General features: G+C 41.9%; 5 protein-coding genes across 10 annotated transcripts in view; 1 reads left to right on the top strand and 4 right to left on the bottom strand.

Moving 5' to 3' along the window:
* LOC111232120 (transducin-like enhancer protein 1) overlaps window positions 1-27,673 on the bottom strand; it is a 45,001-nt gene extending 17,328 nt beyond the window's left edge. For both annotated transcript variants that reach the window (XR_002665535.1, XM_022759477.1), the window contains exons 1-4: window positions 27,330-27,673; window positions 16,507-16,670; window positions 5,859-5,922; window positions 2,106-2,150 (exon numbers count right to left, since the gene is read on the bottom strand). Coding sequence is in view for 1 of the 2 variants with exons in the window: in XM_022759477.1 (XP_022615198.1) it covers window positions 2,106-2,150; window positions 5,859-5,922; window positions 16,507-16,670; window positions 27,330-27,353 (297 nt within the window). In the remaining variant the exon portion in view is untranslated. The remainder of the gene's footprint in view (window positions 1-2,105; window positions 2,151-5,858; window positions 5,923-16,506; window positions 16,671-27,329) is intronic.
* A 13,445-nt stretch (window positions 27,674-41,118) lies between these two features.
* LOC111232177 (phospholipid phosphatase 2-like) lies at window positions 41,119-60,019 on the bottom strand. 2 transcript variants are annotated; one of them, XM_022759573.1, is made up of 7 exons: window positions 59,519-59,597; window positions 58,953-59,146; window positions 47,628-47,779; window positions 47,144-47,406; window positions 46,842-46,899; window positions 45,503-45,679; window positions 41,119-44,422 (listed from the first exon to the last, which is right to left on the bottom strand). In XM_022759573.1, exons 2-7 carry the CDS (start codon window positions 58,981-58,983, stop codon window positions 44,264-44,266), a joined length of 840 nt encoding a protein of 279 aa, XP_022615294.1. In that variant the 5' UTR covers window positions 58,984-59,146; window positions 59,519-59,597; the 3' UTR covers window positions 41,119-44,263. The 2 variants fall into 2 exon arrangements, with proteins under 2 accessions (XP_022615294.1, XP_022615293.1); XM_022759572.1 differs by lacking the exon at window positions 58,953-59,146 and having other exon boundaries at window positions 59,519-60,019.
* Window positions 60,020-67,762: 7,743 nt separating this feature from the next.
* On the bottom strand, window positions 67,763-80,626 carry LOC111232226 (mesoderm induction early response protein 2-like). 3 transcript variants are annotated; one of them, XM_022759646.1, is made up of 13 exons: window positions 80,597-80,626; window positions 79,165-79,327; window positions 77,927-78,040; window positions 77,566-77,677; window positions 76,576-76,655; window positions 75,962-76,031; window positions 75,658-75,809; window positions 75,338-75,419; window positions 73,981-74,075; window positions 73,724-73,854; window positions 72,438-72,580; window positions 71,532-71,628; window positions 70,800-70,878 (listed from the first exon to the last, which is right to left on the bottom strand). In XM_022759646.1, exons 2-12 carry the CDS (start codon window positions 79,189-79,191, stop codon window positions 71,573-71,575), a joined length of 1,062 nt encoding a protein of 353 aa, XP_022615367.1. In that variant the 5' UTR covers window positions 79,192-79,327; window positions 80,597-80,626; the 3' UTR covers window positions 70,800-70,878; window positions 71,532-71,572. The 3 variants fall into 3 exon arrangements, with proteins under 3 accessions (XP_022615365.1, XP_022615366.1, XP_022615367.1); XM_022759644.1 differs by lacking the exon at window positions 71,532-71,628 and having other exon boundaries at window positions 67,763-70,878; XM_022759645.1 differs by lacking the exon at window positions 71,532-71,628 and having other exon boundaries at window positions 67,763-70,878; window positions 73,724-73,770.
* Window positions 80,627-100,564: 19,938 nt separating this feature from the next.
* Window positions 100,565-104,156, top strand: LOC111232213 (sphingosine 1-phosphate receptor 3-like). Its single transcript, XM_022759622.1, has 2 exons — window positions 100,565-100,783; window positions 101,657-104,156. Exon 2 carries the CDS (start codon window positions 101,774-101,776, stop codon window positions 102,983-102,985), a length of 1,212 nt encoding a protein of 403 aa, XP_022615343.1. The 5' UTR covers window positions 100,565-100,783; window positions 101,657-101,773; the 3' UTR covers window positions 102,986-104,156.
* A 7,239-nt stretch (window positions 104,157-111,395) lies between these two features.
* Window positions 111,396-132,693, bottom strand: LOC111232171 (SH2 domain-containing adapter protein D-like). Of its 2 annotated transcripts, XM_022759560.1 has the most exons (8): window positions 132,508-132,693; window positions 131,459-131,842; window positions 129,395-129,545; window positions 126,511-126,732; window positions 118,860-118,937; window positions 117,896-118,070; window positions 115,899-116,018; window positions 111,396-112,959 (listed from the first exon to the last, which is right to left on the bottom strand). In XM_022759560.1, exons 2-8 carry the CDS (start codon window positions 131,789-131,791, stop codon window positions 112,773-112,775), a joined length of 1,266 nt encoding a protein of 421 aa, XP_022615281.1. In that variant the 5' UTR covers window positions 131,792-131,842; window positions 132,508-132,693; the 3' UTR covers window positions 111,396-112,772. The 2 variants fall into 2 exon arrangements, with proteins under 2 accessions (XP_022615281.1, XP_022615282.1); XM_022759561.1 differs by lacking the exon at window positions 118,860-118,937.
* Window positions 132,694-137,374: the final 4,681 nt, after the last annotated feature.

Raw genomic sequence — 137,374 nt, 5'->3', positions numbered from 1 at the left:
TGTGTGTGTGTGTGTGTGTGTGTGTGTGTGTGTGTGTGTAGGCATGTGTTTCTGATGAGTCCTTGCATGTCTGTTTGTGTGTGTTTGTGCACTTTGCATGCTTGAGTGTGTGTGTGTGTGTGTGTGTGTGTGTGTGTGTGTGTGTGTGTGTGTGTGTGTGTGTGTGTTTCCTGCTGGGGGTCAGTGATTCTTGCTGTGGGTGTGTGTCTGTCTCGATCTGCTCTACTACACAGCCAACAGCCAACAGCCAACTCTTCCTCCCTCCACCCTTCCCTCCCTCCTCCTCATCATCTCTCTTTCCATCTCACTCCATTTATCACTCTTTCCATCTATCCCTCGTTCCATTTCTCCCTTCCCAGTATTAGCGCAGTAATCAGTGTTACAAATGCTGCTGTGTAATGTCTAACACACACAAACACACACACACACACAAACACAAAGACATGCACACAAACACGTTTAGCGGCAGGCCCAACAAGGCCGTTAGGGCCAGTAATGATATGCATGCAGAGATCATGACAACATCATTATGGCCGCAGGCTGTTTGTCTTCTTGACAGCTAGACTCTGCTGTGTGTGTGTGTGTGTGTCTGTGTGTGTGTGTGCGCATGTGCATGCGTGTGTGTGTGCACATATACACACACACTCCCCACCCCATTCTCTCTCTTAAGTGATTTATTGATGCCGGACTGAACTTCCGCCCCCTCCCTTTTCCTCGCTCTTCCTCTCTCATGCTCTCTCTCTCATTCCTCTTGCTTGCCCACATCTCTCCCTCCCTCTATACTCTCCATTTTTCAGCCAGGCAGCGTGTTCCCCCCTCATCTCCTCTCCCCTCCCGCCCCTCTCCTTCCTCCTTCCCTCCATCCTCTGAATCCATCGCCCCCCACCCCAAGGGAGACACAATGATTTCTTGTTAGAGAACTCCAACTACTAAATGACATCTTCAGGAAAGAGAGAGCGAGAGAGAGAGAGAGAGAGAGACAGACAGACAGACAGACAGACAGACAGGGACAGAGAGAGAGCAACATGAGCAATCAAGAGAAAGAGGATAAAGAGGGGAGGACAAAATGAGAGAGGGGAAATGAAAAGAGGAGGTGAAGGAAGAAAAGGAGGAGGAAAAGGGCAGAGTGGGTTGAGGAAATGACAGCCAATGAACGAAGGATGTAGGAGGGAGAGGAGAAATAGACAGAAAGGAGAAGCAGAAGGAAGGCGGGGGAGGAAAATCGAGATTGGGGGGTGGGGTGGAGTAGCGGCGGCAGCAGCACGTCAAAAGCGAAACGATTGAGATGGTGAAATGAAATGAGAGAGAGAGAAAAAGAAAGAGAGGAGACAGCAGGAAGGCAGTGACCTGATTTAAAGTGAAATTCAGCATGGACTGTATGTCTGCAAGGAGACCAAGGTGGATGGAGGATGTACAAAGAAAAAAAAAGAAGAGATAAAGAGAGAGACAGGGAAATCAATGGAAAGGAAGGGAGACAGGGATGGTGAAGAAATGGAGATTAAGAGAGAGAAGCATTAAAAAAGACAAGCAATTGAAGGGAATGGAGAAAAGAGGAATAGGGGATGGAGAATCAGGGCAGAAGTGGGAGGGATGGATGGATGGACGGAGGGATAGAGGGAGGGAGCACAGAGGCAGCAACAGACAGGGATTTATGAGGGGCGAGAGGGGAGGCTGTTTTGGAGGCTCGGGTAAGGACAAAGTATTCTCATCTGTCTGTGGTGGAGAAATGAATTCTGTTTGTGGATCCTATTAACGCCTCCACAGCATAACGGTGCTATATAGGCCCATCAGACAGAGGACTGACATTACAGTGGCACACACACACACACACACACACACACACACACACACACACACACACAACACACACACACACACACAACACACACACACACACACACACACACACACACACACACACACATCACGGACACGACACACCCAAACAAAACATTATTAGGAGTAGAGCTAATGGGGGGCAAAAGAAAGGAGGCAGTGATAGCAATGCAAGAGAATAATGTAAAGCTTTAGGAGTATGAGGCAAGAGGGATGACAGGGTGAGAGACATATTGAGATGCATACATACATATCTAGAGTTCACTCACCTGTTTGTGCATTTCAATGTTAAGGCCGTAGGACATCTCATAATACTGAAACACAGAGAACTTCAGTTAATAAATGATCTCGCATAAACCCGAATGAATGTTGAGTAGGTAAAGCTAGAGGGGGGTTTTTAACTAATTTGAATATTTATATACCATAGGAATGACTGACATGCACATTTTAAAAGACTAAATAAGGAAAGGAAGGAAGAGCTCAATGGCAATGTATTTTTAATTGAAACCCAATATACACTGTACATAAAATGAAAAAATCTGAATCTGAAAATCTTTACAAAAATTGAGGAATTTAATGGAAATGTTTAAAAGTTGAATCATTTGACCTGATGAAAAATAGCATGTTAAATTTAAGGTAAATCATTTGTTAAACAGTTGGAATCATTAGTATCACGGCAGCTGAACAAGAGGAAGTTTTCCCATCTAGTTTAGTTTATCTGCACAAAGATAAAATGGAGAACTGGTAAAAATGATTTTTTAAAAAACAGCACAGAAAAACTCTTGCCAACAAATCCCATGAAAAAAAAGCCAAAACCAACCATCAATTACCAGTTCCACATTGGGGTTGCCAGTAATACTCACTAGCGCACCAAATATGTATTAATCTGCAGCTAAAAATAGTTCCCAACAAATGCACTATTTACTCCTGTTTAATTAAAGTTTCCTAAAAACTACAGTGCTCAGTTGTTCAAGGATATTACTGGGTCTTTTTTTTTTTTTTAGATGTGAAACTGTATCATTGTATCACCGTTTTTAAAACATTATCATCCTCAGTGGTACTGAACAGGCCATAGGCAGGGAAGTCAGAAAGTATTAAAAACAGACAGATGGTATTGGTTTTGGTCTTCTCACGGGATTTGCTGAAAATAACAAAAATGTAGAATATTAAAAAAATATATAAAATATTAATTCTTTAAAAAAAAACAAAAAAACATCATGTCTGTCGTTCTTTATAAGTGACGTTATATTTACATAAAGTGATATTGTCATTGTTTTTACACAGATAAATTCAACAGTGGTAGCTGTCAACCACTCACAAAACCATTTCCTGGGCTCCCAGCTTCAAACAGTGCCAGCCTGAGCATGTGCACTCTGAAGTGCCCATATGTCCCTTAAAGCACATCGCCACTAGTTTCACCTTGACTCTGCTGAAAGTCAATGGCTCTAAAATGACCCTGAGGCACATTTTAGAAGCCAGAAACACAAAGTGAGGCAGGGAAATTGTCACTGGGCAGAAGAAGGTGACAGACTATTGCAATAATCATGTCTAATGTGAGCTTTTTGACCCTATCTTTTATCTGAAAGTACAAGTAACTGAGGAATGCAGGAGGAGCTCTGTCTGTCTCTCTACCTTCAGAGATGGACGAGAAAGGCAAGCATTTTAAAGTCAGATGCTTCGAAAAGTGACAGGCTGACATTTGCTTTTCAGCGTGGCTGGTTGTGGAGAGAGGAGATTGGCAGTTGGGCAGCCATAACAGTCTGGCAGGATGGGAAAGGAGATGGCAGGGGTCCTCTCTCTCCAGACATCTTTTCTGGCAGTAAGCACGTGTGTGTGTGTGTGTGTGTGTGTGTGTGTGTGTGTGTGTGTGTGTGTGTGTGTGTGTGTGTGTGTGTGTGTGTGTGTGTGTGTGTGTGTGTGTGTGTGTAGCACAAGTCTGCAACTGTGTAGGCGTGTGTATCTATGCACTTTGTGTGCATGTTTCCCTCCGAGTGTGTGTGCTCTCAGCAACTGTGTGCGCGCTCCTGTTTCTGTGTGCCTCCATAAAAGACGCCTTTCCTGGCAGCTCTGCTTGGCAGTTGGTGTGCCAAGTTTCGCCTGTTGCTTAGCAACATCCAAACTCCCCCAAATCATCAGCCAAGAAAGGAGACCTGGCCTGTGCTTGATGCCAGCTACCCCCTCTCCCCATCACTAAAACTTCAATCCCCCCACCAGTCCCTGCTCTGTGCCAAGATTGCCACATAGCTCTTTTTTGGCATAACAGGTTCTGGGCAGCCTACACTCAGTCAGCTGTTTCTGTGTGCCTCTGATCACAGGTAAATCAAGGCTTGAGGTTTTCAGACTTAAAAAAAAAAAAAACAAAGACAGACAAAGAGTTCTGGCCTTTTCTTTACCCAGAGAAAAAAGATTTGCTGATCATGTATCCTTTGTGTACATTCACAGAGAGTGCTGCTTCTCACTGCAGAGGAACTGAGCTCAGAAACATATTAATGATTCTGTGTTATATGTTGAGAAGAGAAAGTGTCTGAGCTTCATTTGTTTAAATGCACAAATTCTCACAAAGCATTCTGGAATTCAAACCACATGTTCACTTCTGAAACTTCCCATGCGCACAGTGATGAGATGAAAAAGAATCAAACTTATGGGACTATCTGCAATGAGTGGGGAAATCAAGCAGCAGTATCAGAGAACAGATCATGTGATCAGACAAACAGGGCAGTGCTGACAACCAGTGACACAGCAGTGGAACAATCACAAGTCTTAATTAGTCAGCGGGCTGCAACTACTCCTATGATTTTTTTTCCATTTAATCATTATCATTAAATGGCATAAAATAATGACACCCATGACCATTAATTCCCAGAGCCCAAGATGACACATATATTTCTTGTTTTGAACAGTCAACAGTTTTAAGTCAAAAGTTATTAACTTTACTATGATAAAAGACAAAGAATCAGTGAATATCCACAAACAAGTATGTTTTGGCATGTTTGCTGAAAGGATGACTTTTAATCATCAATTAATCATCAATTAATATCATAATTGTTGCCAATTAAATTTCATCGATCAAGTAATTGACTAATAATAATTGACTAATCATTTCAGGTCAGCTAGAGTTCAGCAACACGTCTGTCAGGGTTCAAGGTTTAATTACGACTGGGCTCAAATAAACCTATAATTACTCATTATTCTGTAAAGGACTACAGTTGCTATACAAGCAAGTACTAAAACTATATCCTGATCTTAAGTTGTTGGCAAGAACCATCAGCAATGCAACTCACCTAGTGAAAGGTATACATTTAAAAAGAGTATAAAGTTATTCATTTTATATTTTAATGTAACGCACTCTGTTTTGGCTTAAATTAAAATCAGAAAGAGGTATAGATGCTCGGCTTAGGTATTGTAATTATCAACACTTCCAATATGTTACCTCAGTTACATAACCAAAATGAAACTAAGTTTGGGATATATAAAAGAGGAATTTCAATACTTCTTTTCATTTAATAAAAAGTCAAAGATCTAAAATGTTTATTGTTGTCTGAGCACAAGAGGCCAATAAACTGCTGAAATTTTGATTTGAAGAAGAGAATCAATCAGACCAGGCATTGGAAGCCAGTGTTCAGCAATTCAAAGTTTGATAGTCACTGTTACAAACACATTTGGTTTGGTACCAAAAGAGTATGAGGTTCAATGCACAGCCCTGAACAGATGGCCCAAGAGAACATATCTCAGCCACAAGAAGAAACACTCGCAAACACAAGCACAAGCCTGCACGTCCATGTAAGTGCTGTTTATTCCGCAGTCTTATAATATGTGTGTGTGTGTGTGTGTGTGTGTGTGGTCTTGTGTGTGGTTTTTGGTGGGTGTTGTTTGGCAGCTGTTAGCAGATGAAAGGGATTCAGCGGGCTTGGCACTGCACTTGTTGTGAGTGTGTGTGAGGAGACATGGCCTGTGTGTGTGTGTGTGTGTGTGTGTGTGTGTGTGTGTGTGTGTGTGTGTGTGTGTGTATGTGTGTGTCTCACCATAACGTAGTGTCTCTGGATCTCAGTCTTCTCTGTAGCCAATTTCTCACACTCCAATTTCAAACTGCAACACAGAGAAGACAGGAATAAATAAAACAGGTTAGTTTTGATTTGTATCATATTCCAGATAAAGAAAAATACACAATGCAATTAACAACATGATGACAAATTACACCCCATTCTTTGCTCTCAACCCCCCCCCCCCCCCCCCTCTTTCTATTACACTCAGTGGGGGAGGAGGGAGCAGGGTGACTGGGGTGCTGACAGCCCATTATCACCTCCGAGCAGAGCAGAAATAGACAAAGTCATGCTCGAAGCCTGAAATCCAGCCAAAACTGCAGGCAGGCACATCCAAGGTGTCTCTCGCTCTCTCTGGACAATTTTCAAACTATCCACGTGCCCTCCACTCCTCATTTTGTTGCTTCCCCAATTACCAGCCAGTCTATCGGTCTTTAGATCTGTCTGACCATTCCCCCTTCTTTCACCTTCGACAGCACACGTTGTCAACTTTCATCGAAGTCTGAGTTTCAGCTTTAAGTGGGTCAAATGTGCCGGTTCTGTCTGAAGATGTGATAAATCTGCCGTTTTCCTATTTTAACAATCACCTCTCTCAACTTATGTTCGGGACATGACCCATGCATGTTGCTCAGTGTGTGAGTAGGTAAGGCTATCACAGCTACAGCAAGGCCTGGTGTGGAAGCTCCTTCTCTCACATATACACACACACACACCTCCAAGGTGATGGCAGCCAAACATTTCTCCCACGTGTCCCATATTTCTGTCTGTCCTCTGTGTCTGCTTGTCTCGCCTCGCACCTAAACCAGTCTCTTGTGTCCTCTAAAACTGGATAATGCCAATGGCTGAATTTTCACACACACACACACACACACACACACACACACACACACACACACACACACTTCCATTTCTATATGTGTTTAGGTCCAAGCACGCAAACACCTCCCTTGTTACCTCTGCAACTCTCTCTCCATTTCCTCCCCCTCTCTCTCACAAACACTCACACAGAAATACACGATCTGCTGCACCTCCAACTCCCAACTCCCCCGCCCCTCCCTAGAGAGGTAGTATATTTTGGGCCCCCGGCAGTTTACGCTGACTTGTTTGCAGGCAGGAGATAGATTGATTGAAGGGGGTGGGTGGTGGTGGGTGGGTGGGGGGGGTGGGGGGTATGTGTGTGGTGTGGTGAGGTGGGACGTTGCAGGTGGTGAAGGGAAGGGAAGGGGGTGGGGGTGGTGGGGGGGTCATTTGGCAGAGGAAAATTAGAATATGATTAATACCGCAACATTACCCCCAGCCGCAACAGGTAATAACGTTCCCATCCGCTCCCCTTCTCCTGCACCGCGTGCACACACACACATAATTGACTCATTTATCATTGCCAGCCAGTTGAGAAGAAGAGGGACGAGGGAGAAGGAGAGAAGCAGGACGAAGAGTGGGAGAGGAAGGTGGTGGTGGTGGAGGGAGGGAATGAGGATTAAACCCCCCTCACCCCCACCCCCACCCTATAGATTTTATTACAGTGGAATTGCCTCTCGGCAGAAGTCACTCACAGCTGGGCTGAGAACTAATGCGACTGTATGTGTGTTTGTGTGCACAGCCGCCAGCGTGTTCATCACAACATAAACTTGGGATGAGCCTGGAGAAGCACAGCAATGACTAGACAGACAGACAGACAGACAGACAGACAGACAGACACACACACACACACAGACACACACACAGACAGACACACTGATCAGCACAGAGATTATTGGAGTGACTGCTGTGGAATTCCTGTGTTTAAAATGTGTTGTGATTATGGTTGAGTTGTGATTATTAAAGATTTTTTTCAACTGCAGTTTATCAGTTGATTGTTTTTGATTTATCAATAAATCCTCTATAAAATATCGGAAAATAGTGACAATGTCCATCAAAATTTTCTAGAGCCAAAGGTCTTCAATTAGCTTTATCTGTCCAACCAGCAGTCCAAAAACCCAAAGATTCATTTGATCTAAAGCAGAGAAAAGAAAAGGCAAAAACAAGAGAATGTTTGGCATTTTGTAGGAAAAATTACTTGAATAAATCAGTTATCAAAACTGTCCCCCGCCGCTTTCGAGTCCAGCTGGGGACCTTTGCTGCATGTCATTCCCCATCTCTCTCTCCTATGATTTCTCTCTTCTCTCACCTATCTAATGAAACCATTATGTGGCCAACAAAATACACAAAATGTTATGTATTACTAATGCACAAATACTAATGTAGTTGATCAATTTTTAGTCACTATCCATTCTCTGACTAATTATTCCAACTCTAAACATGATGTGTGATGATAACTTGTGGTTCATGAATGCAGGCCTACTGACACTATCAGGTCACTTTCAGAATATCCACAGCAGGTTTGGGCACTTCCGTGGTTTAAGGTGCAGAAATGAGCAGCAGTCAGAGCCATGCTATTAAATACCACTTAAAGAAAGTCAGGAAAAAAATAAAGGTCTCTGTAATTGGCACAGCACTCCAGATATTGCACAATATTTACAAGGTTGCATGGCAAATGTATACACATGCGCGTACAGACACGCACACATACTTCTTGTGCTTACAGGAAAGACCCCAAGGTCGCACTTAGAAAGCAATAACCATTCCCCACAGAATGGACTTCAAGGAATGAATGAAATGACTAGTGTGTGTGTGTGTGTTTCTATGGTTGTGTGGACATATTTTTGTTCAAAACATTGTTGTGAGGCCATTTTGGTTGGTCCTCACAACTTCAAATGGCTGTTTGAGGGTTAAAACTTGGTTTTAGGATTAAACCTATTGATTACATGTTGAGGTGAGGCATTTACTTGTGATAGTTGAGGTTAGGGCAAGGGGCTGGGGAATGCATTATGTCAATGACTGTCCTCATAACAATAGATAAACCAGTGTGTGTGTGTGTGTGTGTGTGTGTGTGTGTGTATTGCCATTATGTGACTGTAGGAGCATAAAAGAGTTGGAGGAGGAAGAAAATGAGGGAGAGAGGGGAGGAGAGCGGTGAGCAGGAAGTGGGTATTTCATGTCGAAATGATTGCCTGTAATAATTAGTCTTTGGCTCAGCACCATTTACTGAGAGAGAGGGAGGGAGAGGTTTGGAGGATGGAGAGAAAGACACAGCAACACAGGGAGAAAACAAGACTGAGTGAGCAAGAGAGAAAGAACCAGCAAGGAAAAAAGACAGAACCCTGTGTGTGTGTGTGTGTGTGTGTGTGTGTGTGTGTGTGTGTGTGTGTGTGTGTGTGAGAGAGAGAGAATGTGCGTGCCTCAGTGGGCTTGGTTCCTCCAATCTTTCACTGGCGGTGACAGGAGATAAGATGATCAGCCGAATGCGCTACAAATCTGCAGCCTGCCAGCCTTCAAACAGCTCTGTCAGTGCTGCAATGGTACTGAACACACACACACACACATAAACATACCACTTGGAGCATGGAAGCATTTAGGTGTGTGTGTGTGTGTGTGTGTGTGTGTGTGTGTGTGTGTGTGTGTGTGTGTGTGTGTGTGTGTGTGTGTGTGTGTGTGTGTGTGTGTGTGTACTAATCCAACACATACTTACAGCCTTTACCTCATGTATGTAAACGTACAAAAACAAAACACATACGCAGCACATATAGTATATACACCCACACATACACACTAAATGAACACAGGCTGGAACACACACACGCTCTAACAGGAGCCTACAGACAGTCAAGCGTCTCATTAAGATCCTGCACTTTGTAGAAATGTGCCGACTGCCTTTTTAGTCTCCATGTTTGAAACAGGCTACTGGATATTGTAAAAATGTCAACTCTTTCCCCTTCCGCCGTTTGTTTTTCTTAGCAATACTTTTACTTCCACTATTCCCCCATTGATTATTTTGCTAAAAGAACAAAGACATTTTTATATTTTTCTTTTCTATAAAACATTTGTCCGTTGCTTTTGGTTGTTTGAGAATATTTTTTAACTGTGTTCAGAGATAAAATTTAAGAGAACATTGATTTTCTTTCCACAAAAAAGGCATCAGTGTGAGCAGCGGGACAGCAAAAACAGAATCTCAAAAACAGGTTTGTGCCAGCTTATAAAATGATAATAATTATGTCATTTTTTTGCCTTGAAGATTAAATACAATATAATCAGCTAGATAATTGCTCTCTCGGGTAAACAGCAGAATTAGGGTGGTTATTGTAAAAGTGACAACTCAAAAAGCCAATCAAGTTAAAAAGGAAAAAAGAAGTTCATCTCCTCCCTCCTCCTGTGTCTGGTCTAAACAAATCCACACTACAGCGTAGAGGAGATGAAGGTGTGAGATGAGGGCAGACTGGTTCTACCAATATAAAGGTTTTATGACATGACATTGGGCTAGAATCTTTTCATACAAGTTATTTAAAATCTATGAAAAGCAGGAAATCATCGCATTTCAGAAACTGGAAACACAGAATATTTAACAATTTGGCTTGATTAAGGACCTAACTGATTAATCAATTACCAAAATTGTTGTTGAATTAATTTAATATTGTTAACTACCTAAAATATTCAACGGCCTCATTGTTTCAGCTCTACAAATTTTATACATCCTGATGATCATCTTTACCGGCAACAAATTCAAATTCAGCAACAATATCAGATGGTTTCACCATGAGTTCAAAGCTTTGAGGCCATGCATCATTGTCTTGGCATCATTACTGACACAAATACAGACCTTGCAGCCAGTAAAGAAAACAAACACACATATAGACAATGATATGAGCTGTGTAGTTACTGCACCAGTGTCGTGCCTTTACAGTGTCAGGACCATTTAGCCCCCCAGCCTCCAGGTATGTGACTGTTCACTTTACATCTCATTAACTATTGATCAACCTTTCCTCCCTGCTCCACTGGAAAAAACCTTCAGCTCCTCTCACAGTCTTCCTCTCTTCAAACACACACTCTCACTTGCAAACACACACACAGACACACACACACGGGACCCACCCAACTCACTTGAGTACTCTTTCATCATCTCTCAAGGGTGTGTGCAAGAGCAAACAGACAAACCTACACACACACACACACACACACACACCAAACAAAGCTGGGATCTTGTCGCACAATAGCAGACCAACCATACTCCTTTCTGCTGCCAGACTCACTGTAAGGACCGGTCTTTCATAAATGTTTGACACACACACATACACAGAATTAGAAGAGGGAGAGGTTGTATCACACAATCCATCCCACAGATAAAACACACACATAACTATAAAAAAAACCACAAACCATCAGCCCTCCTTAAAGCAAATATAATTTCATAATTTGGTGAGTGACAGACAGACAATTAAACACAGAGGATTCCTGACTATTTTATCCTATTATATATACACATGCAGCCTATCTGGTTGCATGCGCTGTTAAGATATATTCAAGTCAGACCAACACAGGAGGTCAGTGCATGTAATTCGACTCAGCTTTACAACCACCTTTACTGTAGTGTGTAGTTCAGACACTATTCAGCTTTGGTTTCTTTTAGAAATGAAATATGCCACAGGTCTGACTGTCAACACACTACGCACCACACGAACCCCACAGCATGTCGACATGTTGCCATTTCTGAATAGAAACCATTAAGACAAGCTGTCCGCTATGCTGCGGACTGAGGGAGGCCAGGGCTGTTTATTTTATTTTGAGGTTTAATGCCAGCCCGACTCTGTGTTGCGCAAGCAGTAGTCTGGCTGTTCACACCAGAATCGCATTTCTCTGTCCCGGTCAAGAAGCGATTCTGCTCCTCTCTTCATTTTTTCAATGACACGTAGAACTGATCTTTATAATAACCTCATGAATTTATAACCTAGAGCTTTTTGTGTGCTCCTTGAGAAGCGGGGTGGTGTGATGATCTGCTTCTCTCCTCTGTGTGTGTGTGTGTGTGTGTGTGTGTGTGTGTGTGTGTGTGTGTGTGTGTGTGTGTGTGTGTGTGTGCGTGCGTGTGTGTGTGTACGCGCTTGTCTGTCTCACTCCGTTTAGACACTCCGGATCATTTTGGTCCACTTTAGCCCCTGTGTATTGGTATATTTTAACTCTTCTTTTTACCCGTCTATTCTAAATAGTACATTTTAATCTTGTCGATCAACAGTTAATGGTCAGTTAACGAGCATCTGCTATTGATCAGAAAAAAAAACAAAAAAAAAACAAAAATTAACATCCTTAGTGTAGAGATCCATATAATTGGGTTCAAACTAATGATTTTTTTCATTATTGATGATTATATTCTCGGTTTATTGATTAATCATTTCGCCCATAAAACATCGTTAATCAGAGAAAAATGCTCCACACAGCTCATTATCACTGAAGACTTGAAATATTCTGAAAATATTCAGGTTTGAGAAGCTGGAACCAGCCGTTAAAAACTACAATTATTATAAAAAATCTGATATATACACATATCCTGTTTAGACATACTATCTAAACAAACAGCCTACCTACATATACCCGGATATTTAAACTAAAAAGTTTGTGCAGGAGACACAGGAAGCTAAAAGTTTAAAAGTAAACAAAGATGATGAATGATGGACAATATGTAACTTTTATTTTCCGCAAAACACTGCCTCTGTATCTAAATGAAAATGTAACCACATTACTGGAACAAAGTAAGATAAGTCAGACTGTCTAGTAGAAAACGAATGAATTAGTTTCGAAAGAAATTATGAAAAGTTTTAGATACCAGAGAGAGCTGATAGAAATTTTAATATATAAATGAACAATATATGTAACTACTGTGTATAGTGTGTGTGTGTGTGTGTGTGTGTGTGTGTGTGTGTGTGTGTGTGTGTGTGTGTGTGTGTGTCATTTAGGAAGGACTCTTAAGTGACGAATGACAGCATGTTAGTGGTGAGTGGAAAGTGTATCTTCCTCTACAAACCACACACACATCAGTCATAATACAAGCATGCCTGCATTTGCCTGAAAATGTGTGTGTGTAGAAAGAATTACAGTAATGAGAGCTCTGTGTCAGCAGCTCCTCCCGTCTCCCCTCGGTCTGCTGATTACAGCCTGTTTAGATAGTATGTACACACACACACACACACACACACGCACACACACACGCACACACACAAAAAAAAAAATCAGGGCCACTGACCCACCAATGACCCTTTAATTAATTAACCCTTCCCTTTCTTTAGCTTCCTCAGTAATCTTTCTCATCCCTTCATACCAACCACACACACACACACACACACACACACAACCAAAACCAACAGGCGACACGCAAATTTAGAAAAGCACCCTACCACCCACCTATCCCTCCTCCCGCCCACACACACACACACACACACACAGTTGCAGCTCATCAGCACTAATCCCTTCCCTCCGTCTCTTTCCTGCCGTCTAATCCAACATCTATCAGAATCCAGCCACCTTCTCTGCAGCCAAAATACACAACTAAGCCCTGCTATTTCTAGACAACATCTATGTGTGTGAAGATAATTGGGGAGGCCCGTACATCAGTGCAACTGTGTGTTAAGGACATGCATCAGATTGGGAGTTTGTCTGAATGGGTCAGTGTGTTTGTGACCGTCTCTGTGGGAGTTCAGGTCATGTTTTCCCTGCAGGGTGAACACTGTAACAAATGGGTCTGATTACGTGAAGGTGCAGCCTGCAATCATATGTGGATCTTTGGTCCGACCTGTCTGCTGTTGGACTAAACAAGGCCACTGCTAATCCTTCTGACTGCTATCTGTCTGGTCCTTTCCAAAACTGCTACCAAACTGACTTTTTTTTAGGGTTACATTTGATAAACAAACTGGCATCCTCTCAGTATTACACCATTATGGAAAGAGTCGAGTGCTTTTATTGTGCTGCTCGCGATGTTAAAGAATAACTCCTGTTTTTACTACATAATGTTTTTTTATGAGCTGAAAGTAGCATATGTCAAGAAACTTTCAGTAAATGCTAGTAACATAATAAACAACATTTCATTGTTATTTCAGATGCATGTTGTGATTAAACATCATGATAATACATTTGAAATACATTTAAAAATGACATCAGCATAGGACTGGGAAATATATTAATCAGAAGATTTGTCCAGTGTTGGCATATACACTCAGTTGCCACTTTAGCTAATGTCTAGCGTTTGTTGATATACATGGGGTGGACAAAATATTAATATCACCCATCAGTAACAGTGCAACAATTCAATAGTAGTGCCACAAACTGCATCCTCTGAAAAGTTTAGTAATTTTTACTGAGACAAATTTGCGATTTTGGGTTTTATAAATAAGATTTACTTGACTTGAATCATAAACCTGGACTGTAACAGTTTGTAAGATAATGACAATATGATCACATCACAATGCCAATAAAAGTCTTACAATATTGGAGTATCACCCAGTCCTTCATCTTTTTTTTTTTTTTTTTTTTTTTTTTTTTTTATAAATGGTGGAAGCTCAAAATGAGTTTGTTCAAAATCAAAAGGCAGCAGTGTTGTTGCCGTCTCTCTGAAACACAGCGTGAGCAGCACTGGAAGCTGCAGATGGAATCACAAGCTCGCTCTGCCTGCCTATCGTGTTCTTAATCTCACCATTCATTTATTGTTTATCCCACTCCCTAGGTCTCAGTACCAGTGCTTGGCAAGAGGGTGATGCTCCAGGTGTTTTCTAACACAAGGTCTAATGTTGAACTGCTGCCAGAGGAGCTGATCAGGCCGTCTCAACCAACAAATCCAGGGGTGGGTGACTCATGTTCACTGAATGGCTTGATTTGTCTGGGTCAGTGCTGCTCAAAAGTTTAGTTCACAGGGACATTGCAAATATTTTTTAGGCTTTTTTTTCCTTTTTAAAAAAAAAAAAAAAAAAAAAAAAAAAAAAAGTCACAGTCTTATAACCTTGGGTTGCACTCTGATTCGCAGAGAACACATGTTTAAAACCTTGCCCTTCAAAATGAGGCAAAATTAAATGTACATCCAGGTGAACAAGAGGTGGCCAGTATCACAGCTCCTAGTGTACTACTGGATGGATGAGTGAGTGAGTGAGTGAGTGAGTGAGTGAGTGAGTGAGTGAGTGAGTGAGTCCCCTGATCTGGCAGTGGCATCACATCAAGAGACACTAGCACTTTTGTAGATTTATAAGGCTCTGGGTTAAAATAATCTGCACCCACACAATGCTATCTCTTTCCCAATTAATCTTATATTCTAAGGAAATTACAAGGTGTTGACCACAAATAGTCTCTCTCTGACCATTTTGGTCAAAATGTTAATCATATCCATGTAACCAAAATATTATCAAATTATTAGCCTCTAATCAAATTTACCAATACTGAAATTTTAAATAAATGTCTACAACAACCAATGACATTTAACCATAGGTTAGACCAACCAAATGGCCAAGAGCCCAATATCTTTGACTGGTCATACTTTAATCATACAGGATTATTGTTGTTACATTTATCAGTATCAAGGTATATCTAATCATATATCTTCATACAGATTTAAGGTTCTACTTCTAAATCCTATTCAGGGGTAGATACAGAAGTACCTGTGTAAGTGAATGCAGCCATCCAAGTCTTTGGGGTTTTTGGACTTTGTGTTTTGAGCTTGTGACAAGCTGAACGGACAGAAAGATAAGGGGACACACACACACTCTGGCATTTGTGTGTATAGGGAAGCAGTAGCCACAGGGGTTAGAGGGGCTGTGGATGTGTGTGTGGGGGTGGGGTGTGGGGTGTGGGGCATACAAAAGAAGTTTGAAGAGGGACAGAAAGGGAGGGAGGGGAGATTCTGGCCAGCTGAATCAAAGCAGGATGAGAGAAGAGTGAGGGGGTGGGGACCCTGTGAAGGTGTGCCAAGAGAACAGAGAGGGGAGAGAGAGAGAGAGAGGGGGGAGAGAGAAAGGAGAGACAGAGAAGGCTGGGACTGCACAGCCAGCCCAAATCCCACATTCAAAAGGCATTCTGTGCACATTCCTGCACATCAAGCACACTATACAGTCATGCAAAAAGAGTAGCCTGCATATTTATTATATACATGAGGTAATGTATGCATACCTTTTTTCCTGATGGGAAAAAACAGCACGCACATACATATATTTTGGGAATTGGTGGGTCAATGCTATATATGTTATCAAGAGTAGAATGGTCAAAACCTCCTCTATTTATATTTATTCACACACACACACATAAACATATGTGTGTGCTTGTACACTCATAAGACAGTAAAGCAAGAAAGAACAAGAAAAACAATGCGTTGTCAGAAAAAAAAAAGAAAAAAAACACACTGCAGTGATCAATCAAATCATGCAAGTGCAAATTCCTTGTTAGGTAACTTTGTAATAGGAAGGGGATAATCCTCTCAGTCGTCCAGACGGAGCATAAGATGATTGTCGCTGTCACAACTTTAGTTGCAATTCCTGCCTCAAATTATAATAACAAACTGTGCAGTGTTTTTGCGTTCTGATAAGACTTCAAACTCATGGATCTATTACTCAAAGTGGCCGTCCTGGATCATATTCATCTCATTTGAAACTGAAGCAACATGCCCACAGCAACATAGACCCTTGCATTTTTAAATTGTTCTGATTTTAGTCTGAATGTCCAGGGACACTGGAGGGGAAACTCAAGCACACACACCACGAAAAAAAAAAAAAGTAAACCCCTCCCATACACCCACCTGTGGTACTGGGTCTGGAGGAACTGAAACTCCTCCTTAATGCGGTCCAAGGTTTCTGGGTAGGTTAGTTTCAGTGACTGGGGGGTCCCCGATGCCGCCGCCGCTGCTGCTGCTGCGGCTGCCACCACTGAGGCTGAGGACCCCGGGGGTGGCTGCAGAGGTGCCTGAGAAGAGAAGAGATAGCCAGCTTAGGGATTTGTCTGAGAAAAGACTTAAAATAACTACAAGTAAAGGATAGTTGCGAAATACAAATATCCTTGACATTTAGTTTCAAAATTGTGACAGCTACCTAGGTCAAGTGGCTGAGTAATTTTCTGTGTATCATGACTAATTTAATTTGGTAAAAGAAAAGCTTCATCAAGCTATTCCTTCAAACTAAGGAGCTGCATCTACATTACAAAACAACCACAGTAAGCAAAGATCTACATGACCACCATATCTGTACATGCATGCCAGCATGCCCATGTGTAACTATTATGAGGGGCTGTCTATTATAGAGACACTGTCATCACCAGCAGAGCCAGATGTGAATGGGTCACCAACTTGGAGGGGAGGGCAGAGAGGTACAAGAGCTTCTTAGCCAAATGAGCACACTTTGTTTAATTGCAAGTCTGAGTAGAAGAAAGAAATTAAAAAAAAAAAAAAATAGAGCAATGGGAGGGACAAAAGCAGAGAAAAAGGACCCTATCGTGGCTGAAGACCCCTGCCAACCCCTGTGCTTACTCTCCCTTCTCTGCAGGGTCCAGAGCAATTAGGAGACTACAACCACAGGGGTAATGCTGCAAGACAGGCAGACAAAAGGGGGCTGAGAGCTGGACTAAGAGGGTGGTGGGGGCTGTCCGTCTGTCTGTCTGTTTGGCTCTCTGTCAAAATAACAGAGAGCCTGGGACAGCCAGCTCACAAGCTTCTCGATGGTCAAGTATGACAGTGAGGCTGAGTGATAGTAATATACCGTAATTTTCTTGCAGGAAGGCACTGTCTAGTTTTAATATGGTTGTGTTAGTCTTTTTTTAGCCTGAGATAGGAGATATAAAGGAGGAGGGAAATTTTTATTGTGGGAGGACAAAGTTTTGATGCCAAGTAGGGTTGCTCAATGATGCTCAATTATACAAGATACGTGTAAATATGTGTAAGAACTATATGTGGAGCAGACACTGTTAGGATCCAGCTTCTCTTTTCTTTCTTGAAATCCAACAAATTGCAAATGCAACTTCCCAACCACTGCTCAAAACTTTTCTGAGTTTGCCCTACAGAAATATTTTTTCCCTTGGAGGGTCGTGGAAGAGGGCAACTCATTTTTCTTTTATGCGCATCAGTCATGTAGCTTTGCTAGCCTTTGTCTTAGACATTCCTCTTAGCAGGTATGTTTATTGGACCATTTGCCGAAACAGAGTTTGTTTGTACATTATGAAAAACCAAGGCTAACCAGAATAGATGGTGAAATAAGAGCAAGGTTTTCTACCCATTTTTGTCAGTTCATATTTAACATATTGCTTCTATCCCCCTCCTAGTCCTGGGACCTTTGCCTTTGCTTATCCTGTCCCTTCCATCTTTAGCATCATAGAAGATATATCATAATAATTTCCCATGTCAGTTTCTACAGAGCTTCCATCCAAAGAGTCCTCCTGACTCACTTCCACTTTGGAAACGTCCAATCCCAAAAACTGCCCACCTTTCTAGCTAAACCAGTGTACAAGCAGAGTTCAGTGACACTAGGTATGAGTATGTGGGCAGAACTGAATTCATTAATTTGGTTTAAAAAAGAAAAAGAAAACATCTCTCATCTCAATGTTCTACACATCAACAATGTTTGTCTCACATTAATGATGTTTAATTAACAACTTAATCACAACATCACTCAACTCCAGTGCCAAAAACAATACAAGGGGGAAGTGTGTGAAAGATGTTGATGACAAGAGTAGAGTGAACCGGCACATGCAGTTCATATGTGTAAATATGTGTAAGGAAAAATGTATGTCTGTAAGAATGTATGTAAGTGTAGGCTGATAAGTAACATAGATATACTGAGGAGGAGCATGAGACGGAGCGTTTTAGCAGGTGAAACATTATTAGAAGGGAAGAAAGCAAATGCTGAGGAAAGAGCAGGAAAGGAGAGTGTGAAGAGAAACAGACAGAAGAGTTCAACAGAGAAGAGAGGTGGAAGGAAGAAAAGATAAGGGACAGATAAGATGGGTGAGACTGGCAAGTGGGAAAGTCGAAAATATACAGAGAATCTGTTTTGAAAGGAGATGGAAAAAAAAGAGAAAAGAAAGGGTAAGAGAGAAAGAAGAATAAAGACAGGAAAGAAAAAAAAGAAGATAGGAGAGGGGCTGTGGCCTCATTGTTCCTCTTTCTAACAAGCTGCTCTCAATCTGTCGGCCAGATCCCCCTCCTACAGCACAGACAGCCACACACACACACACACACACACACACACACACACACACACACACACACACACACACACCCCTTTTCCTTTGCACACACAAACCCACCATTACGCACACTCATCCTCACAAAAATACACATACTCATTTTGTCAGTCTTGCTCACACACACACACTCCCCCTTTCTCACACAAAAACCCATGATTAAACACACACACACACACTCTTGCTCCCCCCCTCTTTCACGCAACACACACACACACAGAGCAATTACTCTTCACAGGGGGGAAAAAAAAGAGCACCAAGGCCATTTTATAGGAAGATGGAAGGAGAAAGAAAGAGAAGACCATCCTTCTTTTCACTCCTTTTTAAAATCACTCCTTTTCCTCCCATTTCTTTTTAATACTTTTCAGGGATTTTCTTTTTTTTTCCAACACAGTCTCCAGAGTCTCCAGGGCAGGTGAGAGACAAGGCAGAGCCTTCAAATGGACGACACCAGAGTGAGCTGGTCTGTTTTTTAGTGATCAGAGGAAGAAGAGAATATTTGTTTTTAGCTGCAAGTAACCACAGTCTCTGTGCTGTCTCAGCCACTCAGGACCTTACGCACAACTCTAGTCTGCTGGTTAGGATTGTTGTTATGATGATTCACACCAGACTAGACTGGACGCACGAGACAGATGCTTGCCTTGAAACACAGGCAAAGCATAGATCTTACCCCAGCAGACATAACCTCTTTTTTAAATCCTCACATCTCCCATGAAACAGTGCTATTAATCTGTTCCAACTCCTGATCTGGCAAATAGCTGAGCAGGCTTTAAAGTGAGAGGTCAGGTCATTGAGCTGACCCGCTGACCTATGGGAATGGGTTTAAGCTGGAAGCCTCACCTGATAATCCCACAGTCAGTTATTCCCTCCCTCTCAGCCGTGTCCTGGCTCGAAAGCAAACAAGAGACATGCCGTCTGCCCTTGAACAAAGCTTACATAGACTGAAAATCGCTGTTACACAATTACAGGCTAGATCTTTCTGTGGCTCTTACAATCATTAAGGCAGGTTCTGTAATACTGAGAAAGGATTGCATGAGGTGGGCCGGCATGAGGAAGGAAAGCTTCTCTCTGATATGATTAGAGATCATCTGATTACTCAACTGTTTAGATAAATCAGTGGGGAGGTGTTACAGGCCCCCGAGCAGCGCCGTGTTGTTACCAGCGCCGCTGTGATCCGTTCCGTTCCAGAAAGCCGGCTGAGAAAGCCATCGGCTAACGTTAGGGGTTTAAGGCCTCCTATTGTACAAGCTCAATACGGAAACCCTAGATATGACCCTGTCTCATCAGATGTATAGGCACGCACACACATTCACACTAATCTTTCTCTTAGCCCAGGAAAGCCTAAGTCAATTGCAATGATTAAATGAGGACCTGATGATGAGGGGATGAGAGAGAGAGAGAGAGAGAGAGAGAGAGAAAGAGAGAGAGAGACAGAGACAGAGAGAGAGAGAGAGAGAGAGAGACAGAGAGAGAGAGAGAATGAATGAGTCATCTTTGGGGATAGATGATTTAAATCAAATCCCACATCCCTTCATTGGGATAGGATAGTGGAAACAATCCAGTAAGGCTGTTTTAAACATGCTAACTGCTGAGAAAAAGCTGAACACCAACCACAGCTCTGCAACATAACAGCTCAGGTTATATGCTCTACACACACATTATATCCAAGGTCACATGCAACAAAGCCCACGAATGCAAAGACACATGAACAAATGCACAAAAAAATAAATGCACATGAAAAACGGCACAAATTAAATTCTGACGTGAAGGGACCATTAACAGCGTGGCATTCCCTGAATGAACTCATTTCTGTTTTCATTTGAGTTACCTCTAATTACACCGCAAGCAACAAACCACTATGACCTCACATCCTTGCTCTAACCCCCCACCCTCAAAAAAAACATGCACGCATACACGCATACACACACATACACACGACTGCTACACGCCCACACATGCCCACTACAAACACTAAGTGGATGTGTGCACAACGCAGTTTTCCACAAGTATTTACAAGCACACATGTACTTTATTGTATTCACACATGACACAGCTCCTACGTCAATAACGATGGGAATCCACAAGACGCGTCTCAATCGTCGCTACCCACACTGAACACAGCGATACATAGTTTGCTAATAAAAAGTGTAAAAGTGTAATGGGACCATCGCAGTTAGGATGTGGTTGTGTCTGACCACCTGTGTCTTCTTCCTAAGGCTGCAGGGGTTGAGGGGAGGGGCGGGTTTCTCCTGGATGATCTCTCACATTCTCCTTCCTTTCTCATGCAGTTTGAAAACTCCACTGCTACACTGCATGATGCATCAAAGAAAAAAGAGACATGATTGATGACACACAGCTCACACTACTTTGTAATGAGCGGTTGCCACGTTTTTGTTTCTGTTCTGCTATTCTGTGTTCCTCATTACAAATCCTGAACAAAGATTTGTGCCCCAGCTTTTGCCAGAGAATCTATTGTATATCAAAAGTGAACTGGCAGCAAAAATTAAAATTTGACATGAACATTTTGTCTGTTCACACAAAAAACAAGACTAAGAATCTATAGCCGCGCTAGCCACTCTGAGTCAGACATGACAATGCTAACACGCTGATGTTTAGCAGATAATATTTTCAGACTGTAATATGTACAACTGAGGCTGGTGGGAATATTAGTTTTACCAGCATAGTTGACATGACATTTTACTCATACGACAAATCTCATCATGTCTCATGGTAGTGTTACACGAAATGTCAGTGGATCAACAAAGTCATTAGGATTCATCTTCTGGGTACCAAGAATGTCAACAAACAGAATTTCATCTAAATCCGCCCAGTATTTGTTGAGATATTTCCGTCTGGACCAAAGTAGTGAAGCGACTGACCAGTCCGACTATCATTGCCATCCCTAGAGTATACTTTGCCAAAATGTTTAGATTATTATTATTATTTTTTATTTGTTTAATCAGGGCTGCATCTCTCTCCTGTCTGTCTCCTTCAGCTGGGAGGATGCTGTACTGCTGCCTCCTTCATATAGCTCAGCCCATTAGTCAGGCCACTAATTACACTGCTTACCCACAGAGTCGATCATCAGAGTAAACACCCACCGTGCTCTCCCTCTCTTTCTCATCAGACTACCACCAAGGACGCTGTGACAGCAGGTCTAACCCTGAGTAACATTTCTGAATGTGTGCATCTGTATATGCACCCACACACACCTAAAACACACACACCCATCTCTGAGGGGCATGAAACATGTCAATACACAGTCCTTTCTCAAAAGCTTTTGAAGTTAAAGCCCCTTATATCAAATTATTCAAACACAACTGTCAACATTCAGCAGTGATTTGCATTGTTAAAGCGGATTGCACTGGGGAAGGAAAGACACAGGTCGTCCCCCCTCCCCCAAAAAATCTTACATTAAGTAGCTATCTGCTTGGTTCAGCGCTGGGAAACGTGCTCGTAATCTCTCAATGATTCCTGCACTTAGAGGGGAGGGGCTGCCAGGCACCTGTTTCATTAGTGCCACACATTTTTCTTACCCCCACCCTTCCTCATTCCTCTCTCCTTCCTCCCGCAAGCCCCGTTATTCAAATTTCCCTGCTGTCAGCCCACATTAGCGAAGCGCCACAGTTTGCCTGTCAGCTGGCTTAATTGCTGGAGGTGCCTTCTTTTATTAGGTAACCCCCTCAGCTCGTTTGTTCCTTCCACCGAGACGCACCTCCACAACAGCTTGTGTATGCCTGAGCTCCCTTCAGCCTCTTTTCCTTCATTTTCTTCTGCCTTTTCTTTTTCTCTCTCTCTCTTTCCATCTAATCGCTGGCTGAGCGTAGCAGGCGAGCTCCTGATCGATAGCCACACTCTCGCCACCGGACAACAGTGGTGATAAAGAGCTAAAAGCATGCTAGGACTTGGGAAGTGGAGACTTGCTTTATGCTAGCTCTGAAGATGAAGAGGAGAATGCCTCATCTCCGTCACTCATTCATATACTCTCCCCAAAACGGGAGGAAGTCAGGACAGGAAAATGAGGACTAGGTCATGGGCACATTTGGAAGTATTAGGTTGAAAATACATTTTTGGCCTACCTTGCAAAATTAGTTACAAATGAATTTCAATTTGTTATATGGTCCCCAAATCCCCATAGGTCCTACCTCAATGTTGACGTTTAGCCACTATTCTCAGATAAAGAAGTGTATCTTTACATTAAGATTTTTGACACAAAAAACAAGGATCTCTTCAAAAAAAATATGAATGCATAACAAGAATGGAGAAAAATGGGTTTTTCAAAAACTACTTTATATGGTTCTCAAGTTATCCGAGGCATCTGGTTATGATATGATCCAGGCTTAGTTTTGCGGTGCCCTCTGTTCAACATCTGACTGTTTGTCAGATAATAAACATTCAATCTGTAATATGGCGTCAATGCCAGGTTAGGTTTTGGATCGCATACTTGACCAAATTCATTTGATAGACAGACAATAATTCAACTTTGGAATTGCTTCTGTTTGAACAGTTTTTCTAAGTCCATGAGGACTGTACAAGACAAAATGAGCTTTTCAAGATAGTCCATTGGGACAAACAACACCAACAGTCAAACATGAAAAAAAAATGTTTTAGCATTCTTATCAAACGCAATTATTCAAGAGGAAAAATGATAGTGAACACGACCAACCTGTCAGTTATTAATAGTCTACAGCATGCTAAAACAGTGTGTGCATACAGTAAATACAGCAGCTTAAATCAAGTTGAACCAGGAATAGTCTCTGAAAAATCTAATGAATGTTTACAATGGACAGTCTGGTTAGCAACCAAATCAGTGTTTAGTTAGATAATATGACAAAAAGCAGGACACATTACAAACCCGTCTGGTCGCTGTTTGCCTTCATAGATTATGAAATGTTATCGTAACAGATATGAACAATGTGCAAAACCACAAAAATTAACCAAGGTTATCAATACCAACATTCAAATAAATAGCCATTCAAACCCAAATATTGAAGGGAATGGGGAATAAGGCCGCATTCACACCAACAGTCATGCTTCTTGAAAAAACACAGCCATTCATTTGAATGGAGGAAATGTGCTGACTTAGTGGGGGCCATTGAGGGGGTGAGGTCATCCAAAAATGATGCCATCACCTGGGCCAAAAAAAGATGAATCTTTTGCTGAAATGTCACTTCCACATTCGTCCAACTAGACTTCCCAGGTCGCATTTCATTGTCACTGGTATATGAAACAACACGCCTTCACAAATCCACACCTTTGCTCTGTTTAAAGCAGGGCCTTTTGTCAGCATGCATGCCACCTAAGGATGTATTAACACAGACATTTGCCCTGCATTAAAATAACGCAAGCGGCTGTGTTGGTGGGGATGTGTTGTTTCATGTGCCAGTGACTCTGTTACAGAAAAAGTGGAACCAGATTAAACTTTTTTGCTGCACGATGCTGCGTCGCTTTGGATGACCTCCCCTCAATGGCCCCCCCAGTGCAGTTTCCCCATTCAAATGAATGAGGAAGGGGTTCGTTTTTTCCCACAGAGTGTGAGTGTCTATCCGAACATGGCCTAACTAATCACCCCCAATAGTAGCCTCTTAACAAACCCCTCCCCCAATCCACAGCTTTGTTGAGAAGAAAATGGTTGATAGAGGGCTGTTGGAAATACTATTACCAATCTTATTATGACCATTGATGTTTCTATGATTAATTCACGATATTTGTATCATCTTCTACAGAACAGGCCTACAGCTGAAATAGAAAGATCCTCAAAACTATGTTACCCTCTACCGCAAAAAGATAGACCCTTTACTAGCACTTGTGAGGTATAGCTAACCTGCCAATGTCGTCACAATTTTTCTCTTTCTAAATGTATATAGTTTTTGTCTTAATTTTGTGTCATTTCAAGCAGGTCAAATGTGTATATGTTAACATGGTTGGTATAATTACAGGCTAACAAAACAAACAATTAGTTTCTGAGTTGAATACAATTTTATATTCTGCTTTGATGTTTTGCTTTCTTCTTCTTGCCCGTGTCTGTCTGTGTATAACCTGGTATGTTTCTGTCACTGTGGCAGATTTGAACGAACATCTACGAGAGCTATCCATGTCCGATACACGTCTCAGCTAGTCTACTGTATTTGGCATCAAGCCGAATCCCAATATCATCAGGGCACATACAAGGACCTCAAGCATTTCCCAGAAACATTTTAATCTCATGTAGTTTGGACACCAAAGCACCATTATATCTGTGCACATAATTAGATTTTTAGTGTCTGATGAGGAGAAAGTCTCCATAAGTATTTACTGCATTGTACATATACTAGGTATGCAATTTTAACTTGTCTGTTGTGCTTTACGGCATAGAAAGCATGCCATATGAATCGGTGCGTGCTCTACAAAAGGTAAACAATCGAGCCTAGAAGAATATTTGAAACAGGTGATTACCACGTTCCTACTTTAGATGAGAAATCAGGAAAGAAGATCTGTGGTAAGAAGCTATAAACATGCAGTTTGAATTACTTGCAGATACTAACCACAAAGTCTCTTGTCCATGAACTGAAAATACACTTGAATGTGAAAGGAGTGTAGGTTGTCGATGATTATGATTTGATAAGAGACAACTATATATTTTATAATATATGGGCCACGTGTTTTTGTAATTTATGGGTCACATCCTTTGCAGCAGAGCAGTCTCCAGTGATGACAGGTTACTACCAGCCTTGCGTTTCAGAGATTAAACAGTTTGCCGGGTTGAGTGGCCCTTCACTCCGAGGTGCAAACAACAGCTACTGATTGGCAGAGACTTTCTGAGGACGGGTGCCTCACATGGTACTCTTGAGATCTGCGGAGGGTTGAAATGAAACAGGGCTGCTGGCCTAAACATTCCACCCAGACCCGCCGCAGTCTGCTCCTCTCACCCTGGGACGCCTGCCCATACATTAAGATGTGGTTTGGAGCTCTCACAGAAACACAGCGAGGAGAGGCTGGATGAGAGGGATTGGGTTTACAGTGCAAACCACAGACCCACAGTCTGCCTCCTGCCCTGCCTTCCTGCAGTCAACTATACTACATACACAGCTGCTGGTGTGTGTGTGATGTTTGTGTATGTGCTGTATGTTTGGGAAGCGGGGATTCTCAAGATCCCTTTATTGCTCAAAGGAAGTACAGGCTGAAATAGAAGTTACAATGCATGATGGTAGCGGAATGGAAGCATTATGCAAACACAAACCTTTCAAAAATGAAAGCAATGTGTCTTTTTAGGTCTGAATGGATTTGCTAGAAGAATTAATTAAAGTGGTGTACACACACATTCACATGAAGTTGTACTTCACAGTGTGCTTAATCTGGTTTCGATGCATGGCACATGAATGTCAAAACACTGTCAGGGGTGGGGTGCAGGGTGGCATGGCTGAGGGATGTAGATGAGGGTTAGGCAAATGAGCAGGTCTTAATTGATACTTCACACAGCTGGAGGACCAGTGTTTATGTATTTCAGTCCGCTCAAAAGCTCTCCACCTAACTCGACTAAAACAAATTAAAGCCATGCAGCACAAATTTCGCTCCTAACCAAGCAGAGATCTGTCTCAGAACACAGACAGCATGGCAGTTTCTTTTTCATTTTCATTTTTACAGCCACATTAGTAAGCATTAGGAGGACTTTTGGCAATTGCGGTTAGCTTTTTGAAAGGGAACACCTCCTAGTTTTATCCATCACATCAGTGAATTCAGGGGCATGAATCACCCTTGGTATGATTGAAAAGAAATAAAAAGCAAAAGCAGATTTAAAAAAAAAAACAAAACAATGAGTGGCACTTGAGAGGGGCAGACCATTGAGTGATGGTGTCAACAAGCCAAGCTGACTCACTTCCCTTCCTCACAGCCTGTGAGGAGGGACAAACAAACACACACTTCATCATCTGGGTCAACTCCACAATAGTATGGAGATAGTAGGAAGCTCCATGTTTCTAACCTGGTGGTGGTGGCCACCAAGGACATGAGATTCACACACAAAGACACTCAGCAAAGTTGAACGTTGTTTTTTTTGTTTTTTTGGGGGGGGGGTTGCTTCGCCTCACTAAACCCCTACTGACAACAATCTGCCTGACCTTCATAATACAAAGATGACACCAGGCGTTAATATAAAGACAAATGAGATATAGTGCTGCATATAACAGCCTATGGAGTACAATATATCCCCTACAAAGGAGTCCCCGGAAATACATTGTAAGAATGACAAAGACAAACAATTTCGGCTTGCACTCTCTCATTGAGGCTCAATAAGGTTGAAAAACAACCTGGCGTTAATGAAAGACACGTTGTATGTGATGGTGGTTCCGGGTAGAAGACAATAACCTCGTTAAATGCGTGTACACTGTTACATAGTTAGCGTAGCCTACTTACCGGTGGTCGGTTTTGAGGAAACATTGTAGCCGCCGACTTGTGCGCCTCCGTGTGCGGTTTTTTTTGTCCTTCTTCTTTCTCCCTTTTGGGGCGGAAAGCTTCGTCGAGAAATACGAGCAGCCAATGTACTATTGTTGGTCTCAGAGAGGCATTTGGCCCGGTTTCAAAGGTAATGGCAAAGCTAGTCTCGGCTCGCTCATTCCTTGCTTCAAGACTCCTTTGTTCTGGGTTATATCTCCAACCCCACACCACCGCACCGCACTCGACGTGTAGTAAGGACTGGGGAGAGGAGAGGAGAAACACCCGGTCCAGGGGAGCTCTCTTCTAAGTCCTCAACTTCGCGCTTCCAGCAATTACAATATCGCAATTGGTTTCCCTCTCCGATATATTTTCGCCGTCTGTAGCATAAAGGCCAGAGGTGGGGGGGAAATGTGGTTTGCCTGTGGCTTCGGAGACGGACACACCACCAGCACATTCAATGCAGCCGCAGCCTCTTTTGTCTCGCTCGTTGGCCTGCACTCTTTTCACACAACACTCCCAGTCCCTCACTTCTGTCACTCCCCCCTTCTCTGATCCTCAATGGGACATAACATATGAGTAGCTTTCTTTAAGGAGTGGGGGGAGACCTAAAGACACGGTTTACTGCTCCCTTCCACACACACACACACACACACACACACACACAAATTGTCTTATCAAAATTAATAATAACCTGCCGGTTTGGAATCGTTCCTTTTACAGAAAAAAAATATTTTGTCCCATCTAAGTTATAAACACTAGGCAAATCAGAAACGTCGAGCATTCACACAACGCTGTTCTTCAAATACCCTGATGATATTTGCAAAGAAACCTTTGCTGGTTTTCTTCTCGTGTTAGTGTTGCATTGTAATTAGTTTCATCCGCTTATTGCCATGTAATTGAAAATCTATCCACACAATTAGGACATTTTAATTTTATAAAAAAGTGCAAAAATTTTCTTTAGAAAGGAGAGGTTCAGAGGAATTGTTCAGTGATTGAATGAAATCTCCACGTGGGGCTCGGCCTCAGCACAGTAAACACTGGTAAAATGAGCCAATGAGTATTGAGAACACCCACGTGGGCTAAGATGACCGGTTGCTGATTGGAGGGTATAGGTAGCACAATGCTCCTCACGTCAATCAAGCAGGCTACAACCGCTCAGTGAGGTTAACCCTTTCCTGGGAACAGGGAGTGATTGAGGAGTTGTGTGGTGGATGTATCAGGATTCAGTGGTTTTCCTTTTTCTTCCCACAAACCGTCAATGCATTCAGAAATCTCACATTTCCCCCATTTTGTCCTTGTCCATGTGGAAATAAATAGACTTTGCTCTAACATCTGCATCACCCTTTTCATTCCTAGATGTCAAAAATTAATCATGACCACAGGGAACTGACCAAACATGAAAAGACCAAATGGATCTAAATCAGAGCCCAAGAGGGCATCAGAACCCTGCAGAAATACACCAGTGATAATGCTGCAACGCTTGCATGGCCACATATTGAATATGCGTATTGTTGTTACCTGGAAAAGGAGAATTATTGTGGAGAAGAAGGGAGAAATGGTGGAAAAATTGGTATTCTGGTGGCACGACCCCTTTAGCGGGGCTCATAATTAGAGAGAGAGATATTGAAAAAGCAATTTCTGACAGTGGAAATCACAACCTGCCAGAGGTGGAGTTGGAAAATATAGATGGGTGTGTGTTTGTGTGAGAGTATATATGTGTGTGTGTTTGTGTGTGTGTGTGTGTGTTTGTGCGTGTGTGTGTGAGAAAGAGACAGAGAGAGGAAAGGCAGAGGGGGAGGCAGGGAGAGAGGGAGGGAGGGAGGGAGGGAGGAGGAAGAGAATAAAGGATGAAGGACAGCAGGGGGGATGCTGAGAAAGAGGAGCCAGTAGGAGGGTTAGAGATTGAAAGAGAGGGAGAGTGCACACGGGTGATGAAAAAAAGTGTGCGTGTGCGTGTGTGTGTATGTGTGTGTGTGTGTGTGTGTGTGTGTATGTGTGTGTGGTGGCTTGCGCATGTGTGTGCGCTTAGCAGACAAGTGAGGGAATGAAAAAGAGAGACGGGTGAGGGGAGCAAGTGGGGAGAGTGGAGAGGGAAGGAGAGAAAGAGGGGGAAGAGAGAGAGAAAGAAAAATTTTATTGCCATTTTTTTCCCCATGAATTTTAATGCACAGCACTGGTCTCCCTCTCGGATTCTAGGATCACATTTATTAGAAAAAAAAAAAGTCATGAGGAATGCAGTGCTTTGCAGTCTGCTGCTGCACAGGGAGATGTTTCATGTTGGTGTGTGTGTGTGTGTTGGAGGGGGTGTGGAAAGACAGTGCTTGCTGGGCTGGGTGACGGGGCGGGGGTAGGAGGCAGGGGGTTGCACAGGATGTATGAGGCTGCGTTGCGTTGTGCTGGGGGGGAGGCATAATAATATAGATGATAGAAAATGATAAGTGAAGGACACATATTATTGCTATTGGCAGGTCAGATGAAGGAGTGCACTAGGTGTGTGTGTGTGTGTGTGTGTGTGTGTTGGCTGAGCTCCAGTGATTAAATACACCAAGTCCACAGTGCCCTTCTCTCCTCCACAGTGGCTCAGAGCAACGGGACATCAAAGTGGCCCCACAGTGGGAGAGGACACAATGGTCATGATGCTACAGGAGCTTTTGGTTTTAGTTCACTCGTGTGAGGTTGTAATTCTGCCAAGTGTAAGTATGCTGAGTGTAAGTAAACACGTGCTCACCAACACACACCTATCTCAAACGGCAAAACAGTGGAACATGTCTGAAGGAGCAGCACCGTCCCATTCTAAATCACAACTTAAGGCAAAGAAAGAGAGCAGCAGTGAAAGGTGATCCATACAGTGGGTGAATTATCACCAAGCAGCAAAACATCAGGAGGGAGTGGTTTTGAATGAAGTGATGGAAACAAGTTCACTTCCCACGAAACTTCAGAGACCTCTTCACTCCTTTGTGGTTGCCAACAGCAATATCAGTGTCAAACTGTGAGTGTGATATTAGCAGTAAATGATGCCCCAATAATACTGGATATGGTCTACTGGAGAGACATCCTGTCGAGACAGTGACCCGTCGTGTCTTACACTTTTCCTTAGTTTACTGGAAGGCAACATGATGAGAGCGGTTATTACAATGTTTTGCTTGGATCAATAAGCTTCACCTGTCTGGTGCATTCTCCTGGGCAGCTGTGGGATTGTATACTTAAAACCAATTCAAAAGCAAAAGTTCAAACAAAAAGTCCACTTAAACACCATCAAAATGGACAGTATTGCTAAAGCACAGTGCATTTCTTTGGCACTCCTTGTTGTTGTAATTCCAGTGATGAAAGAGCCAAATCTAGATTACCCCACATCACTTCAGAGCACTAGAGCTACTTGTGCAATACAATTTGATGGTAAAAAAATGTTCAGCTATGTAAAACATCAGTGGGAAACATCAGGTTGTGGAGACAAAGAGGAAGGCCTTCCTTGCAGACCCAACAGTTATAGCGGTAGGAATCCACTGTAGACACAGCAGGGAAGCCAATTTCTCCAATAGCAGTATAGCCTCTACAGACCAGAATGCATTGGAGCCACTAGACATGTTGCATTGAAGTGCTATGACAAAATCTTTGACATGGAAATGTTCCACTATTTCTATTCTATTCTCTATCGCTCTCACCACGCACAGTAGTTTTTACATGTATTTGAATGCAACAAGTTCCACCCCCTATTCTTGAAAATATGGAGTTCTGGGAAATGGAGAAAATCAGTGACTCATCTTCAAGGAATGAAATCAAGTTTCTTAACAACTACAGCGTTTAATTTCAGAATAACTCCTGTTATACAAATCAATCACTTCTGATTACGAAGGTGCGTTAAAAGATTGGTTTTTATGGATAGTTTCCTTCAGTTCAACTTTGTTCAATTCAACAGCAGAGAGAACCCCTCTTGAAGGAAATTGCACCCCATGGGGAAAAAGATGATATTGGAGGAAGGTACTTTGGTTGGGGTCATAAACTTTTGGTTTCGTGGTATCCCTATTTACTCCCCACCCTTCCCAGCCCCACTAACCTCCCACCAATTTCCCCAGTGGCTTTTTCGATTGGGGTTGAGAATGGCTCCTGCCCAGCGTGGGCTTGAGTGACATGAAGACAAGGCCACAGTGTTGTCATGGTGGTGCCCCCCGCCACCCCTCCCCCATCTCATCCCATTCCACCCCACCCCACCCCACCGCCTCCTTCATCCCCTCACTGCTGCCTCACTTTGCCCCCACCCTTTCCCTGTCCCTCATCAGACAAGCTGGGTGTCAGCACAGAGACGGCACGGTGATTTATTGGTCTCTACTCCTCTGGGACACCACCCTCAACACACACACACATCCACACACACACACACACACCATGTCAACCCCTCCCTCCTCCTCACACTCCCTCCATTTTTCCCATCCCCGCCACCCCCCCACCCCACTTTTTCCCCCAACCCTCCATCCATTCCCTCCCCTTCTGTCCTCTCCTGCTGCATGGCCCCTGGGGGAAAGAAGGGGTAATGACCCACATCAGCAGCAGCTATGCTCACATGCACACGCACACATGTAGTCAAACACACACACAAATACACAGAAGTTTGTGTAGCTATCTTTGTGGGGACCCGTTATTGACATAATGCATTCCCTAGCCCCTTACCCTAACCTAAACCTAAACCTACCTCTAACCCTAACCCTTAAACCAAGTCTTAACTCCTTCAAAAAACAATCAAACAGCCCTTTAAAGATGTAGTGTCCAGCATTTTGGTCCCCACAAAACACCACACACACACACACACAGACACACACACACACCTCCTCACTTCCTTGCAGGCAGATACAAATAAATACCCTCTGTGACACACACACACACACACACACACACACACACACACACACACACACACACACACACACACACACACACACACACACACACACACACACCACACACACACACGTATGCACACATAAAACAGACGCTGACACATTTACGCCCACAGGCATTTGTATGTGGGAACTCAGGAATTCCAGTGCTGTGCTGTAACATTGTTTCTCCACTCAAAAGTCTCCCCCAGTCTTTGGACCACATAACACAATACTGAAGAGATCAATACTGTGAATTACCTACTGCTATGATATTTTTTGCTAAATAGTTCTTTCTTTTTGTAAATAGGACACTGCTTTCATCATAGCCTGTTTCTAACCTCAGGGAGAGGGAATGTACACCTCTTCTTTTCACTGGATTTTTTTTTCATCACAACACAGAACAATGGAGTGATTTGTATTTCTTTGCAGTGAACTGGAATAAGATCTCCTTTTGACTTTCCAAATATCTGTGAATGTACTAGGTTGCACAATTTGGCCAGGAAATCCATAATTGCACTGCATGCTTACAGAGGGAATGATGAAGCAAGAAGACCTTTTAGAAACTGGAGTATCCTTATGGTATCTTGTTGCAAAGAGATAATTTCACGTGTGCCAGTCGAATTCCTAGACAAGGTCAATGTGATGGTTCATATTCTCATATTGTGCCGCTTCTTTTAAAGGGCCAAGTGAGAAAACAGCATCTTTTCAGAGGGTGATTTTGAATTCAGACAGTTGATCCGCGTGGAGTGGAGAGTGAAGCGGTTAAATCTGAGCATTGACTTGCAAATGCTACTGACAGCACTTCGCATGTGCCGTCACTCATCTCACACAGCAGAGTGATACACTCTTGCAAAAAGTGTGCAGTCGTTGCCACAGGTTTCCACTTTACATGAGTGCTGGCAAGCTGGAGAGAGCGGGTCAGGTGTTAATTTGTGTGTTTAAGCACTTGAAATAGGAAGGAGAACATATAAATTAATTTTCCGTGCAAAGGAGGACAAGGGATGTAGTAGGGAGTGAAACGACCTGTTGGGTGATTGCAGAGTTTGGGTCCAGAATGAGGCCAATCATCATTAAAAAGGATATGACTTCTCTCATTAAATAGCAATAATAACAGAATTTAACAAAAGTTAGTAGATAACACTTTTATGGTTGACAAAACACTAGGAATATTAGGAGTACCTTTCTTTAAAATTAATATGCAGAACTTTGGGATATAACTAATTAAAAACTGTACAGAGAAAACAGCCAGCTGTTAAAACATTGGAATCACTTCACTGTTGTTGTTGGATATAAGTATTAAACAGTTGACATTTAACGGTTCAATATAATGATATCTGCCTTCCATATATAAACCCCCATATACAAAGGCAAATACTGCGTTGTTGCACAATCCCTTGGGCGATGTACCTGCAGACTTACAGTCAAAAAGCCGGAACACTGCATTATACTGCCCCCTGCTGTTCAACTGAAGTATTGCCACTAAATCAAACTGAATAAGGTTGGTAGTCCACGTGTCATTCCAGGGCACAAGACTGCACTTTAATTAATCAGTCAACAATGTATGGCTGATTAAGTTAAATAGACTCCGTGGGGGCAAATAGGTGTTTGTGTTATTTTCAGTCTCGGAACAACCTGTTTTTCAGGAGGAAGTTACCTGCTGCTCAGCATGTCCAGACACAATCAGAAGGGGAAGAGATATCAAACTGACTGTCCACGCGTAAGCAACTACGGATCATTCCCAGTGGTTCGCTGTCAGCTCGTTGTGAGATGTTGAAAACTTTCTACAGTTAGTGAAAGAAACGTTGTTCTACGCCGAAATGCTGTAGTCGCCATTTTCAGGCAGCAGGCTGCAAATACATATTTGTACCACGTGGTGTCACTGCACTGTCATCTGTAAATCTCCAGCTGTTAGTCAACACAGAAATGGCTATCAGGAATTACACAGGGTGCAGATTCAAAGATTCAATAATTTGTGCGTGTGTGTGTGTGTGTGTGTGTGCGCGCGCGCGCGTGTGTTAAATGTGGCAAATCAGGGTTTCACAGACTTTTTACGGAGGAATTCAAAAACTGATCCTATACCATCCAGTCAGACCCTAATATTTTCACACACACGAATATTTATTATATAATAAAGGGTTACAACTTTGACTTTTTTTACATCCTTAATTTGTTTTATCGGTGACATTCAAAAAAAAATAATTCAAAGAAATGCTCTAGTTGGTGAAAGTGTGGCTCCCAATGTCTGTAACTAAGGGAGAACTTCCTGTATTTTACCATCTAAAAATCCTGTTTTTAAAAAAAATACTTCCTAAGTGCTGCAACATAAACTCAAATTAAGGTCTTTTCAATGATACTGCAGTCCAATACCTTTGAGACCTTAATGTCTACCTCATGGCAGTCCATTTCCTCATCCAGTTCTTTCTTGCCAGCACTTTCCCCTCTCTGAAAATTGTTGAAGTTTAGGAATATGAACCATCTTCTCCTTCTCTTTCTTGGCTGGCAGCATCTACACTAACATTTTCCCTTCTTTCATTCACTACTCCCTCTCGCTCTGCAAATTTCTGGCACAGGAAGGCATCTTGTATTTTCCAGGGGAGGCCAGCTGGCTGTTGAGCGGACCCAGGCCTCCCACTTCCCCTTGAGGTCCTTCTCTCTCTGCTGCAGCCACATGAGCAACATCTACAGTAACAAGAGAAAAGTCGATTTTTATCCCATTATTGTTAAGATTAAAGAACAATTATTAACTATCTAAAGAAGAAAAAAAAACTGATTTAATGTGATTTGAAGTACACATGAAGATCCCTTCCAAGTGTCAGATGTCAGATGCTCTTGTAGACAGAGTCCTTATTCTGCTTTAATAATATTTACTGTAGTGCTGAGGAGAGTCCATGTAGCGTATTCAGCAGAAACAAAATTTAGAGGCCTGAAGTCACATCTTGGGGATTTACTGGGATTTACTATCACCACAAAACTATATTATCACAAGACCACATTTCGAGTAGTAATGTAAACAGGAGTGTTAAATGACAAGTTCAGAATGACACAACACCCTGGTACCACACTGGGGGTGAGTGACTGTGCCCTCAGTGTTTGCTGATTTAGTAACCAGTCTGGCCGTTTAGTTTGGGCTCCTCAAAAATGTAGTTAAAGTGTCATTCAAGAAAATATGTTGGTATTTGTGAATTATCATCCCTACACTGAACAAATGCTGAGTTGGAGGGTGTGAATCATATGTGTTCAACCTGCCGATGAGTTAAATCAACACACGCATGTTATGCTAGGCCTGTATCTCTTCTCTGGCCCCATAAGATAATACACAACTCTCTGCAATCTAAACCTGGAGACTTAAACATAACAGCATGAAAATGTCTATACTCAAACTTAGCTGTGTGAAAGACACATATCATCCTTGGCTGATGAGATGGACGGTCTCTGCACAACTCCATGCATGAGTGCTTTACACTGTGCCACTGTACATTAACATGTCATTCTTCTTGTGTAAACATATGACAGAGAAACAAAACTCCACCTTTCCTGATTAGCGCTCATGTGCATTAATAACCACAGCCCGAATTCATCCATGTGACCTTGACTACAAGGTGTTGTTCCCTTTGGTATGACATCATTCTAGCCCCAAGCAGGAGCTTGGGCTGTTTCCCAATGGAGGCCCTGTCACACATGGCCTCTAGTGACTTACCCGAGGTTTGTTTACCTCTCTGTGTCACTACACAGCAGGACACGTTTTCCCCTCGCCCATAAAGCTATAACGTTTTGCATGACTTGCAGGGACGAGGGGGGGACGACATGAAGCCCCTGGTCGAGGTGAGAGGAATGGTGTGTGTGAATATATAAATATATAAATCCCTCATCAGGGTCACTGGTGGTGGTGGTGAGGATGGCTAGCAGCCAGATAAGCTGCCTCTACTCTCTCTCTCTCTCTCTGAGTCTCTCTCCCAAGGCTGTGTGAAAGAAATGTGCCATTATCCAGCGAGGCCCCTACAGCCGGGCCCCTGGGCACAGAACTGCTGTCCAAGACAACATGCAAAGGCCAGGAGACTGGAGACTGGGAGCTGGAGACTAGAGAGCTTTAGATACCTCCTCAGACTGTTTACGACCACCTGTACCACAGCCAAAAGCTTCTCCTGCCTCACTACCCTTTCCTCACTACTTCTTTCTTTCCAGTTGGTCATTGCCAGTGAGTGAAATGTCTGCAAATACATGGACTGCGAAGACATTCCTGGGTTACAACTCTAGAAAAATTAATCTCTAGGAAATTGAATATAGAAATTGATAGAGATGATACAAAATTGCAACAGTCAACATGATTGATGGTAATGCAGCCTACCTAGCGGTTAAAAATCATAGCCACAGCCATTTGTTACAACATGTAACTGTGCTCAGATTGTTGTCATGCTCCGGATAAGAGCATTAGCTAAATGCCAAAAACATAAATTAAAATTCAATCTAGATAACTCATCACATAAAACCTCATCATACAGTCAGCAATAGAATCTGTTTACTTACATATTTCCCTCAGGAACCTTGATTTGAGTCACTTATCCTGGTCAGAGCTCAGGTGGCAGTGTGTGATGAACAGAGATAATGTCCTTTCCTCCCCAACAACCTCCTCCTCCTCCTCCTCCTCATCCTCCTCCGAGATGACCATGTTCTTCCGGGACAGCAAGGAGATGCAAATCTTACATCGTGTCCTGAGCCTGTAGTGGAGTCTTCATGAAGGCTGCAGTGATTGTCCCTAAATGATCAGGAGGAGCTCATCTGGGCACAACTCGACATTAGACATTTTCCTTATGGACTCAACACGTACAACGCAAATTAATCATTTGATCAGAATTTAACTATTTGTAGTCATCACTATGGTGAAGCTAAGATGACCTTACTTGTAACTAATGGTTATGGAACTGTACCTGTAACAAAGAACAAGCTCCTGAATATGGAGCACACCTTTTTGTGAACTATATAAATAAGACATTGAGATGATAATAGTATATATAATAATATAGGATATATGATAATAATAAACATTTGCAAATAGAATAAAAAAGGTCATTATAATGAGATAAAACTTCTTAATAAATAAGATCTTAATAAAGTCCAACTTTATAGAATATCAGACAGTAGAGATCCAGTCTCTAACCCTGGGGAATTAGCCAGTAGCCTCCAATGTGCCGGGCCACGTTGCCCCCGAGGAACCACCACTGCAGCACTACATGTATCTCAAGGGTACAATGTTAACTGACTCATCAGGTGCGATGAGGATTATGATGATGACGTCATCATCCTAATCGCCAGACTCCTCATCCTCATCGGCCACTGTCTCCATCTCCGTCTCCCACAGCTGAGTTCAAGAGGTGACGGTATATTTGTGACCAACCAACTGCTGCTGTGGAAAGTGAAAGGAGGCGTTTTAAAATTAGTCACAGGTGCAGGGTCATTCTATCATCCGTGACTGTAAAAGCAAAAACTTGTGGGCTGGAGAAAATGAAATGTTAAAATAAATGCTCTCTGTGAATTAATTATAGATGGTAAAAGTCTGTATGACAACACTGTGACATAAACATGTATACCTTCACAAAGAACTCAAAATGGAACTGTTAAAATGTGTTAGATCAATAGTAGCTGCCTTATTGAAATGCAGCCTATGTGACTCACTCACTAGGAATCGCTTCATAGCAGAAATGCTAAAACTCTGATCATAAAACAATTCCCTCAGCACATAAGGGTTAAAGCAGACTATTCCTTGCATTTGCGTCTTCTGGGCTTAATTATAAAATAATATATTCATACTATTATTTCAAATTACACAAGGCCGTGACACTGGCTGATGAACCTGCATTAGTAATACGGGTAGGTGTGAGTGTGTGCATGTTTGCGTGTGGAGTAGAGAGGGGGTTAATTAATATGCCTCTTTGCAGAAGCAATGCTTTTGGCTATGGAGCAGGAAGACTAGCTGCTGTCTATTATAGGAAGAGAAAAACAACAGAGACTAGCTGCTCATTTCTGGAGGCATTTTAATTGCTAGAATACAGCGCCAAGCTAAAAATGTCTCCGCTGGCCTCCAGCATGAGAAAGTAAGAGAAGTTGCTCTCTGTAACACCTCTGAATCAGTATCTGCAGAGTACTGTTAATTGTCAAAACACTCTGAAATACATGGCACGTACGCAGGGTGACTTTTACTGTCATAAAAGTTCATGCAGAAGGAAATCTGCCTCTGACACTGTGCACATCTGTGTTCGATTCTCTCCCTCACTCAAATCGTCACATGAACACAGAAGAAATGGCTACACCGTGGGTTTCAGACCACTCAGCCCAGCCTCTCATGTAAAATCACCAAACTGTGATTCCACTTACATTCTCCTGCCCCTTTATTTAATCAGTGCAAGTATGTCCTACAGAGACTCAGAAGCACCAGTAGTTTTTTTTTATGCAGCAGTACAGTGGGTGTGTGACTATGGAGAACCAAGTGACTTTCTCAGAGGCAGTCTCCCCCTTCAAGTGCTGAAAATGGGATGTAAACAGTTCCAGCTTGACAGAGACCACAAAATAATAAATTTAAACTTAACACAAGTTGAAGAACAAGACCATGTCTGTGTTGCCCATTTATCCACTTCTAATCCTGTAAACCAGTTCAGTACTCTTTCATGTCTTTGTGAAATTTTACACCACTTCGCCTTAATTCCCCTTTCTTTCTTCTGTCTCCTCTACACCCACCTTTATTCTAAATTCAATTTAATCTCAATCAATTATTGGGCAATTTCCTATGTGAGGCACTCTCTTATTCTACATTACAGTAAGGCAAAGGAAAAACAAAGGAGTCATCTATCCTACATTAGGGGTGCTGAATTGGGGAGAAAATTGGAACGTGCCAGAGGTTACAAATATTCATTGTTTCAGGATCCAAAGTCAACTTTTCTAAGTTGAGATATTAAAGATCCCATTATTTCGTGCAGCAACTCTGCCCCATATTCTTTCTTCGCTAGTGTTTCTGGTCCCTGAAATTCCACCTTGAAATGATGTGGCTGTCGGCCACAGGGACACTGACCAAAGTGGGCTGAACGGTCGAGTGTACAACATCCAGAATCGTCTACCGCAGCATCAAAAATACTGGCGACTGTGCCTTTTCTGTCACGCTCTCCTGCTTCCAATGCTGAGGTTTTCCCAAAACCGTTCATCTCAAGAGCCACTTCTCACCAGGCTCCCGGTCATTCACAGAATTCCATCCCTGTGGACCGGACCATTCATGATTTGTGATGGTCCCTAAGGGAGGATCTATTTGCTGTGTTTGTGTTCACACTTTCGTCAGCAGCCTTTCATGTAATAAGAGACTACTATCCAACAATATTTCATAATATTGTTATTCGAAAGTTCCGCCTTGATTCATATCATGCTGATGGTTTGGTGTCCAGATATGAAAATAAAGTAAAGCTATAGGAATCCAGCTATCTGCTGCAGGTAGAATACTATCTATATCATCTGCCTCATTAACCCCTTAGGCAGATAGTAGATGTATGTGTTAGGTAATGCTTTTCAGATAGATAGTGTGTTACTTTTTACAACCACATGCAGATATGCTGTTTAGCAAGTTCACAAATGTCCTGGTTACCATAGAGACCACATCTCATAATGTAACAAGGTACATTTACCATAAGGTCTTATGGATAATATATTCAGTAAGGGTATAAAGCATCTCTGGAGAAATGAATGACACAGCTGTGAACTCACATATTGCAAATCTGAATAAGACCTGAATAAGAAGCTAAATTGCTAAATAGTCATGTAAATAAAATACCTTAATGTTTTCCATTCCCAGTTGTTTTGATACCATGTTAAAAAAAAAATAGTCCCATGCACACAGCTTTCCCAACATGCGAGTGAGTAATATTGTTTTAAATGAGGGATGACAGTGGTTTACAATACCGCTGCCAACAAAACATCTACCAATGTCCCTGTACGTCCAGTGTTTTTTTTTGTCAAAAATATATGTGTTTATTTTTGTGGAGCGCTCCATTCTCCATCCTGGATGCACTGAGGCAGCATGGGAGCCTTGATGAATCCCTCCTGAATCTGTCCATTGCCATACAATATCACCTCCTCAAATCCAAATGAGATAAACCCACTGAGTAAAGGATTTCCTTTTTAAATGATGTATCATGCTTTACCTGACCACCATTTTCTTTCTAACAGAGAATAAACAGAACAGGGTCACTTGCCATTTGCAAACAAACAATGAAAATGTTGGGGAACTTTGTTTTTATATGGAAACTGTAACTGCAGAAATAATAGTGGAGAAACTAAAGGGTCAATACAACCAAATATGAGAAAAATGTGTGTGTTCTGTGGATCACCCAGAGTAACACAGACACTGTTTCTGGAAAGTAATTTTACTGAGGAATTTTTGTATGTTTTGATCACCACAAACTAAATTCCTCTCACTTGTGTGCTTACTGGGGTGGATGCAGTAATTCCAAAGATGCATATCTTAAAATCGGGCCAATAAAGCAAGAACCTTTTGCATTGCAAAACAGCACTTGAGATAAGTGAGAACATCTATTTTTTTTTTTTCTGTACTTGGGTTTCTGCCATTGTGGTGGATCCACTATGAATTATACCATTTCCACACAAAGATTATGGCATGAAACCAACGGTGCCTTACGCGCATTGTTACGAAACTCATTTGAAGTGTGTCGACCTTTTTACCTTAGATGAAGAATTTTTAATCATTCTGATGAAAAAATGCTGGCAATCACAACTACAGTGTGCTTGCCAAGAACATCTTGAAATTTTGCTGCTGCAATAATGTAGTTTATTATATTTAATGTCAAAGATTTCATTATCTGTGACCCAAAAGGGGTAAAATTCCTTTTTGCAGACACGTGTTTACCATCACCACCCATCAAGTACTGTAGATATGAACTATATTAAGGTTCAAAATCTTGGCATCAACAGTTTAGAAGGCGTACTGTGATGGTCATAAAATCAGTGATTTAAATGAATATATATTAAAACAAAACAATATAACTGAATGCAGATTATATCTTTATTTAAAATTCTCTGATTTAGAGACTATAGATATAATCTATGAACAAAAGCAAACACAACATTAACCATAGCTACAAGTTGACCAGTGCCCATTCTAAAGCACTAATCCAGTAAAGCATGAAAACACATGAAGCCACATTACCAGCTGAGAAGCTTGGTTTCCACATAACTAGAGGGGAATCAAGTGCCATGACGTTTCTACATCCTCATTCTCATTTGGGCGATTAGTCTGGCTGCAGTAACGCACAGATGATTTAGATGTAGGGAGCAGGAGGGGGGGGGCAGGCATGGCACGGCACTTCACTGCAACCAGATCCAGCTGTTTCTTGTTGTAAATCTGTGTTTTAAATGTGTAGAAGTCCCCAGGGACCAAGGTTCACCATGGAATACCCCCACACCCCTACTCCTAACCCTCTCCCTAGACCCAGCTCTGCTCCAGGGCCTCACAATCACTACCAGGTGAGATTCTCTCTCTGTCTTCCTGCTTCCCCCCTATCAAGTTTGAGGTCCATCTGATCTGTTGTCAGTCCTCCAGGGGTCTACATGCTGTACAAGAACTGTACAGGAGACCTTATTCACAAATTAACCCCATCTATCAACACAGGAAGGGGAAAAGGAACATAGACTACTCTTTGAAGTGGGAATGAAGCTTACTAGCTTCAAAAACAAAGTTGGGTATGTAACCTTTTATCATTACAACAGCCCTTTAAAAGCCCTGCCAAGGCATCTGGCTTATGTTTGGACCTGGAATTGGATCCGTTTGTGTGGCAACTCAAACAGGCACCAGTCTGTGAAGGCACAGGCCAAAGCACACTGTACAGGTGAAATTAAAACTTACCTACATGTGAAAAAACAAACAAACAAGTATATATATATATATGTACACATCCTTCACAGAACATGAAACGTGTCTCATAGTATTAGTAGATAGTACATAGTACAGTATTTGTGGCTCATAGTGGCAAGCAGGGGTGATTGCACAAAAACCTTAACAGCGCTGGCAATTCCAACCATATTAGAGTTAATACACAACTTCTTGTACTTAAAATAAATTAAACACCATTTTCAAAATGGTTGTCTCATCCTTCTTTGATTACTATTATTTAAGAAATAAAAAAACAGACACAATAAGACAGAAAACAAACAAACAAAAAAACAAAAAAGAAAAGAAAACAGAAAAAAAACAATAAACAAAACACAAAACAAACAAAAAAACAGAGGCCAAATTTCTTAATATTTGATTGGCGGTATAGTATTATGTAGTGGTATGACACATGAAGTCCAACAGAAATTAAAGTTATCTGCATCAATGGTTTCTACTTCTGCAGTCCATTACACACAGGGGAAACATGAACCAATCACAAACTCCACAATTAAATTTATACATTTTTGAAAAAGCATCACTAGTGTTGAAGGTGAATCTGACTCTCTCTGGATAGGTCAGACACTTATCTGGACCTGGGCAGTGATACAGCACAGCAGTCACTAAAGGATAGAATAACTGCTGGGAGATGAAATCTCTGGTAGGCTACTAGTGAATCAGGCTTGGTCTAAATAGTGAGTCATGAGGAAGGACAAACCTGAATAGTCACTTAAAAAACATCTTACTGTTTGTATTGGTATTGTTAGGATACCCAGACCTTTGTTTGTGTGGCAGTTAGGAGACGTGGCAGGAATGTATTGCGAGCTAAGTTCAGATCAAAGGATTATCTCTGAATGCTGCTTATAGTGTGGAATGTTGGTCAGGTTGATATACATCTCCTTTCAAAGCAGCTTTGGGATGGCCTGCAGCTGACATTTTTAGCCTGTGAGCCTTGATATATGAAAAGAAATTAGCTCATCTACTGTGAACTGACTTCCATTTCAACAATTTGTTATTATTTGCAGCAGTTTTCTAATGTGTAACCAGCTTAAGGTGCACTAACAATGGACTAAATTAAACTCTGTATATGGAAATTAAAAACATACAAAACACATTAAAGCTCCATTAAGCGATACATTTGATAGTATTGTAAAAAGAGAAGACGACTACTGCTAATCTCTCTGTGAATCAACACCCAGATCTTCCAATCCCTGATCACTACATTTTTCAGGCACTTCCAGATTGTTGTTTTGGTTCACCAAAATCCAACAGCTCTTACTGACACATTACATAAAACTGTGGGCAGCTGTTCCTAGCTAGCTACTTCCAGCAATGCGGTGAGATTAATTTAACACGTGCCTGATAAAGTAAGTGAAACTTCAAACAAGCCAAAGAGAGCAAGTTGGTTGGCTAATATGGGCATAAACAGAGTGAACATCAGACTTACATTCATCAGAGGGCCAGAAAAGGACTGTAATTGGCACGCCCATGCTTCTCTGCTACTGCTGTGTCACTTGTTTGCTAAAACATTAGCCACAGACACTTAATAAGGCAACAGGTATATCACACTTTTGCTGCTGTAGGCTTGGAGTTTTTCGCTCAATGCAGCTTTAAGCAAATACACTTTAACATCAACAACGATGTCTTAAAAACAATATGCTCCTCTCTCTCTTACAGGAGAAAAGGAGGTCATCATGGTGTCCTTGAGAGGGGGCTCAGAGACCCTGCAATGGGATGCAGCCCCCTCAGTCAGTCCAGTGGTTGGGGAGCAGGTGGGGGATGAGTGGTTTGCACAAAGGGAGGGAGCTGGGGGCTTGGAGGCTGCAAGCTACAGACTACATGCCTAACTCCCTACTCCTTTCAAAAAGAAATACATATAAGGGCTGGTCTGCAACCAGCCCTTATATAGACACTCCAAAATTTTACATTTCATAGAATGTCTCACATGGCATCAGGAGCCTGCAGTAAGCAGCCTACAGAGTCCGCAGGTGACTCAGGTTATTCCCTAAACTAAACACTGTCAACTGCACAATCAAGGTTGAAGCCCCTGGATTGGACCCTATCACACAGGTTTGGGGTCTGCAGGCTGCAGCCTTTGTTCCCCAGCGTCAGTCCCACTATCACACAGGGCCAGGACTGTGGTGATAGTTGTAATGGTTGGTGTGATCGGAATCTGCGATCTGCAGGCTGGGTTTCCTCTCTGGCTCATCGCTATCAGCCGTGTCTTGGCTAGTGCAACGTGCAGGACGCTTCTTAAAGAAGTCCGACACAAAGCGCACCTGCAGGAGAGAGGAGAAGAGAGGATAGTTTTGGTCACCTAGGGGATATTTTTCCCCACAGAGATTGGAGAGTCAAGCATGTGAGGGATACAGAGGAGGTAAGGGCAGGGCTGGAAACTGTGATTAAATATGTCTGGACAGGTCTGTGCACAGCTGTTAAGTGACACACTAACACTTACACACTCATGCACATCTGAGAGGAACACACAGAAAGCAGGCACAACCCCTATAGGCCATAAAACACTATGCCCAGGAGGGTCTCTAATTGCACACAGCACTGTGAAGGCCAAAGTGCGGGCTCACTTCCCAATTAATCATACATGGAAACACACACACACACACACACACACACACACACACACACACACACACACACACACACACACACACACACACTCTACCATTCCAGAATTTCCACAAGGCGGTGCTGACAGTGGTTCAATCAAAACAGGGAAGTGGCCAAACAATAAAGAAGCCCAGCTGGATGGAGTGGGGAGAATGGACTTATTGCCTGAGAACCTGCCAGTGTAAGTGTGTGGGTTTGTGTCAAGTCACACGCTGTTGCTGTCACACTCCCTTCATACTTCCTGTCCATACATATTTTTCCTGTGAAAATGACATAAAGCTGAAATATGGATTCATCAGCATCTGTTCTGCTTTGAAGCTGAGTAGCATTAACCGTAAGATCTCCATTAAATGTGATTCTTATGATCCGGACAGTCCCACCCATGTTTAATTTTCCTAAAGCCTGAAACCACAGGAGTTAGACTCAAAGTTAAAATGTCAACAGGTATAAGGCTGGAAAGGCTTCACAGAGAATGACGTGCATTATTTCTAAAAATAAGAGTTAAATGTTTTGAATAAAAGCTGATGATAAACACTTTTTTTTATTTTTATCTGTATGAGATAAATGCTTATGTAAATTGCCAAAAAATGTTTAGAGCTGCTCAGGACAAGACACCAGATCATAGAAGCATCATTTGGGGGAAGTGCTGACTCTCCTAATATCATGGAAGTATCACGTAGAAGCTCTCAAATTCTGCAGTGCTTTTCTTGAATGATGTTGTCTTGGAGACTCACGTTGAGTACAGCAACAAGCGCTCCCTGCAGCAGCCCCACCAACACGTCGCTCCAGTGGTGCTTGTAATCAGAGACTCGGGTGTAACCCACATACACCGCGAAGGCCACCAGGAAGAACTGGATGGTGGGCCGGAGAAGTCTGGCCCACTTAGCCACGAGTCTCGCCTGCACGTAAAGCTGGAGTGGGGATCAGAGAGGAAGAAGAGCAGGGGGTGGTAGATTGTTTGGGGATGAGGGGAAAGAGAAGAAAGAAAAAGAAAGAAAAGAGAGAGTTCAGGATCTATTTGCAGTGACATAAACAGTGATATAGCCTGATGAAGCAGTCAAATTTATATTTTGCAGTCTCTATAATTGCTTAAATACATAGTCTGCTGTACTATCTTCTATCTGTCTGCTGTATTGTCAGTTTTCACTCCAGACACCGATAATAAAAGCCTATTTATTTAGAGCATCAGTTTGTGTCTCCCTAATGCAGAAACAGTGGCTGGTATGCCTCAAATTGGATTGAAGTGTGAAAAGGTGCTGAGTATTAGCCGAGTCTTATTTATGTCCACTCTGGACTGAAACCCTAGTTTTTTTACTGGTAAGCAGCAGACGCCAAGAAATTATGAACCTGGCAACAGTACAGACTTCTCTGGGCTTCTGCTAGGTTACTGTCGAAGGTGCAACATTTGGCATCACACAACAGTCCCCCTGCCACACTCTCCACTGAACACTGCAGGAGAATTTTTCAGAAACACATGACTCAGGCTGGATATCACAGCTTAGCTCTGTTTGTTTTCAGTATTTGCCTGGCAAAACAGAGAGTGCAGACTGAACCACTGACAGGAACTGGACACTAGCTGGAGAGATTCTGTTTTCTCTTTGAAATTCTATTTTCTTTGAGCTGAACAATGTTGCTTTGCTTGGCCTCTTGAAACTTGCTGTCTAGCACTGGTGCCTGGCTTTTAACAGAAAGAGATGGGGCCAAGGGTAATGAACTGGATAGACCTGGAAGACAGAACACAGCACATGCTTCGCCTTCATCATTGCTGGGAAAAAGGCAGCAGAGGCCTCCAGATTATTCCTCTCACATATCCACCTTCTTCCTCTGAACTCTTGCCTTGTCCTTTTTGTGTCCACAGGCACAAAGTGGCTTTACGATCCTTTTCATCTTCTCAAAAATTAGCCCGGAGTACAGGTTCAAATGCAAAAGCCTGTTTCTCAGCTGAGCCCCTCTGGGGAATGTTATGCCTGATTCACAGTGAGATATTCCCATATTTACTGTACACAGATATGCATATTTACATTGTGTTTTAGGTCTTTTAGTGATGGATTGAGGCTCATGTGCTGCACTTACTGCGAGGAAGAGCATGCAGTACATTCCAAAAGAGGAGTGACCAGAGTAGAAGGACAATCTGGAAAAGACAGAGAATCAAATGTAACTTTACATTTTACACTGAGGCATCTCATTTGCATCATGTGGATTCAATTCCCCAAACAGTATTAAACAATGTCTCACTTTCTCTTTCTTCTGGCATGTTGGTTAATAAGTGTCCTAATTAATATCAGTTTCATTGTTTTTTTTTTTTTTTAATTTAAACATATTTTCTTCTCTAAGCACAATGTTCCAAATATAATACCCTGTTCTTCTCCTCTTACCTGGACTCTGTGACGTCTTGTGCGTTGCCAGTGCAGTTGATCACCTGCATGTATCCCATGCAGATCTTAGGGGTACATACAGCCATGAAGTTAGGCCTCGGGCGGCCGATAGTGTACTTGGCAAGGTCGGTCAGCGACTGGCTGACAGATGCTCCAAACAAGAAGGTGCCCACTACCTTGTAGAGTGCAGCTACATACTGGTTGAAGTCTGAATTAGAGTAAATCCTCTTGCTGTAAACCAGATAAGCCTCTCCAGAGGAGATCTGAGGGAAGAAGAAGAACAGCGAGGGTTTGTTTTTCGTCCTTATACATCAACACTTTGCCCAGTTCCTAAAAGCCATTTAGTAATGGAGCAAATAGCACAGGATGTTGTTAAATGAGTGAAATCCAGTAAAATTTCCTTGATTTTGGCTTTACTGAGGTGAAAAGGAATAAAACTCCAATTGAGCAGAGAGGGGAGATTGATGTTCTTTGTAAAACTTACAATGATGACAGTGCAGGAGATGGTGACGGCTGCCAGCATGCCATGAGTGATGGTGTCTGGCTTTAGAGGGTACATGATGCTCTCATCGTCACAGTAAACACCTCTTTGATATGGCTTGTACACGATGGTCATAATGATGAAGGGCAGTGCCGCTGAAATGAAATAACAGAATGGGTTGGATCATAAATGAAGCGAAGTGAATTTTCACTATATTTGGAGAAACAATGCTTTTGGGGTTTATGTGTAATATCTGAAGCTTGGTCATTGCCAAGAAACTGGATTATCCAAGTTAATGGACTTAGATATTTGAGAAAAAAATGTTTGGAATAACATCTGTCTCTTTTTCTACAGGTTTTCAGACATTACATCAGTTCCTAAGTTGGGAAGTGAAAATGTTTCTCTAACATTTACAGATAGCTAAATTGTTTTCTCTCTCCCTCCGGACCTCAAGGTCTAAAATCACAATGATGAAACAACCCACAAGGAGAAAGAAAACATTTGGTAGTTAAATGTCAGGGCAGAAATGCACAGCAAGGAATTACCAAAATACACAGTGGAACATAGTATTTATATACACCGGCATGCACGGGCATATGTGAAGTTACACATCACACACGCGCCCAGTAGACACAGGACTGTACAAACACTTACACGGTACACAAATTAATGCAGACACAACACACACAACTCTTTTGGATGATGTGGCTGTGTGCAAAAATGAGACCAAATATAGCTGCTTAAGGCTTCTGAAAGCACGAATGGTGTCCTTGAGACGTTCAAAACATCTGTGCCAAAAATACTCACTCACTCTCTTCCTCTGTCTCTCTCTCTTGTACAGACAAACTCCCTTCACTCGTGTGTGTGTGTATGTAGTAAAACTTAAGTACATTCAGAAATAGGTATAACACAGGCTAATGAATGCATTTTGAAGACAATCTCTTGCTCATCCCTTTTGAAAACATATATTACCTACTGGCTATAAACAGACAGCAGAGAAGTGGAATATGTTGCGAGAGAGGTTTGAGAAGTCACATTGGGCATTTTGATATTTCTTTTCCACTGGAATCTATTCTAACTTCTGTAGTCCAAACTGACCTAGCCTCTAAGTTTTTACTTCCCCTCTTCAAGGCTATAGTGGGGCGTGTTTCATAATAAAGAGATTTGGGCTGGACTATGACTCTAGGCAGACACAGGATGTGGGAGAAAAACCTAATTTGCACAGCTGCAAAGCCGGAGGTGATTCTTCCAACCTTAGGCCTTAGTAAAAGTGGAGCACTGACAAAATAATTAGTTAATCAATAAATTATCCAATTTAGGCTGTAACTAATGGTTATTGCCATTACCTATTAATCTGACAATTACCCACATATATTCATTTTACTATCACAGATGACTTAGAGAAATGACAAATACTTACATTTAAGCAAGTCAAAGCAAGTCATTTCCAGCAGTTTTGCTTAAAAATTAATCAAAGGATTAACTGATGATTTAAATAGTTGCAACTCATTTTCTGTCAGTCAGGCAACTGTACTATCAGCTGACTAATCATTTCACCTCTAATCCAATTATTCAGTGGACACAAATCATTTTGGTAATGGAGCAGTCATTCTGGTCAAGTCAGAATGTGAAACATTTATTGGTTTCAGCTTCACAAATGTAGGATTTAGTAGCTTTTCTCCATTAGGCTACATATCACTGTAAATTCTTACTTTTGTGGCATCAGTGACTCTCAGAAAACAAAAACATCTTAGACAAAAATGTGGGCTCTGGGAGCCTGGTTGTGACAGATATTTAGCCCATCTTTATTGTATACTTAAAATTAGGCTAGTAAATAATTAACGGTTGAATTGATGAAAAATTATTATGAGTTGTAGCTCTAGTGAGGAATTTATTCTCCACCCTGACATCCACCACCACCATAGCAGACAGACTGGGCGCGTGTCCATATGCGCGTGGGTTTTGTGTCTATGGCAACAATATCTTGACAGAATATTACTACTGCCATAGAGTTGGACCATTTGGTTTTTCTGTCTCTTTTGTGGTGGTTTCTATACGACATGTTGTAAAGTTCCCCATAAACAGCCAAGACTAACTTCTCCTCCATTTTCTTGGTTGCCAAGGTGACGAGTCTAGCCCCATCTGATAGACTGCCCTAAAAGGAGTTACAGGTACGACATCAGCGTCTTTCTGAAAAGTTCAGAGATTTTCAACTAGAAGCGCTCTGAGCAGCCGCACTAAAAAACGCGGAGCGCTCAGAAAAAAACGCTATATCGGCACACGCCCTTGGGGGCACTATGGAAATGCCATACAGCCCCATACTAAATGCAAGAAAAACAGTAGTGGAAAAGCACTGCGCTCACCAATAGTATTACATTTCTGTGTACATGAGCAGTGCACCCCTCCCATTCTTTCAAAAAATGTGTGCAGCTGACATAATTCCAGGAGGACTTCCAGCGAGACTGACTGATGAGAGACCAAGAGTCCACATATACTGAAGACTGAGACTGAGGGAAAATATACAACTGGATGGTGGATCAAGATTCAGCTGAGGTGAACAGTCTGTAACACCGGGTTTAACTCCACCCAGAAACCTCTCATGATGGATATGGAACAACAGCCTACTGTAAATGTATGAATAGAGTCAAATACTTACAGCATTTTTCAATGAATAATAAAGGTTTGAAACACTAGGACAGAGCAGATTGTTCAAAAAAATGTATGACATGTTAATCCTTTAAATTTTGACAGTGTTTTGATATGGGACACTGAAAGAGAGAATGAAACCCAGTTTTTCCAGGTCCAATAGGTTTGTAATAAACCACTAATTAAGAAATCAAGCCAAGAAATTCCCCTAATAAAAACTGTGATTCACAATAAACAATACACCATCACACCTTTACAATGCCATACAGTGTCTTGCTCTCGTCTGACATTGCATATATCCAATGAGATGAGCACAGACATTGTTTAGTGACATGCCAACTGCACACATGTGTCTCACAGACACTGTAGAGACAAAGAGTCTCATTGGCTCAGTGGGGGAAGTGCAGCTGCAAAACAGAAGCTTTGTGTTTTTTTTAGAAGAGAATACACAATAGCGTTCATTAGGATAAACACATCATCGCACATGGACACCTCGTAACCCGACCTTGGAAGAGCTGGGTTTAGACTGCACAAACAAAGAAATACCAATTCATTTCAACATGGTGTCTAATACACAAAAAGCTCCAATCTTCTTACAACATTTAAAAAGGGGAGGGATCACTACCCAAATGCAATATTTCAGCACTGAATGTTTTAGTAAAACTTAGAAGATGTGGGCTGCTGACAGGTTTCGACACTTCTGAGTTATGCACAAAACAAAAATGAAAGGTGAAATGCTAAATGTCAACATCAGCTATCAAACGCTGTTCAGACTTCAAAATGTTACTCTCCAGCATTAGGCAAAGTTATTATAGAATGGCTCGAGGGGATTTATTAAGTTTATATTTTATATTAATGGTTACCCTTTGCTGTTGTGGATGTGCAAAGTTTCATGTTGTAACTTGCAACAGCAGCTGCCTGGCACCTGTCCCTCCATGGTAGCTAACCACCAGATGCCCACTGAATCCCTGTTTACACGTCTAGCAGCCATGTCAGGACATGGTGAACCAGGGTATAAGGTCTTATTCCGTATATTTTCCTCTTAGCACCACCAGAATCCAGTTTGTGAAAACCACAGCACTATATAGGGTCTCTTGTATTTAACTGACATCCTCTCTCAGGCGCCTCAGGGGAGCACCCTGATACGGATTTACTGATGTGGCTTTTGGGGTGGCAGCTTCAGCATCTGTATCCTGCATCCTGCTTCCAGCTGTCAAGAACAGAGCAGTGTGTCAAGAAACCACTGCTGCTGGTTTTAGCATTCCTGACAAATGGTTGCGTTCAGAGTTTCATTACAGGAGATATTATTGTGACAAATACTTCAAGGTTCTGATATATTCTCTGAAGGACTGAATGTCTCTCTGCAATTGCTTGGTTTTAAAAATAGAACGAAGAAAGAAAAAGCCATGAAATTCACAATTCTCAGCAGTTTCTTTCAACGGTATCTAGTATGGAGACAACTGAAATTTACACAGCATGTCAAATACCTTAAAAACTATTTCAAAACAGAAGTCAGAAATGAAGACAAACTGTGTCCATCTTTGGGGTTTGGGGGTTGAATCCATGGTTTTCTGTCATGACAGCTGATGGAGACATGGTGGCATGACATCAGCCAATACCAACTGCAGCACGGAATATTTGCATTTAGCGCAACATGAAAAACACATTGGAAATGCAAACAGCAACAAAGGAAAGACTTGTTTGAGAGGATACTAACACATATAAATATTTAACATTATGTTTTAAAGGTTTGTGTAAGATTGGCCTGGACAAAATCTACGAGAATGTTGGTTTATTTAATACAGCATGGTAAATGTCACTTTGAACCAGCAGAAGGACATAATTGTTTCTATACTGGAGTCACATAGTATTGTAACTTCAAACTGTTTTATGAAGCTTTTAACACTTGCCAGAGTGGGGCCATTAATCACAGTGAAGTGGCAGAAAAATTAAGTGAAAAGCTTCAAAGAGAGACGCCACTGGCTAGTGGAATATACTTTCTCCCACTTAACATGCTCACGAACGGTTAAATTACTTTTTGCGACAGTGAATTCTCAAGTATTACGTGTATTCATCCATTTAGCCATATGCTAAAGGTTTTTTTCTTTTTTTACAGGTTTCTTTTTTTTTTTTAGCTCACTAAATCCTCATAACCAAACATGGATTTTGCCAGTTAGCCACACAGTTTACAGACTGAGTGAAGTCAGGGCACCTGGCCTTAAATAACCCTCCCCTGGCTTGTAAAAAAAAGGATGAATTTTTCATTTCTGTATTCATAAATGAAGCACTAATTCAGCTGACATCCGACTTTAACTTGTTGGCCGTAAATTACAAGTTTGGATGAAAATAAAAGTGCTCAAACGAAATGATGTAAAAAGTCTGGACTGTCGTCATGGGCAGAACGAGTGGTACATCCTGAGGTGTGTATGTGTGTGTGTGTCTTATGATCAGTGTTCCTGTGTATTATATCTTAAAGAAACAAACCAGCCACTCTCTTGGAAAGCAGACACACAAATACACATACTGCTTACAGGCAAAAATAGATCCAATTGCAGACAAACTAGGTCTCCGGGATACCACAAGACAACCCCACAACCCAAACTGACTCTGCTCCAGAGCTGTCTCCTCCTAAAGACCGAGCAGTGTCTCTGACTTGAGCTAAACTCGGACACCTATGGTGGATTTTTCTGGTGAAAAAATCCAAAAGAACACACACACACACACACACACACACACACATATATATATATATATATATATATATATATATATATATATATATATATATATATATATATATATATATATATATATATATATATATATATATATATATATATATATATATATATATATATATATATATATATATATAGAGGATATGGAGGAAAGGTTGAGGTACTTGTTTAGGAAACAGGAGAACCTTTTTTCTAGGCACCTGCTGCTACGGATGGAGTGGCGGAAAATGCTGCCAGTTTGGAATGTAGCCAGGAAGCTAATCTCCGACGGCCAGTCAGAAATCTCCTGCCTGAGTGCCTAATGGGAGCCTGTTTGAAGGAGCAGGATGCAGAGCTGAAACTTTCCTGTCTCAGATAAAGGAAGACCCATTTTTGAGGCTTCAATTGCATTTTGGGAAGTTTAAGGCTTGTCATTTACCTGGCTGCAAATTAGGATCCATGTGCAGTGACTTCCTCAGTGTCTCCCCTGATGAAATGGGTATTAGTGTAACAGACAGCTGAGTAATTGACAATGACTGCGTGTCAAAGAGGGTCTGAAGAATAAAACAGTCAGAAGAGCATCATGGGAGATTTTAGCATTAATTGAAACCCCAGTGACAAACAAAGATGCCAGTGTAAGAGGAGTTTTGCACCCTTCCCTTCATTCCTTCCACCACTGCTGATTCACATCCTCCATTCTGGTTTTTTTCTCTCTTATTCAAAGTCATTCATTCTTCTCTCTGCAGCTCCATCTTCCTGTCTGTCCTGTCTTCTCTTGATTGCAGCGTCCTCCCACACACTTCTCCTTCTGTTGTAAATATAGAGGCCTCAATGGGATGGTGCTTTATTTAGCTGGCAGATGTGCAATTACGCAGGACCATTTGGACCACAATCGCACTCTGGGGCTGAGATTCGAGGCTTGTCTTCTCTCTGCCTCTGTTTTTTTTCTGACCTTTTCTCCCATTTCTTTCCCTCTCACACATCTACATTTGCCTGTCATAGTCCATTTTCCCACTACAGACAGGTTGACGCCTTGACTTAAACTACCACGATCATTTGGAAGTTGCTCCAATAGTTGGAGAGTACCTCACACCTACTTGCCCTGGTTTCTCTGACATAACCTGCTGCACCTGCAGAACCACATGGGTGGACAATTATTCTCCTCCATTTGAAAAACATACACATGGGTTTTCTTCATGCATATTTTCAAGGCATGTAAAGCCTGTGTGTGCGTTGTTCTCATGCCCCTGGGCTGCCCTGCTTGGTAGAAAACTTTCCCTCAGGGTCACAGCTGGAACATTTGCCAGAACACTTCTCCGTCTAATTTCTTCCACTCTCATTTCTCGTCTTTCCAGCACGAAGGTCACTCAGCGAGTTTCTTTATCCCCTTGTGTATTTCTCTCCCCTTTTCCGATCCAGTTTCTCCTTCTCTTGATAGCTCTTGTATCCTCTCACATTAACACCCTTTCTTGCCTCTTTATTTTTCATCCCTGTGTCGCTCTTAAGTCTCCATCTCTGACTCAGTCTCTCAACTCTCTTCTCCTCCCACTGTAGACGAGCACAGAGGCAAACATTTTTTCTTTTAGCTGCAGTCAGTGTTTCCACTTTTTTTTTTTCTTTCCCTCCCTCTCTCTCTCTCTTTTGTTTCCTCCCTCCACTTCAAAACATGATTACTTGAAATGAGCAAGAAACCTATGGCACCAAAGCCCTGTAGTGGACCAACACAGGTGATGTTACAGACCTTTTCAAAGATGACTTGCAGTAGCAAAACAACTAAACACTCCCTCTTTCTGACTGTCACCCCAAGCTGGACTGACTAATGTGGAAGGTATGTGCTGAGCCTACAACCTCCGCCGGCGCTGGCCTCTGGAATTCTAATTCACATGAGGAACGCCCAACTTCACCAGTCACACCAAATCCTGCTGCTGCTGCGGCCCATTCTTTATTCTTAATCCCGCTGTTTCACTCTGTCCATCATTTACGCATGCTTAGCTCCAAGCAGTGCAGAAGGAGACAGAGTGGCAGGCGAGGTTGGACGAATGGTGGGAGGGGAAGCTAAATCTGGGTTGGCCATCAAAGAGTCTGGGTTTGGAGGAGATCAAAGTAGTAGGCCACACAGGTTTAAATCTAAACCATAAAAGGCCTGCAGGAGGACTTCAAGTGAGTACAACTATCCTAAATGTTACGGAGATTCTCTGAGAATTCCCTAAATGTGATGCTGCGTTTTCATTTCGAAACGTCTGCCTAATGCCAAATATACAGTGCAGTAAGATTACTGTACATAAGTGGGACTATGTTTAGCTGTTGTCTCACATCAGTGTTTCTGTTAGTGAAAGGGTTTGTCCAAATCAGGAGCACATTTTTTCCAAAATCCTGGTCCCTGTCAAGATGAGAACTGTGCTTCTTGCTCCTCCTCTTTCACTCGGGCTTCCCTCTCAATGCAAACGTTTTCTCTCTAACTTTAATAGAAAGAATAAAACATGTCGGAAGGTGCTTCTCCAGCATGGCAATCAATCATCTACCATTAAATGACACTGGAAAGCTACATTTGTGCTGTGAGAACAGCAGGCGCAACCTGTTCCAGAGTGCAAGACGATCCAGAGAAATTTCTCATATCAGTATCACATGTATTCATCCATTTTTCCACATGATACAGGCTGTTTTTTATAGGTGATCTGAGCTTGCTAAATCTAAGGTTTGTCATTTTTCTCATCAATAATATCCTAAAAACAACAATTATTCTCATAATCATACAGTATCAGAGGTACAGATTCACTGATTTCACTGATTGTGTCCAGCAGCTCCGCCGAATTAAAAAAAATGTCTCCCAGCTCACCACTGAAATGTTTGAGATCAGCTGTGTCCTGGGTCGACTTTTGTGGAATGCGGCTTTAATGTCTGAACTCTAATGTGGTCATGATTCAAAACAAACCACCATGACAAAAGGTCCTCATCCAGGATGACTGATAAAAGACTTTACATGGTAACGGGAAATCCTTGTGCAATTAAAATAATTAGAAAAAGACCGACCACAACAAACTAGGCTCATATTTCTCAGAGGGACGTGCCTGTTTGTTAAAAGGGCTTCAGTTTCCATGACACAGCTCTCCTGAGGAAAACAATTCCCATCAAGTGAATTCACTGCTTTTCTCTGAGAACTCAGGACAATCAGTCTTCCCAACGCAACTGCATGAGAGACCCGGCTCCCTGGAGACGCTGCAGCACGGCTTCACCAACAAACTCTAACTGATACCCAACGAGGCCAAAGAACAGAACATGGGGATACGTACAATGTTATCACAGTCTAATAGGGTAAAAATAATAGGAGGAAATAGAGGGGGTGCTTTGGGAAGCAAGCTCTATCTTATCAGGTAATGAATTGGTCAATAACTAAATAAAACACAGAGAACAATCTGATAATCAAGCTATAAAGGAAAATCAGAAACTCCAATGGCTCATACTTGAGGCCTGAGCTGGAGGACAAACCAACAAGCCCAAAGCTGTGTCAGCAGACTGCGGCTGCAAGTATCTGATATTATATCCATGGAACTCATAACAAAGGAAACTCCTGGTCAGAAATATGAGAGTAATAAAGCAAACTAATGATTACTATAACCCACTTTCATCTTTAAAGCACAGTGAATTAAAAATATAATTACACAATGGGAACTTTAACTGCTCCCTCTGCATATAATAAACATTTGTGTGAGTGTGTACGCGTCCATCATCGCATACATAACAGACTTTCCACAGAACTGGTTTGTTGCAGTGTACTCAACAGCACAACAAAGAGTATGTATACAAAAAAAAAGTGTGTGCGTGAGTATGTGTCGCACCAGTACATAGCCCCAAGGCCATTTAGTCACACACTACTTACTCATACCTCACAGCTCATATCGCATACAGCGGCACCCGAGTCATGCTGCGAGCAGAGCGTTTGCTCCTCCTCTGACTCTCAAATGACATGCACCTGCAGCACTGCACCTACGAATACGAGCTGCAGGCAGGGAGAGGTTAACCTTGGTCTTTCCTCTCTGTGCTCTGAGCCAACACCCACCGTCTATTTGCACTGAGTGTAGATTTACACAGACAGAGGAGGAGAGCGGGAGGGAGGGAGGGAGGGAGGGATATACCAAAGAAAAGAATGGAGAGGAAAGAAGGAGGTCAAAAGCTTACAATTGAACAACAACGTCAAGTCCAAAGCAGATATTTGAACAGTTCAACAGTTGTCCTTCATGATAGATCAGACAGGCTTCTTAGCTATATACAAGACCAATAATACAACTGATCTAGTGTCTGAAGTGTTAGCAAACCACTCCTTGGCTCTAGGCAGCCACTTAGCATCAGATTTCTCTATTGAGGGGTTCAGTGATTGTGTTGAACATTGTAAAAAACAAATCATATGATACGAACAGTTGTTAGTTTGACCTGGGCAGGGCAGGGTGTGGGTGACAAAAAGCATGGCAAAGTAAAATCGCTCTGTGATTGTATGTGCTGCTTTTATTTGGCCTCTGAGATTTCTTAAGAAAAGATGGTTGAAGAGACTTAGATGTAAGGTGCAAAAGTGGAGATGAATATTTACAGTCAGAGGTGAATGTAGGAAAAATAAAGGCTTCAGTTAAAGAGCAGCAGGTAGAAAAGTAGCAGTTGTTAATCAGAGTGGATAACACTCAGTATCAGTAGATTCACACGCAAGACAAATGCAGACTAACTCAACTCAAAAGTCTGCTTCCATATAGGCTAATGGTCAGCATAATTACATGCTCTACCAGGTTGTTACTACATGGCTGGGGCAACCTCAACCTAAGCTTGGGGTTGACTTGATGATTATTTGGGTGGGTGACGTGGGTGGCAAAAGGGAAGGGAGAGGCAAAAGGGTGGGATGCAGTCATCCAGACCTGACCGACCAAACCCAACCCAGACGTTAATCCCAGACTTGTGACAGCAAAATGGCGAGGCTTATCAAGTTCAGCAGTCTGTATATCTTCCCACAGATGGAAAAAAAAAAAAATACCCCTCAGCTCTCTGAAAAGCCCGAGGGAGGGGGGTTTCTCTGAAAACCACACAGCAGAGCAGATCAGCACATGCATGAGCCGTCATCCCCAGTCTCCATCCTCCCGCCACCACTGCTTCACCGCTATCGCCAACATAGGCACAACAAGGGACTAACACGCCGCCAAACACCACACACCATTATGCAATGCATGTCTGTCACGGGCCTGTGGCATTGACACAGTAAACCAATGTCCCACCACAGTGGTACATTCCGCATACACACATTATCAGTGGGGGTGTATCTGAAAACAGATTCTTGTGACGGTAGTAGTTCTCGCATTATCATTATCATTTTTTTCCCACCTATTTATTGATTGATTAATATATTAATTTGTAAATTCTTCTAATATACATTATTTCTATTGTTAATTTAAATATCAATTAAGTAAATACTAAGGAATTTCATCAAATTATTTGTGGATTCATAAATTAATGTGTAAAATATTTGATTAATTCCCATTTTATTGTACAATTAGATATTAATCAATGGAATGCTTTATACTTATTTTCATGACAACGTGGTCATTCTATCGTTTCCTTTTCAGTTGCAGTCATTACAGATTAAAGGCAAAAGACAAAGGGAGGACTGATGCTGATCACAATAACCACAATATCCGTCACTAATATGATTCATTTTTTTCAACATCTGATTATTTGTTCATTGCCCAGACGGGGGAAGGAGACAGAAACTAATATAATGATCTGCTCTAGTTACTACAGCAATGGAAGAGGGAAAAAAAGGCATACAGTCCCTTGAAAAATGAATCCTAACTGAATTTACATGCAAAACAATGGTGTGTGGAACACAAGTGGAAGTAATATCTTGAGAAATGCGGGGAAGTCTGTACATTCTTGAGAGGATTCCTGGCAGACAAAATACTGAAGAAAATGAGAAATAAGCGGGGCTCACACATGCATATCAAATTTCCATAAACAAACATTCAGCTTCCTGAGGCTCAGCAAAAGTCCGGCAAAGGTTTTTGGTGAGTGGGCTGGAGCATGCAGCAAGCCTGTGAGGAGAATGAGAATATTTCCTCTTGTGTTTATGGCCTTATGGTGCAAGTTCATGTCACACTGAAGCCCGGACAATATTCCAGTTGGGATCTGCATAAACAAACGTGTTGCTCTGTTAGTGTTGGACTCATGCATGGAAATCCAGTTGCTTCATTTCCATTTTAAAGATATACTGGGATAAAAAAAAACAAAAAAAACAAAACAAACTTCTGTGTTCTCCTGAGGATCTGTTGTCTGGTTAGAAACATGCGTTCGTTTCATTTGTGTATGCAAATAAACAAACGCGCTGGTCCCATTATTAAAAAAATCCCCAAGTTGATGTCATGGGCGCAAAACACACAAACACATGAGCTACTGGCAAGAAACTGCTGGCAAGAAAGATTTGATCGGAAGTTCTTGCTGACAACAGTAAGGTGCAGTTCCTAGATAAAATGCAGATCATGCTGACGAACCATAACTTACCAACTAAAACGCACAGCACGTCCATCACCACGTACAACTTCTTCTTCCTCAGATCCTTCATCTTCTTTCCGTTCATTTAGTTGAAAGTCAATAGTATAAGAGAGAATAACTACTTTTTCAACAAGATAAACAAGTCCATCGGCGGTCGCTCGCTTTGGAAAAGGAGTGCAGGCTAAGCAAACGACCTGGTAACCTGCACTACGAGTTCTTCCGGGATCCTCTTCGCTACCTGTGCTGACATTGACAGCATAGGTGTGTGTGTGTGTGTGTGTGTGTGGCTTTCTTCAAACGACAGCGTGTAAGAAACTTGTGGCTGAGCAGGTAAGCAGCACCTCTGGAGTCTTGCGTCCCTGTGCGCGCATTACTGTTTCAGAGACAAAGCCAGAACTGAAGAGATCCTCCGATTTCACAGAGCTGGAAGCGTCCGGTGAATCCAGTCTGCTGTAGACTCTTCTCTCGCTCCGCACACACCACCACATTGGTCCCTCCTTCCAACTTCCTCCTCTGGCTCCTCTCTGGCTATCTGATGGCCAGGCTCGGTTTTTTTTTTTTACGCACAGGCGTGCAAAGAGAAAGAGAGAAAACCTCCTCGCGGTTAGCTTAATTTTTTTTCTTCTCTCTGCCTTGCAAACCAACTTTTTTTTTTTTTTAAATGTCTGCTGTGTAGAAATAACTCAAACACTGTGAAGATCAGACCAAGAGGAGATGCGTGAGGGCAGTAAACGAGGTACAAACTTGCACTGTCAGGTCAAAGAACAGGAAGGAATAAAGAAAGAAAAGTCATAATATGAAATAAATGACTTACACTTGACCGCATTATCTGAAGTAATCTGGATTTAATCAATGGTGGGGATTTAAATGCACTGTTAAGGCTGTGACTCAGCTCTGCCCCCATTTCACAAGTCATCAGAGCTGAGAGCCCTACATGATCTTATCCCATCATGCACTTCTCATTAAAGCCCCACAGGGCAAACACTTGAGCTGCTCAGTTCTGTTGAATAGGCTACTTCACCTTTTCCTACTCTTCTCCCTCTCATGAGAGTGATTAATGTGGGAGCGGACTCGAACGCAAACAGATTCTAAATAAGTTCCTAACATCTTAGTCATCACCTTCATGTCACTGGGAGGTGGTGGACCCACGCTGAGCACACTTGGTGGGTGTCCAAGAAAATGTAGAGGACAAAACTTCCAGCTCATCAAAAGCAGAGACTTTTATACGCCCTGCTGGGGCTGTGGCTAAATTAACATGACTTAACACCAGCATGACTCCAAGCCAGAGTGCTATTTTGCTCCAGGCAGTCAGGATGTAGCCTCACCAGCGGCTAATACCAGGCCACCACTTGCTGGCTGCATACAGCACTTTAGAGGCATGAGTGTGTATTAACAATTAACTCTGTTTGCTTGATAAACACCATGTTTATCCCCAAGTCTATTGGTTCAGCACCCTTGAATAAACAGGTAATCTTACATGCACATGCTGTATTCCAGCTTTATTTGACTTTGCACATGCACATTTGCAACACCAGTAACATATAAATGAATATCTAGGTACAAAAAAGAACAGCATGGAGTATAACAGTACATGGAAAACATTTAAAACTGAAATTTCTCTGCCCCCTTCTGGTTGTTTCTTGACAGATATACTCAGAGACAGGAGAAGAATGGTCTCTGGTCCACACAATATATTTACTATTATTTCTTCATACATTTTATTCACAAAGATATTGTGCTGTGACAGTCTTCTTCATCATACAGACATGTGTCTCACTTCATCAGAGCAGAACTTTTTCATTGTGTTCAGAGTTGGAGATCCAGGCAATCAGGCTGCTGAGGGCAGGGTCAGGAACTGGAGGCCAGATATTGTGTTTTATCCAGGGAGCATGCAACAGGCACTGTGAAGGGTAGTCCTGACATTTTAACTCTCGTTCAGAAGGTCATTAATTGCATTGTGATACAAAAAAAAGCTTCTACATTGGTGCGTTAACCTTCAGAACAAATGGTCTTTGCTAGCTGTGTGCAAAGAAGACAGTTTTTAACCTGAGATAACCTTCGCTGGCGCCAATTAGATATATTTCATGCAAGCCCCTTTACTGTACATTTGTCGGAGCTACATTTAATGTTCCTCGCTGGGCCACTGATAGCTACCAGTTACACTGCTAGCCCCATGTTGTTTTATAGTCGACTCATTTGGCCTCATAATCAGTGTATTATTTACATGCAGAGCTGATTAAGCAGGGGAAGCAATGCAGCTATTTGCTGCATGTAAAGATCACTTTTATTCAAACAAATCTATTGTAGTTTAGTTATTCTGGCTTGTAAGAAATATATACTGTCTATCCTCTGCTGCTAACTGACTGCAGAATAGTGAAAACATTAATATTATTTAGCTTCTCTCCCACATGCATCTTATGTTGCCGCTTTGCATTTATTCTCCCTAAATACATAACTTGCACAATTACAGCGTAGCTCCTAATCAGCCGGTGCAACCTGGCCTGGAGAACAGGAGGTCAGATGAGATAGAGGGGCAGTTGCAGTTACGTCACTACGTCTTTTCCTGCTCTTCCACATTCCACATGCACCTCTTATATTGAAAACATGTGCTAATGTAGCTGTAAATCTACTACTCTGACATACCTAAACAAGTTCAAGCCTTTATCTTCATGTTCTGCCACTCAACTGAAAATGAAACTGTATGCCATGCTGCTGAGAATCCACATAGCCCCTGAATGCTACGTAATGTGATTCACATGATCTAACTGACCCTCTGTTTGACTCCTTGGACCAGCTGGGCACATTAGCTTCCCCGGGAACATCTAGAGGTATTAAGGAACTACCAGAATGAGTAGTTCTATGAGCCATTTAATATTACTCTTAAGCAACTGTGGGGACATGAGTGAAATTGATGTATAAGAGCTCCAAAAAAAAGTCTCAGTCTATATTTCACTACATTACATATCGCACATATCACACTATATTTAGAGTACAGTAATTCCAGTACATTTATTGTATGGTTGGTGATAAAAACAATAGGTCTTCCTAGGGTTTTCACATCATTTTGTATTCATAGAGTTTATTAGAAATTTTGGCTCTGAAAAAATTTATATAAAAAGTAAATTATCGGTCTATAAAGAAAAAATAAAAACATATAACAAAAAAAAAATATTGTGGTTAAAAGAGAGTGATGGTTATAATGCTTAAAATGATATGGACACATTAATTCATTTTTTAATTTATCTATCTATCTATCCAGCACTACTTCACATATAGCATTATAAACTGGCAGATCGTCTCACCTTTGCCTACATGCAGTAATGTAGTCATCACAAGCAAAACCACAATGATCACGGGAGGAAGGACACAAACCAGGATGGTCCTCTCTGAATATTTGCTCTCGGGCAAAAACACACTTTCATTAACAAACACACAATCACAAAGACCACATTCATCATGTAATTTAAAAACATTTCAACCAAAATAACAATAATGCAAAACTGCAAAACTCTTGGCTCTCACATACAGTGACCCAAAGAGGTGGAGCGGCTCCTCCCTCTCCTGCCTCCGTGTCAGCTGTCATATAGATCTGATCGACTCCAGACAGACCAGTCAGGCGGTAGTGCAGCTTCTCACCTGACAGCGTTTGCGCTTCATCTGCAACACAACAAAGTGCATTTCAAACATTTCCTTACTGTATCTAAGTGTGGTTGAGGGTGTGTGTCTCTGTGTGCGTTTACCGACTTGTTGCGTTGTTCTCCCTCTGACAGTAGAGGCTGTATTGGGTGATGAAGCCGTGCTGCTCCTGCACAGGCAAAGGCGCCCACTCCCATGAGAAATGCACTGCTGCTCTGCTCCTTCACCTGCAGCCTGGGGCCACTAGAGGGCACTAGAGGACCAGGCAGAGGGGAGTAAAGGAGAGAAAGCAGAAGAAAGGGTGGGATGAGGTGGTGGTGTTGACAGGAGCTGACTGAGGAGAACAGTAACTATGCTGCAACAAATACACCACTCAGTGAATGTTGTGTTTTATTCTTTTCTTGCTTTTAAAAACCCTCAATTTGACTAAAGAGTGAGCGTGGTAAGATGTGCAATGCATTTAATTTGTCGATAGATAATCGCTGTATTTTCTGTGTCCCTGCATAAAAAAATCTTTACATTAAAATATCACTTGGCTTAGTATGCCTGCCTCCTGCTTTAAATAACACACACCAATAGACAACTGTCTGATAAAATGTTAAAAGTATATACATTATATACAGCACACTGAGGTTTGGTCAAAGTTATTACACTCGTCCTATGTCTACAGGTACATTACCTCCTTGTCTGGTGTAAGTCTGTGTGGAAACTGCTTCTCCGTGCTCACTGCCAAACAACACACTCACAACATATTGCAATTCAGACAACAAATCTGCAATTACAATCAGAATAACTATTTGAATACAAAACTTTCCTTGTGCATGATTCAAACGGCATCTGGCATAGTGAGGAATTTACTGGTTCACTGGTATAGATTTCATAGGAAAAGAGATGATTTAGTGACAGCATGACTTCAAAAGGAAAAAGGCGGCTAATTTTGCATGCAGAGCCTTACTTCCCTGATAGTTAGCCTCTGACCCCAGAAACATCACGTCAGGAAAACGACAAAATAGAGTCAGTGTAAACTGTAAATTATTGATTGACTGATATTCTTAATTTCTGTTCTAGCATTGGTGCTCGTATGAACTGCCTGTGGAACAACACAAAAATCTCTTTAAAGAGCTGGCATCAAGTGATGCCATCCTACCTCGGTAAAGTCCTTGAAAGTCTTTAATAGCAGCTAGATGATAAGCTTACCAGTGAAGATCATGCTGCTGGTGTTGTGGCTCAGTCTCTCCCAGTGCAGCTGTTGACCGTCGGTTTTTGTCACATATTCCCACTCCAACAGGAAGCCAGTGAGTGAGGGATGTGCGACCATGACCATGTAACGTCCAGACTGAGGCCTTTTTTTACACTGACTGTTGTCATGGCTCTGAGTGCTGACAGAAAATATCATGCTGTTTAAATACAAAGTTTCACATGCTTTAACAAATAATACGGTCTTGGTTATCGTTGTGATTTAAGACTGATACTCCAAAGTAGATTTTTGTAAACAGAGTATCTGTACTTTTAATTCAATCGAATAGCGAATGGAGACTTAGCAGTGTATATGCACGTCTGTGGGTGCTGGGAGGGTCAGCTGGGCTGCAGGGGAGTTTCCAGCAGAATTACACATGACCAAGAAGCAGGAGAAGCGCTCCATGGGCAGAGTCAGCTGACAGGAAGTGTCTGTCACGCTCAGGCAGTTTTCCGTTCGCAGGGCGCTGTGGGAGCCTTCTCACTGACAGTAAACATGAAACCACAGGCTGGTGCAGACTATCTGACTCTTTGGAGGAGAGTGGATGGGAGATGATATTAACACTGAGATTAAGAGTGAGGTGGTCACCATCAGCTGACTTGCCAACTTTGACACTGGTGTTCAAAACACTAACTTAATTATATTGCACATAGGTACCCTCGGGGAAGAGAGGGGCCCCGGGCAGTTGCCTACCCTTCCACGTGCCACAGGCTGACTCGAATATGTACTGACTTACATAGAAAAGTGTCATCAACATTGAGGTTGGACATGAGATGAAAACGCTCTCGCCGCTCAGTATTTTTTACTTGAGTTATTCCTTGTGTGTTAACCTTGCTTCTCCCGTGCCCAGAGGACTCCAAGGCCAGACCTTAACTCCATTCGCCAGTCTCCACCATCTGCTTCCCATCACTCCACCCTCACCACCGCTCCCAAGTTCCCTGGTCCTCAGTGATACCTCCACCTCTCCAGCCTGCCTATTATTTAATATTCTACAAGTTAGTTTTACTTGGTGCACACGAACCAAAAGCTTCTCTTGCAAAAATGTCCTCTCTCTTGTAGATGGCATTTGACTGCAGCTCTGTTTGAAGATGAGTAAGTTGCAACTGGATATTCTTCTTAAAGATACAAAAGAGAAAAACAAGAAGACTCCTGAGCCCTAACACAGAGCTTCTGGTTTTATCCATTTCTGTACACAGAAAGGAAAACTACAACAGATAATGTAGCTTTCTCTTCTTCCCCCATTAGCATCTTGGTTCTGTAAAAAAAAAAAGAAGAAGAAAGAATAGATCATAATATTTTTGAATTCAAACAGCACCTGAGATTTGTTTTTATGTGAGCGTTGTCTCAGATCTAAGTGGACTTTGGTATAATTTCCACAAAACAGGTGAGTTCCTCAGCCAATTATTGCTGAGACACAAGAACAAGAACAAGAAGAGTGAGAGAAGTGCTGTAATTAACATTTTGACTCAAGAGTCTTGTTAAAACCCAATCTCAAACTGGATTTTTCTGATGGTGGATTCGTCTTTGTTGGCTTTACAAACAGGAAAGTGGTCCCCTTGTGTCATAGTAAGGCATTTATTATACTGTGAGCCAGGAGAAACAAACCAAGGACACAGAGAGACAGATGTGAAAGAGAGACTGCAAGGTTAACAGCTCAGTTTGTTACAAATGTTGTCATCGTTCTCGGTTTGATAGATAAGGAGTTGATCCAAAAGCAGAAACACAAGGTCGGGCACGAGGTGAAAGAGCTCTTTAAACATAATCTAGGATTATGCATCAAAAAGACATAAGTAGGTATGTTGGTGTAGCTGTGTTAAAATATATCATGGCAGCAACAATTTTCTCTTAAACAGTAAATTTAGCACAATGCTATGTCTGTACATTCTCTCTGAAAATTCTGAGCTTGCTCATCAGCGAACATGACTGCAGCAGCTGAGTGCAACCAGGATGCAAGGAAGCAGGTTTATGAGCAGCCAATAGGGAAACCCAGAGACCCAGGTGGGGTTTAGCAGCCAAGGACATACTCAAAGCCAAAGACATTTTGCAAGTCCACTACATACTCCCAGAGTATGTTTCTCCGCTGTATTAGTTCATGATTTGCAGCTCTTAATGTGGGGGGATTCAGTTAAAAAGAGCAATGCAATTCCTGCATTTCACATTTTCATTTGTCACTTGTGACATTTAATTGATATTTTAATGGAATACACAACTGTTGGTTGTAAACAAAGTCAGTGCCCCTTGTTTTAATCTATGGATTCTCTCTGATTTCTATTTTTAGGCCAGATAATACAGACTTAAGTGTTCTTGGGTGCAGGAATAACGTGACATTTAAGCCTTTCATTTAGTCAAAATTGCTTGCAAATTAACGAACTATATGTTTATGAACGTTGTGATTAATATTTATTAGTAACTACAACTCCGTGCACAGCTGCTGTTGGACTTATACTTGCAGTTCACCTTCACTTACAGCTACAGTTTATTGCTTTTTGCTGCTGCTTGAGGACTTCATGCCAGATTACCCTGTGTCCACGTGTCTTTTAATAAAACAGCATGAAATGTAATCTGATTCCATCCTGCATCTAAGGGAAGGGCTGGCATGGGGAAAATAGCAGGAAATTAACAAACGCCAATTGGCCAACAGCCAAAAGAGTAACAGCCGTCCGGCACGTGTGGTGTGCTTCAGGCCTGGTTGTGGGTTGTTGCACTCTGAAAACCAGTCGGAGGATCTCTCGGCCGAGACCCAGCCGAGTCTTTGGCAAAATAATTCGAATGACAGTATAAGAAAAGTAAACTGGGGAAGAAACAAACACAGAAACGTTTGTAACTGTGACAGTTTCAGATATCTGGTGAACAGGAAATGGTAAGTGAAGGGAAGAACCAGAATTGCGCACTTTGTCTGCGTTTATTGACTGCGCACATACGGGCATTGGGCCGAAAGGCGCCAATTGTGCTTTAAATGCGCAAGACAAAAAGCAGGAAGGCGGCAGTGAGCCCACGCCCGGCTCTGAAACATCCACCAAGCTGTTATAGCCTGTTTTTATGTCTGATAAGTGTTTGAAAGGTGCTATATGAAGTTTATTATCGTTAAAGAGTAAAACATTTTAAAAGCCATTTATCTGTTTCCTCATTGCAACACACTTTCCCCCTAAACATTCCCACTTTTATTGCTTCTTAACAAGATAGTTGTGTCTGAGTATGTCAAGGGCAAGAACTGTTCTTGGATGTGTGTCGAAAGTCCATAGTACATAGATCACAGTAAACAGAGTGTGTCGATCTCATTGGTACCAGACCTAATGTGTCTTCTCAACCATATCTGTAGAGCTATCTGTACATTTAATGTGCACACAGTCTGTGCCAGATTTGAACATTTTCGACTTTGGTGACACCCATACATATGAAATAAGTTTAAAAAAAAAAAAACGTTTTTTTTCAGCAAATGTTTTGCAGGCATTTGGCATGGCAGGAGGTTCAGCTGAGAGGCTCCTCTAACATTTACTGTAGGCCTATACAAAGGCAAACGAGGCACAGACTTTGGAAATCATTTTCCCCCAGTTAAGCCTTTACGTTAACTGTCAGAATTTCACAATTTCTACATGTGAATATGAAGATTACACGATATGGTTATTTACAGTAGTTTCCCTGCTCACAGGTTACTGTTCATCCCACAAACAAGAGTGGAAGCTGCCTCAGTCTTCAGACCAACTAATACAAAAGCAATACATCTTAATATTTCACCATTGTTCATTTTAATTGTTTCTTCTTTACAAAATAGAATAATTATAAACAAACATAACAGAAGCAGTGCAATATATAAATTGCTAAAAATAAAAGTAAAAATAAAGAATTAACAAAAGGCAGTGATTCTACTCCTTTTCCTGCCTTCGTGGTCTTGTCCTGAATCCCCCTCATGTAAACAGTCATAGACAAAACAAACAGTGATCTGAAACCGGCTTGGCTTTAAACAGGGATCACAGGAAAAGCTTGCACATTTATAGACAGAAACAAGGAATAGATAGGCAGACAGATGAAAGGAAGATTAAGCAGCAAAATCCTTTCCTTCCCTGAAATGTTTCCTTTACTTCTTTAGAGACAAGAGTGTGACCGAAATGTTCTGATATGCAGGAGACAATTTTGATTTTGTGAAATGTGTAAAATTGTTCTTGAGGCATTTTAAAGCCCATCCATTTATTCTGTTACATAATATTAAAAAAACAAATATTTATTGCAATAACCTTTACACTTTGTCCATCTAGATGTATTTGTAATATCTATACCATTCTCAATCTTTTGAAGACTACATGAGCCCGTTTTTCTCAACTTTGATCGACTTGATAAGCTGTTAAACAGTTTCTTCTCTGACATATGAAACTGTAAGTTTAAAATCTATCAATTCACCTGTAACAATTCGTTTGATAGTGCATAGTTTACACTGGTTTTCATGGGACTGGAGGATCTGTTACGCAAGATTAACAATAGATTTGTAATTATTAGAAGTTTAAATGCATATACATGTGTGACAGTTTACAGTATATTTCATCATGTCTGGTAGTGATCATTAAAGATGCTTAAGGAAACAATTCAGGGGAAAGAGATATCTTGTATTTGTTTAATCCACAACTCTGTCCTGCTCTGACACTATAAATATTACTATTGTTCCTTTGTTTACACATCTGCAGGGACTGGACAATACTTGGATGTTGCTTCCTTGTTGCCAGTGTTCAAAGAGCTCAAAGGTGGGATTTTGCTAAAATAAACTGGAGGCATCAAGAGGTAAAGGATGACCCCAACATCTGTCACAACATACATTTTTACTTTTACCAACAAGGTGAGTCTTCATCCAAGAAACTTACAATAACATAATGTGTTTTCTAACTGTATATACGTATGACACCTGTCCAGAATGATGCTCACTTAGCACTGAAGGTCAGCCTCTGACGAACGGTCTTGCAGATCATCAAAGCTGCAGAACCTGAGAAACTGTGTTTGGATTCAGTGACCTGCCAGTCTTAGCATATGCATTTTACATTTACGTTATTTATTCTAAGCCTATTCTGAAGGTGAAACAGGCTCTTCACGGTTCTAATTATGAATATGATAGAGACAGTGATCAGAAAGGAAAGCACAAAGCACTGTACCTTTGTAAATCTCTATATAGATCCTCAGGGAAGAAAAAGGATGAAAACTTTGATAAAAGCAAAACTAAAAAGAAAACAAATTGTAAAATGACTGCACCCCCACACTTCTCCTTTTTTAAATAAACCTTAGAAAATGTTTAGTTTCAGGTCTTCATTATATTCTTAAGAAAGATTGACTTTTGTGGCAAAGGTGTACAGACAGTTGAAGTAAAGGAGCCTCGATGAAAAGCAGAGATATGAGGAACCAAATAGAAAGAGACAATCACAGGCTGAGTAGAGGTCGTTTTAAGTATTAAATAAACTATTGTATATTGTTTGAATGGAAACTTCCAACAGCCATGTTACTGTGGTTCTGTTCAGAGACAGATCTCAAACAGCTACAGCAGCAAAAGTGCTGAGCAATTATCAGAAACATCATTGGCTATCAAACTTCAAAAGTCAAAGTTCTCAATCTTGATAAATGAGAAAACAAAGCAACAGTTGTTCACATTGTAGATCAGCGATGTGTCTTAGAGAAACATGGACCACGGGTAACATGCTTCTGGTTTGTTTGCATGGTCACCGCAGCTCTCACCCCCTGCACTGTGCTTTTGCAAGTAAATATTCGCGATAGCCAATCAATAGCATTGCTCTGGTGCACATTGTGGTGACAAACTGTCATTAAACACATAATCAACACCTGAAAGTAGGGATTAACAATTCCACAATGGACAGGGTTTGAGTGTCTGAGTTTAAAAAGAGGGTATAGACAGACAAGTCACCCCCGAGCACAGGTAGTAGGTCCATGCTCTTTCATAATGTTAGGTAAATGCACTTTTTGTCCTGGTGTAAATACCAACACCGATCAATGGTTTCAACAAAGGGCAAACCACAAAGTACCACTCAGTTTAGATTTACCCATGTCCCCTCTCACTGTGTAAGAGAGCGGGAATGCTTGACAGGGGAGGGGTGCAGCAGGCCGCCAAATGGCTGAAAGTGAGATGGGAGGACAGCAGATGAGGGAGGTGAGGCAGACGGCAGGCTAAATTCCACCTGCAGCCCATGTGGGGCGCCAGTCCCGCCGCCAGGTGTACCACAGTTAGGGACGTCAGAAACAAAAGGTCCACCTCGCATGTGTAGCTGGAAGAAGCAGGAGCCTGGGAGGCAGTGGTCGTCATTGCAGGACGGAGGGCTCCCACATGCCCACTGGGAGCTCAAGGCGGAGGACTGGGACTGGAGCTGGACCGCAGCTGAGGAACAACAACGATCTGAACCAGGTTCCTGCAAGTCGTCCATGGGCGGCAGAGAGAAGGGACAGCCAAACAGCTGCTGAGGACATCCGTCTCCACACAGCTCTGACAGCCCCATCACCAGCTCGCCATCTGAACAGATGTAGAGGCGTTCATAGAGTGGTTAATAAAACGGCTGCAACTGCAGTTATATCTTCTATTGCTGCTTCATTTTAAACTCCAATAATGTTCTCATGCTGTATGTTTCATGTACAGGGTTGCAATGACGTTTGGTGAGTATACTTGTGTACACAAAGTATACACATTTTCTTCTGAAACTATTCACTCCCTTTCGTCATACTGAGATATTTACTTGATAGAGATGTTCTTCTGTAAATGACTAACTGTATACTATGGCATTACTATGGAAACATATATCAAACGTACAGTACATAATTTAAAGTGCCTCTTCAATTAACAGCCATGGGATATTATAATTCTTGTATTTGCTTGAGGCCTTATGAGTTGCCCTTTCTCACCAACCACAAGTAAACCACTTGGAGCAATATGTATGTTTTGCTATTAAAAAACACAAGAGGGCAAGGGTTTAATTAATTCTTCAATAACTTAATCTGACATTACCCGTAAATAAATCTGGCATTTGCTGCATAGCCAGAGGAGGGTTCATGGCCATTTCCATCAGCTCTGTTCCTTTTGGCTTTAATTAGAATTTGATTGTATAACACAAATAAATGAATGGTATTTAATCCCAATCACAACTATCTCAAGCCTGTTGTTTTCTTTACCTGCAGGCCCAGCCTGCTTTCTGTGGCCTGTGTGGATGAGTTCATGGCTTTAAGAGAAAGCGGGGAGTTCGTCTGCGCCGGGGACGGCCCTCCTCCTCTGGAGCACCATGTCAACATGCACAGCATGCACACACACACACACACACACACACACACACACACACACACACACACACACACACACACACACACACACACACACACACACACACACACACACAACCACACAGATATGCATACATGCACACACAACAACACAAGACACACAAGAAGCAAGAAAATAATGGGGTAATGGTGAAAACAAAGACAGGGAGACATAAAATGATTCATAACATAAGAACATAAGATAATGAACATGTGATGTCAAAATAAAAGGCAAACCATGTCACCAAATAAGAAATTCAAGGGACAAAAAGAAAATCCATAGAACTGCAAATATAAAATGATGAGTATCAGAAAATTATGTGATTTGGAAAATGTATCCGTCATGTCATGTAATCAGTTTATAGCCAGAAAAATGGTTGAAGATACCCAACCTTCTGATTTCAGAATTGCTGGAAACAAAAGTCAGTCCTTCAGGCACAACATTATTAAATGTTGTATTCGCCAAACGGTAGAGCTACGTGCTCCATGACCAGCTTCCACTTCAAATTAAACTCTGATTAAAGTGGAGATTTTTTTTTAGCTTCTACAGCAAGTTTGCTTCTTTTCCAAGCAGTTCTTTCTTTGCTGTGATCATGAGCTCATCGATTATGTTTATGTATTATGTTGGTCATCCGTAAGAGAGCAAATTTACTCCCCTGTGGCATGAAGTCAATTTAATGCTGAGCAGAGTGAAAACTGGCTACAGATTCCAGGATTTGAGCCACCATATCAGGTGGTCGTAAGAGACTACCCCTAAGTTACCTCGTTTGTCCAGGTCCAATTTCGACTGTGGAGGTAATGCAGACTCAAGCTGCCCAGGGCCCACAGAGCTGTGAGACAACAAGCTTGAGGCATTGTTGCTTCCTTCCAGCTCCCCGACCTCCCCATCCTGGTCTCCATCCTCCCTGAAACAGACAACACAACCACCTCAGCACAGGAAAGCATGTGTCAACAGTTAGAAGCTGCAGTGGGTGGCAGGACTTTTTAAGTTATCAACAGACAAATGTCATATGAATAACATTAACATTAAAAAGAACAATAAAATTAGACATTCTGAAGTTGCGTTATTAGGCTCAGAGTCCCGACAAACAAGAATAATGAGTGCAACTTATTTCTATCTACCAATTTGCATGCTTGACCTAAATCCAATCCAATAAAAGTGAATAGCAACTTGTTTTGATGCTCAAATAATTAAAAAAATGACATTTAAAAATAAATCAACATAACATTTCGTTCCCTACGCAGTGGCCCTGTTACTCTGGATAGGCTACAGACCACATAGTTATCACAGGGACTATTTCTTCAGTGGTTGCACAATGTCATTTTGTAATTTGGGTGAACCGACCCTTTAAGGTCACCAGCAGAGGAGCACTTACCAAACAAGTGAGAGTGTGAATTCCATTCAAGAGCCATTACTTCTGAGTTCCCAAAAACAGTTGGTTACGGAAAGTAAACCAGATGAGGAGGGAATTTTTAATGTCGATATACCCAGTGGATTACTGTTTGGATAGCTTTTGTTGTGTGGAGCGAGCACAAATGAATAAATAAATACATTAAGAAAGCCCTGGTGAGACAGGTTCTCAGAATAGGGCTGTTATACTGAAGATTTAATGGGAAGTTCAGACAAGCACATACAGGGAATACTCCCTGAAATTGCAAACAGAATACAAGCGTATTCTGAGTCCTAAGAAATATATTAGAATTTACGGCTTTAATAAGTTTTAGATGACTCACAGCCTAAAAGTTGCTCTGTTTTCTTTCAGCGATTTTATATTCTACATCAGGACTGCAGCATACGGAAATTACACTACTGTGAGATTTTCCATGAGATCAATGAGTCGAAAATATTCCCTATCTGGCAAGAAAAATTACCATCTTCACACCCCATCAGTCGTCACACTGCACGGAGTTTAACATGGAGCATAGCATGACATGGGGTTGACCGCTGCAAGTCACAGTTTGTTTGTGGATGTTTTACATATTTCATATATATATACATATATATATATATATATAGCAAATCAAATTAGTGTCCCCACAGCACTCACATGCTCCCTGATTGCAGGCTGTATTTCTTGCGGCTGAGCCTGGTGGCCTGTTGGGTAAAATACTCGTGACGATCAGACTTCTTCCACATGTAGTAATACTCCACACATTCGCCCACAGAGCGCGTTCGTACCTGAGGAAGTGGAAAAGGTTGTTTTTGCTTTGGGCAACAGAATGTTATTTCATCAAATATTCAAACGGGCACATGAGGTAAATCGTCAGTGAAGTTTGGACAACATCTCATCTCCTGGGCACTCACCTTATTAGCCTGAATGAGGTGGAAGTTTTTTCCATAAACTCGATAGCCGTGCTCAAAGTTCCTACACTCCTCCTCACTCCAGGCACACAGCTCTTCTAAAGAGAGCAGAGAGCACCAGTAGGATTATAGTGCTGCACGTATATCTACATTTGTTTTTAAAATGAATGCCATCAGGGCTTTGTGCTGCAGGTGATCAAAAGCCAAGTTGCAGCTGTGAAACTGCCACTGAATGTCCAGTTTTCACCTGTATTTTGTCTTGATTGAGCCAACAGAAAAACCACAGCTCACACAAACAAGACGTGGAAAAAGGTATGTGCATGGTCAGGGCTGTCTGGCTCTCAGGAAAGGGCAGTTTTTCCTCCTCTCCAACACAAACTACAGCGATGTTCTTGGACTTAAACAGAAGCCTCACTGCTGAATAAGAGCTCTTGAGGTCACATCAGTGTACATTTCCTGTTCTGCAGTGCTGAAGACAGCAGCTGGTGTTGCACCGAGAGGGTATCACATACAGTCAACTTTTGCAGTATTAGTCAAGTCAATTTTTATTTGTATAGCGCCAATTCACAACAGACGTTATCTCAAGGCACTTTTCAAATACAGCAGGTCTACACCTTTATAATATTATTTACAGAGACCTGACAATTCCCACCAAGAGCAACTCAGGGTGGGCGGCCATCTGCATCGACCAGCATCCTCTACTGGGAAATGATTTTGCAGGGATGAATGCATGTACTTCTGTGTATATCATGCAGTGTGTCCACTCACTTCACCTTGAGAGACACCTGCTTGATGAGCAGCTATTGTCCCACTTGTTTCCAAGCTATTGTCTGAGCCCCATCTGCACAAATTTTGATAATTGATTTGCAGGGTTGTTAGCAACACGTTTGCAGAAAACCAACATTGTTCACATCAGCAGCATCAACAAACGTGACATATGTTTTCAGTAAACAGTCTTCGCAGATGGACAAAGCAGATGACAGCGACAGAGTAAAACTTCTGATTTTGTCAATAAGCTGCACAGGTGCAGCATCGTTTGACAGAGAAGGAGGAGAAATTCCTTTGCCATCACTTGTGGCTTCTTACACTGCAAGGCTCGGTAGGCAGCTTTGCAGTAAGAGAACTGAGCATGTGAAGGCTCACAAGCTGCTTTATAACAGTGACTCCACTGAACATGACAGTTTTGTAGATCCCATCTGAAGAAATCATGAGCTTGAGCTACCTTTTTTGGCATCTGTCAGCAGCTAATGTTTTGACATACAATACACTCTGGTCTTTCTTCACTACCAACCGCCACCCAAATCGTACACCCCCGACAAACAGGAAGTTGGAAAAAGTAGGACAACAGAAAGGTTCTTACCACTGAACACCTTCACGTTGAAGCGTAGTCGTCTCAGTGCCTCTTCCGCATTGAAGTTGCATTTTATTAGTTCGTACAGTGCCTGAGAGTCAAAAGAAAGAAGGATGAGCAAAAAGAGTTACTTTAGTCCACATCTTATTATGTAACTGGTTAAATTCCAAAGCCACTCTTGAATTAAGCAGTGTATTTTTTTATTAAAAAAGTTCTGAACCCATGTGCTGCTGTGCATGTAACCACAGTCAGCAGCACAGCTGAAATATATAGTTAACACTTAACATAGTTGACAGTGTCATCTGGGATGCAGTGTCAAGTTACTGTACCTGCTCGTTGTCTCGGACAGTGTTCCCTTGCATCAGTGTGCATGCTGCCCCCTCCTGGCCATGTGGTCTCTGTGTATTCAGCAAGAATTCCTCCACTTCCTCCACTGGCAGGACACCTGGCCTCCACAGCAACTGGTCCTCACTGCTGTAGGCTAGAGAAAAAGCAGAGAGAAGAGATGAAGAGATGCAGTTGACTTTTCGCATATTACCAGTGGGAGTGGCCGAAGTCAGAATCTTTCAAATTCTACACATGTGGGCTTGAATCATCTGAAATTACTTAATACAAGCTGCAAAGTTTCTTTACCTCTCTCCTGGTGGGTATACGGACTGAGTGGAGGGATTTTTGCCTGGTACATAGAGCCAACCATGATCTCCTGAGAAGGAAATCAAAGACAGTCAGTTTTCAAATGTGTCATATAAGCGAATAACAGCTGAAATCTGTGCTGTGTGGTTGGATTATGCCCACTGGTCTTTTCTCTGGTAAATCAGTAAATCAGCGGCTTGCATGCGGCTTTGATGGGTCTGTCTAAATCAGATACTATGTCCTGGGGTTTAGGTTCAGTTGATCCAGCAGAGTGATCCCAGGAATTATGTTCATCTTAGATAATCCTGGAGTATATGATTTATGCAAGTATAAGGTTTATACAGGTATAGCACAGCAAAAAAGGAAGCGTGTGTACAGCTTTTGAGGTTGTCAAGACTTCCAGTACTTACTAGATCAAATGTAATACATATCTGTTATCTTAGCATCAAAAAAACATTAATATTGCCTAAATGTTTTGATATTTGGTTTTTCTCTCCCATAAAAAAATGCAAACTGTGGATTACTGTACAGAATGCTTAATATCTCTTTCAGTTAAACTGACTCAGAGTCAACTGAGTCACCATGAGATGTGTGTTATTGCCCTCAGTGGCTACCTTGTGCTCTTCGTTGGAGGGAATGGAGGCATTGTCAGAGTCCTCATCTGATGAGCTGACTAATGTGTCTTTGTCTCCACCTTAAAGAAACAAAACATCACAAAGGAGGACCAGGCGATTATTTCATAGACTGTACAGGTGCTGTATGTCAAGATTATATCAAAAGGCTTAATGCTATCTTAAAGCCATATCTTTCTGCTGACAACTCGCAATAATATTTCTGAAACTTCAGAACTGTTTTATTCTTTGGTTTAAAATCATTATTTAACAAGGTAAATCCAACTGAGATAAAATTCTCTTTCTCATGTGAAACCTAGCTGTGACACTGAAAGTTATAGAGAAAGCGTGGACATTATAATGCTGAATATATATATATATAAACACAGAAACTGTGTTCTCAGTCAATCTCTCCTGGATAAATAAAAGACACAAAAGCAGCATGCCTGCCATATATTTAGTTTTCAGGCCATTTTGTGGACTCAGCACCATACTGTCATTCATTTCAAATACAATCACTACCAGGGGAAGGCGGTTTGAATATTTTGAAACTCCTTCAATTCAGAAATGTTTCAGTGCCTTTGACATCATTCAGTCTTATGGACAGGAGACACACAAAAGAGTAAATGCTGTCATACCGGAAATTTCTCATATGAAATTATACAGAAACAAATCAAAGATTTCATGAAACACCCTGACATAATAAACCCTGCCAAATCATGTTATTGAAATGCAGCACTGAGTTATGAGTAACAAGCTGCAGTCTCAGCAAAGCAGTGATTTAAAATTGAACTAAGAGAAAATATTCCACAAACAGAGGCTCGTGGAATGTCCCTTCTTTCATTACAACTGTGCAAAGTTTCATCAGAAAAAGTGCGCACATGGGTCTAAAGCTGTTCCATTTGAATCAAACTTTTCATTTCGCTGGGAGAACTGAGATCACGTTAAATGTTATACATTCATCTGTAGATGTACATCTTTGTGTGCTGTTACCTTGGAGACGGCGGAGCAGATCTGAGGTGTTTGAGGTGACTGAGGGGGTGAGATCATCAGCTGATGATTCTTCTTCCTCCTCCCCAGGAAAGAGATCCTCAGTTATCTGATCCTGAACAGATCAACAGAAGAACAATAAATCAACACAGAATAGCAAAGCACAGCAATTATTAATCCAAATATACACTTTTGACTGAGCACAAACATTTCAATCTGCTGTATTTTTTTTCTTTTTTTTTTTAATGTTGACCAGACCAATGGTCAACATTGACCTGACTGATGGTCAGAATACTTGCATATAAAATATTAGATATGAATGAGGCCTCATATATGTGCTGGTGTGACTTGGGTTGTGTCTCACCTTGTCCAGTGTCATGCCTGGCAGGCTGGCAGCCCTGTGACAGGTCTCCTTCTCTGGATCTGACACTGTGTAGCCATACAGAGCCAGCAGCTCCTCCAAAGGAAGCTCACTGGCCTGCAATCAGAGGAAGACAGCCACAGGTGGAGACGGACGATTGGGGGAAAGAAGGAAGGAAACCACAGAAATATGTGAATTACTCCCACATTTATTGAAAGTGGCCTCTAGATATCTGTTAGTTCAGTGATGTCAAGGGCACTTTTTTCCTCCTCTGCCCGAATAACGTCGTAACTCTCACTCAGCTTTCAGAGTCACTGTCTTCTCACATCAAGCGGTGCTCCAGATTTTAGGAGAATTCGCTCATCAAGGTTGTGCAGAACATTTAGTTAACCCTCCTCTAGAAAAAGGCTTCAGGTTGAAGTAGAAATGAAAATGAACAGCCGTGTGTTTTACAACATTTCCTGAACTCGGTTTTCAGAGGATGTTTGTCCTGATCCATGCAACTTAGGAGGAGGACTACGGTCTCAACTGCCCTGAATGCAATATTTAACCTAGCCATTTTTCTTTGCTTTGCATTTGCTAACAACAGGCATAGAGAATGACAGTGACACGATGAGGAGTGTGGAGCTGTTTTTGTGTGAGAAAGTGCAACTCCTGCCAGTGGGTCTTACTACGGGCTCTGACACAGAGCTTTCTCACTGCTGTAGAGTAGATTTACTATGAAGTCGTTATGGGATATGGCATAAATGGCATAAATGGCATAAATGGCATAAATGGCAGTGGTGTAGCTTTATTCCATGCTTTTTTCCCCTACATTTTCCAGAATAAGTGAGAACAGTGCCATTTGTATCTGTTTAGAGCTGCTTTCAGTAACATAACCTAAACAATAATTTTGGACCTAAGACTGCCTCATTAAAAACAGCTTTTGCAAATAGCGTACAAATATTTTGTAAACCTCAAGAAACTCTACAGCACTATAATCCATTATTAAGTTCTTTAGTTTAATCATGTAAATCAAAGTAGAAATGTCCAGTATGGATTAACTGATGTTGCAACATTAATGTTATCTTACTCTTAAGGCAAATAATACCCAAGAGGGTTTTTACTATTGTGACAATGGGTGTGTCAGTGATTCAGCTATTGTTCCCATAATCATATAAAAATATTTTGTTAAAAGAGACTCTGGCTTTTAAATAACAACCAGCTCTGACAAATACAGACGTGGCTCAACTTGACCGTACAGTGTGGGATTGCGCTGCCATCTTCATGGGGCGAGGAGAGTTGTCCTCCTCTAAGGCCTGTTAAGACTTCTGCTTCTCCTGCTGAGGGCCGTCATCGCTGTACCTCATCCACTCTCCACTAGGCCGCAACCTCTACTCTTATCTTCAGAGGCTTTTCACCCACCTGCAGACACACATCCGAACAAACACATACACAGTACCGTTCGTGTGAGCGTTCAAAACCATGTAAAACAGCATGGGAGTGCATCACAATACAGTGGGGCAGCACATTCCTCTGTGTGTCTGTTGAGCACGTGCACACACATGTATACACAAACAACATGGGATCAAATAGTAGCTTATCCTGGTTCATCCCATTACAGATCAGCTGACACCTGACTTCTAAACCGCCCTTTTTTAACTTCTGAGTGACCCAGGTGTCTCTGAAAGGATCCCAAGAGGGGCAGTTTGTGGCAGTAGCAACATCAAGATATATATATTTTTTAATGTTCTACATCAGACGACCCTATAAGCAGGTCTAATGTTTGGTTTTGCTGTGACATTTATGTATTCCTCTTAAGATGATAATATAACATATAGCCTAGAAGTTTTTATATGAAGTGTCAGCATATATTTCTATTGTAGCCTATCAACATGTTTCCCTATCTAAGCTTTAGGCTAAAGGAATTCAGACACACTACGACATGTGCCTTTGATGAATACGTGCAGGTTGAGGCCACAAAATACTTTAATACAGAGGTGAAAAACTTTTGAGTGCTATAGAGAGGCCATGTGATGATCTAAACAATCCCGCCCTGGATCTCAGAAAGTGCCAACACTGACAGTGTTAGATTACACTTCAAACAACACTGTTTTTCTGGACAAAGAAGTTGTAACAGTCCGGTGAACATCTAAATGTTCTGGTGCCTCTCCCAACCCATCCGGCGCGCAGTGTGTTTGACCAGGGGCGCTTTCCTGTGACTTGGTGCTGAACGTCTCTTCCTCTCTCCGGCTCACTACGAGTGGCACAAGGAAATAACTAGTTCTCAATGTTTCCGAAACAGACGGTCGGAGTTTACCGCCGCCGATTCATGACATCTCTCCCAACTTTTTCACTCAATCCACTTCGTCGGCGGGGCGCACCTGAAATAGTTCAGCACCACCGTGTTAGACCCCGCCGGGCTCCCTATTGTTTTCTACGGCTTTACTATCAAGGCAGAGGGAATGGCTCTTTAAAGCCAAGAACGCGGAGAGAGGCGATACGCTGGAGAGGTTCTCCATTGCTTCCTCCGCTTCCCACTTTAAATGCCCCCGTAGCTCTCTTTCACCCAACGCTCACTGGCCGGTGAAACCGTCGACAGTCATGTGTACCGTACGGAGTGACACAAGTCTTACATTCGGTCCAGTTTGTCTATCATTTGGTTCATTGCATTCCTCGTTTTCGCTCACTTACCTCCGCCATTCCGTTTCTGCGCAAGCTGCCTATTGCCCGGATGTTGTAGGTCTACTCTTCTGTACAGCTCCGTTTATTGCCTGAACGATTCAGCAACAGCGACTGAGCCACAGTTAGGTGCAGAGTTAGATTGACTATTTCCAAGTAATTTAGTTATTTTTGTCTCGCTTCACAGCTGTCATTTGAGCATGTCCTCTTTGTCCGCACTGTTTTAAAAACTCAATTCCACTTTCGGTATCGTTTGTAAAATCCTGCTCTTATCGCAATAAATAAGTTATATATAAGCTATATTTAAAAAAAAAAAAAAACTACAAAAACCAAAAACTCAAATTAAAATGTATTTAAAATATTAGTGCTCATTGTCTCCTTTTATATGCTATAAATATTGACCTCTGACCCCGTGTTGCCCCTTTGTCATGTTTAAACAACAGGTTGGCGCTGAACACAGCCCTGAAATTATATGTATATCTCTCAAGTAACATGTCTATAGCTGCATATGTTTTAGTATGTGCTGAATGTGTGAATGAGGGAGGGGACAGGACATGGCCTAAGCAGATAAAGATATAGGACTCTGTCCTCAGCTGCTTACAGCTCTTAAGAAATAGGAGAGGCAGAGTTAAGATATATGTTGACTACACGTGACATTTTTCAACCAAAGCAAACAAAATAGATCCATAGATAGATATTATGATGAGTCAGTTAATCTATCCCAAATTTTGATATCAATCAGTCAAGAGCCACATGAAGCCATAGGACATGTGGAACCAAAAATAAAGCAAGCCTATGAAAAAAAAAAAAAAATTCCTGATTAAAACAGGTAACTCTTTGTAACAGATTGTTTGATAAATACCTAATATTTATAATATAATATAAATAATAAAAGATTATAATGATAATATCTATGATAACATTTGTTAGTGGTGACCCACTGTAACTTTGTGCTGATAAACTGAAAATATTATAGATCTTCATTTCTGGAGTTTCTTCTTACTTATGACTTGCCAAAGTTAACCGATATATGTATACGGTTTACTTATTGGTATGTAAATCAAATCTTTTTTAAAAAAGGAAAGATGTAGAGAAGCCATGAAAAGACATGACGCTGGACTCATTAGTTCGTCTACATCAGGATCTTATTTTAAAGATACCCCTATATGGATCAAAGCCATGTGTCTGAGCAATCCTTTTTCTAGAGGCCAGAAGTGTTGAAATATTCATGTAAAAGCAGTTCTACTCAGCTAAAACTTATTCAATTCAAGATGTTTGTTTGGACATTTAAATAAACTCAAAAAAAATGGTTGAAATGGGTTGAAAAGTAACCCATCTTTGAGCACTGCTGGGTAACTATGGGAGAGAATACGTGCTGGGTCGTGCATTTAATGACCTTTTACAATTTGTCTGCCAAAACAAGTTATTATGTATTATACAAATGTACATAATATATAATACATTGCATGCTGGAAAAACTCCCAGGTGGGTGGGCACTGCTTGGTGTAATTGATGTCAAACACAAGGAAACAAACATCTAGAGCCAGCAAAGATGGTGTGGTCTGAAATAGTGGTGAAGAATACAAAAAAAATGTATTCAAAACCAGTCTTTGTAAACTACATGTAAAAGATGTTTTGAAATAGTAGCTTATACTAATAATCTTGTTACTGTTAATATAACTTTAATGTTTATATTGTCGTTTACATTTAAACACACAAGTTCACACACCCACCTCCCACACAGCTATTTTGAACACACCAGATCTTACAGGCGTAGTGTTTAGGGAATACATATTATTGTTTGGAAGCTATTCATGAATACACAGGACTTGATGAACATTCCTGGTGCTAATTAGGCTGGATATAATATACCACACCAATTTAGCCATCAGTAACTTCAGTTATACCCATGTTTAAGAGTATAAGCCAATGCTGTCATAAAAATCAACTCTAAATCAAATAGTTGGCTACTGAACTCCAGTAATCACTGGAGGGTTATCTATGCAGCCCAGTTTTCAAAAAGTTTTCCTGCTGTCTCGGGGTGAAGCTGCTGCGATATCTGATAAATTATGAAAACATGGAAAATGAATGTAACTAGAACAACAGTGTTTGAAGAAATGATATGGGCCTGCAGGAAGCACCTGTTAGGAAAGATATCTGTTTGATCTATCAGTTAGACATAATAGTGCATTCAATTATACAGTATAGTTATATGTGTGAGTGTTTGTGTATACAGCAACTTTGAGACCACAAATCTCATGCTTTGTTTAATCAGATTTCCATAATAATCTTTAGCACTGGAAACATATAGCACAACAGGTTTGTTGTGATTAGCATTTTGTTACAATGACCAGCACTATTTTTTGTTAAATAGATACAGTTCTACTATAGTTCTACTACTTCATTGGTTTAATCTGAGCACCTGGGCAAACACTTCCCTCTTTTATGCTTTTGCTGATGTCATCAATGATGTAACAGGATACACTATGACTGTGGGGGTGGTCATAAGTTTAATATACTGTGTTAATAAGTATAAATAAGTGTTAATATAGCAATTGTACAGTTTGTTAACAACATTATAATTTACGTCTTCTTTGTACTGTTCATGTTTACTGATAAAAGTAACTTTTTGACAATTCATATTTACTAACATCCTAAACCAGCAAAACAAGTGGTGATGACTCCCTACCTTTGAAGAGGTCATGAATCCCGATTGTCCATTGTCCATTTCTTGATCATTTATATTCCTTTTGTCTGTAACGGTCCACCAATAAAAAAAAACAAAAAAAAAAACAAAGGGGTTTATCATAAAAGTATTCCAAATTATGAATATTGTGATGTGAAGTCCATTGCAGAGTGTTGGGTGTGTGTATTCACATCATTACTCAACATCATTACTTTCAACTGATTTATTTCCTTCCGACTGCCTGGCAGTAGGTGCTTGTTTCTTTTACCTTGCTACCTTGAACCTGGAGGCCTCCTTGCTTAGTTACGTTCAGATTTCCCTCCAGCAGGGTCGGGTGATGACAGCAAGCATCCCTAAGTGAAAAAGTGATGACGTATTTCTGTCAGTCAGAGAGAGCACGGCTATTGGCTAGTGTCTTTGTCAATCATTTTAGTTTAAACACAGACATTTACCCTGTCAAATGAAACAAAGCAAGGGGTTAGGGCACTCCTGAGCCAATGGTTACTGGCTGTGAAACGTGTGAAATATCCAACCTCACAACTGAGAGTGTGCAGGAGATGATGTGAGAGAAAAAAAGGATCAAAACTGTTTTAAATGATGTAAAAAAGTTTGTCTGGCATTTAAGTGCTTCAGTATTTTTTACTGTTTCAAATTAAAGGGTAAAAGCACAATTCTCTATTTGGAGGCCTTCTAGTGAGACCCCTAGCGGTAACATACTGTGTATTGAAATATCACAGGTGTATTTGACAAGATGTCGAAATCTTCATGGAGTATGCCCTTGTTATTGTCATCAAATATGGCTTTTTTAGGCAAGGACAAAGAAATGGCTGTTGTATCAGACATCTGATTATTTCATTATTTCTGTTTATATTAAAGAGAGTGTGTGAGAGGTTTAGTTGTAAACTGGATTTGGACAGTAAATAAAGTGTTCATTAACAGACTGCTCCTCCCTCACCAGGAGACCTTTCCCCTCCTTAATTGCCTACAATGAAAGGGTTTTTATGAAGGTTATACAAGTGAGGACACTTTATTGTGTCCTCTATTTCTTCAGGGGTCTTTAACTCTCTGTGTTTTGTGTGTTAAAGAAAAGCTGCTCACAAAAAGAACAACCAAAGCTTTTTGTGAAGCGTTGTTGGTGGTATGTACTCAGTGTTTTGAGTTTTTCAAGAGGAGAGAGAAGGCAATGGTATAATCTAAACACTAGGGTGTGTTTCTTTTTAAACATGGACCCTCTCTGGCTGGTAAATGCCCAAGATTCTGTCACTCCATGATTTAAGTTTTCTGTAATGCATCTCGATCACCAAGACCTCAATAGAGTTATTAGAGCAACAGCAGACATTATACAACTCTTTTTCACAGGTGACGAGGACTTCTCATGACCTGTAAACTGAGTGGTTCCTTTGACCTTGAAAATAGCAATTTTACAAAACACTTCCTCATCACAACATTGATAAGGTGGTCTGAAGGTGTTATGGATGAAATAACATGATGTATGGCAACTGACCCATTTCCATGACAGCTAAGAAAACTTCAGCTGTTGATGAAGACTGTATTATAAACTTGAGAGCGGAGGAAAAAAGCAGATGAATGGACCTTTAATTTGAATTCTTCTGTCAAACTATTATTTCCAATGTCAAGAAAGAATTTCCATTCTAAGGCTTGATGAAAATTAAGCTTTAGTTAAAAAACAAAGATAGTGTATACACTGTGGAACCCAAGAAAAAAGGGAGAATTGAGGGGTCTACAAAATAGTTATGGTGCATTGCTGAGAAATTAGGAACTTCCTATAGAAATTAGGGTACTGAGGAAGAATTAGAAGGAAGATTCCAAACATACAAACAGTATACGTAGAGTATACATCTTAGTAATTGTGTGCATACTCCAGGAGTGATGAAAGTGGTCCTCAGCTACAGTAATATTCCGGCATGGGTAATGACAGGTCACTGTGGGATCTCTTTGGGCTGCTGAAGTTAAGGTTACTACAGTATACTGAGACAAACATGGAGAAGCCAACTGTACATGGGGAGTTTGTTAAAACACATTTACATTTAAAATTGTTGACTTACAGGAAATATTTTTCTGTGCGGATATATATCATTATAGTGCATGTAATTATCTCTCACTGGTCCAAACCATTGTTCATTTCCTGTAACTTAATGGGAGTGCAGTGAAGACTTCAGTCCACAGGGTGCAGTATAAACATGTTCTGGATGTGGTAATAATGGAGAAAAAATGGGGAACTGGGCACTGGACCAACAACCCATAACACGTGTTGTGGCAGGGAGATACCTGTATTCCCAGTGATGAAAAGTAGATTTAAAGCAGAGATTATGCTTTGTAGCTTCCATAAATTTTGTTTTTCGTTTTAATGCTTTTATTCTGTCTCTCTCTTCATGGCATATTTCCAGTAAAGTGTACGGTATGCTGTTACTGCAAAGTGCTATGTGAAAACCCATAAATAACACATACCATCATGATTGTCTTCATTATTCAGCCTGCGGTGTATGACCCAGACAGTGATAGTGACATTCCAGAGCACTTTTTTTTCCTAAAAGAGAGCAGAGTCAAAGGAATGCAAATACACAGAGGAGAATACAAACTATTGTGAGTCTTATAAACATTCAGACTTTGAGGTGTTCATTGCAGAGATCCATCCTGTTCTCTTACCCTTTTAAAAAACGTTTAAACTCACAAAAGCTTTTCAGTTCCTCTTTATTCTGTCTCATTACTCTGCATTAAAGGAGGATGGAGACCCGAGGACTGTGGCAGATCCAAGAGCAAGTTCAGCCTGTCCTCCCTGAGACTTGGCCGAGAGCTTTGGTAACTTGCTACTCTTAGATTTCCTGGCTAGATCCTGCAGGGTAACAGTCAGACCTCAGCCCATGAGTCCTCAGGTTTTGTTCCAGAGCAAACACAAAAACACACCAACACAAAAACATACCAACCACAATATAATACCTCTACAATGAGATTGCTGAGACTGGTTACTTGTGTGTGATGGTGGTGGTGTTGTGGTGAGCAGTGGTGGGTTAGGATGGTTAGTGTGTGGTTGATGGTGTGAATGTTGAATAAATGTAAGCAAAAAGGTCTTTTTGGTCTTTCCTGCTCGGTGTGAACCAGCTGGACTAAGGCCCGACCTTTTACTGGTTATATCCATGGCTGATGTCCAGACTCCAGTAAAACGTCTATGAGTCACCATGACAACAACTGAGTTGTCACAAGTGTCTGCCACAAACTGAGATGTCATCCATATGTCACAAGAAAGCATGACTATTAATGCCACCATCTGATATATGAGAATTAGTATCTATCACTGTTTTGACCAAAGTCTTTTCAAATGTAAGAAATTGCATATTTAATGGACTTATGTGATATAATGAATATCCAACATAGTCTTGTACTGTTGTGATATGTATAGTGGTCAGATATCTACCTTTATGTCATGTAACTATGCCTAAGTGGAACAGGGAAAATTCCATTATGTAATTAAAAATTATTGAATAATTAAATTTTCTTCAAGGACTGTACTATAATGGAACATTGATTCAAAATTTCAGTTCTGTGTTGACAAACTTTGAGCAGACATGAAGGAATGCAACATGGTACAATACAACAGAAAGTCATTTGGGTCTGTTTGAATTTGAATAAAAATGGTGTTCACCATGTTTGTTCAATCACTAATAAAATAGCAATTGTTCAATATTTGACTGAATAACTGGAAAAGCCTGGAAGTAAGGAGTTGTTTCACTTCCTGGAAGTGTACATTTTCTCAATGATGAGAATACGGTGATTGTGTCATTCTATGAGCACAGTTTTTTTTACTGTGTTCAAAATTCAAATATACTTGCACGAATACTTTTAATTAACTAAGGAAACCAAATAGTAGTTAAGTGCTAAGGAACCATTGTGAGGGTGAGAGTGAGGTGAGCCTTCAGTCAGTCATCCTGCAGTCAGTCAGTACATACTGAATGTCATATGGAAGCATGCTTTATGCTTAACACGTAATAGTTCGGCCACATTTATGGTCTCTGGGTCTGTGGCTGTGACAAAAACAAACACTTAAGAGCCTCCACATCCTCATTTTAAGCCCATGTGACAATACTTGCCTGTGCCTACACACATTCCTTAAGAAAAATCATTCAGGTTATGCATTGTTTCAAGTTTCCTTTGTTGTTTTAGGAAGCAGCAAAGCTTGTGGGTGAATTCAGTCTTGGTCACATATCTTTCTCTTTTCAACTCTGCTAATTTGTTGTCCAAATATATAGTATATTCTAAATATGACACCTCTGCTTTTTGTTCACTTAAAGTATAACTGTGTGTGATTATTATCTTACATCACTATAAATACCATTCCACAAGGGGGCAATGCTGTTCTGTGAAAACTTCAACATGGCAACAAACATTTGTTCTACATCTATTTCAATAACTTTGTCAAGTTGTGCAGAAGAAATCAAGTGTCAACATCGAAAAACAATTGCGTTTAACCGTACAGCAGTTTATCCTGAGAGCATTCCTCTGGCAGTTCCATATTTGGTGTATATGTTTTGTGCCTGTCTGGCACAGATGGGACAAGAGATTACTGGCTGTGCAGTGGAGTCATAATTGGGCTAATTTTCAGTCTGCTGGCTGCTCTTTTTGCTCTCTGGTTTCTGCGTACATACTAATATGACTCACTGTCTACATTTTTTTGCTTTGAAAGTAATGTAGTTTTAAAAAAAACAATGAGTAAACAAACACTGACACAAAAAGTATTACTGTGGCTAACACAGAGAACTTGTGAGACTTTCATTGCACATTTGCACAGGCATTTCAGCCAGTATTTAGAGACGATTTACACTGGTATTTCTCTTTCTCTCCCTCTCTCTTTCTCCCACTCCCTCTCCAAACAGGATGTTTGTATCTCAGTGGGGCTGCCAGTACAAAGCTGATGATCAGATAGCGTGGCTATGGAGTGCCCAGTTCTCCCAGCGCTGTGACAGATTAACTGGGATTTAGGGCTTCCATTTGGATTCCCCACTAAACCAACACACCGCAAGAGACAGCAAAACACAGGAGGTCATGCAGCCGGCAGCACACTTCCCCTGGGCCACTGTTGCCTTGACAGTGAAACCACCCGCTCCATGATTTATTTCAAACTGCTTCTCAGCCTTACAAGTATAATACAGGCAGTGCAGTGATGAGTCACTGACAAGGAAATGACCAGACAGGTCTCACTCTGTCACACTTTTTATCTAAAGAAAAGAATAACTGATACGTTTTGATATGTTGCTGATGCACTAACAAGGACGGTTACACAAGAGCAACCAAGCCTTTTGATGCCTAATAATTCAGGCTACAATCATGGTTACATTCAAAGGTGATATCATTAGACTCAAGAGACTTGGGTTTCCGTTCATTGTGCTGCTATGCGTGTGAGCTCACAACAGTTAATAATCAGATGCCTGGTTGGGCAGTGGTTTGTGGAGCACAGGATCTGAATCATGAGCACAAGTTGTTTCATGGCAAAACATCGTCACGCAAGTGTTATCTAATCACAATTTGGTGCTTTCCAGGTACAAAGGGAGAAGTTACACATTGAATTAAAGGTGGGACAAAATTAGCATTTTGTTTTCTTGTTTTTCCTCAGTTATTGAAGCACATCAATTATTTCATAAATGAGACTGCAGTGTCACTTACACAGTAGTAAATAAAGGGAATCGTCCAGAGTAAGAAGCAACAGCAGGAAAAGTACTATAGTTACAGTCATTTCCTAACAGAGTATTGTGTTCTCTTGTTTTATTAATAGCCCGCTTAATATTTACCATAGAAGAAGAAAAGGTTTTCATGGAAACAGCGAAAAGACGTTTCCTGTGAGACACAACAAGCTCAAATAAAAACACGGGAGTGGAAAGATGTGTGTAGCTCTGCCCTCTCCTGTTTTAGTCTCTCTCCACCCTCATGCCCCTACATATCTCTTTCTCTCCTCTGTGGTTCTCAGGCCAAACCACTCCTTTCCGTACCTTTACCATTTCTGGCTGTAATTCACATAAGTAGCCCGAGAGCTGATTCGGGTTGAAAAATATTTCGTTTTAGAAAGGTTTCCCTTTTCAGGTAGCAGATGTGAAAACGTGCCAAATGATGTCTGTAAGTTAAAAGTATAAATATATTTCTATTTTGACCCAGAGGAAGGATCAAAGGAGGTCAAACATGAACCTTAAAAGCATTCAACTCCAATCTGACTGACACAACAGATTCTCTGTTGGTAGGATTTCCTTGCATGTTGTTTTTTTTCAAACATGCACAAGAACCTGAGTGTGAATTAGGCCAGTAAGTGCTGTCATTAAGTCACTGACGCCCAGACACATAGGCCTTTCACGCGGAGTACTCACTGGTGTGTGTGCACACATGTGGCATAGATACACCACACAACCGGTCCACTGTTTGAATCCACAGTCAATATGCGATCATAAACGGCCTCCTTTTACCTCCACACAATCATATTAGTTGAGAGTAGATACAGGCTGTTGGAAATATTACATCACTACTCAACGGTCACTGGTTTTCGACACTCTGAATAACATAAATCATATGATTTTACCACATAAATCTGAAACATGCTGTAGGCTACATGCTGTTCACATGCTTTGCAACAGCTTGTTTTCCTAATGACTCATGTTTCATTTCATAAATTCATGAGGGCAAATTGGATACTTGGAGTGAATACAGTGAATGAATAACTTGTGTTTTGTAATTAATAAATTCTTTCTGTGATAATTACAGGTTTTAATAGTAGGTATTCATTTACACAAACAAAATGTAAGAAAATCCACCTCTGCAGGCAGTGCCCCCTTCAGTTGTGATTTTGAACAATAGAGCTTTGTTAATTTTCCATACCGTTTCTCTTCCAGCCCTCTAAGACAGTAAGTCTATATTTGAACTGCGAGTTTCCAAGGCAGCCAGAATGCCAAGAGAGCGAGTGCCTTCACGGTGACGTTCTTGTGGAGCTTGCAGTCCACTGAGAGGTCACGTCTTTATCTTTTGGTCTGCATCCATGAAAAACAGTCGTTCAGGGTGAGAGCTGCAGAGAAAACATAAGGTTAAATAAAGCATAAACTCTTTGGAAATACAAGTTTCGATATGTTTTCTTTCACTCCATCTTGATAAAACTTGAAGAGTACCTCAGCCTGGTGATAAGGTGTAGAAGCAAATGGTGCTGGAGAATGTCACAGTGGAGCAGGGTGAAGTTGAAATATGTGTGCCAGAGCCAAACACAAACCTAAATGCACAAGATAAGATGGCCACCTCATTTGCCACCTCTGCTGTTTCGAAAAATATTCCAAAGATAATATCTAGAAGTTGGATCATGTTAAGTGTGAGTCAGAATTGTTTCTAAGCACTGGTAGTGGTAAGGTAAGTAAGGGTGATGGATGTGTTGGAGACATATGTGCACTTTCCTGTGTTAGTGGTTTGATTGTTTTGCTTTAGGCTCCAGGGAAAATGGTCTAGAGGCCCAAGGCAAGGCCACGGTGGCAGCAGTTATGTGTGTATGCGTGTGTGTGTGTGTGTGTGCATATGTTCTAACTATTGGAGAGATGTTGTGAAGATACTGGGTTTGCGGTGGGCCAACCCAGAGGCTAACACGTTGGAAAGGATGATCTCAGAAGGCAGACAGTTCTTCAGTGTTTATACAGTGGGGCACATAAACTTTAGACAAACCTGGATCTGACACGCCATTGTTGGCTTCACTGTTTGCGGCCCTCTTCGTTTATTTTCACACCACGTTCCCCCCCATGTAACCCCTATTCACCTCTCTCTGCTCCCATGTTCACTGCACACTCCATCAATAGACAATCCATGACCATCACAGCCACCCTTTCTCCCCCACAGCTGGAGCGTGCCGCTGTTGGACCCCTTCAGGCTGATCCTCACCACCAGAGCTGCCACAGCACGCTGACTGGGTCGGGGCGACAGATGTTGGAATGACTGGTTTGGCCAGTTGGGAGGTGGAAAAGACTGCTGTGATGCACAGCAGTGTGCCGGACTGTGATGTGTTAGACTTGTAAACACAGGTGGACCGCAGCACTGCAGGCCAGGGAGTATGTGTGACGATGACTAACTTCACCCACATATGCCTCATAGGTGCCCAGAACCTCTCTAAAATATCAACTGTACGTTGTCTGGAAACAGGATTAATCAGAGGCAACATGAGCTGTCCTCAGACCTGTTAATGCCATTGCATTGTGTTTCAACCAGGTGTATCATAAACAGTCATTGACGGAGTTGGAGTCTGGAATACGTTCTTGCAGCCGTGTCTCAGTGCAGCACATAATACTGCATTCCTGATATTCCCTGTGGGTCTTTGTCAGTGCACTGAGTCCATCCACTTTTATTTGCCACAGACCTTACAGTTCCCCTGACGACAGAAGGACATTTTTGAAATGATTAATGCATTACCCTGTGAGGAGGGGCACTGCCAGGGATTTTGGGCCCAGCGAAAAGACGTCACATTGGAACCCCCCCCAGTTATGCCAACTGACAGGTCATTCAACACATACATCACATGGTGCTCACCTCCTTCAGATAGGGAGTGCAGAGCTGGTTCATTGGTAGGGATATGCAGATGGGGAGACATGGCTGCCGAGCCTGAAGCTGCATCTGTCGGGCCTGACACCAGGCGGGGGCGGGGACAACTGATTTGGTATAAATTGAAAAAGTGATAAAAGTTTTCCTGCATTGATTAAATGTCGGTTAAAAGAGGAGGGAAATGTAAACACTCAGAATTTTCTGTGAAGATATTAAGTAACTGAGGAGGAGGAAAAGTAGCCAGTTTCACTATGGACTAACCTAACAGGTTAATTTCCACGCCTCATGGACTACACTCACCTCACTATTTTGAGTACTAACAATGAATCATATTTTATAGAATGATCATATTTGTTCTTTGTAAAATGTAAAAGTATCTTGTACCTATAGCTGTCAAATAAATGTGTCTACTAAATACCTGCAGGATTAGTTTTAATGCATGTATGTTGAAAGGAGCTAATAAATCACCAAAAGCAGGTCTGGCAGGTCAATCTTTTTTTTTCTAATTTATGTTGTTCACTCATTCATATACATTTTGTTGGGTTTACTTGGTGGACTCTCAGTCAGATGTCACAGTGGCCCTGTCTAATGAGATGTGAAGTGTGTGTTTTAGCCTTTATTTTGTCCAGCCTGTCTCTGGAGCCAGGGAGCTTTAGGACGGCCGTTCCCGATGGCCGGCCTGTCTTATTGTTGTTGCTGGTTGAGCGGTCACCATGGTAGCCTTTACTACCTCTGCAGATCTCTATCGAATCTTTCTTTATGTGGAGCACCGCCACGTCACACAGGCCACAGAGCCCACTGTCAGTGAGAGTCTGTTAGCCCGGCTGTGACTGATGGCCATTCACACAGTCATTCATTCACAAACATACACCATTCACTTCACACAGCCATTATGGCAGGGTCACATGCTGGGAAAATACCTCTGGACCTCGAATGCACACATGAGCATGCCCATGTACTCTAACGCTCTCAGATTACCGAAAGGTTTCACTGTGTTTATCTGGTAACGATTTACAGTAATTATACTCTCATCATGTTATTCATGCATTTAATCTCTTTTTTGTGATTTCTTTAGTGATTCACTGTGAGAATAAGGGTCCCTTGGGAAAAGTCTGATTTCTGAAGAATGAATGAGTCGTGTAACAAAGCCACAAACCATACTGTATTGACACTGGCAGGAATAGTGTTGAAAAAGAAAATCCAACTATAAGATCTATTTAGCTGTAGTAAGTTTGAATTTTAATACTGTAAGCATGATATAAAGAGACAATATTCTACATGAAAATATATGCTATTTTCCAATTAAGGATAGTGAGACCTGATTCTGATTAACAACATGATCAGATGTGTATTATAACAAAATAATTTTTAGAAAGAAAGAAAGTTTTTAGCAATTCATTTGGTCATTCTTTTTGCATACTTCTTGTTTAATTGTAATATCAATTCTTTGGTTATATTCATATTAAAGGATTAGTTTGACTGCTTGCAGCTGGTTAGCTTAGCTTAGCACAAAGACTGGAAAGAGGAGGGAACAGCTTGCCGTGGGAGCAAAACGCACCATTAAGCACCTCTGAAGTTTACTAATGCTTTTGTTTCTTTGTCTGCTTCTTTCCAGTGTTTGTGAGGTTCTATTCCCGTGGTCTCATTACTTACTATAAAACCCTGTGACTTAGTACCATACAGACACCAAGAAAGAAAAAATACATGAACATGACTTTGAAAGGTTAAAGTGATTCTAAATTTGTACTGATGGTATTTGGAGATGGAGTCTGGTCTGTTTCTGTCAGTGGGTTAGTTCTTTCTCAGGCTCCCGCTGCATTTCTTTGGAGAGCCGAGGGTGTGGGGTTGGGGCAAGGGCAAAGGGGGGGGGGGCGGTCTTTGGACTCAGAGAGATTGGTGGGTAGTAGATGGTGTAAGATTGGCAGTCAGTGGAACATATGTGGAACACCACACACCACACTTCATGACCATTAGTCCTCGTCTCAAGGGAAATGTACCTTTGACCCTTCCTTATAGAACAGCAGACAGACAAAACACAGACAACATATACAAACTCCCAAAAATAGGATGCATAATTCCTGCATGTAAAGGATGCATGTGTTTTCTCTGCCCCTTGATGTGTGTGTTCAGTGAACAGAGAGAGTCATGGTTCTGGTGTGAAGGAGAAATGATAAGAAAGTACACAAACACAGACACATGCAAGTTAACAGGCGCAGACATGCATCACGCAAACAGTAAACTCATTTTCCCGCATGAAGCAATTTATCTTGCATTCTCAACACACACACACACACACACACACACACACACACACACACACACACACACACACACACACACACACACACACACACACACAAAGTATTCTTATACAAGTTTTCCCAGACATCAAGAAGCAGTTCTGAGAACATCGGGCACGACTGTTTACATGACTGAGGTCCAAGTTATTTTTAACATGTTTTGGCGAAGCAAAAGCTTGAAGTCTATTTAGTGTCTAAGGCCCCCTATCGTAAAGAAAATAAATAACGGCATAAAGATCTTGACATCGTAAGCTCCATAGTGATTATGAGAGAACCGACTGGGACATTTTAAAGATGAGGGAGCCATGATGAAGAGTTCAGATACGATGCCATGTTTACAAGAACTCATTGTCATTTTGAGGTGCAGAGCTTTTTGCATTGTGTTTTACTACAGATGCAGGAAAGTCCTAAATTATGGCATTTGAAATTCATCAGTCATACAGCTTCTCAACCACAAGTTCTCTAACATGAGTAATATGACCCTCCACTTTCTGATCCTTCTGATTTTCTAAAGCTTCTAAAAGGGCTAAGAGATGAGACTGTATTACTCAGGACTGCTGAAGCTTCACTGAGAGATACAGACCTAAAAGGTCTTGGTGTCTTCACCTTTCTTGCTGATAATTTCTCTTTCATCCTCCCTCCTCACAACTGCTCACAACCAGGATGAAGTCATATTTGTCATACATACCTTCCATCTGCAGTCGTTCACCTTCTCACAGGTATCTCTATAAAAGTGAGCGAATGAAAGAGACAATAATAACATCATTCATCTGCACAGAACAGTTAACAATATGAGTGACTTACCGTGAAAATATATTGCACATCCATCTGTCCTCCATTCATCCCTCCATCTGGGCATCTTTTGATGTTGGTATTTTGAGCTGGATGCAGATAAAAAGGTTATCTGAAAGAAGCAGCATTGCAGGTCCTCAGACAAGCAGTCACCTTGTGCCCTTATAGACCTCAGACCTCCACTGATAACCTACCAGCAGCACCATTGCTCTAGATACACTATCAGTCCTCAGAGCTCAAAACTTCCTACTGAGACATTACCCATGCTCTGTGCAAGAAAATATGAGACGGTCCTGGCATTACAGACAATGTTACAATAGTTTAACGGGATTTGGTCAGTTGTTTCTTTTGTTGTAATATCCTGCTGAGAAGAGCTAAAAATATATGTATTATGGGATAACTTGCAACTTGCAATACAATGTGCTTCACAAAAGACGGATGGACACATAAAAAGAGAGATATAAGAAATAAGAATATTAGAAACAGAACAAAATTATTTTTTTCTAAAAAGTGACACTGTGGTGGCACTGGCAACAGATTTGCTGGATTATGTTGAGAGGCAATATTTTTAGGCAACAAAAGCACTTTGGTTAAGGTTAGAGAAAGATTGTATTTTTGGTTAAATGTAAGTAAACACTGTGAAATCGCTGTGAATGTTTTCTGTCTTAAATCACACCTTGACCAAGAGTGTTTAAACGTAACCATACAAACTTAAAAAATGCTGTAGTCACTAAAAGTGTATTGCAAGATCCATATCACTTTTTTCCACCTCTCTATAGACCAGTGACTGTGGTTTTTGCACCATTGACCTCTCAAACAGGCATCTTATTCTATTCAATATTCTGACCCTATTTACCAAAGTCTCTCCCATAGATCTAAACTAAATGTCCCTTTACTCACTGTTCCTATTAAAACACTCACCAGTCTTTGTGACTGAAGCTCCTGTGCCCCAACAATAAACCCTCTTTTAAAGTCACTTCCTCTTGCCATCTTGATATAAAATCAGAACCAACCAGGCCTGCTCAGCATGTTTATACTTGCCACAGAGCATGATGGGATGTTAACTGCTTAATTGTACAATGCAGTGCACCTGTGTGGGAGTATCTACATTCGTTATGTTTCTCCACTCATTTATTCAGATTTTCCCTTTAACTTGTTGCCTGTCTGCATCTCCTAAACGTTAATGGAAGAATGTAATCTGTTCACCATCATGTTTCCTGCAAAACTTATTTGCTGCTCCAAATTAGTTGCATATAAACATAATTTCTCGGAGACAGGCCTGTATTGTGTATTGTAAGCATGTTTCTCTGCAATAGCCAGTTTGCATTTCTACATATTTAAACAGAATTTTTCAGTGGGTCTGGGTAAACTGCAGGAGTGGAAGGAAGTGAGGTGATGGCCCAAGAGGCCTTACTTTTCCACCACCTCCACTCCTCCTTCTTTCCCACTACACTTTACATTCCCAAACATCTCACTCACCACCCAAGCCTGCGTCAGTGTGCCCTGACTCACAATGCTGCTGCGCATGCACACACATTCACACAGTGGCCACACACAGAAAGACACAGAGACATGCACTCTATATAGCATCAGAATTACACAAATTTTTTACGGGACTTGGCAACAATGCCATTTTTCCTGATCTGGTGACCTGTAGCTACATTTCCTCTTTCCACCACAGCACCAAACATCCAGGAAATGTGTTGCAACAACATGGAGCCAAGACCTCTGGGGTGTTTTCATACGGTTATAAATGGGTTGTCAGAGAGTCTGTACATCTCTTGCTGCTCAGGGTAAAGTCAACAGCTCTGGGGGTCATTCATTAATCTGCAAGGCCTGGGCTGACATGTTCAAGGGGGCCAGACTGCCTGTAACCTTTCACAATCAGTGATACCACAGGGACTGCGAGAGAGAATGAGAGAGATAGAATAAAAGAAAACTGTCTGTTCTGCTGCTTCTTAGCCTCCTGATCTTTTTTTTTTTTGGTCTCTTTCCATCTCCCCCTCTTTTTATCAACATTTGTTTTGCTGTCGGTCTCTGTTAGCCAGTACTGTCATCCATCACAGACTCAATTTCTGGCCTGTCCTATGCTATTTTTGCCTATTTGATCCAGCAACAGCAAAGAAAGCAAAAACAAAACAAAAAAAAAAACAAAAACAGAAGAGATGGAAAGTTGGAAAAGCGAGTGGGCATCAGCAGACAAGAAAGAAAACAAAGTATCCCTCTCTCAAACACAGTTGATTCTGTGCTTTTTTTTTTTTTTTTTTTACAGACAAACATATCAGATATGGATAGTTGCTGTAGCTCAGCATTTTCTTCTTACCTTGCATCACAAGGCAGAGTAATAACTTTAAAAGGTCATGGTTCATGGTTACCTACGATACCAATCTGAAGCTTCATGATCTTCCTGAGGGAATGAAGTGTTCCAGTTGCATAGATACTATAGATGTTAAAATTTCATTCCATTTATTTCTGACCATTTTTAAGACCCCCTTTGATGGAAATGAAGTTTTTACCCTGTTAATGTGTCTTTATGGTGGTTTTTTTTTTAAATATAATACAAGACATATCATGAGCAAAAAAAGCAGTCAACTATATGACTGAGTATTTCCATCTTGGAACTGCACTGCAGCAATGACTGTGAGAGTGAGAGTTTGCATTAGCACAACCACTAATACTGTGTCAGCCACTTCCAGCCACAAGCTATTCGCCAAATGCTTGTCGCCAAATTTTGGTGCACGACAAACTCCTCGTGTTAAATAAAATATTAATCATAGCCGAGTATTTTCACATAGTTTAAAACATGTCTGGAGGGGAACCTCTAGTACATATTTGCATAAAAGCTGAGACTGAAAGTTAGTTCTTGACTTTAGAAACACTTGTCACAACACTCTCATCACAATGCAATTTCCATGACAACTGCGCTATTCCATCAGCCGAAGATTGTTTGATCCAATGAAAAGCTTTGTCTTCCTTTGTTCTTTATGATGCCATGTTTATGTATTATGTCGTATGCAGTGGTGGAAAAAGTATTCAGATCGATTATCCTTTATCTAAGTAAGAATAGCAATCCCATAATTTAAAAATGCTCCATTACGAATAAAAGTCCTGCAGTGAAGGGAAGGAAGTATTATTATCAGAATGTACTTCAGGTGTGGAAAGTAAAAGTACTCTTAATCCAGAAAAATGACCCCTGACAGTATTACCGGTACCTCAAAATTGTACTTTTGTAATAGTAATTAATACTTAATCAAATTCCACCACTGGTTGTATCTACTACAAAATACCAACAGCAAATTAACAGAGAACCCACCATTCACCTACAACTGACCTCCTTAATTCAAGCCTCATTTCTCTCTTCAGCATTTTTCCCACATGAAACTTTGCGTCAACCATCCTGCAGCCGCTTTGCTCTGCCTCCTGTCTGGTAAACGCTCTCCCAGCCTCTCTCTCTCGCTCTCTCTCTCTCTCTTGCTTTTTCACTCTCCCAGGCTGAATGTGAAACCATGGTACTTGAAGTCAGTGACCGGCATGTGGGAAAACTGCCATAAAATGCATATAAACAGTCAATGTAAACAGTCAATGAGACACAACAGCGCCTATTCCTACGCAGTACCAATCAGTGGTTGGAATAATGGCTTTTGCGGTATTTGATGGGAATATTTGTTCTGTTTTTTTTTTTTTTGTGTGTGTATGTTTTGTTTTTTTTGTTTTTTTTTTAAACACAAAGCACAGCCAGCAGCAGAGAGGGAGTGAGAGAGAGAGAGTGATGTTGGTGTGTGGGGTGGATTAGCAGGGTTGAAGAGTGGGTGTTAGCGGGTCAGACATAGTCCTCAGCATGACCCACAACTTCCACATCCAGCTGTGGTTTCCCCTCTTGTGTTGCTGTCATCAGGCAGTTGGCTCCTGAAGCCAGATTGCTACACACCGGGACACAGCATGGAATGCAATGACAAGTTTTGTATTTGCAGTAATATCTGACACAGCATTCCTCATGTTCCCACCAACATCCTGCTTTTCTTCCATCATGAACCTGCATGGTGCATAATTGCAGTCTTTCTTTTTTTGGGCCACTGAGTTGTCGGTGGGTACTTATTGTAGCTCGGACGCATCGATGGTAAAGTGGTTCAAGGTGTGACAACTTTCCTGTTGCTTTTAGATCTTTCTGCAATGACTAAAACATCACTTTTGCAGACTGATCCACATGATGATGACCTAATGACCTGGCCTGTACTTTGTAAGTGGACATATAACTCCCTGGGCTACAGACGAAACCCCTTCATAACTATAAAATATATCTTTTTCCCCAGAATAACACCAGAAGAAGTGCATAAAAGGAGAAGCATCCATCCATTCCACTTGGCTCCAACAAGAGAGGTCTGACCTATCTCACACTGTGAAGGAGCAAAGGGACTTTTATTTGAACATGAAAAACAGTGACTCATCAAGTCACAGATATAAAAGGGGCTGCAACGTCTTGGCCTCTCGGTGGAGGAGATGAATTCCGCAGGCAAGACAAATAAACAAAATGTGTCCTTTCATGAACCTGTGATCAACTTTGGATATGACTGAATCTGAATTTTGCTTTCCGTGCTCTGAGAATGGACTGAAACGATAGGTTCGGTTGAGAATCCTTCATTATTTTCAACCCTGAATACATGCACCTGTAATATATCTAAAAAAATCTAAATGAAGATATTGAGTTGACAGTGGGAACCAGTGCCAACCAGTGCCAACAAGATCAAAACATTAGGTCTGAAAGGCTATTTGAGAATGACACAACTCCACAGAGCACAAAAGGCCCTTCGGGCAATAAACTGTAACATGTGTTGGGACAAGTTAACTGCAGCAATTTTATGAGACATTGGAGCAGATAATTTAAGTGTTTCTCTGACACAGTCAACTGCTCTCCGTCCATAGAGGACAAAAACAAAACTCTTTGATTTACACTTGGTGAGAATCAACCAAAATCAATCAAACTCACCCTGACTGCTAACTCCACCAAGGAGGTTATGTTTTCACCTGCGTCTGTCTGTCTGTCTGTCTGTCTGTTTGTTTGTTTGTTTGTTTGTTTGTTTGTTTGCTTATTTGTTAGTTTTTCAGTAGGATTATGCAAAAAGTACTGAACCGATTGGCAACAAACTTGGTGGAAGGATGGGGAATGGGGCAGATCTGGATTATTCATTATGAATTTGAATTTATTTCTCTGAAGTGGCAGAGCTTGGCAGAGCTCTGTGTTTGTTTGTTTTTTTTGTTGTTTGTTTGTTTGTTTGTTTCTCAGAAAAAAAGTACTGAACTAATTTAGCTACACTAAACCTGGTGGAGGAAAGGGACATGGGTCAGACAAGAAGCCATTAAATTAAAGGGGTGGATCCAGGAATTTTTCAATCATTGCCAGATAGGACATTTTCTGAATTTCTCAGGAAATGTATAAGGCTAATATATTGATCATGGTGTAAAAACCCAGACATATTTATGGTGTTGAGACCTATGCCTGATTTTCTGGAATAATGAAACACGTGACTCTGAATTCTCTCCTCGGTAAAAACCTAAATGTAGGGGTAGCCCGGGGAAAGATCCCGCCCCACCATCGGGAGGGGTGAGAGCGGGTACAGTTGGAGAGGAGAGAGGAGACGACACGGGAGGAAAAGTTGAGTGGATATTTGAGGAAGAAACTTCTACACGGGCGAGGACAACATATGGAGATTTGACTACACATCGAATATATTCCATTGTCGGCGATCACATATTTTCTCACCAGGAAATCTTTACGCAGGAGAGAAAAAAAAAAAACTAAACAGAACTTAAAAACTCCATCACACCGCCGGGATGTTTAGATGAAGGCAATCACTCCAAAAGGTAAGGCAAGTCACTGTAGCTGTGGTGACGAGCAATAGACACACTGTGCAGAGACAGACACTTGATTTTTACTGCAGGTCTTACAACGTCTTTCCAAACGAATATTCCATTTAACTGTGTTCATCTTTTCCAAAACAGAGAGTTGCTTAGACCTCGCATCTCGTTTCAACTTATATTGTGTATAAATGTTGCTAAACACTATTTTATTTTGATAGAGGGGAATTTATATTCTCTACAGTGTGAATGGGTTAGTCATACACATATTTGGCCTTATTACTGAGAAAAACCTGTTTGCCTAACCTCAGAATTACATTACAATGATTAATTTGGAACCTTTTCGGTCATAGACCTTTGTCTGAGTCACAGTGCTTTCACTAGAAATTCATTTAAATAAGAAATTATGACATGAAGGCTAAGACATAGGAGTTTTGAACAGTAAGAAAACAAGAAGTTGTAATGTCCAAATTTACTAGTTATTGTTTTTTTCCTTTTATTAGTCTGTTTTATATTGTTTTATATGTATATATTCTAAATGCTGCTGCTATCTTGGCCACTTGGGTACATGAGAGTTTTCATCTCAGTGATGCACAGGGTCAAATATATAACTTTTAGACAGTATTTATTTTCAGTTGGTTTCATAACAATTGTTTTAATTTACTAGAACCCAAAAAAAAGTTGTTAAAGGCAACTGGACTTGATTGCAGATACTTGAAGTTGTTTCACCTCGTCCATGAGGCTTCTTCAGTCCTGAACTAAACAAGTCCAGTTGCCTTTTCATGGATAATCATGACTTAGATGTATCGAGTGAAGGATTCTTTCTTACAAAACTTATCCACAATGCTTGTGTGACATCTGAGTGTTTTTGATTGGCAGGTCCTTGAAGAGGCTGTAAAATGACCACCCTAACCCTGCCAGGCTGAGCAGCCTGACCTCCCTCTGCTGTGACCAGTGCTGCGGCTCCCTCTGCTGTGTAATTGAGGAAGGGCACAAATGGCAGGCAGCATGGGGAACATATTCGAGGATGGGATGAACCGTGTCATCGTCAACCACTACAACCACTCGGGGAAGTGGGATCGGCCTCGCAGCGGTGGGGCCTGTAAGATGGCTGTGCTGCTCTTCATCTGCGTGCTGATCGTCCTGGAGAACGTTACAGTCCTGCTCGCTCTGTGGAGGAACAAGCGCTTCCACAGTCGCATGTATTTCCTCATTGGAAACCTGGCGCTGTCAGACCTGCTGGCTGGTGTGGCCTATGTAGTAAACATCTTTACATCTGGACGTAACACCTTCTTCCTGACACCGGTGCAGTGGCTCGCCAGAGAAGGGAGCATGTTTGTGGCCCTCAGTGCCTCCACGTTCAGCCTTCTGGCCATTGGTATTGAGAGGCATATGACTATGGTGCGTCTGCGTCCATGTGAGACAGCAGGTCGAGGGAGACTCCTAGGACTGCTGGCAGCCTGCTGGTTTGTGTCAGTTCTGCTCAGCGCCCTGCCCAGCCTGGGGTGGAACTGCCTGAACAATCTGACCTCCTGCTCTACAGTGCTGCCGCTCTATGCTAAGAGTTATGTGGCCTTCTGCATCAGTGTGTTCAGTGCCCTGTTGGTGGCCATCATCATCCTCTACATCAGGATCTACCGCCTGGTGACCTCTAGTGGCCGCAGGGTGAGCAGCCGGCCTTCAGAGCGCTCACTGGCCCTGCTGCGGACAGTGGTTATTGTTCTTGGAGTGTTTGTCATGTGCTGGGCCCCCCTCTTCCTCTTGCTGCTGCTGGATGTAGGCTGTAGCCCAGATAAGTGCCCTGTGCTCTACCAGGTGGACTGGTTCATCGCCCTGGCTGTGCTCAACTCTGCCCTCAATCCTCTGATTTACACTCTCTCCAGCAGGGAGATGAGGGCTGCCTTCTTCCGGCTGCTGTGCTGCTGTCAGACCAGCATGGAGCCCACTGGGACTCCTATGGCAGGCAACCCCCACCTGGGCACAATCATCCCCACAGCGGAGAACAGCAAGACCAGTTTGGGTGGAGGAGGGGGCAGTGGGGCTGGCAAGTCCACGCTGAATAAAGGGAAGGTTCCCACACCAATGAACTCTGAAAACAAGCATGGAGATCCCTCTGCCACTGCTGTGCCCCACCCTTCTGGGCCTGCAGACCTGCTGTCAGCTGTGCTGGTGAAGGCGGGGGCTCTGCCACCCCTCAGCAAGTTCTGAGTGGAAGCACCTTAATGAGGCCTTTCAGTCACAAAGAAGAAGAACTGACATAGTCCTGCTATCAGCCACTTTTTGTTTATGCACTATGGCCAGTCTTACATGGATATGAATAGCAAGAATATTCAGTTTGAACCAAATAAATCCAGATTGTAGATGAGAGTACAATCAACTTTATCACTTAAAACCACTATTTACAACAACTGAACAATATTCACAACACTAGAAGGACTGACTTATTGAATTTTGTTTTACACAATGATGAAATTTAACATTTGTAATCTATGAAAAATAATAGGCCATCGTCTTGGATATGGACTAAACCAAGCTCCAAAATAAGTCTTGGCTTAATCTGTCTGTGAAATTAGTCCTAGTAATATTTCAAATAATAACAGAGTATAATTAACTTTATTAGTGTTGGGTCTGTTATTATGTTTATGTCATTTTGTCTTTATATGCCTAAAAAAATCAAATTGGGGCACTTTTTTGCATGGTCTTCATGCAAGTACTCTTAAAACACAGTTTGACTTGGTAAATATTTATTTTCTATGAAAACATTTGGCATCTTTACACTACAAACTATGTTTTTGCTTTATGTGCATAAAAAAAGATCATGGTACTAGGACTTTATCATTAATTTTGTTATGATTTGAGCTGCATTATAAGAAAGCTTATTTGTCCGACTAGCGGCCTCATGAGGCTGTGATGCTCATTACACATCAGCAAACAGAACCAATGAACGGACGGATGACAATGCTATTATTAGATTCCTACCACCAGTGGGCAAGAACATCCACTTAGTCCTGATGGTGTTGCTACAGGAAAAGCGATGTTTTTACATAAATCACTAGGGTTCAAGTTTTATTACAATGGGCATTTTTGCTAATTTCAGGCCCAGCTCTACATTACCACACTTGGTTTGTCTTTCATCACTCTAAGCTCTTTTGTGTCAGCATCAGCTGCACTGCGAGCTGAATTAGCGTGGCTGATAACTACACTCATGGACATTTTTGCTTCTCATCAGCACATCTAGAAACCACTCGCGTCAACTAACCACTAATGAATAGGAGTGTTGGATGTGAATAATTTAAGGTAGACTGTAAATGACAATTCTGCCTGGGGTGATGTAGTGCCTGATACTATTATATAGCAAATAAAAACCTATTCCCTTTTATGAGATTTACATGTGTCATGTTGTTATATTAAATCAGTGGCTCGCCTCCTTTCAGCACCCCTCCTCTCATCCAAAAGTAGTCTCTGTTGATGTCACGGAACATATAAGAAACCCAGTGATCATGTGACTGGGAGATTTTTGCTCATATCAACCTGTTGTAGTCAAGGTTCACATGAAAGCTGAAGCCATACATATATTAAATGTAGAAATGCTCTGATTTGTCAGTTAAGCATTTGCTATTCAGACAGGAGAAGAGAAATGTCATCTGACTTAACCCGTTGCACTCATTTAATGTCCTAAAGGGAAGCTGATTGATGCTCTCTTATTCCCATTCACAGACAGACCCGGGTCAGACGGTGATGAATAATGCATTGAAATTCTTGATATTTATTTAAACGCTGGGGTTTTCAGTCGGGTGAGGTCAGGTAGGTATTAGTCATGAATCTCGCTTTGAAGAGCTTCCTCTTATTGTGACCAACATTGTTTGAATTCCCTGGAACTCTACAAACTAATTACATGACCAAACAGTTTGGCTGAGGTTTTGTTACATTCTGTTTAAATTGTCTTTGATTTAAACAGTGTGTGTATGAGGATTTTTACATCACACACATTAACTTGTGAAAAGGGTTTGGTTAATTAATTCTGAAAGCTGAGCTGAGAGCAGATTGATTCGGAGAGCAAACTGAAGTAGATATAAGTTTTTTTATCTAGATGCTGATAACTGAAGACATTCAATTCACGTGTTTTCGTACCAAAAACCTGCTGCAGTGAACGTTACTTTAAACTGAACCGATAGATTGGGCTGATAAAGTTTGCTCTTCATACCACATTGCACAGCAAAGACCAGACAGGAGCTGACAGACTGGCATTTCATACTCACCTCAGCTAAAGGATGTGTCTCTGCTCCGCACCTCCATTTCCTGATGAAAAAAGACAGCAAGAACGTAATACCAGCCAAGCAATTCCAGCTTAAAGGTCACTGACTGCTTTCTGTCAGAAATGTTTGAACGCTCGCTTTCCTGAATTAGCCGGGGATGATCGTGACCTCGCGCCATGTGGAACATTAGAAAATGCCAGAACGTTGAGTTGTGTGGTTATTTGTAGTCACTGAATCCTCTGCTTCCTGCTCACTTTTCCTCTCCCTCCTCACCACTATCAATATCCCGATTCAAAGCCTCATTAGATTTAGTTTGATTAAAGGTTTTTTGTTCTGTCAAAATTTGATTGTAATAAAGTAGAGTTGCAATGAAAACACAGAGGTATTGTTGCAGGTTCAAGCTTTCATTTTGAGAAGGTAAGAGGTGTCAGGAACAGCTGATAAAAAGCAGGTGTGACAGCTGATTGCTCATTTGCATCAATTAGGAAATTAGGGTTCATTTCTTGGAAATAAATTATTTTCCTGGATCTCCTGAAAAAGATCATAAGAAGAGATGGACTTTAGTCCTAAAATATGGATTCATCTATTTACTTGAAACATTGTAGAGCGAATCCTAAAATCCTCAAATTAAAAAGAATCTAACCAAAGAGGTGAAGACTTTGAAAATTGTTGGAGATCTGTGAACATTATTAAAAAAGCATGAATAATTGACCAAAGTTAATATTGTGACATCCTGTTTCTTCAAGAAGCATTTTTCATCAGCATGATGTTTACATGATGTTTAGAGCTCTGGGTGATGGATATGTGTTGATGTTCTCACAGTCTTAGTCACTGCACAGTGTTTATTAGCTGTTGCCTCTTACTGTTACTGATGATGGTTTATAGCAAAACTGGCAGCTTGAAACAGCAACAATGTCTCCGTCCTTTTTTGCAGTAACTCTAACTCCACTCTAAATTCAGTTTCACAGCCAAAAACAAACAACAAATTGTTTTAAATTACAGTTATTAACAGGGGAAAATAATTAAGTCACACAATGAAGATAAGGCTGAAAGACTCACTCCTACATTTCACCATCTTTGCCTTCCATCTGTCTAGTTGAAGAAAAAAAAAAAAACCCAGCTGAGACATGTTCAGTAAAATTGATAAATTAATTTTCATTCAAATCTTCTTTGTGTCCTCAAATTCCAGCGATGACAAATTCTATCTCTCCAAACACCTGAAATAAACACCATTTAATGGCTGCATGTGCTATCTGGGTCAAACACCTTAATAAATCATGTTAACTAAATAGCCGTCACCAGTCTTCTTTGAGGATTTAGACATGGTGGATTTGTGTCATTCTCTATGCACAATGCCTATTTGCATATGACTAATGTGAACACGACAGAGGACAAGAGAATCACACCACCCCCTGTCATTGTGATCCTGGCTTTAGACTGCAGCGTGGTGAGGAAATATCCATGCGTGTGTGTGTGTGTGTGTGTGTGTGTGTGTGTGTGTGTGTGTGTGTGTGGGTGCATTTGCATGTGTCACGGTTTTTGTGCAGTACAGACGTGTATGTGCTGTGTGTGTGTATGTGTGTGTTTGAGAGAAAGAACAAAGACTCCATCTGGTCCGAGCCGCTCACTGTGCTAGTATGAAACACTTCTGTCATTCTCAAGTCCCTTTTTGAAGCAGCTCGGAGGTGGAGTGGGGCCAGGAGGAGAGCGGCGAGGGGTCCCATTTGAGGTGGCCGCTCACGCAGGGAGCCCCCCCAGCTGAAGCCAGCCTCTCCTCTACGGCTCAGTTGTACCACTCTCACCAGAGACGACACGCGCATTCATCTGATGTGTGATGACTCCCCTCCACTGCCTACACCTCCACAGCTCTCCGATTCAATACAGTGCAATTACATGTGGAACAAAGAGAGTGAAGACTCAGGCAGACTTTGGTGATAAGCTCCCCGGGATCAGAGGGCTTTAACCAGGGAGCAGCTGGGAAGAAGCTGGGAGAGCTGAGGCAAAGGTCACTTGGTAGGAGGATATCTGAAGGAGCTGGCTGGGATTTGGATTGGTGAATACTTTTCCCAGCATCCCTTTCTACACCCCATTGCCATTAATTTTCCCGTCTGGTGGATATCAAACAGACTCCATTTGAGATAGCGCAGTAATACTGGAGAGAAAATAGAATATTTTGATCTGGCAAATATGTCATTTTTATCCCCATTCTCTTTCTCCTGAGGAGACAACAAAAACATCCTTCCTGGGATATCTTATCATATGAGAGTCACAAGCCTAAATGTGTGCTTTATACTGCAACCAACATTTATTTTCATGATTGATTTATATCTGTATTCTTTTTTGTTATTTGATTTCTCTCTAAAATGTCAGAAAATATTGAAAAATGCTCACTCCAATTTTCCAGAACCCAAGGTAATGTCTCTAAATTGTTTTTTGTTTTTTTGTTTTTTTGTCTAGCTCACATCCCATCACAAAAACGTTCAGTTTACAATGGTATGAACAGAAAAAGCAGTAAATTGTCACATTTGAGAAGCTAGAACCTGCAACTGTGTCATTTTTGCTCAATGAATGACTTCAATGATTGATCTATTGTCCAAAATTGTCACTTAATTTTCTCTCTCAATTGAGCAACTGATTCATTGACTAATCGTTTCAGTAACTAGTCTGTATAACTGCTTGAAAATGATCCTGGATCTCTACATTTAGATCAAAATCAGATTTAAGTTTGCTTTTCTCTTGAGAACAGGAAAAGCATTTGTGCAATCGACCATCACGGCAGTGCTTGACTATGGAGATGTTGTCCTCTCACGCTGCTCATTCCACTTTAAAACAACTTGATGCATCTTTTTTTAGGCGCCCTGTGTTAAATTACAGGATGTAAATATTGCACTCATCACTGTGAACTATATGAAAATGGAACCTGATCCTCACTAATAACAAAAAGGGAAATACACACTTAATTTGTTGCGTATAACTGTCTCCTACTAAAGCTCCATCTGAGCAGATGCCAGGACTGGCTGACTCTTCGTGCCTCAGGATACTGAACTTGGGGAGACTGCTTTTCAGTACTTTGCACCATATAAATGAAATGAACTTCAAAGGACATCAAAACCTGAGAGCGCCATCTGATTGGAACATTTTTAGAGATGTCTGTGAATGTTTCTGATGCTGCCTGTATGTACTTATGTGCAACTGGCTGTGTTTTGTTGTGTGTCTTATTTTTATTCTATTTTTTCTGCTGTACTGAAGTTTCTATAGCAAAAGAGCTCTTGATCTCAGTGAGATCAAATTTATATTTATATATTATCAGTCTCTGAAACCAGATCTTTGAGTGCCATCTAATCATAACAGATAGGTGGCAGAAGTGGATAAGTAATCTGTTCTAAATTCTACCCTACAATTACCCCACTCTCCCCAAAATCCCCCAAAACAGCAGCTGCTTCGTTTTCAAACCTTCTCCGATTGCAGTTGCCCGGCAGAGCCTGACGGCATGCACACACCTGCTCACACTGACCTCCAATCTATCTCTTCCACGCCTGCCTGCTACAACTGTAGGGATTAACATGTCTGGGATAGGGGATAAGAGCGAGGGAGGACGCCAGCCTCTTAGTCTGACATGTGTGTCTCGTCCCTCACTTGTGGCGTTGAGCGTGTGTGCACAGCTGGCTGATTCCCTTCCTCTGTGCATGCATGCAGCCTGGAGGTTTCTGTGCGTGTACGTGTTCTGTGAAAGAGCAACCGGAGGCGGAGAAACCCCTCATAGATTTCAAGTGTGTATCTCACATAAGAGTTACGGTCGCTGAAAACTTAGTTTCAAAACTTAAGTATATCTCAGTAAGATTAACTCATGACTAAATAAGCAACAACAAAAGTTAAAATTCAGAAGAAACACACATTTACAGAGTTAAACAGTTCAGCATGACCTCAGTGTGCATCTGAAAGCACAACAGCTAATCTGAGTCATCAGGACTGTGTAGGTGTGGTGTGAATTCATGTGATTGACAGTTGTGTTAAAATCATCATTCTGATTCAAATGTTGCTAAACTCTGACTGGTGCACAGAAATATGTGAATATGCCTTTTTCAAAAAGAGTCCTGCCCACCAAACCCAGTGAGAAAAGTACAGAAATCAGACCGAAATTTCTCATGAAAACAACACAACTGTTCCATCACTGGAAAAAAATATATGTTACTGCAGGACCCCATTGTCTAAGGTAAGAAGCTGATTGAGAAAATAGGTTTTTCAGAGCCTTTAAAGGCCAACATGTGCATTTAAACACTGTATAATGCAGAATGTTTGGAGGAAAATATTAAAGGGTCCACTCCAAGTGGTTCTGCTACAAGACAATGCTTAATGGATGTTTTTCACAGGAGACATTTTGACTTGCCGTAGTAGGGGAAGATGGCACAGGTGCAACTAATAACATTAAGGATGGCTCTGCTCTATATAAGTGTCCCAGTGAGCCAACACACTGCCCTGACTCAGGAAACCTGAGAAGCTAAATGGAACTCAGCCATCATCATTTCATTATTTACATCTAGGATTTTTACATTTATTAACGCAATTTTTCTTCTGCAAATATTGCGTCTATCAGTTCTACAGCTTCACATGCATGTATTTGTATCATGGCTCTGTCTGGCTATGCACGTGTGTGTGTGCATGTTATGTGGTTTCCTAACATGTTCTTTGGCTCCGTGGTGATCACAGGTGTTCATTCCTCTGAGCCTGTCTGATGGATTAACAGCTGCCGTCACCACATTATCGTCGACACCCCCCTGATCTGACATTACACACATTGTGATTCTGATATGACAGCTGCATACACACACACACACACACACACATCGTTGTACACCTGTCTTTGTGGGGACCCATCATTGATAAAATGTATTCTCTAGCCCCTTACTTTAACCTTAACCATCATAACTGAAAGCCTGAGCCCAACCCTAACCCTACCCCTAACCTATACCTAATTCTAACCCTTACCCTAAAACCAAGTCGTAACCCTCAAACTGCCATTTTAAACTTGTGGGGTCCAGCATTTTGGTCCCCACAAAGCTGTTGGACCCCACAAGTATAGTAAACCAAGCCCAATCATATACACACAATTGAGCACATGGGAAGACACAATTTAAACACACCAAAATCATTGTATAATGCTGAGAGGACGGTGCCATTTGTTTCAACCTACGTAAATGTGATCATAAAAATATAGCTTTATATCAGGCATCCTTTAGCGTTATAGAAATTAGCTAATAGACATACTACAAACTCCCATAAGCTGAGACACAACGTAAGAGCCAGACAAGAGCCAGAGAAATGTGAGCGTGATATTTGTTTGATTTTTACATGCTGCATTGCCACTGTCGTTATTATTCATATCCCTCCCCAGGGAACTTTGTTTGAAAAATGGGACTATATCACCCCCCCTCTTCCATGTCATCATCTCTCTCTCTTACACTCACAAACACCCACATGCACACACATACACACACTTGTTTGGAGCCTTGTTGGGGAAGTACAGCCAGGCAACGTTTCCCCCTCTTCCCTCCTCCCTCCTCTCATATCCCTCATCTCCCTCCATCCCTTTTTTTCTCTTCCTTCACTTTTTTTTTTCTCTTCCTTCGCTCTTTCTCCCCAACAGAGAGTGATCCAGCTCGTCTCCTCTCTCCGTCACGCGGGTAATCAGCCTCTGCTTTTTCATTTGGCTCAGTAATGAAAGCAATCCCAGTGCTTTTCACTGCAGCGCAGCCCAAATAATGAGGGCTGCCTCACCCCTCCTCAGCCACACCTCACCCCCAGTCCTCACCCTCTCCCTCCCAACCCTGCTGTTAATGGATGGGGGAGAGCAAATGTGTGTGTGTGTTTGAGTATGTGAAGCACGCAATCATGCCAAGTCCTTTTTGCCTCTTTTTCTTCCTTCTGAGCTGCAAATGAGTCTATTGTACGAAATTTGATAAGCAGTGCTTGTAATCAGAATATTTTGGGGGTGTTTTCCTTTGAATCAAACAAGAGGACAAAAGGATTTTTCATCTACATTAGTGGTTATTGCATGTGACCCCACAATACCGGCCTATTTTGTGTGCACTCAGATTCCGTGGTGATGAGTTGAGAGCAGTTCAACAGTTATTTTCTCCTCTACATTTTTTTTTGATTAATTTTTAGAGGCTGAAAGAGGTAAAAAAAAATCAATCAAATCAAAAATTCATCTCCAAACTGCTTGTGAGGGTCCTGGCCCTCCGGTTAGGAACCACTGATCTACATGAAGATCAACATATTGAACACACTAGATAAACACTTGTTTTGAGTACAGATGAGATACTTCAACACAGCAGGTAAATTATGCACCGTGTCATCTTTTACTATCAACAGAAAATGGCCATAACAATAATAATCAATGCCGCACAGGCAATACAGACGTTTGGATTAAGAAACAATGATTTAAATCATTTTTCCATTTGTCATTTCCAATGCTCAAAAATGTGTCTGGTAGAAATTGGCTCTAATCTAAAATCAGTTATTGCCACGTAACCCTGTAACCAGGCAGCAGACATGAAAACCCATTCCAGATGGCAAGCGTGCAACTCAAATACAAACTCACCAACCAGAATGTAAGGACTTGGCCAGGAGAAAAAATCTGTGATGAAGAATGTAGGAAGTGTGAGAACGTGGCCAACGTTCACAGAGTATAAGAGTTTGTTTGAGAGTGTCCAGCGTCTCTTGATTAGCATCAGATGTAGCCTGCAGCTCAGCCTCCAAACTTATCCTTTCAGGGAAAAGACAGACAATGACGGCAGTGACAGGTTACTTTTTTTTTTTTTTTTTTAAATAAATCCAGCATTGTCTACGAAATGCTATTTCGGCAACCAACAAGAGACACAGTTCAGCAAGGTCCAATACAACAGCAAGTACCGATACAACACAGCTTCTCTGTTGCTTACGATGGACAATCAACAAGTAGCGTGGAGATGTGTCAAGCAAATCCTCAACATACAGCAGCATGACAGCACAGAACAGACCGGGTGAAAATTAACAGGTGTAGTTTTCTGTAGAAAAGCATCTGAAATATCACTGTTGTTGGTAAAAACCTTTTATCTTCAAAAATAGCAGGGTTTTTTTTCTTTTTTTTGAACATTTACAAAAGGGTTTTCTGAACCCTAAGGATGACAAAGGTTTCTCACCCTATACAGTACAATTCAATTTATTGATTCTGGTATAAACATGGAAAATCTGCAAAATATAACTTGCAAGGTTTTCACCTGACAACAGCAATATTGACCAGTGTTGATGAGGTGTTATTTTGTGGAACAGCAGTAATGTAATCTCAATCCTCTGCAGATCTTCTGTAAACTGGAGTTTGGTTCAGAACATACAGACTTCTTCCTGTCTCCAGTTCTACTAACTTACTCTGCACTTCAGTCAGCTGTGAGAGAAATGTAATGGAAAGGGAGAATTTCAGATGCCCTGACGTTATCCCCCTTGGTTCAGCAAGAAGATGAGAGAGAGGAGTTACAGCAAAGGTGGCCTAAAGTTCAGGTATTGCATTTCATGTGAATCGATCCCCCCGGATGTTAGAGACACTTGGCACAGGTACAACAGCAGTGGCGGGTGAGGACATTAGCCCTGTGGTGTGTTGAGTCATCAAAAGTAGTCCAGGAGAACACTGGCCCTCCGCTGGGAAGATCCCGTCAAACATTCAAGTTTTAAGTGTCCGAGCACAATGAAAGTGTCCGGGTCAGTCAGAGTGTCTGCACCAGCACAGGGAACAGCAGGGACAGGTGCTCAGCACCTCGGATCGGGAGTTTGTGTGTGGTGTAGAAGTTTATCACCTCTGGGATGGTGTCAAAGGGAGGGCTGTTCTGTCCCAGCACGTACTTGCCGTCTTTACACTGAGTGAACTTCATGTGCATGAAACCCTGGCAGCTCCTGTGAGGAGGTGAAAAAACAGGAAGAATGTTTTGTGAAAGGAGGAAGAAAAAAGACTAATGACAGTGAAAGTGATCCAATATGAAAGAGAGAAAGAGATGTATAGGGGAGAAAAGGGGGATGACATGAAATGTGGGGCACATTAAACATCATGTAGTCTTCCACACATTTTGTCACATAATGACATAGTGGAAATGACAGCCTGGATTTATGTTCACTTCTTCTTGCTGCACTTTGAGGACATGATCCTAACCAAGATTTAACACCATGTCACAAATTAGGAAGGAAAAGACATTTTGATGGATGAATGGGTGGTGTAATAGTACATGGTGGGAAAGACAAAGCCTGAGTGAGTCAGAAAGAAAAAAGCACTGGACTGTGAAAGTGACAAGAGAACCACACCAGTGCCTCCCCTTTAAAAATCCAGGCAGCCACGACAAGACTTCCCCTTTAAGAGCCAGCCAGTCATGATGTACGACTAATTATAGAATCAGAGGGAAAGACAAGGGCTGAAACCGGTCACCATAATTGTCATTGTTCTAGTAAACCAAATTAAATTTTGAAGAGCCGTGAAACCAAAAACACGCTCTGTGACTACAAACAGCCAAACAACAGGCAGTTCATGATCATCCCACTTGTCTCCAGAGCGACAGACGTGTCATCACATCAACGCTCAAGAGTTGACAGTGTGCTTTCATCCAGTCCTGTTTGTTTTGGGGGAGTTTCTTTGTATCTCACGGTACATTAGAACTTACCAGTGCTGTTTCATAAATATTAATGTTGGTTTAAATGTTGCAGACCTGTCTGTTTCAGTGCTGACTCACTTTGGAGTGTCTCTCCATTTTGTCTTCATTAAACAACATTTGTCATTCCTCCCATTGTTCACATTACCGTGTAATCTTAAGGTGTGGTTCGCTTTTTCCAAGGAAAGATACTGGCACAAGGACAAAAACACCCAGATGTCTCATTGTTTCACAAAATTATCTGATCTGCGTTGGTATTACACAAAGATTCCTTTTCCAAAGGTAATGCTGACTTCATGCCAGTGTTTCCTAAAGCATCCTAAACCAGTCTGAAACTAGTCACAACCACCCTAATAAATAATGGGTAAAACACTTGTTTATTATGACTTGGACCTAATTTTTCAGAGTTCTGGCTACCTTCTCTATCTGTGTTGATAATAGTGGGATAAAAACACAATGAGCTGGTGCTCATCAGGCGATAAACCAGATTATCTAAACCACTGTGCTTGAAGGTAAAACCCAAAGGATTAAAGCGTCCGCTAACCTCGCTAAAAGGCTTTGCTCCATGCTGGCAGGACAATAACGTGTGGTACAAAAAAAGAAGTGCACACTAGAACTTGCACACTCTATTTAACTATATAAGTACTCAGGCTATCATCGATTTTAAGGGATCGAACATAAAATGAATGCTCCCGACGCAAAACATGCGCATCTGCATGTGGACTACAAAAATGTTTACAATCTATGAGACAAAGTAACAGGAGACATTTAAACATGTGGTCAGTTTCATACTCTATAGACAAAGATGCTATGGAAAACGTCACATCAAATATGCTGGTAAGAATCTCACTGCTGTGTATAAACTGTGTATAAGTACAACTGTGAAAAGTAAGGATGACCAATGTAGGTCGAAGTCTTGAAACTGTCATAGGTGCTTATTAATTGTGGTCATGATTTTACCCTTTGCCTTTGTCTTCTCTTTCTTTTACATTATTACACGGTTACATTTAGCTAACCAGGAGCTTTGTTCGAAATCAGAATGATAATCTGCTTGTGATTCTTATCCAGTCTGACTTCCCTTTTGTGTTCCCTGATCTCAGCAATTTACTTGGTAGGATGGAGACAATAAAAGGCTGTATCATTTTGAGCTGATTAAAAATCTGAGCTAACTCCTTTTAGACTGTGCCATGATAGAAGACTGTGCGATGTTGTAGACTCTGAAGGTCTACTTCAGCGAAGGCCAGCTCCTCTTTCTAAACAACCAAAAGAATGCAAGGTTGATAAACATTATTGTCTGCAAACCTCACATGCACCAGCTGGGGAACCAGTGCTAGTGGTGACCTTGTTGCTTGAGCAAATGCATGTCTGTGTGTGTGTGTCTGTGTGTGTGTGTGTGTGTGTGTGTGTGTGTGTGTCAAACCCACTCTACTCATGTAAATGAGTAATGCATGAGCTTGTTTATATGTCAGCACAACACAGTGACACTCTGTGCCTCCCCCTCCCCTCACTCTCTCCCCCTTCTCTCCCTAATTCCCTTCTTGTGTGGCCCACAGAAGGTAATTCATATTCATTAGTGATTATGGGGAGGATGATGTGTGCAGTGAAGTGTGCTCTACCTGCCTGATTACCACTTAGAGGGCCCAATGGGGCCAAGGGGGAAGTCCGCAGAGAGGGGCCAAGGATGGGGTGAGGACAGAGGGTTGATGGGAGAGCAGTGTGAGGCCGGGACGATGGATCGTGGTAGTAATTACAAGGGAGAGATTTGACCAGATAAGCAGTATTGTGCCCTGCAAATGAGTATCGGGAATGGAATCAGTGTGGCAGTGATCTTGAGTGGGGGTGATGGTGGAGGGGAGGGAGGGAGAGAGAGAGAGGAGCAAGAGACAGATGGAGAGGTGTGGGAGACTGCAATATGAGATTGGTAGCTCAGGTGGCTTCACAGACACTTCACACACACTCCTCAGTCACACGGCAGAAAATATGAGAAGTGTGCAATTAAATTGTAGCGCTGAATATCCAAAGTGTTCAGGTCTCTCATCACTTGATGTGGTAGATCATCGTGAGTGTGCGTATGTGTGTGTGTATGTATGTATGTATGTATGTATGTATGTGTGTATGTATGTGTGTGTGTGTGTGTGTGTGTGTGTGTGTGTGTGTGTGTGTGTGTGTGTGTATGTGTGTGTGTCCGAATCCTACCGTAGAGACAGGGAGTAGTCGGAGCGGTTGGTCTGACTGTTCCTCACCAGGTAGCTACACTCTTTACACAGGGTTAGCAGCGACTCTGCCTCAGAACGAGACAGTGATCCGTGGTACCATCTGACACACACACACAAACACACACACATAATAAGTTGTGGTAAAAGTGGTGACAGGAAGTGTGATTCCAACATATTTCTACATCTATTGCTGTTGGATGCCGACATGATATCAATTTGATTCCACAAGATGATTAATATAAAAATACATTTCAAGATTTGCCCTCCACAGTGTAACAGTGATGATACAGAAGCATGAGTATTTCTAAAGTCTAATAGAAAACAATACAACAATGATATAATTCAAAACAAGGCCTCTATTTTCAAGGCAGTAAACTGTTGATTACATCATGGTGGAGTCTGTTATCACATTTGTGCTGGTCACGCATACTATAAATGCCATAGTCTTGAACATTAGACTTGAACACGAGCTCCTACGAGACACAGTGTCTACAGCCATGCTAGCAGCTATGTGAAGCTGCAATTTGGCACAGCAGGGCTTTGAACTGAATACTAACATCAGCATGCTAACATGCTCACAATGACAAAGTAAACATGCTGATGTTTAGCAGATATAATGTGGTGGGAATGTCATTCATTTTCCAGGTATTTGGTCAAAGGATTGGACAACTTATAACTTTGGGTTAAGGGATCATCACCGTTATAACAATTTCATCCAGAGGGGAACGAGGATGTCTGAACCAAATGTGATGGCAATCCATTCTCTAGTTGTTGAGATATTTCCATATAGACCACAGTGGTGGACTGACCGTCAGACCAACATTGCCATTCCTAGAGCCACACCGCTAGTATTTCGCCGAGTAGTAAAAGTATAATTAAAAGACAATCCTGTGACCACCACAGTCAGTGGGTAAGTATATTTTATCTGTCACAAAAATTAGATATTCTTGGACATGACTTAGCCAAGTGTACTGAATGCTACAGGTTGACTGTTTAAAACAGAAGGAAACCACAAAGCCCAGAACAGCCCTTCAGAGATCATCAGGGAGTAATGGAGCATAAAAATCAACTACCATCCTCATGTGAATTTGTGCACATGTATGAGTACAACACTGTACATCGTGTGTGTGTGCGTGCTTGTGCATGCGTGCTTAAGGGGTGTCATGTGCTCGGATTTCATTAGTAAAACAGCCATTTAAATGCTCTGAAACAGCACATAAATCACACCAATGATGTCTGAAATTACAAGACCAAAGTAAATGTGTGTTTTTAATGTTCTGACTTAATTAGTTCTCATTCTAACCTTTTGCAGTTCTGTAAGCTCTGATGAACGCTGCTTAGCTGAAACGCATAAATGTTTCAAATTAATGCGTCCACACCATCAGAGCGGTGCAATAATATAGATTTTGGCTTTATTTGTGGACTGTACACCCCCTGTGTCCCTGAAATATTCAAAATCACTTTTTTAACAATGTATGATAAATGCATGTACATGACATCTGTGCAGAGACATTTATAACCTACAGAGATTAATTGCACAGACTAATTGCATTTACATGCACAAATAATTGTATAACTCAGCTTTGTTTGATGCATATAAACATCATAACTCAGAATAATGCCCTAGACAAGATGCCTGGCTTAATCGTATATTTCACCGATATGTGGACATCTTATTCATTACTCTACTTGGATCTTCAATCTTGCACAGTATCGTGGGTACATTTTGATGTCAGCTAGTGTCAACTGCATGACCTCTCTTATTACTGCTATTTTTCTTCTAAGACAGTGCAATTTCTTTATCCTGTATTATATTCGAGGTAATTAAATGAACGGCAACAGGGGCACTCAATCATTAACTATCAAAGCATGTAAGCCTCTTAATCTGATTAAACCTTAAAGTGTGGCCTCCACTCAGATACATAACAAGTGATATATGTTTATGTAGCTGGGTTTAATAGAGGACTGAATACATACACCTGCTTCTCCAGAGGCAGCGTAGGGTCCACTCTCTCCCCCACCATCGAAAGGCCTTCCTGCGGCATTCGAAACTTCACCCCCCCACCTGCCAGCGGGCTGGACCTGGGCCCCGGAGGACGCAACCGCTCTGTGGGTGACGAGGAGCAGTCCCACTCTGCGCCGTCAAACTGCACTGTTGGCAGATGGGGACAGAAAAAGTGAGTCACAGTATTTACACAGTGATGTGATCAAAAGGGATTAAACCTCAAAGCCAGACTTGGGTAAACATCAAACATCCGGCCATTGCAAAACCACACATGCAGCAGAAGGACCTTTTGCACCAGAGGACAGCAGGTCCAGGTCTGACAGACTGCAGAATCATCAGCATCATCACAATTACCATCATCAACATATTTATGAGTCTCTGACGGCAGATAGAGGCATGAAGTTGGCGTCTTCTCTGTCTGGCTCTGGCGCACACATCTTTCATTAGTCTAGATATTGACTATATTAACTTCATTCTGAAGCAAATTACACGCACAGACTGAAGTGTTATTTACCCCCTTTCTGTCTGGTTTTGGTGAAATCCAATTTACAGTACTTGTAATTAAACAGTAAGTGTGCCGCAGCTCTACTGAGCTTGCTGATATGAACAAGGCAGACATTCCAATTTACAGGGAGCTATTCAGGGATGATGCAAGGGGGTGAGGGGTGGAGGGGGGTTTGTAATAATAAGCTTCGGACCCAAAACCATAATGACTACAACAGGCAGGGGCAGATGCAGGTGGTGCAGATGAAGGTGGCTGGGAGTTCAGGGTGGAGGTAGAGACAGATGTAGGACAACAGCTTGGGTCATGGAGGTCAGCATGACTGCATATGTGTGTGTTCGAGGTGATAAAGGATGGTAAGGCAGGTGGGGGCTGAGGTGGGGTTGGGTGGGTCGGTGGGGGTGGGGTCGCTGGTGTTCGGGGTTAGAGGTCACCTTGCTCTCTGACGGGGGGCTCCTCCTCCAGCTGACCCACCGGGGCAGGCCAGGGCAACTCCGACAACTCCCTCATTTCTAATAGAGGGGGGAGAAGCGGGGAGGAGGCGAGAGAAAAAGGAGTGAGAAAACAGCAGATGGGTTTGAACAAAGTTAACCAAAGTGAAGATATGTGAGAGAGGCAGTGATGATACAGAAGTGAGACTGAACGCGGGTGCAAGATTTTAATATGAGGAGGAGAGAGTACATGAGAAGTGCGATGTGGAAGAGGTGAAAGACAGGGAAACCCAGTGTGTGTGCAGATGACAGGGATGTGGTGACATGAAATGTGGTTAACTATACTTCCTGTCATGTAGAGAAGTAATATACTTTACCTCCTGTCTCCTTGCTTCATCACGCTTGTGGAAGAACATAATCTTAGTGTTTCAGATTCTATATTTACAGTAATTTATCACGTGAGATAAGATGGAAGAAAGCGAAGAGGATAAGACAGACAGGACAGGAGAAGTTCAGAAGTTGCATTACTTATAGTGATCAAAACAAGTCCACTTTAAGGAATTGTCTCTTGGCAGTAGATGCAGTGAAAATAAAATGTGACTTCACGTGCAATGCATCCAACAGCGCGGTGTGACAGAGGAAGTGAGGAGCGTGGGGGCAGAATAATGCTCTATTCACTGTCCTACCTACAGTAGGAGAGCGGCAGAAGGTGCACTGTGAGACAGAACTGAAAATAGCTCATTATCTACCATGGAAGGCAACCATCTACTGTAACAGTCGTCACTGCAGCCTTACATACACAAGCACTGACACACGTACATTATGCGATTTGCCAGTCTCACACTATACATTCAGCTCCTGCTCACAGCGAAAAACGGATTACAAAACAAATAAAAGGAAAAGAGGGGTGACGTCTTAATGAGCCGACAAATCCAAAGACCCCCCAGGCCTGCGACATCAAAGGCCATTTGAATGGGCGTTTTGAGAGAGACCCAGGCTGTACATACATGCCTCTCTCCCTCCCTAGTTAATTATTGAGCAGGCAGACACACTCCGCCACTTTCTCTGGCTCTCCATGAATTATTGATGCATGGCGCAGTACAATGGCCCCATCTGGAGCGGGCCGCACCTCCGCTGAAGCCAGGATTAAAGTGTAGCCTGGCATCCCTCAATGGAAGACATGCACGCAAACACACAGGTCCACAAATACACACATATACACACACACTCACACACACCTGACACTCTGAAACACCATCACTGCCACACTCTGCTGCCTGTCCGCTCGCCACCACATCACATTTTACACCTCTAATTCTCAAGTAAAACTGAGAGAGACGCATGGAAAGAGGGAGGGGTGTAAATGAGCAGCACACAAAAACAAGTGAAGGGTGACAAGAATGGAGAGAGACAGGGTGGAAACAGCCAAGATAATTTATTAGAGATCAGAAATGTGCTCAGGCACATGAGCGAGAAATAAGCTCAGGTAGTGGCGTAGTGTAGACGGAGGAGAAAATTCCATCGAGATTCCTCTGCCTCAGTGTTTGTGGTAACTGTTGTCCCTCTTAACAAGTCATTTTGTCTGCTACTCTTGAGTAAAAGAAGTAAAGAAATTTACCAAAGAGGGTGGGATGATCTTATCCCATTTGCAGATTTGCCTTAATTTTAAAGGAAACAGTCTATGAACTGTGCATCCAAACAGATGTTTCGAACAGCACACTCTTCGACAGTTTCATACATTTCATTTTTCTTGATAGACTCATGATACATTGAAATGAGCCAGGTCATTCAACTACATGAATTTTAAACCCTGGTCTTTTGGATACGGGGTATTGTTAGTTGTTTTGTCATTGCAGGTACCAGACACCAGTCACTTTCCCAACGAACTGTAAATCAATTCCAAATATGCTGCTACTTAATTCAAAGATCTCATTCATTAACAGTCTTTTTTCCATGTTGTTACCTTAAGTGAATTATTCCACTATCTGAGAATATATGAGACCTGTATCAACACACTGTTTTCACATAGATTCATATTAAAATCACGTGTTTCCTCTGATTTGGGGGGGACTCCTTCTAAATCTGCAGACTCTAACCAGCTACACAGGACTATTGTGTTTCTATCACACACACGCAAACCTTGTCTGAGCTCCTCACTCTGATAACAAAAGGTTGAATACCAAGCTAACACACACACACACACACACACGCGCATGCATGCGCACACACACACACACACACACACACACACACACACCCACACCCACACACCATGTCACTCATTTACTAACAGGGAACATCTGGCTTCCATTCTCTTCTAACAGGAACCTGTGGATCTGCCATACATAGTAGGCTGTTAGTGCTCTGCTTTGTTTGCCAAAACAAGACAATGAGACACACTAAATGGTTTATGAATAAAGGCACAGTCACATCTGCGCTACTCGTGATTTGTATTTTCATGCTGTATGTGTTTTTTTTAAATTTTTAAAATTTTTTATAAATCGGTTCTGTCTCCCATATTAACCCAAGGGATGAAACAGGTGACAGCAATTCAGTAATTTGTGGTTTCATGTGCCTGGTGCCTCAACTACCTGCTAACAGTTACCAGAAATTATCTGAGGGGGAAGGAATGGCCAGATCAAGTTTTCCTTCCTCCTCCTTCCACAGAGCACTCGTTGCCTTAGGTGACGGATAACTGTCTTTTCAAGCACACCAGCTGTTTTCTGTGTCCTCGTAATAAAGGAGGAGCAGACAAAGACAATAGAGCAGCTTCATTAGGTCCATTAATGAAGACATCTGTTTTTCAAAACAGCCCTGGCATCTTGTCTTTTCTCTTCACACAAAAGACCTTCTGCTGGGCAAAAATGGCCCCCATAAGGAAAGACAATTAACACCTCGTGCCATTATGCCAGGGCAGGGGAAAAAAACATGCATTCACACAAGTTCCTTTTTCATATTAAAGATCCACACCTGTGCATCCATTCTCCAGAAATTCATTACACTTTTCCCCCTGTGGCTTCATTCCGCTCTCCCTGTCTTTCTCTCTGTATTGAACATTCCTCTTTCTTCATTTCCCTCTTTTCACCTACCATCTCTAAGTGGGGCATTATCTCTCTTTCCATATTCCTCTGCTCCTCTCCTCTCTTGCCCTACTCTACTTTCATCATCTCTCTCCCCATCTCGGTGAGAGAGAATCACGAAGGAAATGCCTTTTCATTAATGTCAGTAAAGGTTCACGCTGAAGGAGAAAGAAAATCAGTGAAGAGGGAAGGGGCAAGAGAGAGAGAGGAAAGGTGACAAAAAGAAGGAGGCAGGAGTGAGAGAGAGAGAGAGAGAGAGAGAGAGAGAGCAAGATAAGAGTCTTTCTACTGTGCCAGTAAATTGATGAAGAGACTGGTCAGATGCCCCCGGTGCCTGCTTAGAGCAACAGAGAGCAGCATCACACCAGAAATTGAAATCTCGTTTTTGTTAGTCCTTTTTTCTTGCTGGCATGTTTGTCTGCATGTTCGCATACACACAAACATACATTTGTAAGCTCCTACAGGAGACATGCACACACTCAGAATAGCCCAGGAAACCTTGTCCTGTCCTGTCAGAGCACATGCTTCCAGACACAGCAAAAACACACGCCGACCGCCTGTCAAGATGTCTTTGCAAGCTTTGCTAAACAGAGCTTTTGCTTCGGTATTCATTAACACTTTAAAGCACCCTTCAGCATCTTGCCAACAGTGCTATTTCTTCAGGAATGAATAAGGCAATCTAATTCTCTAGATGCCTTTTGAAATATATGTTTAATTTTGCATGTATGTATATCTTCCGTTATGATAATTGTCAGCAAAATGTCACATGTCCTCATTCCTCAGTTTAGCTTCTCATTTGCTGATACTACAGTCACAGTCATGCTAACAGCTCTGTGAGGCTAATAAGGCTGTGAGCTAAATGCTAATGTCAGCATGCTAGCAACTAACAATGACAATACTACATCCTAAGTTTAGCAGGTTTAAGGTTTACCATGTTCAGCATCTCAGCATGTTAACATGTGCCAGTTAGCACTAAACATAAAAGCACAGCTCAGGCTGATGGGAATGTTGTTAGTTATGCATTAATCAAAGCATTGGACAAATTAAAACATTGACCTGATACTGTACTTCATGAAAAGTTAAGGATCACCAAGGTGATTACAATATATGCAGCGTTTTTTCTGCTGCAAAGAGTTTACCTAAGCCTGCACCTAAACTTTTCCCCACCCTCTTATTTCTAGGACACACACGTGCATAGTCAGGAGCTTCCCTCTACAGTCCCATGTCTTTCACTGTTTCCTAATGAGCAGCTGCACTGAAATAAGTGGAAGATAAGTGCTTTGCAAACTGACACCATAATAGCAATTGCCAGGGGCGGCAATGTTATTCATTCACCTTCCCCATCCAGATTTCCAGCTGATTTGTGTCTCTCTCATCATGTGTCCACTCCTCCAGTGTTTGGCCATCATCTGACTCAAGCTGAATGGCTCAAAGCTCCTTTGGTGGACTATAAAACTTAAAAAAAAAAAAAAAAACAGAAATACCTAAAACACCCATTCATCTGTTCATTAGCTGTGGCCATCCGAGAGTTAATGAGATGGTGCCTTTCATTAGCTCACTAATTGGTGGTGAATGGCTGCAGGGCCAATCTCTCACTGCTGGACTGTCTATTGACTTCCAGGAATTAATGACTGCTGCAATTTGAGCTGGACGGTGGTGACTGGTGACAGCTTTCTAACGTTGTAATTAAAACCCACCGGACTGAGAGAGGCCTGTCACGTCCGACCCCTCAGGCACCCTCACACAGCTGGCTGAAGTGGACCCACTATTCATATCCAATGGAAAATAAATAAAATGCTTCGGAGGCGTCCTTATGTTTGCCATTTGAAAAATAGCCGCATGCAACATTCACTCGATTACATTTAAGCATGGATAATCTGTGAAAATCATAATCAGAGAGATTCTGTTCAGAAGCGCTTGCATAAATGCAACGCACGCAAATCCAGATACAATATGCTCCAGCAGTCCTCCCTAACCCTCCCCACTCCGCAACATCCACACACTCATTTGTGCCAACATGCACACAACCTCTTCTCACCCTTGAATTAGGAGCCTAGTGATAATCACAGCTGGAAAACCTATCTGAGGAATCCACATGTGTGTGTATGTGCATGCGCCTCTGTGGAGGTGATGATGAGGGGCTGCTGGCAGATCGTGATGCCCCCCCCCTTTGCCCCCCGTAGCGGGTTATCTGAGTGAGTGTGTCACATCCGTAGGGAGGGAGGGCTGCGGGGACAGCCCTGTCACTGCTGCTGTGCTGGTGTGTATATGTGTGAGAGAGTGTGCCTGTGTTAGCGGATGACTGATTGCACCCTGCTACAATGGCCCTGACTCCCCCTCCTCTCCGTTCGCCTCACCTCGCCACAGCCCCCGACCATTAATTCTCCTCAACGCCCCTCCCCTCTGAAGCACAGGGCCTCCACAAACATCCATTGAGCTGCCACCAAACATACCATAATCTCAGACACCCCTTTCTAGTTCTTTACAGCTAGCTTTCTCTACAGCCTCTCTATCCATTTTCCATATCTCTGTCTCTCAAACCTCCTCTTCATCTCTTTTTTTTTCCACAGTCCATCTTTTCCATCTCTCTCTTTTTCTGCTCCGTCCTTGTCCTCCCCATCTCTCCCCTCCCTCTCATGTGGGCCGTGCCTAGCAACGGCGAAAGGGTCTGGGAATATGGATTAAATGTGAGAATGGAAAATACTGTTTGTGTGTTTACACTTCAGTGCTTTGGTCTGCTCAGACAGACAGCACGCCAGCTCAGAGTGCTGACTCCAAATGGAAAAAACAAGGGGTCAGACAACTCGAGTCTCACAAGCGTTTTCCTCCACTGCGTTCTCTAATGGTGCTGTAAGCGCTCCTCTGCAGGACTGCATACTGTATGTGGCACCAAGAGGAAAAAGCTTGAAAACAACAGATAAAGCAGGAATGAGTGCTAAGTAGGTGAGAGGTGATATTGGCTTTTAAATGAACCGTTATGCACCTCCTTTTGAAACTTCACTCTCAAATAAGCAACGGTGTCTCTTTGCTGCTCCTCTGGTTAAAGCGATTCAAGCACGAACATGGTGTGAATGGATATGCCTGCGTGTGTGTATGTGTGTGTGGATTCATACAATTGTGTGCTGACCATGACTCTCTTATTAGCACTGGATCAGTCACGCACATGTAGGCATGTAATTAACTGAGAAGAAAGGAGGGGGCACACAAGAGGGGAAGAGAGGAGGAGGACGGGAATGGAAGGGAGTGCACATGAGGCAAGGTTGATTTATTATCCCATCACCTTGACCTTGGTGACTTAGAGATGCAGCTCAATTAAGCTGACTTGGCCTGGCATGCCTTACACTGATCCACTCCTAAATGACCTATCAGTCTGCTTCTGTTTCTCTGTACCTCTCTGTACCTCTCTATCGCTCTCACTTCACTCTCTCCCTCCAATTATATTCAATATATAGAACATAACAGGATGGGATGTGACGCACACTGTCAGTGCAACTTTAAAAATACACTATGCCTAACTATTTTTTTTGAAACTATAAATTATTTTGAAAAAAAATGATTGTCAAAGAATATTAACCTTGTTTTCTGTGCTCCTCCAATGCTAATCCTCTTTTTATGACATCAACTGTATCTCTCTCACACCACACACAAGACATCACGATCATCTCAGAGGTTGTTGTGACTGTGGTTTTCCACATGTGTGAGAGCAAGAAATCAATAGTCACCAGAAGGTGTTTAGATGTAGTAAAAGAGACAGAAAGATATGTGTCATTTGAGCTGAGACTGTGAAGGTCACAGCAGTCTGCATTTCTTGCAAAAAAAAAAAAAAAAAAGGCTTTGGAGCTGTAATGATGAGGGGGCAGGCACCCCATTAAAGGTCAAGACAGTTAGATGAGTCTTTCACAGTGTAGTTTCAGCAGCAGGGCTCTCTGTATGCTCCTGGATGGCTTTTTAAAACGATTTTTGTGGAGTTTTAACCATTTCCACTAATTCTAATTGGTGATTAAAACATATTTTGCGCAACACCTTATTGTTCATGTTTGGCACACAGAGGCTCCAGGAGATGTCCTCTTTACAGTGGGTGATAGAGATTCAGTGTTTAGATCAAAGACAACAGAAGATTGCTAGTCTGGGGGCTTTAAGCTAGACATTCAGTTAAAAATGCTTTTCCTGAATACTGCTTAGTCTGCCAAAACTGTTTTCTGGCAAGCTCTGAGTATCGATTCAGCCTGGCAGCTTGAGGCCAGAAGAGCCAACAAAGCATGAGGAGTGGTTTAGACAATGATGTCTAAAATGTTTTCAAAAATTCATTTTCTGGACAGTTTTGACATTTTCCAGTTTGAAAAGCGCAAGCAAAGACCAGCGACATTCCAGTATCATGGGGTAAACCAATCAGGTGTAGGAACGGTTCATTGATGGAAAGCTTATTGATAATCTATAGTACAGCTTCATGATTTGAGCCTTTTTAGACCACAATGACTGAACCAAAATTCCTGGATGGGCTTCAGTCAGACTATAATCCAAGGTTGTTTTTGTTGACTTTACTGCCCACATACCATCATAATGTTTCTGGTTACCTGCAAAAGCTTTGGAGATATGGTCCTTTTTCCATTCCCAGGGTTGGTCATACTCATCGGCCGGTCTCTCATCATCTTGCGGCAGCCTGCTGCTCTCCTTGCCCTCTTCCTGAGGTTCTCCATACATCATGCCCAGACGCTGGCCTCGCTCATCTTCATAGGGGGTGTCGTAGAGCTGCACCCCGCCACGCACCCGTCCTCCTCCTGGGCCACGCTGCAGCTCTGTTATACCATATGCGAAACGACATAAATTCAAACACATGCGAGTAGACATTCAGAGATTTGTCTTATGTGCCCCATTTATCGACTCTGCAAGAAATCAGATAATATTAAGAAATAATATTTACCAGCAGGTTCCCCTCAACACAACACTGATATTATTCTGCACTACAAAGTAAAACAAAGAGCCTGTTGAGCTCTGACATGACTAGAATTAGAGAAGTGAGACAAATGATGTTTGCACAGCTTGCCGTGGGCTCAGAATCTCATATGGGGGGGCTTAATGAGGCCTTGGGCTAGATGCTGAGTTGCAACACGGTTGAAAACCACCCCCCTCCTCTCGTCCATCCTGAATCCCAGCAGCAATCTAGCGCGGCTCAAAACAACATCCATGGTCCCTTGTTAACATTTTCATCACTTTCTCAGTGGGTTCCAACCTAGAAATGCTTCTCAGCACCTGCAGCTGTTATACGGAGTCAAATATGGCCATGAGATAAAAGGCTTTAAGGTTATTGACGCAAGCTAGAGGATGAAATCTGATTTCAATAGGAGCCTCTGAGCCACAACAGCAGCAGCAGAAGCAAAAGCAATCAGCAGTGGCGCTTTGTTGACCTCGAAAATGTGACCTTTAAAAACTAGGTGGTACAGATGAGGGAAAAAATGGGGGACAAATGAAGGAATAGGCATCTTTTGTGTCCCCAGCCAGGAGCCTTGCAAAGTAGACGCACTCACATGAGAAGGGAACAGGACTAAATGGAGGGATTCACTGGTGAAAAGCAGAGAAAACTTTAACCTTCACACGACAAGACGCCGCTATTGGGCGGCCCTGTAGTCACCATGGCAACCGAGTGGAGACCCTGGGGAAAGTCCCTGAGGTTATGAAGAAGAGGGTGGAGGGGAAATGGAGAGAGAGGAGGAGCAAGGTGAGGGAGGAGGGAAAGAGGAGGAGAAGATGTGGTGGGGTGAGGAGCAGGAGGAGAACGAAGAGGAAAGGGAAGCGGTGGGGAAACAAGGGGAGGAGGAGGGCAACGGGAGAGAAGGACAAGGGAGGGAGGATGGGACGGGGTGAGGGGGGTGGGGGTGTGGGTGTCTGTCAACGTTTGATGTAAAGTCATTGAGACAGAAGCACAGCGGGGCTGAATGCTGCTCTACCTGCGCTGGGAACCCGCAGTGTCAGCGGCAGCCTGGAGATGGAGAAGATGAAGGCGAAGAGATAAAAACAGGCATGGAGGAAATAAAATGAGAAATTCATAGGTAACATGATGGAGGAAAACACAAGCGTGAGAGGGGGGGGGGGGATCTAGCAATTTGCAAGAAAGGTGACAAAGATACCGTAGAAGATTGAGGAGAATGACAACAGGGAGGGCTGGGGGGTGTTTAGGCATACAGATGTGAGGCAGACCAATAAACCTTATCCCTATAACCATATAAGCCTTTATCCTCACAAAACGAAACTCAAGAATCATGACAGAGTTAAAACCACACCAGCTGGAGAGATGTAAGCATTAAAGATGTTTTTCCACCTAAAAGTACAGTCTGAAAAGCACACAGGTGTCTTTTCAGGACAGTCTTTGTGAAAGATAATTACTATTCCGATCTCACTGTCTTTGACGCTCTGCTGTGTTTTTTAATGAGCAAAAACAGACAGAGAGACAGACAGACAAAAGCAGGCAGACAGACAGCCCTGGAGTGACAGGCACAATTCAAAGTCAATGAAAGAGCTGTGACAATGCTTTGCCAAATGCTCTGCCATCACTGCTGTGAATCTAATCTCTCCGATGGCTCCATCCAGCTGCAGCGAGGTTTCTCCGTTTGGGCAGAAGGAGAGGATGCTCCATTCAGTTAAGCCTGAGATTATGGACTTCATTTGACCAGCAAAAAGGGGTAGCACAAGTGACAGCAGAGAGCGAGCGGGACATAAAATTTGCTAAAGAACAAATGAGAGGGACAGCCAGACTCCCCTCAGGGCTGGGGAGAGCCCTCGAGATGAAGAGAGATAGAGAAATGGAGAAAGAGGAGGGGGAGGCTTTTACACTAAATGACTGGGACAGACCAGGGAGAGCGCAAGGGGAAGGGGCAGACAGAGATGTTATGGGAGGAGAGACAAATGGAAACCGATAGATGCGAGTTAGATGGTGTGGGAGAAAATAGCAAGGGAGGAGGGAGGGTTCGAGACTGGATAGGCATCTCCAAAGGGCAGACTCATCTGAGATGAACTAAAAGCACAGGGGAGTGGACAGTTACAACACTCTAGAGCAGAACTGCTGCCAACAATGAAGCAATTAAACAAGAAATACGGAGCAAAATATGGAAATAAAGACAGATTATTCTATAAAGGCAGAAATACTTCACAACAGAGAGAAAGAAGAGTAATAAAGAATAGTAATGTCATTGAGAAATTGCTGACAGATTGTAGATAATACATGACTGATTTTTATGATGTGATCTGATTTAACCTTTGAGGATGTCCACTTAATCTCATATTATGACTACATGTGAAAATAACTGTCAGAGATAACTAAAAATGAGACATTGAAACACAAAAAGGAAGGGGTAAAAGGAGAGGGAACGGGGGAAGGGAACTAAACCACTAGACCTCCCTTGAAAGTGGCTCACTGAAACACTGTAATACTGATAAGACACTGGGCAGTAAGAGTCCTCTGACCTGTTATGACCCTCTGGGCCTCATACGGCTCCATGTAGCCGTTGTTCTCACAGGGAACAGGTCCGTGATCTGGCTCCGGCCGGTGGTCCAGTCGAGCATCGAATGGGTCAGAATAATCTGTGTCCCCTGCCAGCGGAGCAGAGGGCACCACCTAAATAACAAAGCACACACATAAGAAGAATGACTTTTGCTACCGAACATTAACTTGTCCCCTTAGAGAAAGAATGCCCCTAGAATTTTTTTTGATTTTGTATAGAAATAAAAAAATACTTTAAATATGTTTTTGTCCTGCAGGCACATGTGCAAAAACAGCTAGAATCCCAATCATAGGCTATAATGAATTTCATCTAGCATTTCCTAAAAGCACCCGCTTTTGAATCTTTGAATTTGAATAAAAACATCCTGGGGCATGCATGTTTTCTGATAATTAGAAGAATTTGGTCTGTATGTATAAGTGCTTAAAAGGAAGTGTTGCACAGACAATAGCTCATCAAGACCCGAGATGGAGGGAGCAGCGCAGCACTTTTAAGAAGCAATCACATCCTCAGTGAATGGCACATTAAATACGTGTTTGGTTACAGAAAAAATGCTTTTTGAGTATCCTCAAGACACTAAAATTGCACCATTAGTGTGCAACATCACAATAACACACCACAACGGTGTAGAACCTACACAATGTTCCCTCTTTAAAGCCTTGACGGGGGAACTATATTGTGTCTTTGTTTTGTGGTCACATTAAAAGGAAAATGCAATACAGCAAGAAACCGTCCTGTCTGTGAGGATGATCCTCTTTTTTTTTTTTGGTGGAGGAAGAGAGTACAGAGGGAGCTGGTTGGTCGGTCGGGAGCATTTGTTCTTTTATGCAAGCACAGGAGGAAAACAGTGGTCAGCTGGCACACTGACAGCTACAAAGGCAGCCATATGGTCTGTCTGACACACACACACACACGCACACACACGCGCGCGCACGCACGCACACACACACACACGTGTACATTCCTACAAACACACAGACCCTTCGGCAAAGTGCTCTTGTCCTTTCGCGCTCTTCCTCTCTTACAAAGGAAATCACTCCAGCAAGGCTCGCTCCACAAATTCCTGCTAAACACGCACACCTCGCAAAATTACATCCTAATCCCATGTTGGTTCTGTAACAGGTTACCTATCGATGCACAGGAATCTGCAATGTTAATTAGAGGGCGGATGTTCCCACAGACCCTGGGAAATTAATGAGAGCAGGAGGAGAGTTGGGTAGAGAGGGAAGCTATTGACTTCAGTTAAGACTATTACTTCAATTCACTTCAGGCCTTTCACACTTGTAGCATTTTCCACGAGTGGAGTCATGGATTTAGCGATGAAAACCCTGAAATACTCCTGAACTTACTCGGCATATGTGATCTGAATTAATGTGTGGACCATTTCCTTGTGAAGCATTTGCTTCTGCTCCAGTCGCTCTCTCAACATCTGTTTGCCTTTTTTTCCCCCTCACAGCAGCCGTGTATGTTTTCTACAGCACAACACGCATAGTACATAGTCGGGAAAGCACTGCAGCCTCGATGACACAAACAGCACCAAAGCATAAATTATACCTCCCTGTGGCCCTTGACACATCAGCATACAGTGTACTGTATATGGCCCCTAAGGTGCTCATGTGGGGGTCTCTCTCAGCTTGCAAAACCAAACCCCATTTATTATTTATGGAAGGACATAAACTCAGGGGACTGTGACCCTCTCCAACTCAATGGTCCGCTCAAGCCATCAATAATTCTTTTTTCCCATCTACAGTAGCAAATTTATGTGGCGCGTGGGATGTAATGTGATTAATGTAAACAATACATATTTGTGACATACATTACCAGTCACTTGCTTATGGAGTCTGATCAATAAAGCTGTCACTATGATGGAGATGAGATGAGAAAGAAGAGGGGCAGTGTTTTTTTTTTTACCTTCCTTGCATCCCTCCTTCTCACTTCACAAGACATACCACTTAAACATTTTAATCCATCATCCTTCACTTTTTGCTCTGAACACATGTAAAGGTTATGAAGAGGCGGAGGCTCTTACAGGCTCTTGTTGGTCCTCTAAAGAGATGGCACTGAGGAGGATCTTGGTGCGCCCCAGCTCCTGAGAGTCCACTTTGATCAGTCTGTGTTTAGGAGACTTCACATCCAGATTGGATGACTTCATGGGAGACCCATACACCGGTGTGGCAGGTTCAGAAGCCCCAGACTCGCCCCTGGATCTGTTCTCAGAGTCCTCATAGGGATCTTCAAAGTCCAGGTCCCTCTGGAGTCGGTACGCTTTGAGGATCTCGCTCTCGGTGTAGTCTGGTGTGGGAGGCTGTGGAGGCACCTTCCTGCTGCCAAAGCTCAAGTAGTCTTTCAGCCACTTGGCCATCTCAGCTCAGCTTCCAAACGTGCTGGTGTGTAGTGGAGAGAGAGCAGGAGGCTGCAGGAGGGCAGACAGGGACAAAACAATGGGGTTACTGCCTGACCTTATTTCTGGCTATACTGTGTGAGCTGTGGATTTGATTTGTTCTGTGGGTTTGTGTTTCTCTTTTCATGAGAGGTCAGTTTAAAGATTAAAAATCTAAATACAATATTAATCCACAGGTCCCGATCCTCCCTTAATATTTGTGCTGGACAACTTTTTTTGGTGATGGCAGACCCACAATCAATGTGCGTTTACATGCACTCAAGTGACATTAAACGGCACCAACAGCTGGGCTTTAAGCACTCCTTTTGTTTTACGCAGGGAGCAATAACGTCTGGCATCTGGACTTTGCCCAAAGGCTGCAATTACATTTCACACCCCTGCAATAAAATCCGACGTTAACACGCTGATAAAAAAAAAAGGAAGAGGCAAGACTGGAAGAGAATATTAAAAAGTAATGTGGAATCAAAGAAATCTAAAATGTATAAAATTCAATCTTATCTGCTTAGTTAACCAAAATCTAATCCAATAAATTCAGAATTAGGCAAAGACATGTTTGGAACATTAAATGCATTTTTTATTCAAACTATCAAACTAAAGATTTTTTTTCTTAAACTTCTCACCAAAACACTAGATTTAAATACCAGTGAGCTCTGTGCTGCTAAGGCACACTCACTTACCAATCCTATTCAGTCCTTCAGCCACTTTGGATGCTTTATTCCGCGTTTCTTCATGTCGATGACAATAAAACGACACCGAGAAGAGACAAAAACCTTCCACGCTTTTAATTCCCCTAAAAAAAAGGACAAGAAAAAAAAAGGCAGCAGCTTTTCTGGAACAAAACAAGAGCGCTGATATCCAGCGGAGTTCTTCAACCCGCTGACGGCAAATGTGCGAGTGAAGAGAGCGACTACAGCTCCGGCGGAAAGTCAACCGAGCGATTAAAGGGGAGGTGCTTCATTCCCAGTGGAATATCCTCCTATTCCCTTTCGCAGTCAGCCGACCGTTCATTCATTGAAATATCTGCACATCTGCAACAAGAGATACTCCCTCTGTCAAAAGCACAGTCGCTGTATGGGGAAAACAAGTGAAGAACCGGCACTGGGGATGGGGTGGGGGGGTGGGGGGTGTTACTATCAGCTCGCACGAATGTGCCCCAAAGATGTGCATTATTTATTGGCATGACATCACCAGAGAGTTTTTATGTTGTAGCATCAGTAAAGGTTTTTTTTTCTCTTTTACTATGACATTACTGTTTCCCTAAAAGCACATCAAACTGCAAAAAGCCTGAGAGTTGAACAAAACTGTTTTCTGCTCTATCTCAAGGGATTTGGTGGAATAGGGAAATCCTGTCTCCCTCTGGGCAACATGAACACTGTAGTAAAGTTAAGACAGAGGTGGAGACACAAAAACACTCCTTATCACATAGACAAGATGAAAAAAGTCACTGGAGCCTGTCAACTCTGACCGAAAAATAAAGCATTTTGTTCAGTTTCATTCCTTTTGTTTTGTCCTTCTTGCTCTCTCTGAGTGTGTTTCATCCTCTTACAGATGTCCCATTATCCAAGGTCCAGGCTGGTAAATTGGATTATGTGCTACAGTGAGTAAGGCCCATCTAAGTCTGTTAAAAGACCGTAAATGCCTCTTTCTTTACGACACTCATGAGCTCACTTTCTCCCAGGGGTGGGAGACTATATGAGGTCATCGTGCTAGAATCCAACCCCACCACAACCATCAACAGTATCCCATCAAGACTTTCACATCTTCCTCCTCCTTCCTGCCTGGTCTGTCTGCACCTCTGTTAAGTACGGCTGAGTCTGTGTGTGTGTGTGTGTGTGTGTGTGTGTGTGTGCAAATTGCAAATATTGTATCTTTTAGGTCCCTGCAGTTCAATTTAAATTAGTTGCTGTGGTTAAGCAGTTAACTTGAAGACAGGATCAATTCCATGACAGCAGCCAATACAAAAGCCTGTCACATTTTTTTTTCTTTTTACCAGTGTTTAGTGTCTCCTTCTCAGTTCACTAGTTCCCCCTTGAGAAAGGTTTTCAAAAATCTTTACAGAACAAGGTTGTGGGAACAACAAAATCTCAACATCATTATCATGTGGGAACATGATCAATATGTTGGTGTAAAGGTCTTATCTTCTGAGAACAAGATCTATTAATTCAGTAAGTTGATAGAGATCTTGTTGGCACAACACATGGACCTTGATACTTCAAGATAAATTGTTTGCACAATAGCTGGGGATGCTCTTCCCACATGGCCACTATTTCAAACAAGTTAGGATCTTTTTTCTCACATTACAAAAAAAAATCCATGTTCCTCCCCCTTCCCTCTCTCAGCCATTCTTTTCTACCTTTGCATTTTTGTCTCCTGTTATCTCTGAATGTACCAGTAATCTTCCCTCTCTTCTCCCTCCTCTCAGCTAAACATTCCCCTTTTTCATCTGCACAATCGTCTCAGTCCAACACCTCCTCTGATCCCCCTACATGCCAGTAACATATTGAACATACATTTCATTTTTCTTTCCATCCTGGCCCGGGGTGAGAGCCAGAATTATATGGAAGAAAAGATTGAAACTGAGCAAGAAATGGAAAATAAGAGACAGAGAGACAGGCAAGCTGTCAGAGTCAGACTCATGGAGAGCACAGAGGGAGATGAGAGGAAAACTGAAAAAGAAAATTAGGGTCTCTTACAGAGAGAGATAATCACAGGCAGACAGACAGGCACAGTCATTGTGTTTTTTGATGCAAAATAAACTCTGTTGCGTAGAAGCCAGAAATTTAATTGAATCAAAGATAAACAAGAAGGCACAGTGGAATGGTTCAGATAATTAATAAGATTCCCTCATTATAAAGGGCTAAATATGGCTGTGACATTTTCTCTGAACTTCACGCTTCACTCAGATGTTGCTCTCTCCCAGCTCAATGGCATTGTTTATGAAATATGAAAAGGTATACAAACACGCTGTTCCCTCTGTAGCACATCAGCAGCTGTAGAGATTCATGTGCAACCTGACACACACCAACAAAGGTTATCTTTCAAAGCCACCAATTTTTCTTCTTGAGTATAATCATTTAATTAATGGGCTGGAAAAGATGCTACACAGACTTGTAGGAATAAGTGACTTCCATAGTTTCATCTGCCTTACATTTACTGCCCTCATCTGATGGCTTATGTGTACTGCACGCCTCCTGAAATGACAACAGAGGCAGGTCTCAACTTCATAGTTTGTGAAAATGAAGTATTAGTATCTATTCATGGCCAAAAACCAGGCACTGTAGATGAACAGAGGTGTTAATAGTGCCTCAGTAGAGTATAAGTTTAACTAAATATATAAACTCAGTGGCACCCTAAATAGTAGAGTCAAGCTTAGCTGGGTTAACCCTGCTCCCAACTATTTTTTATTTTTCACTCACCTCACATTTTCTTTAAAAGAATGAGCTTCCGGGTTCAGCTCCTCCAGTGTTGTCATTGGTTAAAATCGCCGTTTTACGTTTCAGTGATTGGCCAAAATATGCAAAACAAGGAACTTACCCTCAACAGCCCCCCTTGCCCCCCGTGTCGAATTGTGAGCTAAAGGTGCTGTTGAAATGGAGAGCACCTACAAAACAATACGTCGTACACGACGGAATATGCTATTACACAGTCTCCACAGCCTGTTCAAAACAAAAGAGCACCTGCAAATTTCAGCGCGCATCCTTGCGGAAACTGCCCCACGTTGTTGTTGGCTGTGCTGCACGCGACAGACACAAAACGCCATTCATCATTTCCAGTCATATGCTAATTCGGCGTTTTGCGCATTGCTGATTGGTTGATTTACGATCGGGGGCGGGTGCATTCCTGCTGTCCGCCAGGCAGCAGTGACTTCAGTGTTTTTTACTGTGAGCAGCAGCTGATGGGACAGAGGAAGCACCCACCTGGACCAGGACTGTCCTCCACAGGTAGGCTGCATGTTTCTCTGGTTATGTGTTAACTGCATGACCTGCATTAGGGTTTATGTTAGCCCTTAGTTGACACATTTTCTAATGCATTCATAAATGTTTGGTACACCTAAATGTTGGAGTGTTTCTGAGACCACTTGATGACTGAACCCTGGGGAAAAATGAAAACCTTTCTGAATCACAAGTTTGTTTATTTACCTTGTTTATTTCAGTGTTCCTGACAGTGGCTATCAAGCCATTATGAAGAGTCTGAAAGCAAAGTTTAAAAAGAACGAGGTAAGAGCCATCTGTTGATGGGCATGTGGAGCTTTGCAGTTGGGTGTTTTTAAAAGTAGTACACTATTTTCTATGTCTACAAGCTATCTCCAGATATAAGCCATACCAGCTGTGTTTTAACCTAATATTACAGTGCCCAGGCGCTCTACATTAAATAGCCATTTATATAGGTCCCATGTTGCAGGAGGGCAGACAGGTTGCTCACTCCTCTGCGTGTATGGGGGGGCTATGGGATTCAGTGTCACTGAGCAGCAGCAGGAGAGCAGGGCTGTCTCCAGACTGCTGCTATAACCAGTGATCTCAGGTAGCCTTCAATTATTCACATGAACGTGCACACACACACACACACACACACACACACACACACACACACACACACACACACACACACCCACATTAAAAGAATTTCTACTTTCCTGCTGTTATCACCGTGTTACTCTGATGGGCTTTGTATTGTGGGGGTTAAACTTGTTCTCTGATGTTCTGTATTTTTTTTTCTTTCTTGCTCCACGTAGCCAGGTGCTTGTTGCAGGCTGACTTAATGGTGTCAGCGACCTTGCACCCTTGCACCACTGGGTCACAGGTACAAGCAGATAAACTAGCAACTGCTGGCTGTAAAATGTGGTCTAAGTATTTGGATCCTGATGAAGCTGATGAACACCATTACAGCCTGTTACTGTCAGTAATTCTACCTCCCTGCTGCCTTGGACTTCACACTTAGTGATCACCACAACAATGGTGACAAAGTAGTAGTTTCACTTAATAGCTACTTTAGATAGATAGATAGATAGATAGATAGATAGATAGATAGATAGATAGATAGATAGATAGATAGACAGATAGATCTGTGGCTTGCTGGTGTTTGTGTACCTCACAATGTCCCCTCAGCTCCGTAAATGACCATCCAAAGGAGCAGAGCAGAGTGCGGCTTAACCAGCTTGTTTCTCTTCTTTTTGCTGAGTCCTCACATCACACAGGCCCGGCTCAGTAACTGCAGAGAAACAGATCTATGACGCTGCCAGGGGGGAACCGTGCAGGACCTGACAAAAACTAATGGAGAGAAAGAAAGAGTGAGGCTGCTACAGAGAAGAAGGCAGCAGAGAAATTATGAGGTCAGAGAAAGGAGGACAGTGAAGAAAAGAAGGAGGTGGCAGAGAGAGTGTGTGTGTGCGTGTGTGAGGTGCGAAGGTAAGACTGGCTATGCCCCTGCTAGCAGCTGGAAACAGGACGAGAGGATGCTGTCTCGGATGCGGACAGAGAGGCGCTGCACAGGGAGATGTTGTGAGGACAGAGATTAACAGCGTTACTGTGTGTGTGTGTCAGAGTT

The sequence above is a fragment of the Seriola dumerili genome, unplaced genomic scaffold, assembly GCF_002260705.1.
Source record: "Seriola dumerili isolate Sdu_G_001 unplaced genomic scaffold, Sdu_1.0 BDQW01000322.1, whole genome shotgun sequence".
NCBI classification, from domain to species: Eukaryota; Metazoa; Chordata; class Actinopteri; order Carangiformes; family Carangidae; genus Seriola; species Seriola dumerili.
The sequence above is the reverse complement of the archived record's forward strand: the minus strand, read 5'-3'. Positions and strand labels throughout refer to the sequence as shown.

What these genes read in the sequence shown, in the direction of transcription:
- LOC111232177 (XM_022759572.1), bottom strand. Translation starts at nt 59,594, where the DNA reads ATGAACGGAAAGAAGATGAAGGATCTGAGGAAGAAGAAGTTGTACGTG. An exon ending in CGTGCTGTGCGTTTTAGTTG is followed by an intron (nt 47,780 to 59,518) that starts GTAAGTTATGGT and finishes ATTTCATTTCAG; the next exon opens with CGGCACTGCCCTTCATCATT. An exon ending in CAAGACGTCACAGAGTCCAG is followed by an intron (nt 46,900 to 47,143) that starts GTAAGAGGAGAA and finishes TGTCTTTTCCAG; the next exon opens with ATTGTCCTTCTACTCTGGTC.
- LOC111232226 (XM_022759644.1), bottom strand. Translation starts at nt 79,191, where the DNA reads ATGAAGATGGCAGCGCAATCCCACACT. An exon ending in GTATACCCACCAGGAGAGAG is followed by an intron (nt 75,810 to 75,961) that starts GTAAAGAAACTT and finishes CTTTTTCTCTAG; the next exon opens with CCTACAGCAGTGAGGACCAG. An exon ending in ATTGGACCTGGACAAACGAG is followed by an intron (nt 70,879 to 72,437) that starts GTAACTTAGGGG and finishes ACATCTGTTCAG; the next exon opens with ATGGCGAGCTGGTGATGGGG.
- LOC111232213 (XM_022759622.1), top strand. Translation starts at nt 101,774, where the DNA reads ATGGCAGGCAGCATGGGGAACATATTCGAGGATGGGATGAACCGTGTC.
- LOC111232171 (XM_022759560.1), bottom strand. Translation starts at nt 131,791, where the DNA reads ATGGCCAAGTGGCTGAAAGACTACTTGAGCTTTGGCAGCAGGAAGGTG. An exon ending in TAGAGGACCAACAAGAGCCT is followed by an intron (nt 129,546 to 131,458) that starts GTAAGAGCCTCC and finishes TTTGTTATTTAG; the next exon opens with GTGGTGCCCTCTGCTCCGCT. An exon ending in GCCCCCCGTCAGAGAGCAAG is followed by an intron (nt 118,071 to 118,859) that starts GTGACCTCTAAC and finishes ATCTGCCAACAG; the next exon opens with TGCAGTTTGACGGCGCAGAG.